Source organism: Patella vulgata, chromosome 8 (assembly GCF_932274485.2).
Source record: "Patella vulgata chromosome 8, xgPatVulg1.2, whole genome shotgun sequence".
Lineage (NCBI taxonomy): Eukaryota > Metazoa > Mollusca > Gastropoda > Patellidae > Patella > Patella vulgata.
The window spans coordinates 39,501,095-39,645,273 of NC_065886.2; the positions used below are offsets into that span (position 1 = coordinate 39,501,095).

Below are 144,179 nucleotides of genomic sequence, written 5' to 3' on the forward strand. Positions count from 1 at the left end.
CGAATATTCACTGCAGATCAGTGTGGTCTAATGGGGGTTGCGCTGAGAAAGTCAATATTTTTATTGTGTTTTTTTCCTCTCTAATCTAGCCACCTGGCGGGAAGGACGAGAGGGGATAACTTTCACGGTAAAACAAGAGTTATCTCTTATTCCCTCCCCCAACCACTAATTGTGACTAAATTAGGCTACTGTATGACATCAAGATTCGATGCAATACCAGTCGATCATTTGACACATTTGTCCATACCAATAGTATTATTTTTTTACATGTCAACATTTAAATTTAAGTTAACATCTGTTATGGACAAATCTCCTTTATAAAATAATATTACATAACACTTACTACGCCATCTGAGGAACACACTCAACACAGCCTATAAGTTCAGAAATTCTTAAAAATCATAGGATTCATAGGTCTACAAATCTATAGATGCCTGGAGAAAACTCTCGAAAGAGTTATAGTTACACAGATGTTGAGAGAATATCTCGCTTTATCATGAAGATCAGAGTTCTAACACCCAGAAAATAAAGACTGATAATGATAAAGCTCTTGATCATAAAAAAGCGCGTTATGTGGTATATATGCCTACAAACTCTATAGAAATGGTTCCATTTTCTTCCGTCTTGCTCCAGCCACAGCAGTGGATCGTTCTAATGACTTCCTCTGAACAAGACGTTGTAATCATTTGATGACAAAAAAGTTACTAGGGGTTATTTTAGTTCTAAGAAAGGTGTTCTGTTTAAAATAGAAATTCGTTACCTACATGTGGTGTGACGAAAACCAGGCCAGTGAAGTAGCTTGCATTATTCTACTACTTTCTTAGACTAACTCACCGACAGTTATGTCAGTATCCATTTCTGGAAAGCGGTTCTTATCGACCAGGAATCTCGTGCACAGATTAGTACCCATACGAAACACTTACCCAAAAATGGTAATTGTCCCGCCTTAATAGCTGACGCGTTTACTTTCTATATAAGCAAGAGCGAGTTTTATTTCACTTCAGACATCATAGAGCGGCCCGAGAAGGGAACATCATAGCCCCCTCGGCTTAGAGGTATGATGAAGACATCATGATGAGATAGCAGAGAAGACATCATAGAGCAGTCCGAGAGGGGAACATTATACACACAGCCGCCTTGGCCGAGAGGGGGGGAAATAGATATCATTCAGACATCATTTAGACACCACTTGGATTAGACCGTCCCGTTAAGTCGTAGGAGAGGCATAATATGATGTTGTGGGGTCTCCGTCAGTAAACTTGTCCTACGAAATGTTGGGGTCGAGAGGTAGAGAGAATGATGTTAATAGTAATCTATGCTTGTAATTGATGTATCCAACTCGACATAAAAATGTAGAAACGAATTGTGGTATTGTAGTTTTCTGTATTTAACCTTTGTAGTTTGCTGTATTCGATATATAAACATAGTAACAACATAAACGGTGTTTCAGACTTAATTGGCCATTGGAAATAGTTATCACAACGTGAAGTCAAAGAAAGTCCTAGATGATAGTGTCACCCTAGTATCACGGGTCGTTTACTGGAAGTTCCTGATAAAAGTCACATCTGTCCTACCGTAGCGTCACACCATAACTCCCTTCTTGCTATAATAGTTCAAAAATAGATAATGCAAAATGAATATATTGAAAATTTCATTCAAAGTACTTTATTCTGTGCCAAGTTATCACTGTTTGTAGTTTTGACAAGATATCGTGTATTGATTGTGTATTATCGTAACCACGATACTGGCATAATCGAGGCTTAGTCTCGCTTCTTCATTTTTAAATTAAATCATTAAATGACCGAACCGTTCTAAAGCCCAAAGAAAGACCTGCAATAGGCAAATTTAGCTCTTGAATAATTTGTCTTTAATTTAAAATTTAACTGTTCCCAAACTGTACTGCATATAGCTTTTAAAGCATAAAAAACCGGAGCTTATTGAAATGATTTAATAAAAATCCAATGGCTTCGCCTTATTTCTGTCGTTTTTTAAAAAAAACTCCGCCAAATCAGAATTAGAACACGCACGTGATTATAACATCCCCTCAAAAATGTAGAAAAACTGTTCGGTGACTCAGTGTTCCACTCTTCACTATTTCTAACATAATTACTATTTCCATGCAAACTGTGATGATATGTGTTGAGATTACCATGCACAACGAATAAAATCTTATTAAAGGGCCATTATGTAAGATTAGATAAAGAGCTGGCAATTCTCGCTATAATAGTTAAAAAAAAATAATGAAAAGGGAATATATTGAAAATTCAGTCAAATTACTCTGAGCCGAGCACTCGTCCTTAGAAGAACAGTATAGCCTTCATTGTCATTGCTACCGTTGTTACGATAAATAAGTCTCGGTTATCCACTTTTACGGTAAAACGTATTTAAACCTATTGGAAACCGACGAGACTATACGATGGTATCGAGAGTTGATTATGGTCTTGGTAAGTTAATGTCTTATTAATAATTTATATAATATTTAAGGGGGGGGGGGGAATCATCAAATTTTTCGGGCACTGGCTAAATGGCGATGCAAAATAAAATTTTTGTGGATATACAAGGAAAAATGTGAAAATTCAGAATTTCACAAAATCACGCAATTCTGGGCGTCTATTTCTCAGTTCCAGAAAATTCGCTCTAGGCGTTAGCTCCTTTTTTATCGAGATTTTACTGGTTATTTTGTGGTAGGGTCACCGGGCATTGCCGCCGTATTTATTTGGCTAAAATGATAAACCCCACACGGAAATTCGGCTCGTACGCCCATGCCGCTCTTTAGAGGTTAAATTAATGGATCGCTTTGAAATTTATATTGATTGTTTATAAATGCACGATTCAACGGAAGTTGGCTGCTTCAAGATGCCGTAAGTTTGTGAAGTTACATGTATCTTCATCATTAGGACATGCATTATTAATTGTATGGCAATTAACGGATATCAGATAATTATTTTCAGTGTTAGAAAGTGCTGACGAAGACGATATTACTGAGGATTGTTGGCTTTAGTTTCACCTGACAAACTTAATTTCATTACTAATGCATGTAACATCTTGAAAATAAGTTAATTGTATACTAATAGAGAGAGAGAGAGAGATGGGGTTTAACGTCCACTCGACACAAACTAGGTCATTTCGGGACTAACACATGGTTTAATTTTATTTCAATAATTCGCTTGCGCGTAGGGGTCTTTAGCACTGGGAGGAAACCGGAGGACCCGGAGAAAACCCACGAGGTTGGACAGGCGACCCTACTCCTTGTCACGTACAACCGGGGATTCGAAACCACGCCAGTCGACTCAATGACAGACTGTATGATACAGCGCGCGCACGCTAACCATTCAGCCACCCCCCCCCCCCCCCCCGTATACTAATAGAACGTATTAAACATATGCACCCCACTCTAGTAAAACAACTTTGGTTTATCTGCAAATATTGTCAATAAATTAAATCAAGTGTTGTTCTTATCAAAATTGAAACGGACATTCATAATTAAGTTGTTTTATTCCTGGGCAACTCAACAGGTTAGTACTTTGATTGGCTGTTGTGACGTCAACGATGTCAAATCTAAAATGCCGGAGAGTCAGGCTATTATCGCTTCGATTTAAAAAAAAAAAGACATGATTGTTACTGATAATTGTTGTTTTGATGAAAACTGTTGTCAGTTCTGCTTACTGAGGCCCGATGTGATCCCCGTCGGGTATGCCAGATGGAACTAAATACCACCATCTCTTATCCAGGCCCGTAACTAGGGGGGCGCAGTCCCCCCCCCCCCCCCTGTGAAAAGATTTTCGACCATAAAAAAAATTGATATACATTGTCCGTCTATTTTACAGCACCCATGAAAACACTTCTCGCTCCCCTGGTTGCTCTGAGCTAGTTACGGCCCTGTTCTTATCTCGAAACACGGAGGGTTGAGACATGAGGTTTCTTATCTAATAAAGTGCCTACTTGGGGTTAAGGGCCCTTAATAAAAAACCTCGGATATGATTGGCAGGGGAGAGTCACGTGTTATGACACAGTAGTGTTTTAGTTTTAACATAGAACTAGATTCTAGTTCTATGGTTTTAATGACGGCATATGACCTCCAAAATATTGAAGTTGTAGACAAAAACAGTTCCGGACTGGGCCCACCTGTCCACCTGTCCGTGACAGGTGGGCCTAAGCTCATTAAAAAAAAGTGGGCCTAAGCCTATAAAGAAAAAATAGAGAAAGAAAAAAGAAAAAAAAAGAAAAGAGAAAGGAAGGAGAACAATTATCCGTTATCATCACAGAAGTAAACAAATATCATCATAAGCTTGTGAGGTTCATGAGCTTATGATGATATTCGTTTACTTCTGTGAGTTCGAAGATTCTGGCTATATTCTGTGACGTGCGTCAACAGAACTGTCAATTACGTGTACTGTATGTATATTATAATTTGCATTATTTTCATCACGGAGAATAAAAGGTTTTTGTTTTTGACACTGAAGAGAATTCTCAAATTCATCTAAAGATAATGCTCTTAGGTCATTCTGTTATCTAATTGTATCGGGAAATAAAAAAATGCCTTCTTCTGCTCTGGTCTGAAACGCTTGGACAATGAGTTTGCGATTGTCAATTTTCAAAATATTCATGGGGGGAGGACCCCCCCCCCCCAACCCTTGTCGGATGCTCGCACGCCTTCGTCGCGCTCGAGACGCGTCTTCGCCGCGTACTTGTGTGGGCCTTGGTCAATGACCAGACAGGTGGACCTTCGGCCCACCAGTCCGCACTGGACAAAAAGGTATGCATTCTGTGTGACTTTTAACATTTTGGGGTCACTTTTTCTTAATTTGTACATGGGAGTCATCGAGTGTAGTTGTGTACCTATAAAAGATGTAGAAATCAAATATCGATAATAACACCAGTATTTAATGCTTCATTTTGTGCAAGCCCTGTTTATCTAACGTCGACATACCGTCAGCAACTTTCAAACTTGCGCGAGTTGTGGAAGTGGGGCAATTAGCCCACTGCTGCTCGGGGCATAGTGCCCATACCTGGGCGGCATACCACACACCCCAGGGCTGATTACCCCAAAATGATACAAACAATTTTTATAAGTCCACATTGAAATGTGGTCGTATATTGCCGTCGCCCCCGTCCGTCTGTTAAAGTTAAAATCGGATTGACTTTAAATTTATACAGTGTTTAAGATCACGAGACGCAGAATCCTATTGATTTTCAACGATTTCCGATAATTCTGACCCTTGATCACTTTGAAAATTCTTGTGGAAGCTTTAGAGGCTAAAGTTAATATCCGATTGATCTTAAATTTATACACATTGTTTAAGGTCATGGGGCCCACTACCCGATAGACTTTAAATCTTTACACGGTCTTTGCAGTCATGAAATGAAATGGGGTTTAACGTCCTACTGTTCTGCTCCGACTGGGCTAATGAAGACGAGCATACGCGATACAGTGTGCTATGAGGGACATTTTGCCCGGACAGCGGCACTATGGCCTATTCTTATATCAAATTGCAAACTGCCAAGGGATCTTTTACGTGCACGCCAACGTATACACGTCTCATCCGAATGACTTTACAGCTGTCCTTGTCAGGACCTCCGTCCTGCACCACTGACACGGGGAAACCATACGTCGGAAAATCCCGATGAACTTTCTCGGCCAATGCAGGGATCGAACACGCGACCTCCAGCCAGCGTTTTACCCACTTAGCCAAATTTTCAACAATTTCCGATAATTAATGCCAGAGTTATGGCCCTTGTTCACTTTGAAAAATATTGTAGACGCCCAAGGCTAAAGTTAATATAAATTTATACACCGTGTTTAAGGTCATGAGACAAAATATTGTGCTGTAAATGTTTTCACGTGTTCTTAAATTTGATCGCTACAGAAAAGTCCTTCCTTCACAAATTGAAGATGTTCTTAAGAATCACGTTATAGATATAGAAAAACGGTTGTATGGATTGACAGTAAAAGATCTTCAAAAACTCAAAAACTCGCCTATGGTTTAGCTAAAAGGACGAATTGTGACCACCCATTCAACAAAGCAACCAAGTTGGCTGGAAAAGATTGGTTGCAAGGATTTCTGTCACGTAACAATGTCACCTTAAGAGTGCCACGGGGAACCGGCATTTCCAGAGCTGTTGTTTTCAACAAACCAAAGGTAAAACAGTTTTCTGACATCTATAAAGAGGTTATTCAAAATAAAGATTGTAGCCTACAGCTTCTAGGGTCTTGAATAATGGATGAAACGGGATTGATAACAGTTTAAAATCCATATAAGATTATAGCACGGAAGGGTATCCGCCAAGTCGGTAAAATAACTAGTGGTGAACGCGGAGCCCTGGTAACGGTTATCTGTGCCATGAGTGCAGTTGGTGTATACCTACCACCCATGTTTATTTTCCCGCCAAAGAGAATGGTATATTCTTTGATGATGGATGCCCCTTCACGATAGGACATGCTTGTCCACGTGGGTGGACTGATAATGATCTATTCATCGAATGGTTAAAACATTTTCAGAAGTTCACTAAATGTACGTGAAAGGAGAACCAAAGTCTTATAATTCACGATGGTCACCAGACGACAGTAGCTGCGATTGAATACTGAGAGACAACGGAATAGAATTAATAACATTACCACCTCACTCTACCCATAACATGCAGCCTTTAGACAGGTCATATTTTAAATCATTTTTCATATACCTTTGCTGCCGATGAATGGATGTTGGAAAACCCCGGGATACTTCTGAGTGTTCACGAAGAAGCTAGACTAACGACGAAGACGTACCTTTCTATAATCTGCTATACTCCAGACAAAGCTGTAAATGTATTTAGAGCTTGTGGGTTATGGCCGGCGAATTCAAACATTTTCGATGCATATGATTTTGCATCGTCACTCGTTACGGATGAAGACCAGTCTACAGCCTAGTTGTAGTTTTTATAAACTTGTGAATGCGCATTCTTAAGCCTCAAAAGTATAAATCACAAATGTTGAATGACTTGGGCTGAATGAGCGGAGGGGGAGGGGGGGTGACACCTTCCACAATCTAATCTTTTATAAATGTCCCCAACCCCCACACCCAGCCCACCCCCAACAACATTATTTTGGTCAATTGCTTTTGTTAAACTGAAATAAAAGAGCGTTGGGAGATAAGTCTATACTATTCCTATTACATTAATATTCCATTAAGTTATTTAATTATTATCTGCTGGACACAACATATTACTTGGCAATTACTTGGCAGACATGGGTTATTATCCAGCTGGCGCACAATGGTTAATATCTGTCGCACATAGCTTTTATTCCTCGCGCAATTTATTACACGTTGCGCGCTAATTATTATCTAGTGGGCACTAGTTTTTTGTTACCCGATGCGCACCATGAATATAACTAGCCCGCCAAATAATAAATAACGCACTCCATATATTTTTCTGTGTGCCTTAAAATTGTCGGGCCCCGTTTTTAGGCCCTAGGGCTGTAAATTGTATTTAGCTCCGGCCTAAAACAAAACTCCTGTATCTCCCTTTTATTATGAAGTAAAGATTTTATGAAAATCTATTCTCCGAATGAGTGGAGGAGCCGGTCAGAAAAATACAGGCATTGGTGTTGATAATAATTACGTAAAAACGTTTATAATACCATAACAAACTACTAGGACTATAATAACGCGTACCAGTACTAGAATAGAGTCTGGAAAAACGAGTATCACTCAACAAACAGACAACACGTGTTTGTTTTTAAGCGTGACAAAATCAAGTCGGGTATTGAAGACATCTATGCAAGATCTGGTTATCTTATTTATCACATGACACATGTAAGTATACAATTTAACCACGTGTCTATCAACAAGACAATGGCAGTCAGTTATATTATCTACATAAAACGGGTCACTGTAATAGAACAGTAATTTACACCGCGGAAGGTCGATTGAATAGACTCGGTTGACTAGCTCTAGGTGGAAACAGGGAATTTATAGTTATACTGTGCTATAGTCGGTTGATAGATAATGAAATATTAATTGGACATTTATTAGTATTACTGTAAGGTTCGGTTACGTGCAATCCTGTTCATTCGGATTCGTTTCAATGTTTTCATCTTATAAATCACCAAAAATTCGAGATCTCACTAAAAATTCAAGTTTTATTATCTTTCGGCATCTTTCAACAATAAGCATAACATCTTGCAAACAATAAACATAACGTCTTTCTACAATAAGCATAACATCTTTCAACATCTTAACGAATGAATCAGTAAATGAGTAAGTGAGTGAGTGAGATTCGCTGCAAAATATAACAATTAAAAACAATTAAGTATTATAAATTACAAGGATTTTCATATATTATTAATAGTAGTTATCTCCCTTGAAAACAATGTTTTGTCTTGCATTCCACAGCAAGAGGGACCTGCCGGGGTCAGAAGTTAAATAACTGAGATTAGATAGCCGAGATTAAATAGCTGAACTTTCCAACAACTTGTTATTTTACAGTTTTTCTACAAAACATTACCTTAATTCTAAAAAAGAATGGTCTACATAATAAACAGTCAAAAACTCACATTTAATTGGTGACTTTTCTGAACTTAAAACATATTCATATTCATCTTTTTCAACAATTTTCAACAAAGGCTTTCAACAGTGCTGGTGCCTTGATTTCCACAAAAAATTCAACATGGCTATGTTGCTAAGCAACCTGACAGAGCTTCGGTTCTAGCCCACCAACACATTAATTACCACTTTGTTACATTGCTCAAAATAAAAAAGTGGTCATCATGCATAATGGAGACAACATTCCGCCCCCCATGAAGGGTCTCTCTTAAGACAGCTTCATCACCTAATACAATATATCAAATTAAATCTTTCTAACAAATCTTTCAAACTAATTATTTCAAACACATATCAAAGTAATGTTTCGAACAAATCTTTCTAACCATGTATTTTTAAAAACACATCTTATAAAATAATCTTTTGAACAAATCTTCAAACACATCTTATAAAGTAATCTTTTAAACAAATCTTTCAAACCTTCAACATTCTAATTCAACAATTTTTTTTTTTTTTTACAAATCAGAGTTATGGGCTTCTAAAAAACACAGCCTGGTTATCGGTCTCTTAAATATGCCATTTTTTGTTTTAACTTCTGCTGACCTGACAAGTCCATCAGGTCCTTTAAAAACATTTTCTATACGTCCTAGGAGCCATTTACTCCGTGGCAAATTTTCACTGACTAAAAGTACCAGGTCTCCTTTGTACAAATTCTCTTTAACTTGATGGCATTTTTGTCTGTTTTGTAACGAAGGTATGTACTCCTTCAGCCATCGCTTCCAATAATGCTCCGAAAGTAATTGTGCCTGTCTCCATCGCTTTTTATGAAATCGATCTGACTGACTTACTATTCCTGGAGGAATATTTAAAGAAGGTCTTATGTTTAGAAAATGATTTGGGGTTAGGGGTTTACAGTCATAAGGCGTCATTGGGTTCTTTGTTAAAGGTCGATTGTTTGCGATGTATTCCGCTTCAGTGAATACAGTCTGTAAAATTTCATCTGTTACTGGTTCCTTTAAGACAGTTTTTAAACTCCTTTTTACCACTTTTACCAAGCTCTCCCATACTCCTGACGTATGAGGAGCTAAAGGCGTATGGAAAATCCATTTTACACCGCGTTTAAGTCTCTTTCAATCTGTTCATTTTTCAAATTTCTACATAAATCACGCAATTCCTTATCGGCACCAACAAAATTAGATCCATTGTCGGTCCTTAGTTCCTTTACATGTCCTCTTCGATTCAAAAATCTAATTAAAGTCAGGATGAAATCGTCCGTTTCAAGCGAACGAGCTACTTCTAAATGCACTGCCCGTGAGTTCATACACGTGAACAATACACCCCAACGTTTCTCCATTACTCGTCCTCGTCCACGTTTTACTAGGATCGGTCCGAATAAGTCTGCTCCGGTATACGTAAAACAGGGTTCAAAGGGCGTTAATCTCGAACTAGGTAATTCACACATTTGTTGTCTCAGTGTAGGAGATAAATGTTTCTTACAAACTATACACGAGCCGACAGTCTCTGATACAGCTGCCCTACCTCCCACAATCCAAAATTCTTCACGAATAATTGATAGCGTTTCTTCGCGGGGACAATGTCCATTGGTTTCATGTATATGTCGAATAATCATTTTTGTCAAATGATTTTTTCTTGGAATAATCATTGGATGCATAGCACTTAGAGAAATGGGCGCTTTTGAAATGCGTCCACCAACACAAATTACATTATCTCTTAACACAGGTTTTAGACTAATAATAGAACTAGAAGACTTAACAGAAGTATTACGTTTTAACGCTTTCATATCTTCGCCAAAACATTCATTTTGAACCAAGCCTATAATTTTTCGTTTGGCTAATTCTATTTCTTTTAAAGACAAAGTTTTATTCATTTTTGATCGTTCAACATTCGTCAATCCAATCCAATCGACAAATTTAATCAGCCAAGCAAAGGCACGCAAACATTTTGTCCAATTTGAATATTTCTGAATTACATACATGTATAATAATGATGATTCAGAATCGATGTTTGTAAAATTCACTTCCTTTTTAATTTCTAACTTGTCTAAAGGAATGTCCTGAAGTTGGGAATGTGTCCATTCACTTTCCGGTTTTCTTAAGAATTCCAGTCCAGATAACCATCTGTTATGAATATTTAACTGTTCTGGATTCATTCCTCTACTGACATCATCAGCGGGGTTTTCAGTACCCGGACAATATTTCCATTGATCAGTTATAGTTGATTCGTGTATTTCAGTTACTCTGTTAGCTACAAAAGGTTTAAATCTTCGGTTGGTATTATTTATGTAATTTAGAACGATCATAGAATCCGTCCAAAATGTTATGGATTCAAATTTTAATTCAAGTTCATTCACAATAAATGTGTTCATTCTGGTAGCAAGTACTGCTGCCTGTAGTTCAAAGCGTGGTATACTAACAACTTTTAATGGTGCATTACGTGATTTTCCAATGATAAATCTACATTCTATTTCGCCATTGTCATATTGGATACGTAAAAAGGACACCGATCCATATGCAAATTCTGAACTATCTGAAAAATGATGTAACTGTATAGTACAATTAGAATGTTCAATATTACTAAAATAGCACCTTTGAATTTTTACATGTTCTATTTTGTATAAATTGTTCTTCCACTTTAACCATCTGTCCAGTAATTGTCCTTCTAAAGGTTTGTCCCACTTCCACTGTTTCCTCCACAGTTCCTGCATTATCAATTTTGCCGGTAGCAGTACTGGCGCAATTATACTCAGTGGGTCAAAAACGCTACAAATCGTAGATAGAACCCCACGCATCGTATTAGGTTTTTGTAGATCAACAACGTCGAACCCCAGAGTGTCGTTTTCTACATTCCATTGAATTCCCAAAGCTTTTGTTTTCGATAATTCCTCAAAGTCTAAATCAATGGTTTTTTCTGCTAGTTTTTCTGCAGGAAATGTTGACAATACTTCTTTGCTATTACTGTTGAACTTTATTAGGTTAAAACCACCCTTTTCACATAAATCACTTAAATTGTGTCCTAATTCTATCGCTATGCCTACAGTTGGCACCGATGTCAACAAGTCGTCAACATAAAAATCTTTACCCACAGTTTTTATAGTCAGTTCATTATAAAGTTTTTTGTTGTCTGAAGCTGTTTTTCTTAGTGCTGACGTTGCAATACAGGGCGAGTCAGTAGCCCCAAAAATGTGTCTGCAAAATGCATATTCTGAGGGCTTTAAGTTTATGTCATCAGAGTCCCACCAAAGGAATCTCAGGGAGTCTTGATCTTGTTCGCGAACCTTGATCTGATGAAACATTCCCTGTATATCAGCCGATAGAGCGATATTTTCTTGCCTAAATCTAAGAATAACGCCCACAAGATTATTTGTTCTATCTGGTCCTGGAAGTAAATTCTTGTTTAAAGAAGTTCCCTGATATTGTGCAGCAGCGTCGAACACAATACGCAATTTCCCTGGTTTCTTAGGATTCACAACACCAAAATGAGGTAGATACCAAGTTTTGTCTGACGTGGACAAAACTTCAGATTCACTTAATTTTCTTGCATGTTCTTTGAAAATACTATCATTCATATTATCAAAGTATGTTTTTCTGTAATCAGAATCGCGTTCGAATCTTCGTTTTAAAGATGCTAGTCTATGTTCAGCTTGTGGTTTATTGTTTGGCAGTTTTCCATTGTCATTTTTCCACAATAAACCAGTTTCATAGTGTCCATCAGACAATACTGTAGTTTTTTCCATAATCTCTATGGCACGTTTATCTTCTATAGATAGGGATTTATCAGAGACATTTGATCTATTAATTCCTGAGTCTTCAATTTTCCAGAACTTCTTAACCATGTCATTTAAATCATAGTCATGATTGTAGTCAATATAATTCACATTAACTTCTTTGTTCATTACAGGTTCACCGAGCGTTCCAGTAATGACCCAGCCTAATGGTCCTAGAATCCCATGCAAGGGTTTGTCGGAATTTGGAGATTTGCGAAATTCATATATGTTGTGTACCTCATCAACATCCTTTCCGATTAAAATTGATATTTCTTTTATGTCCACATCTGGTAATTTAATATCAGCCAAGTGTTCATAGTCTTGTAAATTTATGTCGTGCGGGAGGTATTTTTCACATATATTGAAACTATCCGAAATAATAGCTTCCACACCATACAGTTTCGAATCATTAGAAACAGATTGAATGCCAAAGTTAACAATTTCGTATTCTTGGGTCTCGCTACCAATGATGGTATTTATCGACACTAATTCTTTTCTACCCTTTAGTTTCATATGTCGAGCCATATCTCGCCCAATAATAGACCCTCGACTAGCATTGTCTATTAACCCGTATGTTGTTATTATATTCCCATCGGGAGAGACAAGCGCTACAGCTGGTACGTGCAATAATACAGCTTTTTTTAATGGATGTACGAATGTGGCATAATTTGACTTGGTTTCAGGTTTCTGTTTTTCAAATGTTTGATTATATTGTTCTCGCACTCCCCTGTCATTATGAAGCAAAGGATGATGTTTTCTTTCTGTTGTACAAGTGCAATAGTTTTGAAATGTACAAGCAGTTCTAAAATGTCCTGCCAAAAGACACGCATGACACAACCTTACTTTTTTCACAAAGTCCCATCTATTTTGTATGTCCAAGTCCTGAAATTTTCCACATTGTGGTACTAAATGATTATTACCACAACAATATGGACATTTGAGTTTTGTTTTCGAGCTATCATTTTGTGTTCTATTTGGAACATATGCGGATTTGTCTCTTTGAGTACTACTACTAGTGTTTGTCAAAAAAGTAGAAGTTTGTTTCTCTCTGTTTGGTTTATAACTATAACCAGTATATTGTTTTTGTCTTTCAGGTTTTCTCTCCACGGTACTTTGTAACGAAACTGCAGAAAATAAAGGATCATTTTTAATTTTGGCCTGTTTCTTCACAAATTCACAAAGATTTCTTAATTTCGGAGTCGCATTGTTCATTCGCAGATTATAGGAATTATCACCCCACTTATTGATTAGGTAAGAAGGTAATCTGGCGATTATTAATTTCATATTTAACATGGTACTTGCCTCTTGTTCATATTCACCAGTTAATCTATTTGTTGCTGATTCGAGTGTTTCAGCGAAATTTTATAGTCCAGTATAATCTGTGTTGGCTAATTTGGGGCCGTTTATTATATTCTTCAAGCATGCCGCAGCTACCTTAGCAGGGTGTCCATATCTCTCATAAAGAACAGAAATTACTTTGTCATACGGACAACCAGAAACACGTTTCAACACTTCGACTACTTCACCTTCTATAAACTTATTTAGGAATTCTACCTTTTGACTTTCGGCAAGCAGACCATCTTCAAGGTGAGTCCTAACACGTTCCCGGAAGATGGGGTAATCTGCTGGATCGCCACAGAATTTAACAGGTCTCATTGCGTGTAACAAGGTTAATTTCATCATGACAGCTTGCGAATTGTTTTCTACGTTTCGCTCTATCTAAGTTCTTTTGTATTCACATCAACAAAAGGATTTGAACTGATTTTAAAATTCACAAAGGGACTGGGAGTGAATTCATTGTTTATAAAAGGGTTCGTATTCATTCTAATTTTACTCCTTGCTGGGTCGCCATGTGTAATGGGATTGGGAGTAAAGTCATTATTTGTAAATGGGTTTGTGTTCATTTTACTGGTTTCTAGTTCTGGGGTAAAGTCAGAATTCACCCATTCTTCTGTCTTTCTGATTTGGTCTATGGGATTTGGACTAGCAGGCAAGCGTTCATCTCTTGAACTTATATCACTTTTTGAACACACGTCTAGTTCTTGCAAACAATAAACATAACGTCTTTCTACAATAAGCATAACATCTTTCAACATCTTAACGAATGAATCAGTAAATGAGTAAGTGAGTGAGTGAGTGAGATTCGCTGCAAAATATAACAATTAAAAACAATTAAGTATTATAAATTACAAGGATTTTCATATATTATTAATAGTAGTTATCTCCCTTGAAAACAATGTTTTGTCTTGCATTCCACAGCAAGAGGGACCTGCAGGGGTCAGAGGTTAAATAACTGAGATTAGATAGCCGAGATTAAATAGCTGAACTTTCCAACAACTTGTTATTTTACAGTTTTTCTACAAAACATTACCTTAATTCTAAAAAAGAATGGTCTACATAATAAACAGTCAAAAACTCACATTTAATTGGTGACTTTTCTGAACTTAAAACATATTCATATTCATCTTTTTCAACAATTTTCAACAAAGGCTTTCAACAGTGCTGGTGCCTTGATTTCCACAAAAAAATTCAACATGGCTATGTTACTAAGCAACCTGACAGAGCTTCGGTTCTAGCCCACCAACACATTAATTACCACTTTGTTACATTGCTCAAAATAAAAAAGTGGTCATCATGCATAATGGAGACAACAATTACCATGGCATTTATTATAATATTGTCGTCATGGAGAACAAAAACAACAATAGGTTTTTTTTGTTTGGTTTTTTTTTTGTTTCTTTGTTTGTTTTTTTTTTGTTTCTTTGTTTTTTTTTTGTGAGCAATATTGAGAATAATTACAAATTTCATAGGGTTACCGAAATTGAAATAAGAAAAGTAGCCTAATTATTTTAGTTTTACTTAAATTTTATTTCACCACATCAAATGAAATGAAATGCATTTTAAAGTCCTGCTGTTCTGCTCCAACTTGGCTAATGAAGATATGGGCATATATGCCATGCAGTGTGCTATGAAGGAAATTTTCCTGGACAGCAGCACTACAGCCTCTATATTGAATTCCAACTGCCAAGTGATCTTTTATGTGCACATCAATGTGTACACAGGACATTGGTTTTTCATCCCATCCGAATGACTAGACTCTCGATCTGACCATATGAAATGAAATGAGGGCCTAGCAAGTGACAACATATAGTTGGAATTCAATGTAAGAGTAGGCCGTTGTGTTGCTTACTGGGAAAAATTTCCCTCATAGCACACTATATGTCGTATGCCCATTAATTTGCATTAGCCCAGTCTGAGCAGAAAAGTAGGACGTTAAACCCTGTTTCATTTCTAAATTATGATAGTTTGTTATCAACATGAATGAAAGGGGAAGAATATGCATCATCAGTCGGTGGACCTTGGTTTTTCTTCCCATCTGAATGACTTTTGTCAGCCCGTTAGCTCTATAGTCACCACTCCTGAAAGCCGGGTTTGAAAAATCCAAGGTTCTAAGTTTCAGAATATATGACAAATTAGATTTAATCTACTGTACTAGTAGCTGTGACTTAAATCACTGATTTGGCGTCCGAAATGGTGTATGGGGTAGGACATGGCCTAGGGGCATGGGAACTCAAAGATTTTGTTTTCCAGATTCGCTTTGGAAAGAAATAGCATTAAAGGCTCGGGAGTGTACAGTGCAGTGGATGCTTACGGCTAGCCCCCCGGATCCATTCACTTGATCTGATATAGGCCTACACTAGTGCTGGCAAGATATAACGTTGTATTGATGTATCACAATTCTCTTTCACACAATTTGTGCATCAAAGCGCGAGACTCTGAATCGATGTATCACAATTTTTTTGTTTTTTTTGTTGCTTCAATAAGTAACCTGTTATATAATTAATTATCCATGTCACACACTATATATATAGGTAGACAAACACTATTCAATTGTTCTGGTCCTTATTTTAATCCACATCAATATCATGAAATATAATAGTTTTATTTCTTTGACCTCAACAGGATTTAAAATATCAATTATTTATGAATCCTGTTGTTTTCTTGGTATATATTGACCTGATTATGAATCCCGATACAAATCATATCTTAGTCCCTATGTATCGTAACGTGACTGCAGTGACAATACCCAGCACTAATATGCACATTTGTTGTTTGTCATGTCTGTATATTATGTCTTGTCTGTATATCTGTCTTGTGTAAATGTTTGTGGGTGGTGCAGTCCTCCTGCACTTACTACTACTAGCCAAATATTCCAACAAATTTAAGTATCGGCCACGGTTGATCAGTGAATATGGTACTGGCTCACTAACCCCTAGGTCCCGGCGGTTCAATCCTTGTGTTAGACAAGAAATAAAGTACCTCCTGATTTTCCAGCAGAGTTTCACCCCTCGTCATTGGTGCAGAACATAGGGCCTGACAAGGAGAGAGAGAATTGGGTTTAACGTCTACTTGACGCAAACTAGGTAATTTCGGGACTAACGTATATGGTTCAAATTTATTTCATTAATTCGCTTGTTCATAGGGGTCTTTAGCATCAGGAGGAAACCTACGAGGTACCTTGTCACATACAAGTGGGGAGTCGAAACCACACCACTTGACAGACCTTATGATGCAACGCGTACACGTTAACCATTCGGCCACCCAACCCCTCGCCTAACAAGGAACAGAATCTAGTCATTCAAATGGATCCGAAAAGCCAAGATCCTATGTACATGTTGTAAAAGACCCCTTGGCAGTTGGAATGTGACAAGAGTAGATGTGGAAGTTGCTGTCATGGAAAAATTGTCCCCTTAGCACACTGTCCATCTTTGTTAGGGTATAGTACAATAAGTTATTCATTGACAATAACTGTATCTAAATATAATAGGCCTATTAAATGAATATTGGGTTGGGTACAGTACAACAAGTTATTCATTGACAATAACTGTATCTAAATATAGTAGGCCTATTAAATGAATATTTAGAATAATTTAGACATTATGTTATGTTATATCTGCAAATTTCACCAATTGTCATTGGTGATGACAGGTGTGGGTAGGGGAATAATAAACATCCTGTCATCTGACAGTCATCAGATCCTGTTTATCAAATCAGCCAGACAGACAGCTGTAATTCTCATCTCTTTCAAGGACAAGGTATTTTGACTTTTATTTCAAGAAATATAAAAAAAAAATATAATAAGTAAGAAAGTCAATATAAAACTATATATATATATCTACTGTACAACTTCCTTATTTATGAATTAATTAGGTCTTATTAATTAGATTTTGTGACCTAAACCTAAAGTAGTATAACTCTGAACCTGAAAGTGGTAGTACAGCACCACCAGGCCGATGTTACTCATATACACCAAATTTCAACCTGGAGCAGCCCTAGTGTACCCGCGCCCACCCGGAATAGATAGACAAACAATCGACAGTCACAAATATTTATTTTGTTCAAGACTAGAAGATAATGGAGTTAGACCTGTTTAATTCAGGTCAAAATAAAGTACATGTAATGAATGAATTCGGTTGATCGTTAATCTGACATGTTTTATTGATTAGTTATAGTTTAAAACTAGGACTGGATAATAATTTCAATAAATCAATATGTAAATTTTATTGACAATCTTTTTTTTTTTACCATTTAAATACCAAAATAATCCAATATATGGTTTGATGGTACTGATCTTTGTCTATGGTACAGTTGCTGATCTTGGTCTATGATATACATAGGGATTGTTTCCATATCTATAAGTAGAGTTGGGCGATAATGAAACTATAGCGGTTGCCACGCAGGATACGCCAACATTTTGCAAGAGATGGATAGAGAACATGCTAAAAACAAACGCGATTTTTTGTACAATCAGGGGCAAGTTATGGCCTGAAATGTGCAAATATCAAAAGGGACTGAGATCTTTGGGATCTTTCATCAAAATCGGATAAATATTGTGACCTAGAGGGTCCACATCCATCGTATTACACACTTATACACAATTTGCATACAAAGAGCAGCCATTTTGACGGGCAATTTCATTTCGATTTTCTCGAAATTCCAATTCAACCTTCATTATGGTGGGATGGTGATGTATTTAAACGGTTTTTATATGCCCACATTGAAATGTGGTCGTATATTGTCGTCGCCCCGTCCGTCCGTCGGTCCGGTGTCCACAATTGCTTGTGGACGCTCTAGAGGCTAAAGTTAATATCCGATTGACTTTAAATTTATATACAGTGTTTAAGGCCATGAGACGAAGAAGCCTATTGATTTTCAGCGATTTCCGATAATTACTGTCAGAGTTATGGCCCTTGATCAATTCAAAAAATCTTGTGGATGCTCTAGAGGCCAAAGTTAATATCCGATTGACTTTAAATTTATACACAGTGTTTAAGGTCATGAGACGAAGAAGCCTATTGATTTTCTGCGATTTCCGATAATTACTGCCAGAGTTATGGCCCTTGATCACTTCAAAAAATCTTGTGGACGCTCTAGAGGCCAAAGTTAATATCCGATTGACTTTAAATTTATACACAGTGTTTAAGGTCATGAGACGAAGAATCCTATTGATTTTCGGCGATTTCCGATAATTACTGCCAGAGTTATGGCCCTTGATCACTTCAAAAAATCTTGTAGACGCTCTAGAGGCCAAAGTTAATATCCGATTGACTTTAAATTTATACACAGTGTTTAAGGTCATGAGACGAAAAAGCCTATTGATTTTCAGCGATTTCTGATAATTACTGCCAAATATGGCCCTTGATCACTTTGAAAAATCTTGTGGACGCTCTAGAGGCCAAAGTTAATATCCGATTGACTTCAGATTGATACACAGAGTTTAAGATCTTGAGACGAACAAGTATATTGATTTTCAATGAATTTTTATGACTTGGAACAGCTAAATCCATGATACAGTATTAAAAGTTTTGTATACAAAACGTTAGCATGGGGCAGAACTTTATAAAAACCAAACAAATTCTAATGGTTTTCTGAGTTGTTGCTCTTAATCAGATTTTAGTGTATTATAAATGTTTCATAACCAAAAAAAGTAAAAATATGCAACAACTCTTGTTGACTGCCCGGACGATTTAGCTGCTGTGGGCGTATGTTTCGTTGCCTGGCAACCTATCTTTAAAATTGGAATCTGCGAGAGAGAGAGAGAGAGAGAGAAATGGGGTTTAACATCCACTCGACACAAACTAGGTCATTTCGGGACTAACACATGATCTAATTTTATTTACATAATTCGCTTGCGCGTAGGGGTCTTTAGCAGTGGTAGGAAACCGGAGGACCCGGAGAAAAACCCACGAGGTTGGACAGGCGACCCTACTCCTTGCCACGTACAACCGGGGATTCGAAACCACGCCAGTCGACTCAATGACAGACTTTATGATACAGCGTGCGCACGCTAACCATTCAGCCATCCAACCCCCCTGAATCTGCAAGCTAAAAATTAGATTTTTCGAACAATCAGGAGCAATAAACCAGGAAGTTAAGTTCGGGTATCCGCGATTATCAAAAGGAACCAAGATCTAAGTGTGTAATGGTGATATATTCACACGTTTTTTTTTAAATCGGATAAAAAGGGTGACCTCTACAGGGACCACAAGTTAAAAACGTGATTTTTATACGCCCACATGTTCATGTGGACGTATATTGTCAGACAAAATGGCCGCCGTTTGTACGCGAATAGTGTAAAAATATGGTATAGTCAAGGTTGTGGACCCTGTAGGGGTCATAATTTTAATCCTATTTTGATGAAACTTGAAATGCATGTTTATAATCCAAAGATTTTGGTTCCTTCCAATATTTGCACATATCTGATTCTAACTTGCTGAATAATGACCCCTGATTATACGAAAAATCGCCTTTTTTAGCTCCTGATAATTTATACATGTGTCTTAAGAAGTTGAATTTTGAATACTTGTGTCGAAAATTGTCGGCTTGATGTCAGATTATTGTTGCTAACATGGGTAGATGCGATGATGGAGATTTACCCTGACCAGCGAGTACTTAATAATGCTATTTTTACTGATGAATTTAATTCTATCAATAGAATGTCATAGGAGATGATATTGCATTATTATGTATTATCGTCAATATTGGGACACGATAATTATCGTATCACAATAATATTTTGGTTATCACGATATACCAGTTAAATGATTAAATGTAGATCAGGTTTCAATCCTTTTCAAGACCTTAATAGGCAAATTTAGCTTTTAGATAATGAATCTTTAATTTAGAAATTCTAGTAGTTTAAAGTAGCTAAGTCTCTAACTCAATATCATCCAAAGTATTTGTCAATTCAAATCAACATTGATGATGTGATCTTACCAGGAAAAGGTAGGCTTCTGATATCCAATATTTAAGACAAAACAAACATTTTACCATTGATACACGAATCGTGTTCCATAGTGCGTTTCAGCGTCATTTGAAACAAGTGACCAGAAAGAACGAAGCTAGACATATTCCACATCTCATGTCAAATGGTCACGCCATATCTTATCTGGAGAGCATGCGCAATAGACTGGAATAACTAGACGCTAGAAATTGCTGTCCGGTTGAGACTCGTGGATCAAAGCAATGTTTTGTGAACAGTATGTTGACACATTAGTGATTAATTCATCACAATTCCAAGACATTACGAGAAGGTTTAGAGTCTGTACACAGTCTACACATCAGTATCTGGTGTGTCTACCACGAGTGTCAATAACAGCAGCACAGCTTCTGTACAAGGAGTTGACCAGACGATTGATGAACACCATTGGCACCTGGAACCACACTATCAGAAAAGCCTGGCACAATCCATCGGCTGTGTTTGGTCTTGGTACAATGTTATTAAGTCTCCTCTGAATTTCATCCCAAAGATGTTCAATCGGGTTTAAGTCCAGACTAAGGGCTGGTTAGTGCATAACGTTGACACAGTTCTGCTGTAGAAAGTCCCGAGTAACTCTGGCAGTGTGGGCGCGGGCGTTGTCATGCTAGGAAATGTTTCAATGACGTGCGAAATGTGGTATGACGTGGGGTTTGAAAGCTTGATCAATCTAGCGCACTGCTGTGATGCCGCCTCCTTCCCCTGGACCAAGATCTTGGAACACCACAGGACCTGCTCACTAGTTCAAGCCGACTCCACCCCAAACCAGTATGCTTGGACCTTGCCATGAGTCTCATTCCATGACACATTGGTCAGAATAATGTGTCGCTGGTCATGTCAACCCCATATTCTGGTCGTGCCATCTGCAGTTGATACGCAAAACCGACTCTCATCTCCCTTGCCTGTGTCGCAGTTCTGGTGTTGTTCGGCAAACTGTAGACGTTCACGTCGATGGCGAGTCCAGAGGATCGGTCCATGGTAAGGTCTAAGACAATGGAAGTTCTCTCTGGTGAGACCTCGGTGCACTGTATCGGTACTGATGGGTCTCCCGTTTGTTCCCACTGTCTGACGTGCTGTCTCAGATGCCTGTGTGAAGGGATTCTGCACGTGCTGTCGCACAACATGACGGTCTGGTCGCCTTAAGGTAACTCTTGGTCTACCAGTTCGGTAGCGATCATCCGTGGTGTTGGTGGCCCGAAAGGGTTGCTGAAGCCTGTAGATGGTCGGAGAATTGACCTGGAAGTGATCGGCAACGGCTTGGGCAGTGTGGCCAGCGTCGAGTCTTCCAAGCGCCTGGTTCCTCTGAGCTGTCGGGAGTCTTGGCTTGCTGATGACGTTGTAGTGTGACTGATTCAACCAGGTATGGGGGTGCATTTTATAGGGCATGGAGAACACATTACCATCTCAGAAGTCGGGTTGCGTTTTTGAGAACATTTCCTGGGTTCAATTCTGTGTTTGGGAAGGAGCCTTAATTGCTCAGGTTAAGTTGGTGATGTGGACACAAATATACAATAAAAACATTTGGCAAGTTTTATGCAATACATCTATTCAGAGTAACCTATACCAACCTGACATTTATTTTGCTGCTTAGTATCTTATAGCAAGAACTGTCAGCTCACTATCTAATCTTACCTAATTCCCCTTTAAAGAAGGCAGTATGAAATTAAAAAAAATTGTCAGAAAATATATTATAAACTTATTGGATTGATGTTATCTTGCGCAGATCGAGGTTAAGGGTGGGATAATGAAATGAGCTGCATCTGCCTGGCCTACAGTTCTTGTTTTCTTTGCAGAGCAAATATCATAAACCATTCAAGACATTATACCTTTATGACACTTTGTACACACATTAAACTATCATAGAAGTCACACCTTTTTCTTTCTTGAATTTATTATCTGTGGGTCAGAAAGGCTATCGGTTTATACTGGAATATTCTACCCTAAATGAAATATTAAAAAATATATTATGGAGGATATTTATTGTATGGCGTATTAGAGTTCGACTTTGATGAAGATGTGCATAATCAAAGGTGTATAGATTACTGTGATATTTGATATAGGTTTAACAGTAATTATATTTAGCAAATCTCCACTGATTTGTAATAAAAGCCAGATATAATAATTGATAGTGTGATTGAATTGATTCATTTACACTTGCTCAAGGCATCATATAGAGACACTTATCTGTGGTAAGCTATAAAATCAATTATGATTTCCTTAATTTGATTTCATTTTATTGGGAGGAGGGAGCCATGGTGGCTAAGCGGGTAGGGCACTGGCTCACTAGCCTGCCTGGAGGTAGCAGGTTCTATCCCAGTGTTGACTGAGAAAGTTAGTCAGATTTTCCGGCGTGGTTTTCCCTTGTCAGTTGTGCAGGACAGAGTTCCTGGCAAGGACAACTGTCTAGTTTGATTGGGACAAAAATCCAAGGTCCTGTGTACACATTGGTGTGCACGTAACAGATCCTTGGCAGTTTGAATTCGTTATAAGATTAGGTCATAGCACAGTTTTATAGTGTATGCCCATATTCATTCGCCCAGTCGGAGCAGAACAGTAGGACGTTGATAACGCCATTTCATTTCATTTTTTGAGAGGGGGAGACATGGTGGCTAAGTGAGTAAGTCACTGGCTCGCTAGTCTTGAGGTAGTGCATTCGATTCCGGTGTTGACTGAGAAATTCATCAAGATATTCCGGCATGGTTTCCCCTTGTCAGTGATGCAGGACAGAGGGCCTCACAAGGACAGCTGTGTCGTTCGGATGGGATGAAAATCCGAGCAGCCATTTTGACGGGCAATTTCATTTCGATTTTCTCGAAATTCCAATTCAACCTTCATTATGGTGGGATGGTGATGTATTTAAACGGTTTTTATACGCCCACATTGAAATGTGGTCGTATATTGTCGTCGCCCCCGTGTGGACGCTCTAGAGGCTAAAGTTAATATCCGATTGATTTTAAATTTATATACAGTGTTTAAGGCCATGAGACGAAGGAGCCTATTGATTTTCAGCGATTTCCGATAATTACTGCCAGAGTTATGGCCCTTGATCAATTCAAAAAATCTTGTGGACGCTTTAGAGGCCAAAGTTAATATCCGATCGATTTTCAGCGATTTCCGATAATTACTGCCAGAGTTATGGCCCTTGATCATTTTGAAAAATCTTGTGGACGCTCTAGAGTCTAAAGTTAATATCCGATTGACTTTAAATTTTATACACAGTGTTTAAGGTCATGAGACGAAGAAGTCTATTCATTTTTCAGTGATTTTTGATAATTACTGCCAGAGTTATGGCCCTTGATCACTTCAAAAAACTTTGTGGATGCCCTAAAGGCTAAAGTTAATATCTGATTGACTTTAAATTTATACACAGTGTTTGAGGTCACAAGACGAATAATCCTATTGATTTTCAAAGATTTCTGATAATTACTGCCAAAGTTCACGTCGATGGCGAGCCCAGAGGATCGGTCCATGGTAAGGTCTGAGACAATGGAAGTTCTCTCTGGTGAGACCTCGGTGCACTGTATCGGTACTGATGGGTCTCCCGTTTGTTCCCACTGTCTGACGTGCTGTCTCAGATGCCTGTGTGAAGGGATTCTGCACGTGCTGTCGCACAACATGGCGGTCTGGTCGCCTTAAGGTAACTCTTGGTCTACCAGTTCGGTAGCGATCATCCGTGGTGTTGGTGGCCCGAAAGGGTTGCTGAAGCCTGTAGATGGTCGGAGAATTGACCTGGAAGTGATCGGCAACGGCTTGGGCAGTGTGGCCAGCGTCGAGTCTTCCAAGCGCCTGGTTCCTCTGAGCTGTCGGGAGTCTTGGCTTGCTGATGACGTTGTAGTGTGACTGATTCAACCAGGTATGGGGGTGCATTTTATAGGGCATGGAGAACACATTACCATCTCAGAAGTCAGGTTGCGTTTTTGAGAACATTTCCTGGGTTCAATTCTGTGTTTGGGAAGGAGTCATATTGCTCAGGTTAAGTTGGTGATGTGGACACAAATATACAATAAAAACATTTGGCAAGTTTTATGCAATACATCTATTCAGAGTAACCTATACCAACCTGACATTTATTTTGCTGCTTAGTATCTTATAGCAAGAACTGTCAGCTCACTATCTAATCTTACCTAATGCCCCTTTAAAGAAGGCAGTATGAAATTAAAAAAAATTGTCAGAAAATATATTATAAACTTATTGGATTGATGTTATCTTGCGCAGATCGAGGTTAAGGGTGGGATAATGAAATGAGCTGCATCTGCCTGGCCTACAGTTCTTGCTTTCTTTGCAGAGCAAATATCATAAACCATTCAAGACATTATACCTTTATGACACTTTGTACACACATTAAACTCTTTGGCAGTTGGAATTTGATATAAGAGTAGGTCATAGCTCCGCTGTATGATGTATGCCCGTCTTCATTAACCCTGTCGAAGCAGAACAGTAGGACGTAATAGCAGCATTTCATTTCATTTTTTGGGAGGAGGAGCCATGATGACTCAGTAAGACATTGGCTTGCTAACCCATAGGTTCCGTGTTCAATCCATGTGATGGCAGAGAAAGTTCATCTGGATTTTCCGGCATGGATCCACCTATACAGTTGTGCAGGGTATAGGGCATCGCAGGGACAACGTATAGTCATTCAAATGGGAAGACAACCGAGGTCCGCTGTACACATTGGCATACACGTAAAAGAACCCTTGGCAGTTGTACACCATAGCGCCAGGCAAATGTCTCTCATTGACTAATTATGCGTTGACGTGTGTGTCTCAATTAACTGAAGACATTTTGAACTCTATTTCCTTAGATATTTGGAATTTACTGGATGAATATCATTACCAGAAGACTAAATTCATCTGTGGAATCCACAGGTCGATCCTGGTGTTGACTGAGAAAATTCCTTGAATTGTACAGCCAGGTTTTCTTTTGTCAGCAGTTCAGTACAATTAAGGGGCCTGGCAAGATAAAAAGTGTCTAGTCATAAGGATGGGACTTAAAATATGTCCAGTTGTTAGGATGAGACTTAAAAATGAGATCCATATATGAGTGCTCGTTGGTGTACACTGAAATGAACCCTTGATAATTTGAATTCTATGAAGAGTATGTCGAAATGACGCAGTCTGAGAAAAATTTCCTCATAGCACACTGTATGGTGTATGTCCATCTTCATTAGTCTAATTGGTGTAGAACAGTAGGATGTTATAACCCCATTTCATTTCATACAATATATCTGTGTTATTTGCAATCGTTGATGCTATGATTATGTTTTTGTTTCAGATTAGTGTGATACTAATTGAATTAAAAGTAGAAGATGTGGAGATTTGTTGAAGGAATATTGGTATTGTGTTTTATATCTGGTGTGTTTTGTGTTGAGAGAAATACATATGATGAGCTAATCAATACATGTTTAGATGGAAAACATCATAAATCCAAACCTGGACCAGAATCAAGCCTATTCAGCTTTGTTAGTATATTTATAGAAATGTCATACATATATAAATGAAGTATGTAATAGATTCTTTAAGAAATGGTTCACTGATTCTAAAAAATTTATTATATTTATTAGAGGGTGGATAGAGAGACCCAAGGGCGTTACTCGCAATGGCACTGGATCCAAACATAAACAGCTTATTAAGGCAAGCATTGCTACATTAGACAGCAATTATTGTTGATTAATTTCATTTGTCTATCATCAAGCCTGTGTGCGGACTATCATCGGTTAATGACAAAAGCCATAAAACATTTTGATTTGCTGTTCCCCTTCTGTCTTGGTTATAATTGGGTAAGAGTGGTGAAATCCAGAATATAGATTCATTGTATCAATACCTGGACTAGGTGCGATGATAAGAATTTTTCGCTTAGGCAAGTAGTAATAGGTAATTTGATTGGTCGAGACTTTGGGCATAACAACTCTGCTTTTAATTGAGGTAGAATCAACGCCGGATTAACCATGGGGCCCAGGCCCCAGGGCCCCCCACATTAGAGGGCCCCCACAAAAATCTCAGTTGCGCGCCTCGAGCATGGTCGGACCGAGGACTCCAACGGCCGGTGACCTAGTGACGGGTCCCCAGGGACTTCCAAGGGCCCTCCATCGGAAGTCCCTGGGGCCCCTCAATCCATGGTGTGTCGCAAACGACATCCGAAAATTCGGTGTAATCCGGTGATGCCGCCTCATATTTTCGACGTTCGTCAAAAATCGAGTCCGGCTTGGTCGTAACGTTACGGCCTCCATTCATCAAATCATAGTGGGGGATATAATACGATTCCGAATCAAGTGACCCCGTTATTTATCACTGAGCGACTTCAAAATTAGGTTTGATGTAGCTCTGCTCACTTACAGTGGCGGATTTAACGGGCTCAATGGGCTCCAGCCCCCTCCTCTAGAAATGCCATCATTTCATAGCACTCGCATGGATTGGTCCACTGAAATAACGCCAGAATGCGCTAATTTTGTGGCAGAATTTTATTTTTTTCTGGGGAAGGTACTTCTAAATGGCTCCGACACAAGTGCCTGAAATGCCAGGAAATCACGTTTCCGGCCTCCAATTTCTGAATTGCGGGGCTTCGCGCCTTCAGCGCTCATGGTTAATAAGGCAGTGGGTAGAATGTTTTAACTTGGTGTTCAATGATTAACTTTTTCCGCTATAGCTAACCAAAGCTAAGCATTTTCATTGGTTGATGCTTTTGGACAAGATAACTTTTATTCTAAGTTATGGAGAGTGATGAAACTTGGTGTCTCTAGAGTTTCACCAACGGTACCAGGTAATTAAAACCTTGACCGAGTTTGATTCGAGAACATTTTCTGCTTAGATAATCAGTTTGATTCCTCGATACTTTTCAAAAAGATACATGTGCAATTAATTAGTATCTGTCATCCATTTATTGTGGAATTGTTGTGGGTGACATCAGCCTCACTGTTGATTTGTTTATTTATATTTTAGTGTGCACCTTGGAAAGACAGATCATGTTGTACAAATGAGACGTCAGAAGCTCTTCATAAAGCAGATGCCTGGTTAAACTTTGATTGGAACCACTGTCAGACACTGTCACCAAAATGTCGAGAACATTTTATGCAAGATTTGTGTTTTTATGAATGTTCACCAAATGTCGGGCCTTGGCTTGTTCCGGTAAGAAATTAATACCAAAACAGATTTATTTTTGAAAAACCAGACCGTTTTATATTTTGCCATGCAGTTGCTATGAGAGAAATTTTGTCCAGCTACAATCTCTGTATCCTACTGTTAGGGGATCTTTAAGGTACTTCAAGACACTGGGCTAATGAAGATCAGCATATATATGCAATGAATTGTTCTATGAGGGAAATTTTGCATGAACAGCGGCACTACAGCCAAGTCTTATTTTCCATTTTCAACCCTCCGTCCTGTCCAAAAAACTAGACACTTTTCCCTTATATTCCATCTCTGTCTTGCATCAACTACAAGAGGAAAATGGAATGAAATGGAGTTTAACGTCCAATTGTTCTGCACCAAGTGGGCTAATGATGAAGGTCATACTTCATGCCCTGTACTGTGAGGGATATTTTGCCTATTCATGTATTATTTCAATTTCCAGCTGTCAGACGATCTTTAAACGACTATCAAACTCAGATTTTTGTCCTGTCCAAACAATTATATGCTTTTCTCTTTGCCATATATAAGATATAGTTAAAACACATTGAAATCACAGATTATTTTACATGACCTAATGATTGTATGTAAGATATATTTAAAATGCATTGAAATCATAGATAATTTTATATGGCCTAATGATTATAAGCGGTTGACCTGGCATAGCACAGGTCCGTTCGTTTGTGGAGTTTTACGTCAGCTTCCACCTAGGGTGATATCGCAGACAAGATAGCACAGGTATAGCCATAAACCAGAGATAGCTCAACACCGGAAGCGGTAGTCCATCACCACCAGGCCTATGTTACTCCCCAGTCTGAGATACTCCTACACACCACCAAATTTCAGCCTCGGGACAAACCTAGTGTAGGCGCCAAACTCTGAACAGACAGATAGACAGACAGACAGACAATCGACAGTCACAATAGATATTAAAAACGTAATGAAGTACCATAGATACTTTAAATATAGCCTAATGATCAATAATTTTATTGTAAACAGGTTAAAATGAAGATAAGAAATGAAAAGTTTATGCATGCACCGTTATGTGAAAGGGATTGTACTAATTGGTGGAATGATTGTAAAGATGAAATGACATGTTTACAAAACTGGGGTAAAGATTTTAATTGGACTACAGGTGAGTTGTCTCCCTTTTTATCATCTGATTTTGTTTTGTTTTGAATTTAACAACAGTTATTAAAGCCTTCTGATTTTGAATCCTTTACAAACTACAATATTGCAAAAGTTGAATCGTTAAAAGTAATATCAGTCTTGAAGCAAAATCATTTGATTGATTTTGACTACCTTGCAAACTGCAATATTGGGAAAGTTGAATTTCTAATCAGAATATCAGTCTTGAAGCTGTTGATAATCATTTGACAGATTTTGACTAATTAGCAAACTACAAATGTTGTGAAAGTTAAATCGCTAATAATAATATCAGTCTCGAAGCTGTTAATAATCATTTGACAGATTTTGACTACATTGCAAACTGCATTATTGTGAAAGTTCATTATATGGAAGGAATATAAGTACAAAAATGGTTCAATTCCATTCAGAATAAACAAACCAAGGTTGGTTTAAAAATTTTGATGGACCTCTCTTTAATACAATTGAATCCACATACGCAGATTATCTATCATTGATATTGTATTTTGTGTAAATAAAATGAAAAATCAAGATCTTGCAGCTTTGAGTGAATTTGTCACCAGAAAATTTACTGCTAATGATTAATCCTTGATTTATGGCAAAGAAGCAGAACATCGGTGACAAAACTGTGTGAAAAAAAGAAATGTTTGGAACTGTCAAGGGTTGTTTTACGTGCATGTTTGTCGTCCCATCCAAGCAATTGACAGGCCTTGATCTGTCCTGCACCACTGACACAAGGGGAAACCATGCTGAATCGTCCCAGGTATTTTCTCAACCATCACCAAAATCAAACCAGGAACCTCCTGGCCTTGAGTTACAAAGCATTCTTAGACTTAAGTTAAGAATTTACTCAAAATTGGTCGCCTAATTCAACAAAAATATAGCCCTTTATAAAACTTTTCTTGTTTTAATGTATCAAATATATCAATAAGAAACTATGTGAAGAGTTTTGTGTTTCTGGATCAAAGATATTTCACATGTAAACAGTGATTGAAAGTTGAGTAAATTCTTATTAAGTCTAAGAATGCTTTGTGAACTCGGTTCCTGGTTAGTGAACCAGCACCACCATTTCAACAGAATTACCCTGCTTTGCAATTTAAACTTTATAATACTACGTTGTTTTATATAAAACTATTGAAACCAGATCTGTAATTGATATTAAAAAAATAGAATGTCTACATAATTCCTTTTCTTTCCAGGAAAAAATACCTGCCCTGTCGGCAGTCCATGCAAGAAATTTTCCGAAATTTACTCCAATTCCTCAAACTTTTGTGAAACTGTTTGGAACTTTTCTTGGAAAGTTGTTCCGGAGACAGAGCAATGCATGCATATGTGGTTCACAGCGAGTGATGGGAATCCAAATGACGAAGTTGCCCAGGCTAAAGCTAAAGAACTATTAAGTTTAAATCATGCAAATAATGTTTTCTCAAAATATGTCCATTTTTATTATGTGTTTTTAGTTTTGTTTTGCTTTTTTGTTATCTGAAAGAATTGAATTTTTAGGACCAGATGTTTGTTATAAGATGATCAACAAGACAAGAATTAAGACAGCTGCCACTGACTGTCAAGCACAAATACAGGCTTTGTCAGGCACAAAACCGTTTGTGCCCGCCATTTTGTCCAGCACTTATTTGTCTTTGTTAAAAATGTCATGTACCAGGCCCCGAGTTCACAAAGCATTCTCTGACTTAAGTTTAGAATTTAGTCAAAACTGTGAAAAGTTTTGTGTTTATGGATCAAAGATATTTCACATCAACAATGATTGAAAGTTGAGTAAATTCTTAACTCTAAATCTGCGAATGCTTTGTGAATGCTTTCCAGGCCTGATGATTAAGAGAATTGATTTTTATACGCCACCATTTTCACGTGGATGTACATGTATATTGTTGTTGTGTCCGTTCACAACTTTAATCTGATTTTGACGAAATATAGGTTTATCTCCAAAAGGTCTTGGTTTTGACGAAATATAGGTTTATCTCTAAAAGGTCTTGGTTCCTTTCGATATACATGTAGTGTTGTATCGGACTGTAACTTCATCGATGTTCACCCATTTATTAACAAAAAAACCTTAAATTTTTATGTGACAAACTCTTAGCATTCCATTAAACAACTAGAAACATATCTGTTTAATGTTTTCCCAAATCTGTGTTTTAGCAAACATTAAAAGTCTCTGATCCATTGTGAAACTTTAATCTCTCCAATATCACTCCAAAATTGGTTCTGTTCCACTCTGTAATTGCAAAAATATGATAAAATAAAAATTTGACAAAATTTGGTCCAAACTAGCCAGCACCAGCCATTTTCTTGTAGAACTCTGTTGATGGCCTTCTTTTTATCCAATTTGGTGATGATTATCTACCATGGATTTTGTTTTTCCAATTAAATGTCAAAGATGCATTAATTAAGAGCTAATGTATGTATGTTTAAGCCATGACAACTTAGATATTGTTCGAGAAAAGCAAATGAGTATCAGGGACTTGCTTGTATAATTTCACTGATGGATGGACTAGTTAATGTGTATACAAATTGAAATTATTATATAGATTTTCTTAACTTTATTTTGTTTTTGGTCGAAATGTAAACCTATTAGTAGATGTAGGCAATATGAATGCATATTAGTTAAATTTTCAATGCAATACATAAATGTATGAATTTATCAGCATCATACTTTGAACAACAGCAGTCAGCAAGTTGTTGCAAGGTCCAAGTATACTATTTTTTAATATTGTTGTTTCTAGTTATTTCCCTTTGTGATGTAGTGGAATTCACACAATAAAAAATATAATAATATTTAATGTGTATATAATGCAACATGACAATATACAATAACATAAAAAGCTGAATATAATATTTCTCTTCTGTATTTTGTGAATAACAAAGCTTTTAATTAAATATATTATGTAGGGCTTGATGTATATAATGAAATACTATTGTATATTTTAATGATTAGATAACTAATACGGCACTGAAAACACACAAAAACATATATTAATAACATGAATTGGGGCTTAAAGCTATAGTTGCATTTTGTAAAGTCATATGTATAAAATAGGTTAAAATAAATGAAATATATACACAGTCCTACCTATGTATAATCCCATTATAGTCCTATAATTCCCTAGTGTCAGTTGAAAAATTGGCAAATATAATTATGTTTTGACTTTCTTATAAAATATGCAACTATTGCTTTAACATCCCACTTTTTTGCACCAACTGAGCTCATCAAGAGGGGCATGTTGCTGAGGGAAATGTTGCCCTTTATGTCTTCCAATTCCAGTTGTCAAGGTTTCTCAGGTTTTCATCCCATCCGAATGACTAGATATGCTGTTCCTTGCCAGACTCTCCATCTTGCACCACCACTGATAAGGGGAAATCATGCTGAAATATTATGGGTAACTTTCTCAACCAACAAAGCGATGGAACCCAAGACCTGCTAGTTGGTGAACCTGACCCTTATAAACTGGGCCACGATATCTACTGTTTTTATTCAGATTATGGGTAGCCACAGCGGCTAAGTGGGTAAGATGCTGGCTAGCTGGCTGAGAAAGTTCATAATGAGTTCCCGGCATGGTTTCCCCTTGTCAGTGGTGAAGGACGGAGGGCCCTGAGAAGGACAGCTGTCTATTAGTTCAGATGGCACGAAAAACCAAGGTCCTGTGTACACATTGGCATGCACGTAAAAGATCTCTTGACAGTTGGAATTCGATATATAAGAGTAGGCCGTAGCACTGCTCTCCAGGAAAATTTCTCTCATAACACAGTCTGGCGTATGCCGGTCTTCCTTAGCCCAGTCAGAGCAGAACATTATAACTGTTTTTATTCCCATTATGTGATTAGTTATGTATGATTGGATATAATGAAAACACAATTACAGAAAACACAAAACTGCACCAAGAGGTATTATATTAGCATATATATGTAGTATTAACATATGCATCCAGTGATATTCCATGGAGAGGGGTTCTATAGGCTTCTGCCTGTTTAGAAAAAAAATATTCCACCATTTACCTATACAAGTAGATGTTGTGTTTGTTAAATTGTGCCTTAGTCAAATCTCAGTGCAAACAGAATTAATGTTTCTATAATAATATATTTTAGAAAACTGTCCAATAACATATAATGTTAAATAATTATTAATTCATGCCCTGTGTGAAACATCTAGTCTATCATAAATACATACAGTAATAATTATGGCTTGAAATTTGTATGTTATTATTTATGATGTAGAAATCTATTGTTGATAACTCCAGCAAAACACACTGTCTATTAAACCGTGCCTTGTGTGAAACATCTAGTCTATCATAAATACATACAGTAATAATTATGAGTTGAAATTTGTATGTTATTATTTATGATGTTGAAATCTATTGTTGATAACTCCAACAAATCACACTATTTCGACTTAACAGGTAAAGACCGAATTATTGGAGGAGCAAAAAATTATGAGGATTAATTTAAAATCCAGTTCCATCGATCCCTCTATGTATTCAAAATTAATTACCAAAGTAACGTTTGACACAAATTTTGAACAAAGATTTAATTTTGTTTTGACGTCAACAAATTGCTTTAAGCCTTCAACTTAATAAAAACTCATGCAATTACTCAAGCCTCAATTCACAACAAAATATATCAGGATAGTAAGAACGATAAATAATTTTGTAATTCGTCAACCGGATCTCAGCTATGTTTTTGGTTTTTTTTAATAAGGTAGCCTTTGGGGTTTGAATTTATATTAAATTTTATATTGTTCAAAATTTTTCGATATATTTTCAAGGGTTGTAAAAAATCATATATTTTTATTGTATTTTATAAATGGTACCTGTATAAAACTATGATTATTGTCACGCTTCTATATATGTACAAAATGTTTTGTTACTGTTTCGATTATGTGTTGTTTATGTTTTGAATGTATTTTTAATATCACGCAAAAGCAATGCTTTAAATCTAACAATATGTAATTGTTATGTAATTTTAAATCTATATAATATTATGGACATGATGATTATGATTTATACAAAACAATTTTAAACCAATTTGACACAAGGTTTGGACAAAGATGTTCGATATTATTAGGTATATAGATTGTACAATATTTTAGCTGTATATAAAAACTGATTACAATGTATTTGATATTATTACATGAAATTTACTCTAAATTTGATTTATAAAATGATATTCTTATACAGATATTTAATGTTGCTGCGTATTGATCGCTATTACATAGAAATTTAAAATGATCGCCATCACATAGAAATTTAAAATGATCTGTTTGCTTTGTTTTTCTTTCCCTTTTGTTTCATGCAATAATTTTAAAACACGTGTAACAAGATGCAGCAGTCGTCGATTGTAATCACCGTGTAACACGATACTCACTGTGTTCACTACAAAACTCTGTGTAACACGATACACGGCATGTCCACTGTAAAACACGATGTAATGCGATACACGGTATGTCCACTGTAAAACATCGTGTAACAAGATGCACAGTATGTCGACTGCAAAACTAGTTTATTTTTTAAAGGTTCGGCTTTGATTCATGATTAAATATTTAGAAGAATCCTGACCACTGAGTATATATTCTTAACCAAAACATTGAGTCGTTTTGTAATGAAATAAACGCCAATTGATGTTATTTTCCCGCGTCGAACAGGTCCGTCATTCTGACCCAGACTTGCTTCGAGGGCATATGTCATTAACCATTCAAGATATCTTTATGAAACTTTGTATACACTAAACACATCATCCTTTATACATAGTAGTTTTGCAAATACTTAAGTTGAGTCATTTTTATATTTGACTTTAAGGATCACATATAATAACTTGACAATTTCTAAATTTCTACTATCTTATGTCTACGCATGTCCATTTCCCGTTGTCCGATTCTATCAAATACGATAATTATGGGCGGATATTAAAATGGGTCATGCCCTTGCGCCTCTCACGACATCTTTATGAAATTTATAGAACACCTATGGCTTTTGCTAATTCGAATTTCTCCGATTTAAAGAGGTTTGTTCTTCCATGGAAACAAATTTGACTTCGTTGTGGCAAACAAGGGGGGGGGGGGGTATTGATGACGACCCGAGTCGTCGTGTACGAATAATACTTCGATTAGAATCGTTTGTGTTTGACGTCTATATTATTGTTACGGAACCTACCATGGAAACAAAATTGACTTCGTTGTGGTAAACAGTGTGCGAGATGTTGATGTTACCCGAGTCGTCTTGTTGGATTTTTACTTCCGATTAAAATCGTGTTTGCTTGACGTTTATATAACTGTTACGGAACAGACAAGTCAGCGCACCTGTAAACGTCACTGATTAAAAGTAGGCTAATTTAGATGAAGGTTACATTAGTTATTCATTTATTCTAAGCATCCTTTATTTATTCTGTACACTTCAGGAAGACACCAACTATTTAAAAATGCACTTCAGCTTGTCATTGTCATCCAGCCCCACCCACAAAATTAGCCAATAACAATCCTACTATAAGATCTAGGTTTGGTTTTTTGGGGTTAAAATAACAGGATATTGTAGACCGAGGACGTGCTGTAGAATATGCAGGGATTTGTAGAAGGAACGTAAATGTATTATGAGAGAATGATAAATGGATCAAAGTAACATATTATGGTGGAGAGCCTAAGGTTATTACAACACTAACTAGACCATTTTGGGACTAACATTGTTGTGTTTTAATAATTCGCTTGAGCATACAAGGGTTTTAGAAGTCAACGGAGACTTGAGTGCCTGGAGAAAGCCTAGTTCCTGTCCAGTGACAGTTCCTGTCCATCCCCATATAGCTGCAATATATGAAAATACCGCTCTTCCCCACCTCTGTTCTAAGGCTATTACGGACTAATTTTCACCGCGATTTCTTTATTCGCCAAGGGAATCATTTCTTGTCACAGCTGATACAAATTTATAATAACTCAACACTATTTTCAAGTAGAATTCTGCGATTAAAAACATACACAAATTATGTTTGAGCTGAACAGCCATTACGAGACTCGAACATGCGCAAGCCGCATGTTTATTTAATCGCTAAATTTGTGTCAAATATAGTGAGAAATCATTCCTTTTGCCGAAAAATAAAGAGTAGTTGGAAACGCCACTATCCCGGCAAAATGTTCTCGTTGCACACGGCATGGGGTATACTGTCTTCATTATCCCATTTGCCACAGAAAAAGGGGATGTTAAACCCCATTTCATACTTCGTGGCAGACTTGGCATCATATTAGAATTACAACAATGGAATTCCCCAATGAAAATTTCTATTGTTGCGTTCCACAATGATTTGCACAACTTTTACTGCATGGGTGGTCCATTTTGACAAGTTCATCAAATAACGACAGGTATGTGTTTGTACTTCCAATGTGTCGACTATCTGGTGTCATTTCTTTTGGAACTTCATGGTGGTTATCATTTTGGTATCGGCTATTTCCAGACTGGTTGCGTAAGGGATCAGGCTGTTTGGAGAGATCAGAACAGGTGCTGGAGGGATCAAGCTGGTTGGATAGATCAGTCAGGTCCGTGGGATAAGGCTGGATGGGGAGGAGATCAGATTGGTAGGGAGAAGATCAGGCTGGTTGGGGAGATCAGGCAGGATGGGGAAGAGATCAAAATGGTTGGGGAAGAGATCAGATCGGTTGGGAAGGAGATCAGGCTGGATGAGGAGCTAACTTCCTTAAGAAGAAATCATCTATCGGGAATGCTGGGTTTTAGTGTTACGTTGGGGTTTGTAACTCTGCGTGTGAGCAAAGTAAATTTTCCCATTAGCCCCCACCCCCGCCGGTAATCTTGTATATTCTTGTATTCAAGATCAGATTAATATAGCGTTCATCAATATTACCTAATCAAGCGCTCATCACGTCTATGGGTTTAATTTGAGTTTCATTTCCGCATTATTGACATTTTTATGGAAATTACACCGAAAAACAGTCAGTTGGTCGAACGTGACTTGAAACTTTAACATTTACATTAAAATATAATTAGTTGGCTAGGCTAATGTATCGTAAATTGTCTCTGTAGCCAAAATGGTGTCTCTCTGAATCTTTAAAAAAAAAAAATAATACAGGTAATATCTCCCATAACTCCACCACAGCGCAAATCATGTTAGTTGATGGGGGGTTTTTTTTGTTCTTTTTTTCACAATTTTCCTTAGCAACGCCTTGTAATCAATAACAACTTATGGGATGATTTTAGCCAGATCTCGATGAAAACACCTGCGTCCTCGGTCAGATCTAAATATTAAGTCCACCAAGGTCACGGCCACGAGATGTTGACGAAATCTGGAGGTGGCCTTAATATTTAGATCTAGCCCTGTGTTCTCGTCTCCACCCTGCTAGGCCTTACCTGACCAAATAGTAAATAAAATATCACCGTAAAAAAATGACTAATGTAAAGTGTCCAGAAGGTATGAAACCTCAATTCTCAAACATTCGAATCGGAATAAAAAGAGGGTGGGTTTGGATGGCCCAATGGTTAGCGCCTGTGTGCTGTCTCATAAGGTCTGTCATTGGGTCACCTGGCGTGGTTTCGATTCCTCGGTTGTACGTGACAAGGAGTATGGTCGCCTGTCCAACTTCGTGGATTTTCTCCGGGTCCGCCAGTTTCTTCCCACTTAAAGCCCATTTCTCTCTCGCCCGCTCTCTGAATCAAAAGATGCCACATCTAGACATTGTAAATGGGTTGGGGATTTTTTTTTTTTTTTTTTTTACGAAAATATGAACCATATTCCAAAAATAATTTATTTTTGATTCTGCTTTAATGTCTTAATTCTATAAAAAAAAATTTAAAAAAAAAACATCTCACGACAGTATAATAGCTAACTATCATTTAGTTTTTAGTTTTGGGGCGTTAGTTACGTACATATAATATACTGTCAGATCAAATTGACTATCGTGATATTGCTAAGATTTTGAAGGCGAGGAGTCAATGTTGTATAATCGTTGTATAACACCCACGTTACCCTACCCGCAGATACAACCCTCTTATCAAATTGATTAACGTGATATTGTTAGGATTTAAATCCACATACCACCCCACGCCTTTATTTTAAACCCACGTAGACTGCCACGCCTTTATTTTCACAACTTACAAAAACCTTGTAGGTAAAACACTTCAATATTACTCGCGCGTGCCAATTTAGCAGGCAACCTCAACCTGGAGACTTATCAGTGGCGGACCTATATTTATGAAGTCCCCGAGAGTCGAACTGTTATATGGGGTCTATTAGCAAACTTAATGAGGTTGTTAGATGGCAAATCACAACGCAATCCTTTCAAATATTTATCCACGACTTCCTTATTATATACAGTACCAGTCCTGTCACTACAGTGGATCTAAAATATTTACCGATGGACCCAAAGTCGCTTTTGGGACACCCCTCCCCACCACACCTGGATAAGTTTCATAGAAGATCTGCCCCTCTCTAGCATTGTTACGTAAATAAACTTTAGCTCTTAGACATATCAATCCGTGTATATGTGAAATGTTTTAATGGTATTTACATGGTATCAACATACTTCATGAGTCTTTACCAGTACAAACATATCTACCAGTGTAGACAAACTTATTTACACAATAAAGAGACGTGTCGCTTGTACTTTGGAAAATGAAAATGAAAAAAATAGAAAAATAAAATGGGGTTTAACGCCCTATTGAATTGCTCTAATAAAGACGGGCATACGTCATACAGTGTGCTATGATGGAAATTTTGCCCGGACAGCGGCTATTCTTATATAGAATTCCAACTGCCAAGGGTTCTTTTACGTGCACGTCAATGTGTACACGCGACCTTGGGTTTTCGTCCCACCCGAACGACTATTCGTTGTCCCTTGCTGGCTCTCTATCCTGCACCACTGGCAAGGGGGAACTACGCCGGAAAATCCAGATGAACTTTCTCACCCAACACCGGGATCGAACCCGGGACCTCTTGGTAAGCGAGCCAATGTATCACTCACCGAGGCACCGCGGCTCCCACTTTTACTTTTGGGAGCTGAACATTTTCAGATAATTTAAAAATCCTCAATGTAAAGGAATGGAACGGAGTTTTGAGTCTCGTCAACCAAAACCTTTGGTCATTGTGAGACACAGTGGACGCTTACGTCTAGCGACAGGATCCATTCACTTGGTCTGATATACGCGATTGTGCGTTTGTTGTTTGAGGTGCCTGTGTATATTGTGTCATGTCCGTCGGTTTGTTTTGTGTAATTGTTTTTTTGTGGTGAGGTTCCTCGGCACTTAAGATTAAGTTTTTTTTTCTCATTTCAATGGCTGAAAGTGTGTGCAATGCTAGGGGGAGAAATTTACGTCCAACGGCGTTTTCGCCTACTCTTCGGGTACTTTTACGTGCACGCCAATTTGTAGACTGGGGAACTTCGGTTTTTGGTTTAATCTTGTCAGCCCCACAGGCGCCACCCAAAAATACCAAAAGCCAGAATCCTGACGCAATTTCACTTTAAAATGTTCCACATGTGTGTGTGAGTGTGTTTCGTGTGTAGGAGACTTAATTTGGTCACGTGGGAACATCGATGGGCAATAAGGACTGTCGCCCCTTCTATAGAATACCTGTATCCATACCTTATTATTAACCCCATTGTAACTCGTGTACATAGTCATAGAGACGGTCTTTCTACTTCGCATTCCTCGATCTATACCAATATGCATATGAATGGTGGACTTGATAAACGAGACTGATGTAGTAACGGGTTAAAGGGTCTAGTTTCTTCAGTCGACAAGACGCAAGGTTTGTTAAGTCAGTGTACAGTATTTTTTCTTAATTTGACGTGATTACGTAAATGAATAAGACGGAACATTATGAATTGTGATACTTGGATAATTGTTTATCTATATGACAACAGGTAAGTCAAAAACTTGTTAATTTTTAGTAATTAAAAACCTGTTAGAGACAGGTGAGGATTTTTCTTATTTATAAAGAAAAATACGTTTATACCGATGACAGTGCGTGTGGAAGTTGTCCCGGCCCGATTTTCCGTCCCTTTTTTTTTATTTTATTTTTTATTTTTTTTTATTTTATTAAAATTTATTCAACATAAACAGTTGAAGATATCTTAATCTTATGAAACTTTGTATATACATACATCAACCTATTATATTATAGTTGTTATGATTTTTTGCTAATTATAACTTTCCCACATTTAATCATGTCTCTATTCTTATGGAACCAAATTTGACTTAGTTTTTGTTACAACAGAGCGTGAGAAGTCGATGACCCAGTCTTATAGTTATCATGCACAAGCGGTTTTTTTTTTTGTTTTGTTTTTTAAAAAAAAAAAAAATCTTTATTAATTTCGTGTGTGTTTATAGGAATAATATTGGTGAATAAAGACTTACGGTTATATGCTGATTTTTGGGGTTTTAGTTTTCAGTGTAGCAGAATCTGAAAGCCGACTTACCATAGAACAAAAAGGAATATTTTGACTTTGTATAAATACTTTTCAGTACCTGTCGTGTGAATTTCTATATTACTTCTGTTTTATTGTCAATAACGTTCCGTGTTTCTACCAGTCATATCATCCATTTTAAGGTTCTTCAAAAAAGTTTGTATGACAAATCAGAAGTAAAATACATAGGTACATAAACTTCTGGTTTATTTGGATTACGATTTATTCGAATAATGTAGTACAGGTATTAGCATATGAGGTATGTTCGTTTGGGTTATTTTTATCCAGGACATTCGTTTTTTGGGGGTAGACAAACCTCAAAAATTCATTTTAGGGTTGTAGACAAATTTAGATGAACAGTTACATAAATAATAGAAATTTTGTAATTCTTATCCATTGAACTGTTGTGTTTATTTTACAGAAATATTCCCCTGTACTGTAGTATAAATATCGCTGTACACAATGTGCCCTCAAGGCAGATCTCCCAAAACATTTATCACAGTTGATCAATTTAAAGTTTTGAAGTTAGTTTTCTATGATAACATCTGATTCAAGTAGTGTTTAGTGAATAATTAACATTATTTCTCACGAAGGTGTAGGTGTAGTCGGGCGGTAAGGAGTAGGAAAGGGTCGGTGTAGTTGGGCGGTAAGGTGCACGAATGGGTCGGTGTAGTCGAGCGGTAAGGAGTAAGAAAGAGTCGGTGTAGTCGGGTGGTAAGGCGGCGCTGGTCTTTTGACTAGATTGTGCAGGTTCGATTCCAGGCGTGGGCCGAGAAGAAATACGGGATTTTCCATCCCGAATCGTACTTGTCTGGATGGTAGCCTAGTCGATCGTGGACGTAAAAGAACCCTTGAAAGCTGGATTTCGATGAAAAATAGACGGAAGCCGCTGTCCGGGCAAAATTCGCCTACCTAGCATTGCGTACGTGACCATAGAAAATATAACCATTATGTTATCCAAATGACAAAATAATTGTGTTGATGAGACGTTAAAATCATTTCCTTTCCTTTTATTTCTATCAATATTTGAAACTGAAAAAACTCTTACCCTATCCAGAAGTTGTTCAATATATATGTATCGCTAGGGATAATCCAGTTGAGCTTGTATTTGTCGTTAGTCGCTGTCTATTTTCTATAAATATCGAAGCCTAAGTCAATTCTTGGATTATGTATAATTATCACCTGCCAATTTCTTTATTGGCCTAATGGACATTTAAGTCTGGCAATGTTCTCACAACCGTTAACCATCAGATCAACATACAAGAAGCGCCCCGTGGGTGTTTTTCAGGGAATCCAGTATGTTTCTGGTAAGACTGAGTCTCTACTTTCCATATACGTATATACCAAATATGGTATACTTATTGGAAATAACTTCCCTATAAATACTTTCGTGGGAATGTGTCTTTACGGTAAATATCTGGAATAGCAAATAATCATAACACTTATAGTAAATTATGTGCATAAATAATTATGACCGTATTGAAGATGACCAGGTAGATTGTGTTTTATAATGATGGATGGTTATTTGATCTACGTTTATCAAGAGAACGTTTCAAAAAGCGGTAAATAATACCTTTACTAAACAGTTATTATGATAACCCAGTTTCTCATATACCGATAAATCTTTTTACCTTTTTATGAAGGGACTAAGTACTTGGATGTGTCCATAGGCACGTTTAATAACAACCATCGAGACTTTTAGGATCTCATTGATCCAGCACGAAAACAGGTTCATCAATGCCACAAGGGTGTTTACTGTTAGGCAACCTGCTTCTCAGTTACGGATGTCAATGCAATTTGAATCCGAAAGAGTCTATTTAAGCCACATTGATAAATATTTGAATTGTATGATCTTTCAGTAACGGAAATAAAGCACAATCAACCATAACCCGGAGTCAGTGGTATGCACGGAGGGTTGAGAGGGGATCAATGTAGATGCCCATAACTCCTGTTAGGGGTTATTGTGCATCGTCTAAATGCCCTGTATAACCCCTCCCCTTTTTTGAATTGTTTGTTTGTTGTGTTGAGTATAATGTCTTGTCCGTGTATTTGTTTCTATGTAACTTATGTGTGGTGCAGTCCGTCTGCCTAGAAAATAGACGGAAGCCCGTTGTTGTTGTTTATTAACAATTTATAACAATATATACAAAATGCATAATACTAATTTATATAATTATTTACATATGAAGGAGTAATGTATAAGTTTGAGCGATTCTTTAAATCTGCGAGTCATTTTCTCTGTGTTAGATTTATAGTCCGTCTCTATCCTATACATGGTGTAACACTTTATTGTTATTTGCATAACAGGGTGTCGCGACGTCACATTGCTAACTGGTAGTAATGCATAGTGTAATACTACTTGGACTTTGAACGGCACGCGGGCATTTTTTTATATTTTTTTTTTAATTATTCGATTGAAAAGAAAGGGGTGTCCATGTAGGGACAATGATGTTTAAGTCCAAGTTCCCGAGCCCCGCTACCCCTACTGAGACCCCGTAAGGGCGGCCTCCTCGTTCCGTCGAGTAAAAATAAGTGAAATATTTGTAAAAAAAAAAAATGTATGTGCTTGCAGTGTTTAACAAAAAACCCACTCCACCCGTCACTATTATGTGTGTGCAGTTTTGTAAATCCATTCAAATAAATAAAGCATTGTTTTACAACATCAAAGAAACTCAAGCATATAACCGCACATTTCAATGCACTACTCAGTATGTGGGCTGCATATAATAGTATTACTTGTATTTCACTTTCCATTTCAGCAGGTTTCTTTATTAATGCCTTTACTTTTAACCATATACACAAATGTTATAGTAAAAATGTGTGGTCGCCGAATATAGCCTAAAGGGGATGTAATGAAGTTAAAGATTAAAGACAAAATTATTTATGATGATTACTGTTTTATTCATCCTATATGTTTAAATGTTGCGCGTCTGAAGATATGTATATAACTCTTGAAACAATTTCTGATACCATTTCGCCTCACAAATCTGTTCTTTAGAATGCAATTACTGTTTATTACTGCGTAACATCACTTGATAAAGGCTTAATATTCCGTCCCTCTGTAATAAACAGTATTTGTATTCCATAGAATTGTGTTCAGTGTATTTTCAGTTTTGAAAACCAGAACGAAACCAATGCCCCAGATGGTTATGAATATAGTGACGTGTGTCGTGTACAAGCATGATAGACTTGCTCTTTCTAAAACACTATTCTTTTGGCAATTGTTTTATATACAGCTAATAAGTTTTTGAAATACTGTTGTATTGATATGTTATTTATGCTGGATTGATTCCCAGGTATAAAAAACATTGTATTATACATTACTTTATTGAGACTAGTTTGCGTTATTTAAACAACTCGATATGTAGCTAAGGCGGCCCGTGGCCAGTGTCCCGAGGTCACCTTCTACCCAAATAGTTTTGATTTCTGACTTAAAAGTTTGTATCCTAGCCATGTATTTAGTTATAAGTAAATGCATTGGGGATTTAACGTCTTATCGAATAGGGAAATTGTACGTAAGGTGTTTAACGTCCATGTTGGCGGATGTCCTCTACGAGACAAGATAATTTTCATTTTTCTAAATAATCCGATATCACTTCTCGTGTATTTATTGTGCTTTTGTATAATACATTTATAACGTAGCTGGGGATCGATATCAAAACAAAAAAATAACTGCGCCTTTAGATTCAAGTACAGTTACTGGGTCATCGCGATTCAATCTTGTATTTTAATCTTATTTTTCTGAATAGATGACTTTTATCGTAATATGATTAATTTTATATATCGCCCTTTATGACTCTTTCAGCTTGATGTCACACATTCAATATTCACTGAAAGAACTTGTATTGTTAAAAATGTTCAGTGAGAAACTCTCTATTTCGCGTGGGCTGTATATATATTTATAATATGTTTCTTCTATCAGCGATTGCAAATCCTGATATTTTTATGTAGTTACCACGCGCATTTCTGTTTAAAAGGTGTTTCGCAATACTTCAAGATAAAATATTATAGATTGTTTATTGATCAGCGTCCCAATTCATCAAATCAAATGAACTTGCGTTTAGCGTCCTCCTTTTCTGCTCAGACCGGGCTAATGAAGACGGGCATATCTAAAGAAATTGTGTCCGGACAGCGGTGCTACGGTCTACTCTTATTTCGAATTCCAACTGCCAAGGGTTCTTATACGCGCACGACAATGTGCATTCGGTATCTCTGATTTTCGTCCCATCCGTACAACCATGCCCTTTCCATGCCATATCTCCTGCACCTCTGTCTCGGGGGAACCACTTCGGCAAATCCCGTAGAATTTTCTCGGCCAACACCGGGAACGAACTCGAGACCTTCTGGTTAGCGCGCCAACTTCTTACTCTCTGGGCCACCGCGGCTCTCAAATTCATCAAAACTTAAACTAATTTTTATATTAAGAATACTAATCAAAAGCGCCCAAAGTTTTATAAAAAAAGTGACGGACAAGGAAAGATGGGTTATAGATAAAATATTGACAAAATTATGGATAATTGAAATATTGACAAAAAGAAAAATCACGTAACTCTTATAAAAAAGATTATTTCAAATGTAAATAAAATATGTGGGTTGTAAGAGCCCGTGCATCTTTTTATACCAATGAACATGGTACAATCATAAATAAGGACCAAACACGTTATTAACTTACCGACACGAAGCAATAGAAGATAGATCTATCAGAATAAAAATCGCTACGAGATGTTTGCAGCCATCTTTTATTTTGTCAATTCTGTGTACTGGGGTCATATTTTCAATTATCCATAATTATGTCAGGCTTTTTTTTATGATAATGATGTGTAGAACAACCATGCATATGTCTATAACGTTGTTCCTTGTCCCAATCATTTGGCAAGACTTTGAGAGCTATTGACAAAATACCTTTTGCTGGAGTTCTACTATACCTATAGCCTGATGTTAATTTTCAAATACCATTAAATTTTACGATTATTTTGTTTTTGTTTGGTCGATATATAAACGTGAGGCAAGGGTGGCGGGGGTGGCACATTGTACATCATAATGATCTAATACAAACATAAATAACTAGTTTAACTCCAACCGTTTGGCGAGATCAAAACAGGATATAAAATGTCTCATTAAGATTTTTTTTCATAATTTGAACTTTTAAAGTTATATTTATTACCAGAGAAAAATGCTGTTTAATCACCAAAGGCAAGTGTTCAGTTTTGCCATATAAATAGACAATTTTTTCCTTATTTTTTTTCTCTCCTCTTCCTGCATTTTTTGGTAGACTTTTTGGTCTAGAATTTGAGAAAAGGGATCAAATTTGCAATTTCATAGCAGTTTTTGGGTAATACTGATGATATTAGAGCGGAGGGATAGAGGGTGTAAAGTGTCTTTCTGCAGAGCAATCATTGTGTCGGAAGTGAACTTTTCACTCCAGTCAACTTCAAATCCCCGTAGCAAAAAATCTAAACGGTCAACCCTCTACAAAATTATGATGAGGAGATTGCCAGATGTGATCCCTATTGTGCCTATAAAGATTGGAACCAACGAAATGTTATGCAAAAAACTACAGCCTGAGATGTTACAGCCATTTAACATTGAAGTCAATGGGCAAATAATTGCTAGTCTGAGACCATATTAGTAAGGACATAGTATTGACATATAGACAAGGACATATTAACTCATTTGTCTCCATGGATAGCTGTATGTTTAATTAAGAAGTATTAGAAACTCTCCGCCTGTGTGGACTTTTTAATTAATGACATCTGATGAAATGAAATGAAATGGGGTTTAACGTACCACTGTTCTGCTTCGAATTGGACTAATGAAGACGGGCATACGCCATGCAGTGTACTATGAGGGAAATTTTGCCCGGACAGCGGCACTACGGCCTACTCTTATATCGAATTCTAACTGTCAAGGGATCTTTTAAGTGCACACCAAATTGCACACGGGACCTCGGTTTTTCGTCCCATCCGAATGACTAGACAGCTGTCCTTGTCAGGCCCTCCGTCCTGCATCACTGACAAGGGGGAACCACGCCGGAAAATCTGGATGAACTTTCTCGGCCAATGCAGGGATCGAAGACATCTGATGATGATATTTAATCCCGTTTTGTTGTTTTAGTAATTATAATGCGATATGGGTATAAGACCCTTAAATCATAATATATGGTAGTTCAAAACAGAGGTTTGGTTTCTGGATTCATTTATAGATGTTGCGCACCCGAAGTCATACACATCATGTTTGGCACATAGAACATAAAGCGTACTTTGTTGTACATGTATCTTAAATTTGCGTATACCAACTCCTGTACTTAATTTGATATAAAGAAAACATAAAATGATATCTGATTAAAGATATCAGAATTCAAACTACATTTTAAACTAAAAAGTTTATGTGTCCTCTTAACACACATTGGTGAAGAGGTTTTCACAAGCCACTTCATTATCCAAATGTAAACATGCATTATGTAGACTGCGCAATGTACCTATGTCCCTATCTAAGAAAATGTATTTAAAGGATCGTTTTAATTATGCTTACACCACAGTTGACATATTTTTATAACAGGGGCGGATCCAGGAAGTTTTGCAGGAGGGGGTTTGCCCGGTTCCTGAGAAAATGTATCCCCCCACCCCCCTCGGTTTGAAATTTTTTGAGAAATACATGGTCTCTATCGTCATTTTGGCGTATATACATACACATTGATCTTTTTAAACAGAGAAATCCAACATCCTGTATGACGTCAATTTTTATTATGAATTAATACGATGACATTGTGATTCAATTTTATTGATGCAAAGCATTAATTGTGATATCACATATGTCTATATCATTATCTCGCGCTTTGAGTGCACATCCCATCCCATCATCTGACGATAAAGGATAAAGCACAATAATGACACTTTTCTCATAAAAAAGGTTGGTTTACAAAAAAATTATGTAGCTGAGCAGGGGGGGGGGGGGGGGCTGGACCCCCCCCCCCCCCGGATCCGCACCTGTAGAAGTACATGTAATATGTGTCGTTGTAAAGGGACATCAGGACAAAATGAAAGTTAAATATAGACTAATGAAAGGTATTGAAACTTACTTAGATATGAAAATAACAAAATGTAGTCAAAAAGTCCACGAAATAAGATAATTACCGAGAATTGTGCAATCAAATGGTAATCATGCAACCGTATTCATAGTAAACAATTTTTTAAAACTAAAATAATATAGATAGGGATCAGCCCACCAAAATGTGAAACAAATACAATGTATTCTTTTTTTTATACTTTAATAAGCTAGAGTTGTAAGAAGAATGTTCTCAGTCAACTCCATAACACGTTATCTTTAACTATGAAATTGTGTGAACTGTTATCAGCCCACCTACACAAACATAAAATACATGTATTTGACATACTTCTAAACTGTGTGAATTTGAATAAATCATTTCTGCTTTACAATTATGTCGAACCAGGTTGCGAACGTTATGACATAAACCAATCGGACCAATGAAATCGGGCATCGCCCTATGTGTGCTATAACTGTCCGGATAAGGGGGTTTCAGCTTACACTTCGTCGAATTCCAACGAGTTTTCGTTGTTCCATCCGAACGTCTTGGTGCTATTCCTTGCCAGGCACCACGGCATGCACCACGGACAAGGTGGAAGCGCGTTTTAAGATCCCCAGGAACTCTATCCGCCAATTAGATCGACCCAGGGACCCCCTGGTTAGTGAGCCAGTGCCATATCCAATGGCCAACCATGTGTCATGTAGGAGAATTAACATATTTTAAAAGATAAAATAACAAACTCTAAAATAAGCGGTGTTTAATATTATGTCTGATCTGACCTCAAAACAGACCTGGGCATAATGTTTTAAAGTGTTAACGAGTCAACAACTTAATGTCACCAAAGAATCTATTTTTACATTTTCTAAATAAATGTAAATTGTGTGACATCCGTATGTTTACTTGTCATATGACGAAATCTAAGACAGTAACATCTTCATTATTGTCTGCGTTATAACCACCGTGGAAGCAGACGTTAGGCATGAACCAGTAATTCATCTTCATCGGACGTAAGTGTTGTTTTATGTCTTAAACACTCCTTTTGTAATACCTAAATATGCCTATTGTGGGTATTTCAAATGTTATATAAATTATTATTTACACATTTATTCACATGACAAGACATTAATCAACTCTCTAGATCATCGGATGATCGTGACATTGAATGGATTAGACCATCCATCCCATAATCGATTTACGTTAAATTGGACGTCACTCAGATTGAATTAATTTTAATGAAAATTTCAATATATTCATTCTTTATTTGAACCGATGTATTTAAAAGTATCACAACAAAAACGACCAGTTCTTTATCAAAATCTTACATGGTGTATCTTTAAAGGGACGGTAATAAACGCTATTCAGTTCCGTTATTCTTTTCACATTGTTCAAATGGCGACTTATTCACTCCAACACAAACATCTAAAACATATTGAGTGATTTACATCAAAGCCCGAGGACACTGCCTGCAAGTCTATCTTTAAATCGGTACGTTATTGGAGTAAACTCAGTGAACCTTTAAATAGGTAAACTATGTATTGAACAGTCATTAGTCTTCTTCTCGTACCAAGCATGAATAAGTTTAACTGGTTTAAGACACGTTTTAAAGGGACACAACTAAACGGGCGTCGTCCAGAATGATTTCGTTAAAGGACAGTCACGGTAGTTGCATTTTTTGAACAGTTTATAAATGATCTCGGTTTAAAATATTCTATTCATGTGCAACCTGAAAACAAAAGTAAATGTCACGATCCTAATATGAGTAGACCTAACCAACTTGTCCCGAACTGTATTTTGGTCGACATCTTTTATTATTGTAACTCTACACCATGAGTTTGAATGTACTCGATACTACGCATGGTATTCAACTACGTGCTGGGAAACTCCACAAAAACTATCACGAAAACATTTTTTTGAAATAGTTAAAAGTCCCGATGCGTAATTTTATAGCGCTATAGAATCACTTGCAAACTACAATTTTGTAAAAAATGAATTTCAGTCAAAAATGGTTTAGTTCAGTTCTGTATGTTCAAAGATAATGTGGAATTGCTCTCTATGCATAAGCTCGCCGCCATTTTGTTGTCTATGATATTTTATTGATGGTCCTTTTTTTTTAAAACCGAATGAATCAAATTGATATTTTAGTGAAAAATACCAATGGCGTATCGAGACTTTATTTCGAAATGCTTATAACATGCTTGATAATGCATGTAGTATTCAAATACCTGCTGTGAGATGTAAGCTTTTGATGGTCATCAAATCATAAAAATAATTATATTACAAATAGATTTACCCCTAGTGGTGCAAAATATATCGAAATATATAATATAAAGTTATAAGACCTGAGCCCCTTTTCAGACTTCCCACAGTAACATGGTCATCTGAGTAGATGGATTACATTATTAAAAAGAAACATAAGTTATTCTCAGTGAGATCTTTTGATCGTCACAACAGGGGGAGGGATAAGAAATAGCGCCCCCTACTAACCATATATTAATGTGACTTATTAATGCATTATATTATTTTGTTAAAGCATAAGAGCTCGGTGGTAGTAAATTAACAACTCACTCGAATGGGTATTCTTTTGGTCGGAGCTTTTGTTATTTTTTAATCATTCTGGAATTCAATCGCGAAATTAAGAATTGGTGTAGTTTGTGTCATTTTACAAGAACGAAACATAATCCTTTAAAACAGAAAAACCAGGACTATCACGCCCTTGATTGTTTCATTTGGAGTTTAAATTTTCTTTTTTTAATCCAAATGTCGAAAACAGTAACTCTAACATCTTATTTTTTCATATGACTATTTGAAATGAAATGGGGTTTAATGGCCTACTTTTCTGCACCAACAGAGAAAATGAAGACAGACATAATATACTCTACGGTCTACTGTCATTTCGAAGTCCAACTGCCAAGGGTTCACTTACGTACACGGGGCCTCTGTTTTTGCCCCATCAGAACAACTAGGGGAAACCAAACTGGAATATTCCGGAGAACTTTCTATGTTAACTATGGAATCGCACACTGGGTCTGGTTAGCAAGCCAGCGACTTTTTCCCACTGAGCCACCGTGGCTTCCATGCGGCATAACATCATTGTATACCATTCGTTTGGAAATGAAAATGAAATGAAATGGGGTTTAACGTCCTACTGTTCTGTACATTTTTCTGGTCAAACTATTTGGGGTTATTTGATGGCAAAATAAACATATCGTGTCACAGTTAGGAAAAAAAACCTCACATGTCCAATTTAACAACCTGTCATCCATAGCTTACAGATCTAACCCCATGCTGCCTTAAATTTGTATGAATAGAGTAAATTCTAATTTCATGGTGCCCAGATTTCTATGGGTTAAGTACTAGTACCCTAGATTTCTATGAATTGAGTAAAAAATTTCCCCTTGTAATATAATTCTAAGGGGTGGGCCGTTTATGTTTCGCAATCCGTTAGAAATCATAGAGATTAATATAATTGGTATAATATGATATGACGTGTCACCATCATCGACATCCTGAGAATAATAGCCCAGTACCAGGCTAATATACACTACGCAGTATACCATAAAACATCCAGGTCCCCGACCCGAGACACTGGTCCTCTTTATTCACTAAATAAACATCAAATCATCTATCGTAATTATCGCTCCCTTTATATACATACTATACAATATCTAAATATAGGTCATCGTTTTATCACACCCGTATCATGGCTTCATCATTTAGTAAAGTAACCTCTGGAGCTATACACTAATGACAATATAAATAACTAGCCTGCGACAAAAATGACAAAGGAAGAAGATGTGACCTGTTTTAAAGTAACATTTTTACACCCAAAAATATTTTTTGTTACCGTATTTTATATACAAAATTGTAAATATATCAACATGTTCATAATGGCATAATCAATGTAATAGACATTAAAATTGTAATAAACCACGAGAAATGAAATGAAATGAAATGGGGTTAAACGTCCTACTGTTCTGCTCCGAACTGGGCTAATGAAGACGGGCATACGCCATAAAATGTGCTATGAGGGAAATTTTGCCCGGACAGCAATCTTATTCGAATTCCATCTGTCAAGGGATCTTTTACGCACGCCAATGTGTACACGGGACCTCGGTTTTTGTCCCATCCGAACGACTAGACAACTGTCCTTTCCAGGCCCTCCGTCCTGCAACACAGACAAGGGGGAACCACGCCGGAAAATCTGGATGAACTTTCTCGGGCAATACATGGATCGAACACCCGACCTCCAGGCTAGCGAGCCAACGTCTTACCCACTTAGCCACCGTGATCCACATAAACCACGAGAACATGAAATAAATAGACGTGTTATCAGATGTACTAGAAAGGGAAACATGTTCTTCATCTTTCAAAATATTTAGGGAACCAAAAATCGATGGCCTAGTGAGAAGGTGCTGGCTCACTAACCAATAGTTCAAGGGTTCGATCCCGGTGTTGACCTAGAACGTTCCTGGGGGATTTTCATCGTGGCTGACAGTTGTAGTGCAGGCGGTTAGCCTGGCATGGAACAATGTCTGATTGTTGGCTTGCAGTTAACGAACCCTTGATGAAGAGTATTCGGGACAAAGGTAAATCACGAAACACTCTAGGAGTTTCAAAGATTACCGTGAAACCACGTCAGTTGACTGAGGGTGGTTAAACGTCCTACGTTTTTGCACCCACTTAGTTAATGGAGACGGCCATGCACCATGCAAGTGTGCTATGATGGACATTCTGCCCGGACAGCGCCGCTACGGCCTACTCTTATTTCAAATTCAAATTCTTTTATGTATACGCCAATGTGTATACACGCGACCTCGGTTTTCCGTACCACCCGAACACCTATAGGTTGTCCCTTGTCAAGCCCTCCGTCCTGTACCATTGACAAGAGGAGACCACTTCGGGAAATCTCGATGATCACCAGGATCGAACACGGGACATCCAGGTTAGCGAGTTAACGTTTTACTCACTGAACCGCTTCGGCTCCCCATGAAGTTAGAGATATATAAGCTTTGTGGAATATTGTACAGAATCTTAAACGGCCTTGTGTAATATTTATCTATTTCATTTCTTTTGATGAAATCCGACACACATATCTTAACCCAGTTTAAGTGAAGTAGGCCTAAATTAAAAAACAAAAAACCCTATTCAAATCATTTCAGTATTGACTGGCTTCTATTTTTTTATTAAAAGAAAACAAACTTTTTAAAAAAAAATGTATCAGAGTTTTTTTTACAAATTTTCTTAGATGTTATTTAAATTGTCCAGCATTGTAATTATTCAGAGCATAAAAAAAGGTTTAAAATGAGTCTGTTCATGTAGAGTAAAAAAGGGTGATTTTGTAGGTTATCCTACGATTCGGGTCAAATTACATTTCTACGTGTGCGGTGTATCGAATGGGCGGCAACTGGTGGGCACAAAGCTAAGGTAAGGTTGACAGTAATTGTAGTCTGCGGTAACACCCTATGTTAACCACCAGTATATGCTTATTCAATGAAGAAACCGATATGCCACTTGTTGGTTGGGAGAGAAATATGGTTTAACGTCCACTCGACACAAACTAGGTAATTTCAGGACGTTAAACCATATTGAAATTAAATTGAACCATATGTTAAAACATATGGTTCAATTTAATTTCAATAACTCGCTTGCGCGTAGGGGTCTTTAAGCCGAAATTACCTAGTTTGTGTCGAATGGACGTTAAACCATATTAAACCATTAATTTCAATAACTCGCTTGCGCGTAGGGGTCTTTAACTATGGGAGGAAACTGGAGGACCTGGAGAAAATCCATGTGCATGCGGGGGAATCGAAACCACGCCAATTGACTCAATCAGACTCGATGATGTAACTCACACGCCTAACACGCGTAAACGTTGTCACCTGGAGATGGATGTAACGGTTACAGGGATGGACTACGAAGATATTTAGACTCGGAGGTCCTAACGAAGTTAATGTTCTCAAATAGCTTGAGGGACCTTTTTGGTTTGGTGGCCCCTTTTATCTTGAATTTGGATCGTTTTTGATGAATTGGTAAAATTGCCAAAATATGCTAAATTTTGTATACGTCTGAATCACCAGGATAATTTATGCGGGCTCGGGGAAAAAGAACATCCGGGAAAGACAGGATCACTTTGCCTAACAGGATAAAGTTCTGTACGGTTAAAATTCCATACTAATTGTAATAGACCTGTAACGTAAACATGTCAACGACTCTCAAGATTATAATAACTGAGCCATGCGACCTTCAGTTCTGTAATTATTCAGCCCATTGACTGCCGTGAGAATATATGTGTGACTGTAATTGACTATCTGTAAATGGATATTTTCTCAAATCAAGCCTAACATTTTATTGGACAACACATTCGACTTTAACGTATTTATAGATTAGTTGAACATATTTAACCTTGTAACGCATCATTGGCTCACTGGTCATTGAAACAAATAAATGTCAGTCAATATAATCGATATTAAGTGATGCGTGAATTAAATAGTATTATGTCCGTGATATGATCTTTATCTTTTAAGGAGTGGAGGTCTGAGACGGAGCGTGTGGGCAAAGAACGGTGTCTTATCGTGTCTCCCCCCCCCACCCCCATAGCACACTGCCTGGCGTATGCCCGTCATCATTAGGCGGGTTGATGCAACAAATTAGGACGTTAAACCCCATTTCATTTTAAATGTCAGTAGATTGGTGATACAGTGGGTTATCAACAAACAGTTACTGTTGGTTCGAAGTACTAATTAGAACAGGTCCTGGATTCAATCCAGGTATTGGCCGAGGACGTTCGCAAAGCCTGTTTTCCCCCTTTGTCAGTTATACAAGTCATGTTTCATTCCAATTCTTATAACACCTGATGTCACCTCCCAGTTATAATTTCCTTTGTACCCTTTTCGAGCATTTTCAACGAAGCGACACAAGATGGCTACCTTATACGCTTTTGGCATCGAATTTGAGTTTCTAATTTATTGTACAACCTATTGAGTTTTTTTTTTACCCCGTGGTGCTATGCTCTTCCCTCTTCTGTTCTTATGGACAGATTATGTGTGAACGCCACCAGCCGTTCATGACCGCAACTTGCCGAAGCTCGCTGGAAACCATGAGGTTGTTCGAGACGGAGTCGAACTTGTTATTGATTTTTTATTATTTAGTGAAGAACAACCAGATTGGTCATTTGTATAAGTGATGTATGGCTGGGTATCGGGTTCAAAATGCGATCTGAAGTAAAAGGTAGGATATCAAAAGTAAAAGTAGGTAGTCGAAAGTAGAAAATCAAAAGACGGAAAGTAAAAGGGAAAATTCTTATCTTAAGGATATTTTAATCTTCAATAATATCACGCTTTAACTTTAAATTGCCAGAATTCTATATTTATGGACAGAATGTCAACTTTTGAATCATACTAAACTTAAGCTGTCTACAGTTAGCTCCGTCTGAGAACAGACACTAAGCTAGCTGACCGACATTTTAAATCCTAAATCGACGATTTTAGTCGAAAACACTAAGTATACTTCGAGAATTTTGTTAATTATTTTTTCTGCTTCCATTTAATAAAAATGAAAAAGTTTTTTAGTCTCTGTGTGTATAACAAATGTGAAATGGAGTAGAACCGCATTACAAAACAGTTTACTAATTTTTGGTTATGGTGTCCATTTAGGGCAGAGATATATCCTCGAAGCATAAAGTACATGTAGATGGATCTCTGTATGCAGAATGCTTTTGAATTACGACTTTCAACTTTTGAATTTAAATTTCAACTTTCGACTTTCTACTCCTGATTTTCTAATGCAGATTTTCTTCAAAATTCAAAAGTCAAAATTTTGTCCCATGAACGTAGTATTTTTACCATTTACAGTTGAAAAGTTTGATGTTTTTGTAGACTAAATTCATATGGTTATAGGTTTCCACCACAAAAATCCCTTTTATATAAGAATTTCTATTTTCTACTTTTTACTTTCGATTTTCTACTTTCTACCCTAGATTGAATTTTAAACCCAATACCCCGCCATAATAACTGCCTTTGTATAAAGTACAACTTTATTTCGATTGTCCTGATAAAATCAAAATATACGCACCTTATAAAATACAATTGTCTTATTTTATTACCCTTTTGCAATTACATTTTTGTTTTATTCTCTTTGAAGGAGATGGATCGATTCATTCACGCCAATTGAATTCCATTAGTTCTGTCAATGAAGGTTAAGAATCATGTTCTTTGTTATTCTTCCGTCTAAATAATTCTATGAATTTTATTGACGGCTTCTCTGTTCCGACTCACTTAACGCGTTCGATACATGGGCCATTATTTTCGGGGCGTTATAGAGTTCCGTTTTAGATCGGATTTAAAGAAGACAGATCGATTCAACGAATAAGATCTATGCCCTTTTCTCTTTTTTTTTTCAAGATAATTTGAGATATGAAATTCTTTGTTAACAATTTAGATGTTATAAAGATCAATTTTATGCAGCAAATTGATAAAATCGGGTTATGTAACTTGTCCTCAAACAAACATTGATATTTCTTTTAAAAAAAGTACCAAAAAGCTTCTCTGGACAAGGATAAAGGTTTCTAAGATAATGGTGAACGAGTAAGCATATCCTGCCACTTTCATGACGAAAAGGACGTATAAACTGTATCCACGGTTTCTTCACCACGTACATATCTATTCAAACCTTAAAACAGTCTTTCAAAATATTGCTTTTTAGAAATTTAACCTTTAAAATATATTGACTTGGCATCGCTTTAAATCGATACATACACAGTTTTATTTACTTTAAGTTGAATTTGAAAATATCTAAGCATGTATTGTATTTATAGTGTAGAATTCTAGACGAAAAGAAAACACATCTAGCTGTGACTCTCACTCAAAATCAATGTACCATAAAGATAATTGTTTCAAACATTAAAATTTAATTAAAGAGACATGAATATTTCGCAGATCATTCACCACATAAAACTTGTCTCTTGTAGATGGTGAATGGTGAATGTTTTGGTTGATTAACCAGCATTATGATCATTATCCGTGAGAAAAGTTGTTGACATTTACTAATGGAGAATCTTGAACTTAAAGAGGTGTTGTCACTTATAAGTGATCTTCGAATGTCGGTGTAAAAATGATTCACTACCTGTCTCTAGTATTGTAGATCGCGAATGCTTTGGTTGATTAAGCACCATCATGGTGTATCCGTGAGAGAAGTTTTTGATATTTGCTAATGAAGATTCTTTAACTTAAAGGGACTCTGTCACTTATACGCGATCGTCGAATGTCGGTAAAAAAGATTCACGACTTTGTGTGGGTGATCTTCGAATGTCGGTGAAAAAAGTGATTCACGGCCTGTCTCTAGTATTGTAGATCTTGAATGCTTTGGTTGATTAAGCACCATTATGGTGTATCCGTGAGAAGAGTTGTTAATATTTGCTAATGGAGATTCTTTAACTTAAAGGGGTCCTGTCACTTAAAAGCGATCGTCGAATGTCGGTAAAAAAAAGATTCGTGATTTTGTGTAATTTTTACTATACATTTAAAGCGCCAACAAGCCAGAATAATGGTTATATTAATGCAAAGTTTTAAAAACACTATTAAAAAATCAAAAGTACTTTTAAAAATTTTATAAGTTTTGGCTAGGAAGTTATTCAAATCAATAAATCTTTAATGTTCCCTTTTATCTCTCTTGGATAAATAAAGTAATAATAATTGGGCCATCTTTTTCTTATAAGTCAGACAATTCTTTTTTAACATTCGTTTCATATATTTCGTGTTTGTGTTAATTAAGAATTCTGAACTTGCAAATAAAGTCTCATTTGTAAACAACACCCTACTTCGGTTACAAGTTATTTTTTTTTATATACAAACTTTGAAATCATGTTATTCTTGCGTTTGTGTTTAACTCAATTGACCGGACCTCTGATTCAGCCTATCAAAAAAGGTTTAGCTTTGGGCTAGAACCATTTTTAAGAGAACAGAGAACTATTAAAGAAGCTGTTGGATCTCCGTGCAATATAGACCAACTAAAAAAGTACTACCCAAAGTTTAAATCCTTTAATTTTAATTAAACAAAAGAATCGACCGGTGTGCGTGTATACACCTCTTTAACCAGGTATCTGGAATGTTCTTATATATAATATATAAAGACAATAAAATTACTTAGCCTTTAGGAATCAATATCTAAATATACCTCATTATGTTTACTTCTATATTTAGTTTATTATGATAGTTACCACCATACATTGTTTACGAAAACATTCACTTAAAACTTTGATTGTCTGAAATAGTTTTATTATTAAGTGATTAAACGTATTCGAATTTGTGATATAAGATTAAATTCTTACACTACGTGTAGGTCTAAGCAAATCAACATGTTTTAACTGGATGCAGTTTAATTTTCAATGGATGCGGTGTTTTCATGTAGGTTTCTTTTCTGATTTTCTAGTTTTACGCACATCAACAATAAGATTGACTCTTTCGATGTACAGTATATTTTTAAACCGGACGTAATTGTCAATGTGTGAGGTGTTTTCATGAGGTTTTTTTTCTGATTGTCTGAAATAGTTCAGTCAGAATTGGATTAAATATATTCGGATTTGTGAGATTTAAGATCAATTTTTTAAACTATACGTAGTTCTAAACCTATCAACAATAACTCTTTCGATGTACATTTTTAAACCAAACGTAATTTTCATGGGTTTTTTTCTGATTTTCTGAAATAGTTCAATCGGAATTAGGTTAATAGTATTCGGAATTATTACATATAGTTCTAACCATACCAACAATTGGCTCTCATGATGTATATTATTAAACCGGGCGTAATTTTCACTGGATTCTGTGTTTTCGTGTAATTATTTTCTGGAAGTGTTGGAAAATTGGATTAGATTGTCGTTCTTCAGATTTCAATGTTTAAAACTGGATTATTCGCCCCTGATCGATAAACTCTATTATATTGTCATGGATTATTTAACCGGAAGTGTTTAGATTAATACATATTCATGAGTGTTTTTTAATTTCCGACTGAATTCAACATTTATGAGTAATTGTTTTTTTAAATGAATGGATTTTGTTACACTCTGTTTATATGACAGTTTGGTAAGTAAGAGGTACAGTTGGTTTACTGTTACTTATTGTATGGCCAGGTGTTTGTATCATTGTATCGTTTGTTCGGTCTGTACTTTGTTTTACAGTTAGCCTAAATTGTCTCTAATACACAACACAATCTCCAAAACTTCCACCGTTATGAAATCCTAAATTTACATTCATTAAAAAGTGGGGATACACTTCTTTCTTTCAAGCTTGGGACATCATAGTGTTAGTTGGGTTAAGACAAGAAAAACAACATCAATATGCATTGCACGTAAATTAAACATTTAAAAAATAAATAATCTCATTTATATAACACTACACATTGGATTGTCACAGATGGTCATGGCGAATCAAGAATGACATCAAAAGCACACACTATGTGTTAAGCTTATTTCAGCTTGGGGCACGATAATGCAAGCAAGTTTCACACAAGCTTAGGGCATCATAACGTTAGCAATTTGTCGTTTCAATGGCAAATTATTTATGTCCAACGGCGTTTCCGTCTATCCTTCTTTCATTTTCATCTGTTAAGGGTTTATACGGGTGGACCGAGGTTTTTCGTATCCGAACAACTATGAACACGTTCCTTGTCAGCTAGATAACCCCCGAACATTCTTCTCGGCCCATACCTGGATTCGAATATGGGACATTGTAGCAGAGAGCTCAGTTCTATCTGAGCATTCATCTACCACGGCCCCCTTTGTAAAAGGAGGTTTGGATGGCCGAGTAGGGTCGCCTGTCCAACCGAGTGGGCTTTCTCCAGGTTCTTCGGTTCCTCCCACAGTTAAATATCCCTACGCACAAGCGAATTTTTGAACGATATGTTAGTCCCGAAATGACCCAATTTCTCTTTCCAACCTGTGTACGCGAGCTGAATGAAAATAACCTAATTGTTTATATACAATAGTATACAGCAAAATTTGTTGGCTATGTTGTAGATCTTAAAAAATCTGATTTTAGCTATTTTATGGTTGACTGTATAGTTGAAATGTGATTTATAGAGGTGAGATAGATAGGTTATAGATAAAACGTTTAATTAAAGTAAAGAATGTTTATTACACACGTGAATTACAGCAGGGAATAGACAGGTCGTATTTTATTATACCATACATTATCAAATATAACATTTATAGGTAATAACTTGAATACATTACAAACTGAAATGAAAATGGGGTTAACGTTCTACTGTTCTGATCCGTCTGGGCTAATGAAGAATTTTCCTCATAGCATAAGGTCATATTGTATGCTATGAGGGAAATTATGCCCAGACAGCTGCGCTACGTCCTACTCTTATATCGAATCACAACTGCCGAGGAATATTTTACGTGTACACCAATTCACGGGATCTCGGATTTTCGTCCAATCCGGACGACTGCATGTTGTCCCTCTGTCCTGCACCACTGGCGACGGGGAACCGCGCTTGAAAATCACGATGAAGTCTTTAGGTCAACAGTGGGATCGAACACGGTACCTCCAGGTTAGAGAGCCGATGTCCTTCTCACCGAGCCTACATTGATGAATGTATCAGCTCAAACCAGGCTATATTGTGTCAAACATTCGGTGGGTTAAAACAAATTCACACGAGGCAAGCTTCTCTTCATATTTGAGAAATCTGTCCGACAGTCATCCAATCGCCTTTGCATTGACCCATTGAAGTCATATTTTTGATACAGTTAAAGATACATTATGTAAGATTTAGATACAGAAATAAAGATGAAATGAAATGGGGTTTAACGCCCTACTGTTCTACTCCGAACTGGGCTAATAAAGACGGGCATACGCAATACAGTGTGCTATGAGGGAAATTTTGCACTCTGGCTTATATCGAATGCCAACTGTCAAGGGATCTTTCACGTGCACGCCAATGTGTACACGGGACCTTTGTTTTTTGTCCCATCCTAACAACTAGACAGCTGTCCTTGTCAGGTCCTCCGTCCCGCATCACTGACAAGGGAGAACCACACATTCAGATAAAGAGTTCAAATTAGATAATGAATGATTAGATTGAAAATACCATTTAAATTGCTTTATTCTGGGCGAAGTTATGACTACTTGAAGATGTAGATCGTTTATTGACGCAACAACGGTACTTAAAGTAGCTAAATCGCTAATATTTAGGGGCTAGAATTTGACACAAATGAGTCGCAACGCATATAATAATGTAATATAAATGTATATAAACTGATTTACATTCAATCGTTTCCGTTTTTACTCTAATTTTAAATCAGTTATGTTCGGCGAAATACGCCAGAAGTCTCAGTCGAATGGCAATCTCTAGCGTCTGGTTATTCCAGTCTACACCGGTAGTGTTTATTGCGCATGCTCTCCAGATAAGAATATGGCGTCAGCGTTTGACATGACTTGTGGAATATGTGTAGCCTCGTTCTTCGAGTCCCTTGTTACAAATGGCGCTGAAACGTATTATGGTACACGATTCGTGTACCAATGGCAAGAGGTTTATTTTGTCTTAAATATTGGATATCAGAAGTACATTTTTTCCCGGTAAGATCGCAGCATCAATGTTGATTTAAATTGACCAATAATCCGTATTTTCAATGCCGAAGACTTTGGATGATATTTAGTTAGAGACTTAGCTACAACCAAGACTAAGTCTCGATAATCCATTTTATCGTTAATTTTTTTAAATATCACGGGTTTTTCGAATCCATTTAAACCATGAGAGTTGATTTTATACTTGTGTCTAAATAATAACTTATTTAAGAATTGAAGCCAGAAGAAAAAATCCTGCAATGGGCAGAATTAGCTTTAACATAGTTTCCCGCCAAATTTCAAGGACGACACCACATTATCTAGTACATGTATCCTTACAGAAGGAACGTACTGTTATACTCAGTATATGTATAGAAACAGGTAATATTAAACTAGGTCATCAAACAATGACTTAGCTATTGTAATGATCATGTTATATAGTATAGTACGTATTTTAAAGGGACAGTATCTCTGTTTGCTGCGTCGCTCAATGATATAGGGGGCTAACTTCGGGTTTCGATCTGTTCTGGGAAACAATTCAAGCATTTTGTATTTGCGCACGTAATGTTTAAGAAGGAATGACCTTCCTTCCTTCGAAAACACCAGATGCCTGTTGAATATTTCGAATATCTTTTTACTACAACGTGAGTTAGGAAATTAGACTTTTCAGTGTGGTTTGCTGTGCAGGGCGGAGGAACAGCGTCTAATCGTTCGGATGGGACGAAAAGCATAGGCCCCGTGTATACCTTGGCAGTCGAAGAATAGGCGGGTAAATAGTCCCTGTTGGCAGAAGAGTGGAAGGTTAGACCTTTCACTTCATTTTCTTAAACGATCTAGTTCATCTTGCTTTATGCCAAAATAATTGTTTAAGCGGCATTTATTAACTTACTAAACATGGTCCAGTTATTTGGAATATAAGTCGCGTGAGTGTTTATTGTTTTCGTGACGTTAAGACGAGGATTCTCTAGTCATTATCCCAAACAAATACCACTTTAAGAATATTTCGATTCGCCTCATCGCATCACAAAAAATGCTTACACCGGTCAATAGAATGCGTAGGTCTTGTCGTTTCACCGCATATCATGTGATTGTATATCAGCGACAAAAGAAACACTTAAAAGGTACTATACTTTTCCCATAAGTAATATTAATGGTGAGAGATTCTGGTATCTAGTAGAAACGAATACCATTGAGGATACTGAATGTGCCACAATTGAATCTTGACTCATCAAGAGGATGCCGGGTTATAAAAATATTTCCTGGCGACTTAAAAATGCATGATGTAAGAGCTAAATCCGCTTGTTGCAGGTCTTTATTTTGGTTTCAAATCTTATATAATTTATTATTTAGACATTTATTCACATGACAAGCCTATAATCGGATGGCCGAAAATCAAATGGCATACAACACCTGCAGCGTCACCAGCGGCTGTAAATTCTGGAAATTGTTTTCAAACTGTATATAACATCAAACTGAACAAATGTTGTGTTTAGCCGATAACAAAAAAAGAATAACAATAGACGATTATCAAAATCAGTTCGGATGTTGAAATTCTTGTAAACAAAATTTAGTAGAGACTATATCAAATATCGTAGTTAGATTGCTGCTCCCAACAATTATTAATGAATTTTCATGACACTACACTAACTCAGGCCTCTTTATCTCTTTGTAGAACTGTATTGGTAATCTCGAGGCGTTTATTTTGTCGTTCGGAGCCATTCGTCTTACTATCCATGCGTTCTGCCATGGATACGGGGAGCCACGGTGGCTAAGTGGGTAAGACACTGGCTCGCGTGTTCGATCCCTGCATTGGCGAGGAACTTCAACTGGATTTTCTGACGTGGTTTCCCCTTGTCAGTGGTGCAGAACGGAGGACCTGACAAGGACAGCTGTCTAGTCGTTCGGATGGTATTAAAAACCGAGGTGTCGAGGTGCCGTGTATACATTGGCATGCACGTTAGATTTCGATAAGAGTAAGCCATTGTGACGCTGCCCGTGCAAAATTTCCCTGATAACACACTGTATGGAGTATGCCCGTCTTCATTAGCCGAGTCGGAGTAGAACAGTAGGACGTTAAACCCCATTTCATTTCATTTCATTTTCCATGGATACACAAAATATTTATAAGGAAACAATTTATTGTCATCGTTTGTAAATGAGAGATATATGTTATAATAATTCACTCTAGAGATTATTGACAGTGATTGTGAATAAAGGGATTGCGTCAAGGGGATTGTGATATTTATAAATTAGGTAAGAAATAAGCTCAAAGGCATGGAAATTTGATACTTTAAAAGGACGAAATATTTTTTGACTTTGGTCAAATAAGGTGTTGAAATGGTTTCATTTGATTATTTTGAAAACAAATGGACTTTCGACACGAAATCGACACTGCATTTTTTCAGTACCAGTAATGAAATAGGGTTTATCCATTAATGAGGGATGGGTGATGAAGGAAATTGTGGACTTGTCGTGCCATCCGAACGACTGGTCACACTATCCTTGTCATGTGGCCATCCCCGCATTCGCCACCCCTCACACGTGTAGGCCTGGTTAGTTGATCATCAAACTCTATTAGCGATAGAAATATTTATATAATCTATTTGAACTTATTGTTAATTCGGTTGGCATAAGATATAGATTTACGGATTCTTGCCTAGTAACACCTATGAAATATGGAATGTTGTTATTAACTCTTGAAGATAAGGTAATAAGAAAGTATATTGTCGATTTACTGATTTGTTGTATATAGGTGGTCATTATTTTCTAATTAGTGGAATTTGTAAAATAAAAGTCTATCGTGTTCAGAATAGCTGATAGCACTTGGCGATTTATTTGGGAAAAGGAGCGTTTCTTGTAGTATGTTCATACCATGTTCAATTTGACTCTTTTAAGGTAGTTTCTGCCAAGGTTTGGTGGCACGTGTGTGAAATGTGTAGCACCATGGGTCTTTTGTCAGACGTGGAAAGTGGGCTGAGCAAATCCGGTCGCCACATCATACGCATGACCCATGCACTCCATTCTTACTATATACATATCTTAGTAGCCTTGTGGCCGTCTAGTATTTTCAATTTTATCTTTGGCTTCCTTTTCACGTTGTGTATTTTCTTCTTCTTATCTAAGTAGTTAAGACGTTTATCTTCTTTTTAGTTAAGACGTTCGTCTTACCAGGAATACAATGCAACAGTTCAATTCTACATTTTCATGTCAAGCTGGATATGTCAACCCAATTATATCTGAATCTTAAATGGCTGGTTTGGGCTTTATAACAGATTTGGTTACGTCATGACTTAAGATTCTGCAAATAATGAATTTGATTGGATGGTTACAGTGTATGATGCAATTAGTAAATTTCCAATCACGTGTTAAACATGATATTCTGATTCCCACGTAACCAGCTATGTTTTGTTTTTATAACTCTTTTTATGTTTAAATCCGTCACTTATTATTTGAGTGCATTAGATATGTTTAGTGTGTATGTGAACCCAATAATTAGTTATAGATACAATATTGTCGCAAAGATCATAGTACTACAAAGTATGCCTCACAGCTGCTCGCATGGACTTGGTCCCAGACATTTATGTTTTTAATTGTTTTCAGTTAAAGTAGAATGGACAAATGTTCATTGCTCGGAACCTATGAAGGCAACACAAACCTTCGTGAAACTTCGACTACCATCCAGATTGTTTATTTACTTGCTTTAAATAAATAAATAAATACATTGTACACTTGATACGTGGTCGTACTTTCATTGACACTTTGTTTGTTTTCATACATCGATGGAAAATAGATCAAAATAATATTATATTAATTAGTAATCTGGTCTATCGATTGTCATTATGAACAATTGATGAATAAGTTGACATTAAAATTAATGAGCCATAGGCATCAAGGTTCGATTGGTTAAACCTGCCGAAAGGTATCATGTAAAAGATGTGAACTAGGAAATGTAAAACTATCAGTTTAGAATAATATTTTAGAGGCATTTTGTAACTGGATAGAGCAATACGTTGTGAGAATACTCTTCCAAACGGCGCCCAAATAAATAAGTATGTGTTTTTGTGTATCAGTTAGAAGAGACGGTCCGTATTGTAAATATAAACTTTATTTAAACTATCATCTTTGTAAATATAAACTTTATTTAAACCAGTCGAGCATTATATATATATATATAATATAGCCATTGAACTCGTATGATTCCAGAAACATGCTGACCACGCTAATCAATGATTTACAGTGATTAAAAATATAAAGTTTACATTGGCCAACAGTCAGATGTGATAGTTATTATGTCTTTATTAAACAATCTCAGCTACATCACAGTCATGCGGACACATTCAGTCCAGATCAAATGGTGAATAAATCTAAGATTACCAGATTAATCTGTTTTAATATAGTATAATAATCTGTGTTTTGTAATTCATACATTTCCACTGTGTCACAGACATTGAGATTAACCATTGGATACAAAAGTTTAAACTTTTGAATGCACCCGTATAGCAGGACTGCGTCTAAGATTTCCTTTTTTATTTGCTTTTCCAATCGCCCCCCTCCCCCTGCCCGCAATTCGATGGACTTGGCCACTCAATCACCGCCTTCACGTTTTTTCGGAAATACTTGCCTGTTATAACACTCTAATTGGAAGCGGGCAGAGGCATCGGTGCATCAGCTAATGATGTGATTACTCTGGTCAGGTTTTTAATCCTTGAGAAATTTCTTAATTTAAAACCATTTGTTGGTGGTATATTTATAATGATTGAACACGATCTAATTAAGACTTCTTCTACATTGCTTTGAGATTTTAAATACTAGAAAAGTGGATTGTTTCTTTGACCAGGCCCAAAACCATTAATAACATTCCATTTAATTTAAGAAAATATCTAAGGTTTTCAGGTTTCAATTAATTTTCATTACTAGGTTGTAGTTTATGCGCGTTATGTTTTCCATTCATTTTTTTAAAACTATTTATTACTAGCAGGATACACGGCTTCGCTCGGGAGTCATAACTCCGAAACCGGAAGTGGTAGACTAACGCCACCTGGCCTATGTTACTCCCCGGTCCGAGCTACCCCTATACCCCAAATTTCAGACTCGGGGCAGACCTAGTGTAGCCGCCAACACCAAACAGACCGGCTTCGCTCGGGGGTCATAACTCCGAAACCGGAAATGGTAGACTAACGCCACCTGGCCTATGTTACTCCCCGGTCCGAGCTACCCCTATATCCCAAATTTCAGACTCGGGGCAGACCTAGTGTAGCCGCCAACCCCGAACAGACAGACAGACAGACAGAAAGACAGACAGACAAACGACAGTCACAAATATATATATAGATATTTTAAATAATGTTATTACTCTGAAATTGTGAAGAGATAAATGTTTGATAGTGATGATGATGATGATGATGATGATAGTAGTCGAATATGTCGTAAAATGGAAATGTTTGTAAAATATTATAGCAGTTGAATATGTAAAGTACTAATTCTAGATTTTTTTTTATCCTTTCAGGTGAAAAAACACCAGCTTAGAAACACGGACCAATAACGAAGCAAAATGGCTACAGTGACTTTCACTTCACTTCTGCTGATTTGTGTCTTGGTAACATACACGTCGGGTGCTAGTTCGGATATTGGTTTTAATGGAAAGAACAAACTTTTAGACGCCCTTTTAAGGACTATTCAGAAAACGTGCAAAATTTATCCCGCGAAAAAAGATATTTACGAAAATCTGAAACAGATGGAAGCCGATAGGGGCACCATGATGTACGAGTTTCATTTCTCCATGTTTAATTACACAGATGACCCTTTGACCATAATGTACGACCAGTTGGCTTATAAACCAGGGAAATGGTTCAGAACCAAAACTCAACATGGCCGAACTCTACTTATGTTGTCATTTCATTACGATATCCTTTCTATGTCAATATTAAAAATTGGAGTCGAAAAGATTCCCATTGTTATCAAAGATGAACCATTCGGGTGCTTTAACAACTTGACGTCTGCGAAACGCATGGAACTGATATATGAAATGTTACTGGATAATTTCCAAGTCGGTAAAGCGACTAAAACCGGAACTGATCGGAGTGATTACGTGTGTCATTTAGTCATCAGAAATAATACCGGATATGCGGAGTTTGTGAATGCGTGTTGTTCAAAAGAAGAAGGTGTCATCACATGTTCAGATCAGCTGGACGACAAATGGATTACACTCTTATATTTATCCATAACTTTGGTCAAATTTCTTATGTTTTTATTCTTTCCGCTGTTTATGCCAACAAATATGTACAGTGCGGTTTACGTGGCGTCGGAATACGTCGTAAAGTTGAAGAAAGCTTTAAAAATGACGTTACTGATAACGGAAAAGACGGATTGTCACGTTAAATTCAAGAAACGATTAACTTTAGAGGATGTGTCAAACTTTTGGAGATTTCGTGAAAAATTGGACGAACTACCAACAGATGAGATAATTCCAATTAAAATGGAGGAAATCAGAATAACGGTGAAAGGGAAACGGATCATTCCCGAAAATGAACCTCCAACTGGCCTACTCCGAACTGCTTACGACAATTTAGTGCGATGTAAAATAAAGGGCCTGGAACCTTTCAATGAATGTTGTGATCTGAGTGTGTTTGCTTCTCTTGAAAACAGTTTTAAACATAAACTTACGTGGCACTCTTGCATGCAGATGTTTGTTAAGTGTATGATGCTATTTATGGTGCCTATACCATTTTATGTTCGTTTGTTTATATACTACAAGTTTGAGCATGACGAAATGGTGCAAAGACGACTTGCCATAAAGGAGGTTCATTTACAAGAACAATTCAATTATTACAGAACTAATCTCATGCAGTATTTTACGCCCACACACGGACTCTTTATCGCCGCGTACTGTTTCTACTTTCTATCGGGGTTGGTAATTGGCTTCTCTGATCAGCAAGTGAGAGACAAGCTAAAATCAATCGCCAGATCCGCTCTACAAGACATGTCAAACGTGTCTCAAGTCGGGGTTATCCAGGTTGTGCTACGTATTGGATTATGGCCGTTTAGAAAGTGTGGATTGTTAGCAATTTTGCTGATACCTCTGTATATCGGCATAACAGCACCGTTCACTATTATAACGTTCGCTTTATACTGCATCCCCATCGTTTATATTTCATACCGGATTGTGTTCCAATCCTGGAAACAGATTGGTGAGAATACGCCTCTTCAAGAAGAGAAAAAACTACGTTTTGAGAAACTGAAAAAGATACATCGTCGCTTATCGCGAATGGACATGGCGGTGCATAATATTACGGAACCGACGGAAGAAGAAACTTGTTGTCCGTCTACAGGGGGATTTAGTATGTGTTATACAATTCGAACTGTGTTTTTACAATTTGTCACCGGTGCATTCTGTTTGTGTGTTCTCTATGCCTTGGCCCTGATATTCGCTGAGTCCATAGGTCTGTTGGTGGAGGTACTGGCCTTTACCATGATGGGAATTATCGTGAATGCGAGTAGCACTTTAAAATACGTTACCATGGTTTTGCTCGTGTTTGTATACATGCACGACTGTTACAATAACGTGTACGAGAATTATCTACAGTTTAATAAAACCATTATCGAAGACATGATAGACAGAGTGGATGATTTACGAAAGATCGCTAGTCTCCCGTCCAGCATGCAGGAGAATGCCGGGTTCCAGGTTAAGACCATGGCTGAAGATCCACCTGTTAAAACTAAACTCAACTTTACTAAAGGTGAGGTTCGGTGGACGATCGGACAGCTTCTCTTATTCTTGGATTCCCACGACACTCCGAGAATCCCGTTGCGCCTGTTTAAGAAACTATGCGAGGTCCGAGTGCACGGAGCTCCAGGGCCGGTTTATCTGAATCTCCTGCGAGCCACCGGCAAATTCCTCATCATCGTCGTCTTTCTCTTGTTTGTGATGATTGTTGTCATGGCATTTGGAAATGTTCATAAAATCTCATCCACAAATCAAACTTTGGCCACATTAGCCGGTGGTTTCGTCCCCATGCTGCTGAAGAATGTGCTGTCGTCGAAGTCCGTGAAGCTCAGTCTTAAGACAATCAGTTTTAAAGGTCAAATTGACGAAATCATCACAGATTATAAACAACACTGGCCAGTGACTGATATCATTTTTGAGAAGGATGAGCCAGAAGAAGAGGGAGAAGCCGGGGAAAATGGCGACGACAAAGATAAAGATAATGATAATGATAAAGATAAGGACAAGGGTAAGGATAAGGATAAGGATATTGGCGGGGAAAAAGAAACAAAGGGAGATAAGAAAGAAGACAAATCCGCTGAGGAAAAGGAAAAAGACTCGAAAGAGGTTGAAAAGAAGCCGAATGGAAAAATCAGATTCTCAGACGAAATAGAATCCGACTCAAAATCAGATATAAAACAACCAGGGGCCGGTAGGACACCATTTGATCCGGAAAATGAAGTTGTTGACCTTTTTATAGATCTGAGTGTGGCTGATGCTATTGGGGGATGGTCGATGTTTGGCTCAACGGAAAGTTTGCCATCAGATACAATGATGCCTTCATATTTCCACCAGAGCGACCCGATGCCGCCGCCGCCATCTTATAATTCTATCGAATCACCGGCTTGAGCTGAAAACTGTGGTCACTGATCGTCGGTATAATTACCAGCTGAGATCGGTTATCTCCCCTACTGAAAAAAAAAGGGTATTTGGCGAATGTGTGTTCAAATACAACCGTCAGATATCACGGTTGGTTTAGACACTGTTATAGAACGAGCTAGCTATCGGTGGTGTAGGTGGTTGGTTTATCAGAATTCGATAATGCTGATTTTTGTTCAACCCTAAGAGGAGGATTTTTTTGTTTATAAATGTGCATGTGATACGAATGTATTACATATTTTGGGCATTACTTTGTAAACCGCAGTGTTGAAAGAACACAACGTAAAATAGTTTTGGTGTACATTTTCTTCTCTGTATTGCAAACTGGTTAGTCTTAAATGAAGGATATCCTACATTATTTTCGCCGAAACGTCGCACTTAGTAATAAACAATAATTGTATTCCATAGAATTATGCCCTGTATTTCTCATTGTCTTAGTTGCTTGTTCTGTTTGTTTATTTGGATTATTGCGTGCCATAAATTCTATACATTAAATGAGTAAATAGCATCCAATGGCATTGAAAGTTCATTATAGACTTGTCATTTGAATAAATGTCTAAATAATTATTTATATATCTCTTACATAAAACATTTTGAAAGAACCACGAAGTGACGGGATATCGGTCCTTCACCCTTCTGGGTCTTATACTAAATATGGGGTCTCCATATCAACTCTCTTTCACCACTGACACGGTGAAATCGGACTGGAAAATCCTAGGAAGTTTCTCGACCGAAACCGGGATCGAGTCCTTGGATCACCTGGTAAGTCATCCAGTGTCTTATTTAACAATCCACTGTGATCCCTTGAACTTAACAACCCACTGTCGTCCCTTGAACTTAACAACCCACTGTGATCCCTTGAACTTAACAACCCACTGTGATCCCTTGAACTTAACAACTCACTGTGATCCCTTGAACTAAACAACCCACTGTGGTCACTTGAACTAAACAATACAGATCGTACCCAGTACTGTAGCTAACACACTGCTCACGTCCCTTTAATTGAACATTTTTACCTTGCAGTTGTTTTTTTTTATACTAATTTTTTTTTTACTGAATACTTGTATTGTTAAATTGACTACGGCATCAAATACATGATTTAACTAAAAGAAATATATGTATCATTTTTACCTTGTAAATGTATTTTTTTTTTAATGCTGAGTTCTTTTTTAATGAATACATGAATTGTTAAATTGACTAAGATATTTAAAAATACATGTTCCAAATGAAAGAAATGTAATATAGATAATTTAGGGGTTTTTTTTAACATGCCATGCATATAGATATATAACATCTTTTACATTGTTGTTCGTTCTACATTCCGATTTTCTTTCTACTGGATACTATATGTTAAACTGAGAAATGAAATGAAATGAAATGGGGTTTAACGTCCTACTGTTCTGCTCCTAACCTGGGCTAATGAAGATGGTGTTAAACTGAGGAAAACGTCAAATACATGTTTTGATTGAAAGAAATGTAATTTTTTTTTCTTCAGATTTGAATAATTTTGCTTATTAGAAATGGGCATGTAAATGAGAACGGAGAATATTCCATGTACATATACATGCGTTCTTTTTTTATGCGTGTCTTAAGTTTTAGCTTTTAATGGAAAGTGACTGAAAAAAACTGAGAATTACCCTCAAAATGTGGGACTTTCTGGTACTCGCATTTTGATCAACTTTTAGGATATCATGCAGTACAAAGTATAACCAAATCTACCATAAACTATCATAAAAAGCTTTCTTGCAATTCTTAGGGGTTGACTTCCTATTTTTCATAAATTGACTCAACTATTATAATTGTGTTTACATTAAAGCCACTGGTCGTGATTTGCATTTGTCGGACGTAATCTTATTTTTCTCGATTTATTCCTCGATAAAACATATTTAGCACTTCCGTTTTCATTTTCCCAGTCGATGCAGAAAGGTGGGGCGTTAAATCGCATTTCATTTTATTTATTTAGCATTTAACTGGTTTAACTGGGAACACAAAACTAAAATATCAAGAGTAGGTAATCTTTCAGCTTGAATCCAGTCGGGTTTAAAGAGACCCATCAAAAGATTTTACCCCAAATAGGTTGACCTTGTGTGTTTATATTGTCCGAGGGGGTGGGGGGGTGGATGGCCGAATGGTTAGCACGTGCGCGCTGTATCATAAGGCCTGTCATTGAGTCAACTGGCGTGGTTTCGAATCCCCGGTTGTACGTGACAAGGATTAGGGACGCCTGTCCAGCCTCGTGGGTTTTCTTCGGGTCCTCCGGTTTCCTCCCACTGCTAAAGACCCCTACGCGCAAGTGAATTATTGAAATAAATTAAAAACCATATGCTAGTCCCAAAATGACCTAGTTTGTGTCGAGTGGACGTTAAACCCCATTTCTCCCCCTCTCTCTCTCTCTCTCTCTCTCTCTCTCTCTCCCTCTCTCTTTATATTGTCCGAATGTTGGGACATTTTAAATTCATCATATCTTGATAGATAGTTAACAGATTTGAATCGTTGGGGCGGGGTGGTGGGGGGGTGGTATTCGTGAAACGGATTTATAATATTGTAGTTTACAAATGGCGATCAGTTTCTTTTTACTGAGTAATGTTAAATTGGCGGGAACAATTGTCCTCAATGACATAGAATAAGTTATTGTGGAATGTGCTTTTGTGTCCAATGTATGTTAATTTTTTTGTTATTTTGTGAAAACAGATAACGTCAAGCTGTGAAGAAGATCGTCTATTTGTTTGTATATAATTATAAAAGACATCGTGTATTGTAATTGTTGACATTTTTTCTAATAAAAACAGGTGTTCAATTGTTATTTTGGTGACAAGTAGATGAAATTAGTTATTATATACGTGCTTTATTATTGCTTATTAATAAGACTGGCGATCAAGATTGAATAGTAGTATTTGACAAGATCTTTGTGATTAGCCTGACGTCCAGTCTATAGAAATACTAGTAATTCATGTTTTGTCCATGGAGTGGGTCGATGGTCCACATGTGTTGTGGGCATCAGTCTCAATGTTGGCTTGTTTATCTTATTACAAGCACTATAATGTTTATGTACCGGTAACCAGATCAATGTTTGGGAAATGCTCCATTTTTGAGGGTTCATGGATTGTCTCCCATGTTATGGTTTTGTTTCGGATTTTGTTTCAATAATTCGCTAGTGCGTAGAGGGTCTTGAGCAGTTGGACGAAACCGGGGTACCTGGAGAAAACCCACGAGGTAGGACAGGCTACCCTACTCTTTGTCACTTACAACCGGGGAATCGAAACTACGCCAGTTCACTCTGAATGACAGACCTTATGATATAGCCCGCGTAGGGGTCTTTAGCAATGGGAGGAAACCGGGGGCCGGAGAAAACCCACGAGGTTGAACAGACGACCCTACTCCTTGTCACGTACAACCGGTAATATACTTTTTTTCAATAAAGATCAGGGACTGTTGGAGGTTCCTAAGGAGGGTGGGTAGATCAAATTAATTAGGGTACCGAGTAACCTTTAATACTGCTCATTCATTAAATATGATTATATAAGATTTAGACAAAGAGCTGGTTGTTCTTGCTATAATGGTTCCAAAATAGATAATTCAAAGTTAATATATTGAAAATTACTTTATTCTGAGCGATGTTATCACTGTTTGAAGTTATCAGATGTGGCATAGGTTGTTTTTAAGGAAGTTTTGGTTCTGTGGCACATGCTAGAATTGATTTCATGTATATCTGAGTCATGACATACTATACTGACTGGCACTTGGTTGAGGGATTAAGTCCTGGAGATCTGAACATGAAATCGTTGGCAACAATCTGTATCCAGTGAGTACTAGTTAAACAGTTTAAAATCATCTCACTGCTTTGTAGATTGCAATCTGTATTCGATGAGTACTAGTATAAGAACTAGTAGTTATTATATAGCTTCTTTATTAATGCTTATTAATTTTCTTGTTGATTAATTAAGAGATCTTCGCGAGTTGACGGATGTCCAGTCTATAGAAATACTAATAATTCACGATGAATATGATCGTGTTTTGCCAATAGACTGGGCCAAGGTGTCATGTATTTATTATTCCCCGAAGAAACATGGAACGCTGTAGATGCCACTTTCCACTATGAATATGATCGCGTTTTGTCTTTGGACTGGGCAGAGGGCCCATTTATGAATTATTCCCCAAAGAAAAATGGAAAGCTGTAAATGGCATTTCCGAAAATCTCGGGTTACAGAAACCTCTAAATTGAGCTTAAGCAATATGCCAATATCATATTCTGTGACCACTGATTAACATAGATTTTCTCATTCACTTCATCTTACGTCTCTTATCTTTGTCGGCACTTACTAACACCCAATTGTCGTTGGGTTAAAAGGCTCACTAACAAAGATGCTGCAGCATGTGGCGACGTCTTGATCAGAAGTGGGGGGTAGCGCACACGGATGCGTGTAACCATCCACTATAACAACTATAACGTATTATATTATGTATTATAACAACTGTATGAAAGCATATTATAACTTCTATTATAAATTATAGTAACTATTATAGCCTATTATAACTTCTATTATAGTAACAATTATAAAATATTATAACTTCTATATAGTAACAAAATAACATATTATAATTTATATAGTCACAATTATTACATATTATAAATATCAGCATAGTAACAATTATGACTTCCAGCACAGTAATAATTATAACATATTATAAGTTCCAGCATTTTAACAATTATAACATATTACAATTCTGCCAAAGTAACAATTATAACATATTATGTGTTTATATCTGTTATAACTACTATACATTTAGCAGTAAAAGTATCATCCTTGGTAAGACCGTACATATATAAATGATTATAATCAAAGATTTTCTCCCAGGTTAGTTCACCAAATGGTGGTTTAAATGTCTGTGTAAAAGTCTGTGTATAAAGGGGATCTGATTTATTGATCAACTCCATGGTAACTTTAACTGTACAGGGACCAGTAACCCTGTCTCCAAAATAAACAACCATACCAAGATCTAGATAATTACGGGTTGTATTTCCATCTTTATGGGTTGCATTTCTTGCTCTGATATACCATGACCAATCTTGTATTTTAAAGACACGACTGTAAAACCATTCGCCCTGCCTGGTTTCCAGTACTCTTGGACTAAAACTATATTCCAATGGTCCACGTAAAATCTGAAGAGTGCCTAGCATTTGTTGTGATGTACTGGTAATTACCTGTCCTTGGTCGAATTCACTTCTCACGTCACATGGCATGGTCAAATCGTGTGATTGACAGACATCTTGTTGTTTTCGTGTATCGCGTAAAGCATCTAATACGTCATGCATTGAATCGGCATTCAGAATATTAGTTATATTCTCCGTGACCTTCTCGATCTGAACTATAAGTTTATTTGTATCATCAGCGATCTTCTTCATCTTCAGTTCTGCTTCTTTGCACGTGCTGTTTACTTCCAATTTTAATTGTTCACCTCTTTTAGTGACGTCATCACAGATGGTTTTAACTTGCTGATCAATTTTAGCACAGGTCGTCCGAACAGATTCATTCATATTGTTAATCTTCTTGTTTACCTCATCAGAATAATTTTGAAATTCTGCTTTCTTTTCATCCAATTGTTGCTTTAGTTTGTGTAATTCCTCTGTAGCCTTGGTCTCATAATCACATATTTTTGGTGTATTATGGTCTTGGTGAGATGACATCATACAAATTTTACAGATGATCTGACAACAGTCTTGGCAATAAAATTCCAACTTCTCAGTTTCATGGTGGCTACAAAAGATCTTTCGTCCCTTTTGTATATTTGCAGTTTCATTTATTCCAAAAACGTAGTGATCCGAAAAAAACGAATCGTGTGCAATTTTACAAGATGAACATAAACATTTATCACAATTGACACACTGAAACTCAGCTACGGACGTAGATCTACAAACGTCACAAGGTTTAGAAGCCACTGCCTCCACTTTACCAGTTGACGAAAGATTTTTAATTCCGCCATCCAGAATGGTGACATCTTCACGACACAGAGGACATGGAAACCGGTTATCTTTACCAACTTTACTAACATAATCCTCCAAACATTTTACACAAAATTCATGTCCACATTCAATAATTTTAGATTCTGTGAAGCCATTTAAACAGATACTACAGTTGTTATTATCCGTCTTTTCCGCCATGTTGGTTTTCAATCAAGACCAATTTCTGTGAAGACAAAAAAGACAACAATTGAAGAATTTTTAAAATTTAATTATCTAACATTATATATTTAACAGTGTTTGAATTGTTTGAATTGATTAGAATCAAATGAGCCGATATTTCCTGAATTTAGGCGGCCGACCTGTCCTGAAAATATACCGACCGACCGGATCTGACATTAGGGGCTTCAGACTGAGGGTAGGCAGACCAAATATAGGGTCATACACTGACACATGGTTGAGGTAGCCACTATTATGATTAAGTCCCGAAGATCTGAACATGAACATAGTTAGCAACAATCAAGAACTAAACGATCTACTAGTAGGGTCTGGTATTTCTTACAAAGGATACCGGGGGATAGCACGTAGAATAAACTGATATAACACCAAGAACAAGATGATCAAGATTTACACACCGGCTCTGACCCCGGTGTAAAACGTTTACTTTAAGCCTGGCCAAGGAAGTCAATGTTTTCATTTTCCTACATTCATTAGCGAAATAAAAAAACCCAATGATTCTGAATGCTATGTGAATACTAATACGACTGCGAAATCGAATCTGGAAGCTTTCAGTGGAAATTAATTGGATCTTGGTTCCCGAAGTGAAATGAAAATTCGCGCAAAATATTTCTCTAAAATTTGCGTCTCACTCCGACACGTTTTGATCAAGGGCAAGTTGTTCTAATGATAAACAAGTACAGTTACTACTCAACTGATTTCAGGGGCGGATTGGCCCTTGTATAGTAGTTCGGTTGGTGCAAAAATCCGAGGTCCCGTGTACAAATTCGTGTGCACGTAAAAGAATCCTTGGAAGTTAGAATTGGCTGTAGGTGTTGCCGCTAACTGGGCAAATTTTCCCTCATAGCGCACTGTATGGCGTATGCCCTTCTTCCTTAGCACAATCGGAGGCGATCAGTTAAACCATAGAAATATATATATATATTTCTATGGTAAAACCCTATTTCATAGGTAAATTTTGCCTGAAGAAGCTTAATAAAGCGGAAAGTACTCAAAAAAAACCTAGTTTTCTTTCCTAAAACATCTTCATTTCTAATATCTAACACCTGAGAGTAGCTGTAACTATTTACTTACTTTAAAATATTCAATCCGTCCTATACAACGTAATGTTTCTCAAAAAATACAAACGAGTACAGTCCAATTTTAATATTCACTGTCATTTATCTTACATACGATTGATATGTTGTTTTATGTCATTGACAACAAAGCTATTTCCTAACATGATACAAATCGTTTCTAGGATGGTAAGCCATGCTACGGAAGCCAAATGCGGCCATTTCATAATCTCGAATTCCCTCCACGAGAAGTCGGGCATGCGGGGAAACAAGACGTGAATGCGAGGATCTCGCCTTTGAAAATCCTCGCGTTCTCGCACTCTAACCCTCGACTTCTCAACTTCTCGATTTCTCGCCCGCGACGACTTGCTTTTTCGCCTCGGAAGTTCAATTCGTACGCATGTGCATTGACTACCACCAACAGCACAATTTACCCAAACCACACAAAGCTATCCAAGAGAGAGGCAGAGAGAGAGACAGAGACAGAGACAGACAGACAGATAGAGAGAGCGAATGGGGTATAACATTCACTCAACACATACTAGGCCATACTAACATATTGTTCAATTTTACTTCAATAATTCGCTTGCCCGTTGGGAGGGATCTTTAGAAGTGGGGGAAAACCGAAGGGCCTTGAGAAAACCCACGAGGTTGGACAGGCCACCCTACCCTTGTCACGTACAAGCGTGGAATCGAAACCACGCCACTTGACTCAATGACAGACCTTATTATCCAACTCGAAGGCGTTAACTATTCGGCCACCCAACCCCCTTTTACTGAATAACTATGTTAAATTGAGGATAACGTCAACTACTTGTTTTGATTGAAAGAAATATGATTATTATTGTTTTAGATTTCAATAATGTCGCTTACTAAAAACATGCATATAAATCCCTTTAAGGGAAAATTACTGAAAAAACTGAGAATTACCCTCAAAATTTGGGACTTTCCAGTACTCCCATTTTGGTCAAATTGTAGGATGTCATTCAGTACAACCAATTCTATCATAAAACATCAAAAATCCTTTTTTGCAACATTTAGGGGTTATTTTGGTGACAAGTAGATGAAATTAGTTATTATTATATACGTGCTTTATTATTGCTTATTAATTTTCTCGTGTATTTAAGAGAGCTATAGAAATACTAGTAATTTTACAATGAGTAGGATCGTGTTTTGTCCATGGACTGGGCCGAGGGTCCATATATGAATTACTTCCCGAAGAAAAATGGAACTCTGTAGATGGCATTTCCGACTATCTCGGGTCCAGTAACCTCTATATTGAGTCTAAGCAAGAACGGGAGAGGGACAGACCCTCTGGATGCGCGCCTGTGGTGAATTTTCCACATCTAACCAATATCATATTATTTTATATCCACTGATTACCATAGATTTCTCATTCACTTCATGTTACGCCTCTTATCTTTAGCCGGCTCTAATTTACCCCTAATTGTCGTTTGGTTAAAAGCTCTCTAAAACAAACGTAGCAGCATGTGATAGTGTCCTGCTCAAAAGTGGGCGTAGCATTATTAAGTAAACATGTAACCATTCACTGTACCTTTCAAGGTAAAAACCACCCGTCCCAAAACCAAGACTCTTCTAAAACCTAAAAGAAATTGTAAATTAAAATCATTTTCTTTGATTCTTAAAAGTGGGCAAACGGGTTGGGAGGGGTTGTATAAATAATAAAATAAACTACATTTTATGGTAAATTTTTAATGGTCTGCTTCCACGTCACCACCGAGATCGTAAAAGCAGTTGTAATATTTCAAAACAATTTCACGAATGAAATTCATCTAAAAATATAATAGCCTAAATCCGAGTGGAAAAATGTCCGGTGGGTGGGGTTTGGGAAAGCTGAATCAAGCTAGTTTCGTTTTCTCACTTATTCTACAAAAATCCACAAGGTCGTTGTTTTGGGTTCACGGCTGCAGTTTTACATGTTTAAATAACTGATCTAGATATAAGTAAGAAGTTACGTGTCTTGAAATAAACGTGTCATCACATCAGTCCCATATGAAAAGGGCCGGAATCTAGCCCCCTCCTGCAGTGCCGGAGTGGGTCCACCTGTCCACCTGTCCGTGACAGGTGGGCCTAAGCTCATTAAAAAAAGTGGGCCTAAGCCTATAAAGAAAAAGGAAAAATGAAAAAGAGAAAGAAAAAAGAAAAAAAGAAAAGCGAAAGAAAGGAGAGGGGGAGGAGGATAGTGTTCTTAGCTCTAAGGTCATTCTGTTATCTAATTGTATCAGGAAATCAAAAATTTGAATTCTTCTGCTTTGGCCTGAAAGTGAAATGTTTGGAAAATGGGTTTGCGGTTGTCAATTTTCAAAATTTCCCTCGGGGGAGACCCCCCCCCCCCCCGACCCCTATCGCGTCTTTCGACGCGCTCGTGACTCGCCTTTGGCGCGTACTTGTGTGGGCCTTGGTCAATAACCTGACAGGTGGGCCTTCGGCCCACCAGTCCGGCACTGCCCTCCTGTGTCTGTACGCCCATCACATAGCACTGCTTCTAATTGAGGTAAACTGTTCAAACTTGGTGTAAGTATTCATTATGTAAATTGATGATCACCATCTGCTTAGGTTATGGGAGATAAGTAATTGGGTTGATTGGTCGATGCTTGGTCGAGAAAACTTTGGTTGAAATTAATGAACACTGATTTCTGCTCAGGTTAAACATAGTAATAAGCAATTGATCGAGATTTTGGAATACAATAATGGTGCTTCTAATTGATAGATTGATGTTCGATTATGATCATTATTGGAGTTTGGTGAAACCAGAAGTGGTATAACTCCTTAACCAGAACTGATAGCGCAGCGCAGGCAAGAATATGTAACTCTTCGGCTCGAGATGTACTTCAACCCAAAATTACAGCCCAAATATATGGGGTGGCCCTAGTATAGTCGTCAACAAACAATACAGGGGATATATCTCAGTTGGTAGTGCGTTGGACTCTCGTAGGCTAAGCGGATTGTTATGATAGGTCAGGGGTGCGAATCCCACAAAAAATATCAGAATGAAAACGTAAAAGTGGTTGATTTTTTTTATGTATTTATCTGCCGTAAACATTGTATGTTATGTACCTTAATATATGTAATTTCTGGCGAGCTCCTCCGATGGGCGACAAAAATGTACTTTAAAATGTTATTAAACCTGTTTTGAAATCGGTTTGTAAAACAATGTAGTGCAATTTATGTGTGTGAGAGAGGGGGCGGGGGGAGGCGGGAGAGATAGATACTTGTTCACCGAGAGAGAGAGAGAGAGAGAGAGGGGGGGAGGGGGCGTAACGTCCACTCGACACAAACTAGGTCATTTTGGGACTAACACATGGTTCAATTTTATTTCAACAATTCGCTTGCGCGTAGGGTTATTTCACAGTGGGAGGAAACCGGAGGAACCGGAGTAAACCCATGGAGGTTCGAAGGCGACCCCACTCCTTGCCTTGTACAACTGGGAAATCGAAACCACGCCAGTTGATTCAATGTCAGACCTTACGATACAGCGCGCACGTGCTAACCATTCGGCCATCCAACCCAACTGTACACAAAGCAGTATCTGATGTAAGTACAGTACAATTAAATCTATAAATATATTCAAAGTATTATAATTTCTATTGTAGAAACAATTTCAATATCTTTACTGTATACTTAAATTTATATTATTACTTCCTTTATAATAACGATTAGTAACAATTACAACATTTCTATTATATAACAATGGCCTTTTAATAACTTATATCATAGTAATAATTATAGCATATGATAACTTCAATTATAGTAGCAACTATAACATATTATAACATCTAGCAAGTATCAATTATCCCATATTAAAACATTAAAATGTTTCTATATCTGTTGTAAGTACTGTACATTTAACAGTAAAACTATCATCTCTCATAAAGGCGAAGACAGATAAATTACTATAAGGGGTGATTTTAGTCCAGTTTAGTTGACCAAATGGTAGTTTAAATGTTTGTGTAAAAGTCTGTTTCTTTGAATTTGATTTATTGGTCAACTCCATTGTAACTTTAACTGTACAGGATCCAGTAACCCTGTCTCCAAAATAAACAACCGTACCAAGATCTAGATAATTACCATCTTTATAGGATGTATTTCTTGCTCTGATATACCATGACCAATCTTGTATTTTAAAGACAGGACTGTAAAACCATTCGTCCTTCGTGGTACTCAGTATTCCATAATTAAAACTATGTTTTAATGTCGGTCCACGTAAAATTTGAAGGGTGCCTAGCATTTCTTGTAATCTACTGGTAATTATCTGCCCTTGGCTGAATTCACTTTTCACGTCATATGTCATGGTCAAATCATGTGACTGATAATCGTCTCGCTGTTTTCGTGTATCTGGTAAAGCATCTAATACGTCATGCATTGGATCGTCTTTCAGGATATTAGTTATATACTCCGTGACCTTCTCTATCTGGACGATAAATTTATATGTATCATCAACGATCTTCTTCATCTTCAGTTCTTCTTCTTTACATGTGCTTTGTACTTCCTCTTTTAATTGTTCACCACTTTTCGTGACGTCATCACAGATGCTTTTAACTTGCTGATCAATTGCAGCACAGGATGTACGAACAGATTCATTCATATTGTTAATCTTCTTGCATACCTCATCAGAATAATTTTGAAATTCAGCTTTCTTTTCATCCAATTGTTGCCTTAGTTTCTGTAATTCCTCTATAGCCTCGCTCCTATAATCGCATATTTCCGGTGTATTATGGTCTTGGTGAGATGACAGCATACAAATTTTACAGATGATCTGACAACAGTCTTGACAATAAAATTCCAATTTCTCAGTTTTATGGCGGCTGCAAAAGGTTTTTCGTCCTTTTTGTATTTTTACAGTTTCATTTATCCCCAAAACGTGGTGATCCGAAAGAAACAAATCATGTGAAATCTTACAAGATGAGCAGAAACATTTATCACAATTGACACACTGAAACTCGGCTACAGGCGAAGATATACAAACGTCACAAGGTTTAGAAGCCACTGCCTCTGCTTTACCAGTTGACGAAAGATTTTTAATTCCGCCATCTGGAATGGTGACATCTTTACGACACAGAGGACATGGGAACCGGTTATCTTTGCCAACTTTACTAACATAATCTTCCAAACATTTCACACAAAATTCATGTCCACATTCGATAGTTTTAGGTTCTGTATAGTCGTTTAAACAGATACTGCAGTTAATATTAACTGTCTGTTCCGCCATGTTGGATTTCGACCAAGACCAGTTTCTGTAAAGACAACAAAGACAATAACTGAATAGGTTTTTGACATTTATATATCTAAAATATATTTAACATGTGTTTAAATTTATTAGAATCATAAGAGCTGATTTGTCCTGAATTGAAGCGGTCGACCTGCCCTAAAAATATACCGACCGACCGGCTCTGAGATTAAACGGCATAATGAATACGTTAAGAGAGAGATAGAGAGAGAAATGAGGTTTAACGTCCACTCAACACAAACTATGTCATTTTGGGTCTAACATAAGGTTTCATTTTATTTCAGTAATTCGATTGCACGTAGGGATCTTTAGCAGTGGGAGGAAACCGGAGGACCTTGAGAAAACCCACGCAATTGGACAGGCGACCCTACTCATTGTCACGTACAGCCGGGGAATCGAAACTACGCCAGTTGACTCAATGACAGACCCCAAGTACAGCGCGCACATGCTAACCATTCAGCCCCACCCCCACCCGAATACGTTAAGAGTTGGAGTGAGACAAGTGGCACGAAGGCTGCTGTCTTATCATTTACGTTACTCATTGTACATAGTAATAATATAGCAAGCGCGTTATCCAGATTGGGGTGGGGGCATGTAGGGCGGGGCCATGCTGGGGTACCTACGAGTAAAGAAAAACAACAACAAAAATGGCTGGTATTCCATACATAGGGTACATGTCAAGTGTCATTCAATTCTGGGGCCCTTGCTGCTGCCCGGTCAGCACCCAGCTAAATCTAGGCCTCGTCGAAATAGATTGAATGTTGAATATTAGCCCACGTCGTTTTCACCAGATATTTGTGCCAAACTCTGACACGTTTTGGTGGGGCAAGTTGTTCTAATGATAGACAAGTACGGTTACTACTCATCTGTTTTTCAGGGACGAACCGGGCATATATATTTTTCAAAATAACTAAAATCCATCTTCGTATCCACTTAAAAGTATAACGGCCTCAATCCGAGGAGAAATATGATCTTTGAGTGTGAGTCAGCAAGCAAGTATGATTGATTGATCAATGGTGTATGTACGTACACTGACTGTAAATAATATTTGTGTATTTTTACCATAAATTGACTGGCAGAAAGTTGACAGTAAATTGACTGTATTTTAACACTGCCTTGTAAATTTACAGTGAGTGTAAAATAACTTGTAAATAGAAAGGGAGGTAAATTTACGTTCACTGTAAATTTACACTGGGGTTGTAAATTTACCTCAAAGTTATCTTACATTCACTGTAAATTTACACTGTGGTTGTAAATTTACCTCAAAGTTATCTTTACACTCACTGTAAATTTACGTGGTGTTTGTAAATCTAAATCTATCATTTAGAGGTACATTTAAAATACAGTGATTTTACTGGCAACTTCCTACCAGTCATTATACGGTAAAAATACAATTTAAAGTGTATATTTAATTGAAATATACTCGGCTAAGTAGTCCTAGGTTAGATCCTGGCGAACACATAAAGTTTTGCTGACCTTTCAACCGAGCATGCAAAACATCATTCGATAATGGAAAGAAATTAAATAAAATGGGGTTTAGCGCCCTACAGTTCTGCTTCTTACAATGGAAAGAGTAGGAGGCATGACACGAAGCAAAATGTCCCACACAACCCTATCTATGGCATATCATTGTCTCCATACGCCAGTTAGGTGCATTCAGATTTTGAATAACCTATTTCTCTAAAATAGACTAATCTGACTGATATAACAGTAAATATTTTGCACGAAATTCAATATGTGGTCGAAGGGAATAACCGATTTGAACACTATTTGACAGTAATTTACAATTTGTTGTAAAAGTACTATTTCAAATGACATTTCTGTTAATATACAGCTCACACAATGTAAACTGACATATGGTTGTATTTTTACGTTACGTTTGATGTAATCTTGCATGTGGCCAAAGAGGGAATAACCAATGTGGCTACTCTTTGAAAGTTAATTTACAATTTGCTGTAAAATAATAATTCAAATGGCAATTCTGTTAATATACAGCTCACATAATGTAAACTGACATATGGTTGTATTTCTACATGTAATCTTACATAATCTTTGTATTCATATGCATTTACACGTTTTAAATGTAAATTAACAAACTATGTGATATTACAAATCGGACACTGTATTTAAGTATACTTATAACTGTAAATATACATATTATTTTAACAGTTTAATAGGGATCTTTTACGTGCACACTAACGTGTACACGGGAACTCGGTATTGCGTACCATCCGAACGACTAAACAGCTATCCCTGTCCGGCCCTCTATCCTGCATCACTGGCAAGGAAAGCACGACGGAAAACATGCAGTGATATTTTTACAGTGTTATGTTAAAGAAATTACATACATGTATTTTTCATTGTAATTTTATATTTATTTTTGAGGGTGTACATTGGGTGCGGTTGGGTTTTAGTATCGCTAGATCTGTTTGGAACAAGGGAAGGGCAATAGGAAATTAGGGCACGTTGTTTTCATTAGGGCAATGGGAATAGGACGACATTGACCAGGTCATTTCTACGAGTATTTTAAGTAACTCTTTCGAAATTCGAGGGCACTTTTTCAGAAACGGGGGCACTTAACAAAAGAGGGGTAACTTTTTGGTAAGAGAGGCACATGGCCAAACACGCCCCTATTCCATGGTTGGAAATGTCATCAGATTCGATGGTTTGTTTTGTTTTTGCTTAATGAGAGCAGGATAGGCGGTTGCCTACCTACCCACACAGTACGCCTCTGGTTGTAGAGCATATTTTTTTTCAACTGACTCAACTCTAATCCTATAACTGTATGCACCTAAAAAAGCAGAAATATTACTTCAGGGCTTCTGATTTTATAACATTTTCGGGTAATCCCCAAGACCTCACGCCAAAACTCCAGCCCGGACTTATTTCTCTAAATCATTGATACTATCAGACTATAAGATAGACAGATGTTATACTTTAAGTTCATTGTATTTACGTTATTTATATGTGTTTTAAAACAACTACTAAAAAATGGGCGGAATATTACAGTGGTTACATTCTCTATTTATCTATACACGTATTTAGGTCATACATAATAACTTATTATACACATTACACAAACATGTTGCGTATAAGGTAGGATCATAGATATATAGAAAACCAGGATGGCTTACTATGACCGTAGTGAGCTAACCTGAATATTCGGTTTGTCGAGAAAGTTCATCGGATTTTCCGACATGGTTATCCCTTGTCGGTAATGCAAGACAGAGGGCGTGGCGCAGAACAGTAGGACGTTATAACTCCATTTCATTTCATTGATATATATATATATATAACTATTTACTTACCTGTAAACATGTAACTCGCTCTATACGTAAAGTAATGTCTCTCACAAAATACGCTCCGCTCGCATACAGTGTAACTTTTATATGCACTGTCACTTATCCGTCTCTTAGATATGATGTCAGTGGCAACCAAGCGTAGCTATTTCCTAGAAAATAACAATTAGCCGCGTGAATCGAATCGTTTGAGGGAACACTATTTCTCATTATAAACCTCGTACTTCAGAGTACGACCAACAAATAACATAACACAATAATGGCATTGTGGCGACACTATCAACCAGCTGTATTTACAATAATCAAATACAAACTATGTTAAAACAAACATGCTCAATATACAAACAAATCTTTATTATATTATTTTGAACAATTTACATTAATTTCCCTAAAAATTCAGTGTTGACGTGTCAACTAGTGTCGCCTGAAGTGACTCACGCAGCTAGTCCGGCAGAACTATGGCTGAACCTGGAAATTGTATACAAAGTTTTTTTATGATCGATTTTAGTAGCCTAGGGTGTCCTCTTTCAGAATCTGCCGGTTGAACCTCGGTCCCCCTTGGGCGTTTTGAGAAATTCAAGGTGGCGTCCAAGACGGTCGTCACATCAAATAATCCCCTATAGCTCCCATAGTACTCACCCAAATTAAAAACTTGACACTCGGGATTTTTGGGACTAGATTTTTAATATTTGGTTTAAGGCAACTATTTTAGTGTTATGTTGTGCACAGACGACCTTGACATCAACAGAAAGCAAGAATACGTCTCGCCGAAAGTCCTTGACATTGATAACGTTCGTGATGTCACAGTACCCCCCAAAATGAAATTCACAGACTTGGAGAACAATCGGAATGAAGTGTTTAGTAACGGTTGTGGCCTCCTCTAGCGTCTCGTACTGCCACACAACGTCTTCTCATGGATCTCAGAACATTAGTAAACACTACCCGAGGAAGACGTCGCCACTGCTCAGCAAGAGCATGTTGAAGGTCCTGCAACGTCAGTGGTGGATTCACTTGCTGACGAACACGTCGACCCAGTTCGTCCCAGATGTGTTCAATAGGATTAAGGTCGGGGCTAAGCGACGGCCAATCCAGGACTTGGACACCGGCATTTTTTAAAAAATTCTGGGTAGCAATTGCTGTATGGGGTCGAGCATTGTCTTGTTGAAACGTTAGTCCAGGCCCATGTCTCTGCATAAACGGAAGAAGAACAGGTTGCAAAATCTGATCCCTGTACTGGACAGCATTTAAGTTCCCTTGGACAACAACAAGAGGAGAACGTCCATGTGCACAAAAAGAACCCCAAACCATGACGCTGCCGCCACCAAATCGGTCAATTTCTCCGACGCATACTTGAGCATAACGTTCAGCTCGTCTGCGGTACACTCGGGCCCTGCCATCGGCAAATCTCAAAGTGAATCGAGATTCGTCACTAAAGACAACCGAATTCCAGACTGACCAGCATAGAGCCTACCTATAGCACGTAGACGTTCTACATTTGAAAGGCGCGGCATTTTCTAACAAAGATGAAAATAACAATTTTAATTTGTTTTTCCAGTTCAAGTTACGTGCGCGTGTTCAGTTTAAGCAAACTTGCATCGATTGACCTCACGAGTTTGTGTTTGCACGTGTTTTTCAGGTTTTTCATCTTTATATGCTCAAAAGTCGCGAGACTTTACAATTTTATGAAATTAAAGGCTTCTTACTACTTACTATCGTTAGAAACACTTTAAAATTTATTTGACTTACTAGAATAAAAATTTGTTGAAATTCATCAGTGTCAAGTTTTTAATTTGACTGAGTATATTTATTCTAGGATGATAATTTTGGTGTCTAACCGTATGTTTCTGGGGTCAAGGAATACACTGAAATCATTTATTATGGTTCGGGGTGATTAGATGATAGTACAATCAAACATGCCAGACAATATGGCCCTTTAACTCGTTAGCGGCCGTTCGGGGCGATTATTTCAACGAACCAAACTATCTCTAGAGACAAACTATATATTTCTGGACATAGGAGCGTATTAGTGATAGGATAACACCACATACATTCCTATCAGGGGCTCTAGGGCCACATGGGTCGGTCCTGAAAAGGGAGATAAAGCTGTTTCTACCCGCAAAACAGGAACATAACCTCCAAAAAACTAGGCAATATCCAGTTTAATCCTTTAGGCGTGTTTCTGGCTGCAACCTGTGACAGCACAAGCGCAAAATATTGTATATTATAAGCCATCCCTAGTGCAGCTACAAGCACACGTACAACATGAGCTGTCACTCTTGCATCTGCATCTGATGAGCCACATGGCAGACTCCGGAGCAAGTTTACCGGTTGTAATGTTTTCAATGTGTCCTTCTCCCAGCAATACAGTTCCTGATCAAGTTTCGGCGGATTCCGATTTTCCAGTGAACGCCACTCAATAGCTTTGCGATGACATATTTTTTCGTTCGATACAAACACATCATTCGTTGGAGCTAGACTACATGGTATAGGTGGGGATGATATCGATACATGTCCAGATTGGATGCCTATACCACTATTGTGTTTCAGTCATCGATTTGCAACAGCTCGGTCCATAACAAGCTTACAGTGGAATCGCCAATCGAGGAAAGAACAACCGTTGACATTGGTCAAACTACGGTGAAACACATGTCAATTATCATTGAAATCCTGCCAGCTCATTCTCTTACTGGATGTGACACGGGTACATGCGGTTACGTCGTGGGGAAAGGAACAGCTTTGTAAGTGGTTAGAGCTTGATTATATTCTCTCTCACTCGTCGGAGTAATAGACACTCTAATAAAATCATTGCTTACACAGTTACACAGGCCACTGTATATATGTCACTTGTTATGGACAGAGTTCTAGAAATCTATGTCTGAAACACGTTGGAAGGTGTGGACATCTTAAACTTGAAATGTTTCGGTATGTAATCTTGCTCAACGAATGATACATTTGCACAGAACGTAAAAAGAGCTCATCACAAAGCTATTGAGTGACGTTCACTGGAAGATCGGAATCCACCGGAACTTGATCTAGAACAAGTTGCAGGTTGCAGCCAGAAACACGACTAAGGACTAAGGATTAAACTGGATATTACCAAGTTTTGTGGAGGTAATGTTCCTGTTTCGCGTGTAGAATTTGTTTTTTTAAATGTTAAACAAACAGCTTGTGTCTCCCTTTTCTGGACCGATCCATGTGACACCAGAGTCCCTGATAGGGATTTGTGTGGCTATCACTCATACGCTCCTATGTCCAGAAATATATAGTTTGTCTCTAAATATTGTTTAGTTCGTTGAAATCATCGCCCCCAACGGCCGCTAACGAGTTAAAGGGCCATATTGTCTGGCATGTTTGATTTTACTATCATCTAATCACCCCGAACCATAATAAATGATTTCAGTGTATTCCTTGACCCCACCTAAATTATCATCCTAGAATAAATACTATGTGAGCTATAGGGGATTATTTCATGTGGCGGCCGTCTTGGACGCCATCTTGAATTTTTCAAAACGCTCAAGGGTGACCGAGGTTCACCCTGCAGATTCTGAAAGAGGACACCCTCGGCTACTAAAATCGATCATAAAAAAAACTTTGTATACAATTTCCAGGTTCACTCGAAATATTGGGTTTGGCGACCGGACTAAGCTCAATGCACCTGCATACACAACTATAGAAATACTCTTGCAACAATATGAAAATAATTTCCCTCTAATTCATTCCTACGTCAAACGAGGGAAATAATATATAAGGCAAGTATTGTATGTATGTTACGGAAGCCTCATGCGGCCATTTCATAATCTCGAATTCTCTCCCCAAGAAGTCTCCGCGAAAAGTCTCCGCGAGAGGACTAGGGAGTGAGAGTGCGAGAACGCGAGTAAACAAGGTGTGAATGCAAGGATCTCGCTCCAGAGAACACGAAATTACTTTAACTCTACTTCTGGCTTTCTCGCCTTTGAAAATCCTCGCGTTATTGCACTCTTGGCTTCTCGCTTTCTCGCCTAGGAAGTACGCATGTGCACTACCTGCAACTAATTTACCCAAATCCAACAAGTCTACTCAAATCCACAATAATCTACAAATATTCCAACTAGAGTCGTATTCATTATCATCGAATGTCGTTATATTTATTTGAATATTCCGGTGACAATATGTTATTTTTTTATTAGAAAGAATAGTTTTTATAGACAAAAACTATCTTATTGTGGGCAGACCACGGTTATTTAAACTACGGCATAGTTTATCAAATGTGCTATGGGGCGATTTTGCCTAGGCAGTGGCGAAAAAGCGAGAATTCGAGGTAAAATAATATCGTGTTCTCGGGGCGAGATACTCACATTCTCGCCCTTTCATCGCGGAGTAAGCCGTTGGCTCGCTTACCTGGAGGTTCCGTGTTCGATCCCTGCGTTGGCCGAGAAAGTTCATCAGGATTTTCCGGCGTGGTTTCCCCCTTGTTAGTGGTGCAAGATGGAGGTGCTGGCAAGGGACAACGCATAGTCGTTTCGATAGGGCGAAAAACTGAGGTCCCGTGTATACATTGGCGTGCACGTAAAAGAACCATTGGTAGTTGAAATTCGATATAAGAATGGGTTAAACTCCATTTCATTTCATTTCATGTTTCGTCACTGTCTCGTAATCTCGCCCCTTCGCCCCCGGCTTCTCGCTCTCTTGAATTCTCGCCCTCGATTTCTAACATTGTCGTCATAATCGTCCATTGTATGTAATATACGTATGTTACAATGTTACTTTAGACGAAGTTGGACAATTCGGGGCTGCACAATAATTTAATGCGCATGTGATTATTTATATTCTACGGTGGCTGATTTAGGATATCCAAAAGAAAAGTAATAATATCGAGATACCAAGTCGAGCGCTCGAGATACTAAGTCGAGTGCTCGAGATAATTAAATCGAGCGCTAGAGATAATTAAGTTGCGCGCTCGAGATATTACAATCATGTTTCTATCTGTAATAATTTTATAAGGTGAAAACTCCATATTAAAGGAGGTATGAGACTCGAAAGGTACATTTGGCGGCCATTTTAAATTTATGTAAATTAGGCCCTCTCCCCGCCCCGAAAATCAAAGAACTTTGGATATGTTGTAGAGGATGATTCCACGAACACAACGGTGCCAATAAACCGCTTGTTGCAATTCTAGGTCAACTCTTATTTTTACTGGACTACAAGGCTAGCGAGTCAACGGCTTATTCACATTCACTAAGCCACCACGCCACGTATTAGACCCATGTATTTATATTTTATCTTGTCGTTAGTCGTGACCAAAGCTATATATTATTGTTGCTGGGTGGATGTCTCTTCATATTGATATATTTTATATCAACTATAAATCAAATGAAATCAACTGAAAGGAAATAACTGTCTGCAACATAAATCAAACGTTATCAGATCTACAGTATAAAAAAATATTATAAACCATTGCTTAAAATTTACAAATTAGTTGCACATGATTTAGAGTATGCGTACCTTTTACTGATGGGTTCTATGAAAATCTGTTGTCAGTCTCTTCCGAGAGTTCAGCAGGAGAATGTACGACGTTTCGGTTTCGACCATGGCATGGCATCTGTAGTACAAACTTATGTGGCCGAAACGTGGACGGTGGACTACTTCTTATTATTCATTTAAAATGAATACCAGAATCGTTTCATCGGATTTAAGAAAAGATTGATAGGCAGATTCTTGCAACTAATTCTCTCCACTAAATTTTGTGTCTTCGTCAACGAAAATGTTTTATTATGCATTTCATGTCGGGCTTTCGTAATTAAGTATTTTGAAAAAAGAGGAATAAATGATTGGGTGTACTGAGATCCACGGAGTAGCGATATTTCCAGTCTTGATAGCTTCGTCTTAGATTCTCGCAGACCTGAGTAGCCAATGAAAAAGTGGTTTTAGTCCGATATACCAAGCTTTTGCGAGTTAATTCCCTTCGCGACGTCTTTGGCGTTAAAAGACATGTTTTGTTAAAGAATGTAGGTAAACATTAGTTTTCGTCTTTCGAATAATAATTTTGTAAAAATAAAGATATCTGCATTTCTACATAGAACTGAAAACATAGATAGCAAATCAGAATATCTAAATATAATAAATACTAGAAATATGAAAATATATCCCCGAATGGTGCTAATAAAGACAATGAAAACTCGAATATCAAACTATAAATAGCTAGCTAATTTCTTCAAATTGCCCGGATGTAAACAAATGGCAATAGATAAATAATGGCTTAATTTATTAATTAATGTAAAAAGTTTGTAAAGTTCTTGCCGATTATGGCATTTTTTCCACAAATTGGTCCATTTTATGAACCAGACAAAGAACAAGAAATCTACACAGATTCAGAAGGGCGATTAAAATCGAGACACTTTCGAAATTCTCAAAACAGACAAGTCCATCGGAATGTTCACAACCAAACGTCAAGTTCGGCTCCGAATGCAAGACGTTCAGCATGCCCAACCTATCAACCAGATTGTTCTAAAAATTTCAGAGATTTTTCTAATGATAGCAGTGTACATGGTTTAGCAAGTCGGTATGTATATTTGTATGGTAACAACTTTAAAATGCTCTTCAGACATTTGTTGTTTATTATAGGCCTATTATTAGGCCTAAAAGAATAAGAATATCACTGTCTAGTAGTGTCTATGTATTGTTAAAAATCAATGAAAATAATTTTCATAATTTTTTATGAAAATAATGTTAATTCATGCAAGAGACGTAATTATTTAAGTGAAGACTGAAATTTCAAGACATCAAAGTGAATTATCAATCATCAAGTAGGGCTTATTATATATATATATACTTTAAATATCAACAGTCTACAGTTTGTACATGTAGCTGAACATAAAACGTATTATTTTTAATCAGTATCTGACTTAACAGTTTGTGAAAAATGCTGTATACTGATTAGTCCCAAAGGGATTCATGCAACTCTCTAAATTTCCACTACGAAAATAAACTTATCAAATCAAAATATTTTCAGACAAGCAGAATTTGAGAGGCCCAAAGAAGCAGATGGAGGTTTGGCTGATGAGAGATTTCAACCCATTAAAAATCCAACCAATTGTCATCCGAGCTCAGAAAACACTGTTTACCATAGTAATGATATTGATACAAATGCCAGTTGCCTCCCTTATGGTATGAAACCTGAAGTATTTTCACCAGAACATGAAGACTTTTTACAAGAACTTGACAATCCTTTAAGTGCTCACTATGAGAACAGCCGTTCTCTTTTCCCAGACGACAGTTTTTATGAAAAAAATAACAATGTTTTTAATTCAAAATTTCGAGGCAGCGATCATTCAAGTTGTTCATATGGTTCAGAATACAGTCAAAGCGTTCAATCCAGTGAGAAAAAGTCTGAAAGAAATAAACAGATATATTTGATGCCACAAATCTCAGATTCTCGAAAATATGACTCTTCAGGTGCAGCATTGTGTGAACAATTATTCGGTATAATTTTATGTCAGTATAACCATAAACCAAACCTAGACTCTATAACTGTTCGGAGAAGTCCAGCATTACGTGAACGAAAGGTCATAGTTCAAGATGTGGTTCCTGGTTCACCGGCTGAATATTGTCGCAAGATTCACAGAGGTATGGTAACAAAATACTATCTTTACAGGGTCATAGACACAGTGAAATTGGTGGTCTTAAGTCAATTTACATGGCAAGAAATCCGAATTTCTAATAGTAAGTGCAGGGGGACTGAACCACACAAAATTTACACAAAAACAAATACACGGACAGGACATCATACTCAAGAAAACACAAACATACCGACAATTCAAAAAAAGTGAATGGATCCGGGGGCTAGCTGTAAGCGGCCACTGCGCTGTACAGTCCCGGGTCTGTAGTGACACAGACTTCACTCAGAATTTAACCTTTTACATGTACTTGTATGTTCTTTTGTGTAAAACAGATAGAAATATTTTAAAACAATTTCGGATAATACTAAACTTGTCATATTCTATAATACATGTAAGTAAATAAATAAGTCAAAAATGGATTGACTGGTAAAATTTTGAAGTGAATTCCCTGTACTGTACCAATTTAGTCAATTCATTTTTGTAACCCTTATTGTCTATTATTTTTACAACCTTTCCTGTCAATGTGCTTTGTAAACTGTTTGAAAAAGTAATGTTTTGCCGTAATTAGATTGTTGTTTATTTTATTACAGGTGATATGTTAATATCAGTAAATGATATACAGGTATCTTGGATGAATCTTGGTACAGTCTTCAGAGCTTTAAGTCATCATATGGTAGGTACATTAACATGGCAGCTGCCTATTCGTGAAAACTTCAAGCTAAAATTTTTAAAAATACTAATGGTTCCTTGGCTGAACACTAAATTCATTGAACAAATTTCAGCTCTTGGCCAATAAAAACGCATATTTCTTAAATTATTTTTTTGAATATGTTTCTGGCATATAGATCTGTTCAAAATCGACATTTGACTTATACATGTGGAATACAGTGTAAATAAACAGTATGTTGTTGTTTTGATTGCTTGTTATATCCAAGGTATTCGACTTGGTATGTTTAGTTACCGATAAGGATGACCAGTCACATTTTTGTTAAACAGGTGAACTGGTTAAAAAATGATAACCAATATTCATTTTCATTTCTGCCCTTCCAGTACTTTAGTAACATCGACATTCTATAAACAAACAAACATTGATACATTTTCTTTTTATTTTTTAAACATTTTCTTTTTCTTTTTTAAACATTTTCTCTTGTTTTATATTGTGTTTGAGTTTTTTTTATCATGCACTATTTTAAACATTTTCTCTTGTTTTATATTGTGTTTGAGTTTTTTTTATCATGCACTATTTTGTATTTTTGATTGTGTTATGTATTTTTTATTTTGTTCTATTTTTTATTTTGTTCTATTTTTTATTTTGTTCTATTTTTTATTTTGTTCTATTTTTTAAAATTGTGTTCTATATTTTTAATTGTGTTCTATTTTTCAGGAAGCTAAATTAACTGTGAGATCACCAGTTATAATTGGTACACCACCACACCCCAGTAAATCTGGTAATAATTTATACAAACGTTTAACTAATACCTCGTTACAACAAGGGGAGAAAACTCTACATGACTATATCTATGGTGTACTGTATCTTACACTGGAAGATGTTTCTAGTGAACAAAACAATGAACAGGTGAGACTGGCATGTAAACTAGGTTTTATTTTAATTGGTCATCATTGACTAGTTTGATTTGTAACTATTTAATTTCTTTTTAATTTTTTTTTCATAAACTGTCCAATGAAATGAAATGTGGTTAATGTCTTGACATTTCTGTATCGGCTAATAGAGACAGGCCTACTCCATGTAATTTGCAGACAGGAAGGTTAAGTCATACTGAGATTGATCATTCCAATTTCTTACTGTAGTGGACTCTTTAACATTTTGTATCACTGACTAGTGGGAAGCCAGGATTGGAAACCCAAGAAACGATTCGAACAACATCAGGATTAAACCCTGATTAATATAACCCATGGAACGATTCGAACAACATCAGGATTGAACCCTGATTAATATACTATTCAAAAAAAGTAGGGGATATTTGATTTTGGGGGCATAATACTAAAATATGCAAATGACTACGAAAAAAGTCACTATAGAACCTAACAGAAGAAACATTTCCAGTTACATGTGACGCCCAAACGCACCAATAGCTACCGCATGGAATGCAGGTGATGCTTGGGATCATCATGGGGGTCCAACCCAAGATTTGCACGACTCTGACTTTGAATGTTACAGTCATTGTGGCATTGAATTCCAGGGTGGAAACATCAGTTTAATTGTTTTAGTGACCAGAAAACAAATTTTGATATGCGTCGGCTTACCCAAAATGAAAGGTTACGTGCCCTTGGCATGCTACAGATCGGCACAACACAGGCGGTTGTGGCGCGGACGATGAATGTTTATCAGTCTGTCATAAGCAGGCTATGGTCCAGATACCGTGATACACAATCTGTACAGAACAGACCACGCTCAGGTCGACCAAGGGCGACAACTCAAGCCCAGGATCGATTTATCCGTACCTTGGCCTTGAGAAATCGTGTCATCACAGCAAATCAGATCAGCGCTCGTCTTCAAACAGACACTGGTGTGAGAGTGAGTGGCCAGACGATTCGGAATCGACTGCATAGGCGTCACCTAAACGCCTGACGTCCTCGCGTGATCCCTTGTTTGAGAGATCATCACATTCAGGCAAGACGTCGTTGGTGTAGGGATCGTCAACACTGGGATAATCGACGCTGGAGCAATGTGATGTTTTCAGATGAGTCAAGGTTCACTGTTGATTTTTTGGACAGACGTAGGAGGGTGTGGCGTCGTCGAAACGAGCGCTTCCAAGACGTTAACGTCATCAGACATGATCGATTTGGGGGTGGTTCTGTTATGGTGTGGGGAGGCATCACTGTTGCTGGAAGAACGGCTTTACATGTTGTTGCAGGGCGTGTTACAGGCCAGTACTACCGGGACAACATCTTGGCAGTCCATGTTGTGCCGTTCGCACGACGTCATGGCCGCCGTTTCATCTTCCAGGATGACAACGCAAGATGTCACAGGGCCAGGATCGTTACAGGTTACCTCCAACAACAGAACATCACCACATTACCTTGGCCAGCACTGAGTCCCGACCTCTCCCCCATCGAGCATGTCTGGGACATGCTTGGACAGAGGTTACGTCAACGTCAACAACGTCCTGTCAATGTCCAAGAACTTGCTGCTGCGTTGCAACAGGAATGGGACAATCTGGACCAAAATGACCTTAGACGTCTCATTAGGAGTATGCCACGTCGGATCAATGCTTGTTTGGCAAACAGAGGAGGATTTACCCGTTACTGACTTGGTTGTGATGCTGTGGTAACTTTGCTGTTTGACCCCGGGTATCATTTTACCCTTATAATGGTCAGTCTGTGCCTTACTTAGTCTAACGATCATTTGGAATAAATCGATGAATGTGAACTTCATTTCATTTTGTCATTTGTTTCTTCGTCAGTTTCATTAGGTGACTTTAATAACACTTAAAAATCAAATATCCCCTACTTTTTTTGAATAGTATATAACCAGAAACCTTTGAATCAGAAGCTGTTAAATGTTAAATGCAATTACCATTGATGTTGTTTACCCATATTTTGGCCAGCACTTCTTCTCAAAATAGCTGATGTTGAACTCAACCGAGAAAGCTACAGCAATTACCTTTTAAGACTTTTTGTCGGATTTGTCTTAAAGGATCAATCCACTAGTGTAACAGAGCCTTTAGTTATTGATCCAAGCTAATTGGAGTAACATACTATAGGATTATTCAGATTAGCCTGAACAGGATTAGAGAGTTGAATCACCTTTTAATGTATTCATTCCTTATTTTTTGTAATATGTGTTTTTTCAGGGTGGGGGGTCTAACATGCTCTTTAGATCATAAGGTCTGTCATTGAGTCAGGTGGCTTGGTTTCGATCCCAAGCATGTACATGACAAGGAGTATTGTTGTCTCATTGACCTCCAATTTCCTCCCACTTTTAAAGACCCTTATGCTCAAGTAAATTATTGAAATTAAATTGTTCCATTTGTTAATCCTGAAATTACACAGTTTGTGTTGAATGCATGTTAAACCCCATTTCTCTTTCTATTTCAGGGTGATATTATATATCAGTATCCTAGTAACTCAAACTGTATTCAAAATGTCCGTGGTTTATTTATTACATTAGCGTATTCTTTGGTTGATGTTACTGGCTACCATGCTAAAAGGTAGGTAACTCTATTAAAAATTACCATGAGAAACAGTGATGATTGCTAACTTCTGAAGCAAGGCCCAAACTGCCTGAAACTTTGAGCCAAATCAATCATATATATACATCATGTGTTAGCATATTCTTTGCTTGATTTTAATGTCTACATGTACCATTCTAAAGGGTAGGTACATGTAACTGGAATGTTTAGGCCTACTTATCACCTATATATATGTCACACATTGATGGACCAGGAACTTGGTCCCAAGCTCTACTTATCTTGTTGTTCTTGTGGGAGACACTCTTTCGAAATTGTTCTTATTTTAGAGGAAGAGCAAAAATCTTGTTTATCTTTCTGTTCACATTTTTACTTTTAAATCTTGGGACTGAGTTTATCATCGATTTTTTAAAAATCTTTTCCTGCATGATTTGTTGATAATAATTTTAGAGCTTTACTGCTGGTGGGAGTAGATTTGAATAAAGTGTTGAGGATATCTTTCACATTTTAGGCCATACAAAATAAATATTCTGGTTCTCAGACAATCATTACCAAAAATCTGATGTGGGAACGATTTTTTCATTTATGTGTTTTATTTTGTCAAAAGATCAGTACTAGGCTAAATGACTTCTCTTAACATCGCATTTCAGGGTCTGGACACTATATTTATCTCAGCATATTGTTTATAGAAATGTATGATTAATCCAGTATTTTTTTTATAGAGCTACTTCCTATAACCAGGGAAAGTTTTACATGCAGTAGTTAATGAGATTGTTTTTTGGGTTTTTTAAAATGAAAACGAATCATTTGCATCCCTTTTTAAGTGAGGCAGAATTATCTGAAAACCACAATATTTTTTTATATGGCCTTACCGGTAATAACATGTATTACTGTTTTTCAGCTCTACACTGTTAATGAATAATGAGTTAGTCCATGTTAGTTATATTGTTGTAAATAGAGATGTATTAGTGCTATTGTTACCAGCTAAAAGGTACGTATCTCATTTATCAAGGGTTAGGGTTTTACAGAGACAAACAAAGATTAAAGGAAGAATTAAGAATTTATTTAAAGCAAGGATAATCCAATGCCACAATACACTTTTGTATTTCATTCTTCTATGGTTAGGGTTTGGATTACCTATATATAGAGACCGATAATATTATATAGGTGCTACAATAGTTGAGAAGTTATAGATTTATCTAAAACACCAAGGATTATTTAGCAAGGGCCACCCAGTATATATTTGTATCATAAAACATTAATTTAGTTAACCCCTTAACTGCGTAGGACGTTATATAACGTCCTGGACAACTGCCACTCACCGTGTGTAGGACGTAATATAACGCCCTGGAGGTATTTTCCCCAACCTATTCTTCGAACACGATCTCAGCATTGTGTAGGACGTTTTATTACGCCTGGTCGAGGAATCTAATTGAAGGAAGACAACTCTATTTACTGTTAGTTTTATTTTGGCTTAAGACCACTCAAATTTGTATTCAGGAAAAAATAGGCCCAAATATGACGTTTTTCGTCAAATTAATTACGCAATAGGGGGTAGTTAACGTCAAATTAATTACACAGTTAAGGGGTTAGAATAATAACTTTGATACTTTTATTAATAAATCTCATTCTCCATTGACAAGTGCCAGAATTTTGAACATGACTGGCACATTTATTTTCAGTCGTGTCCGTCGGTCCGTCCGTCCATCCGGCCGGCCGGCCGGCGTCCACAATTGCTTGTGGACTCTCTATAGGCTAAAGTTTATATCCGATTGACTTTAAATTTATACACAGTGTTTAAGGTCATGAGACGAAGAAGCCTATTGATTTTCAGCGATTTTCAATAATTACTGCCAGAGTTATGGCCCTTGAGCACTTCAAAAAATCTTGTGGACGCTCTAGAGGTCAAAGTTAATATCCAATTGACTTTAAATTTATACACAGTGTTTAAGGTCATGAGACGAAGAAGCCTTTTGATTTTCAGCGATTTCCGATAATTACTGCCAGAGTTATGGCCCTTGATCACTTTGAAAAATCTTGTGGACGCTCTAGAGGCTAAAGTTAATATACGATTGACTTCAGATTGATACACAGAGATTAAGGTCTTGAGACGAACAAGTATATTGATTATCAATGAATCTTTATGACTTCAACAGCTAAATCCATGATATTAAAAGTTTTGTATACTAAGTGTTAGCATGGGGCAGAACTTTATAAAAACCAAACAAATTCTAATGGTTTTCTGATATTTACTTAATGATTTGTTACTCTTAATCAGATTTTAATGTATTATAAATGTTTCATTACCGAAAAAAGTAAAAATATGCAACAACTCTGGTTGACTGTCCGGACGATATAGCTGTTGTGGGCGTATGTTTCATTGCCTGGCAACCTATCTTATTATAATATTAAAGTCTATAACAAATATGATGATACATGATACTAACAATATTATATTATTACTGTTTTTATTGTATTTACCTGGCACTATTTCAGAGTATCATTACACAGTTTAAATACAATATTTGTTATTCTTTCAGAGTATCGTTACATAGTTTAAATACAATGTTTGTTATGATTTCAGAGTATCATTACATAGTTTAAATATGATTAAAGATGAAATAAGTCAACTGTTAAAATTTATGTTTGGGGATGTTAAAAGGTAATGAAAGGATCCAAAAATTTCAATTTAATTAGTAAACGTTCTTTTCAATGACTATCTATGCAAGGAGTTGAAACAACATGTCTAAACTAAAGCCTATACTCATAGCTCTACGGTCTTCCTTGCTCACACATAACCCTTCACAAAAATTTATAAATTGAATAAAGATTTACTCCATTCCTTCAAAACCAGTGTTGGAAGTCAAAACAAGAGTTGGCAGTAGTGCCACTGTCAGGGCAAAATATTTCTCAAAGCACACTGCATGGTGTACGTCAGTCTTCATTACATTGAATAAGACATTACAGCCCATTTCCCTTCTTGAAAAGCAGCTCATACAACCAATTAATCTCCTACCGAAAAAAACAAATCAAATTTATTGGGTTTTTTGGGGTTTTTTCCAGTGCTTTTCAAAAATCTAATTCTCATCAATTAGATCAGCTATTTGCCTTGACCTTCAGACGATTATTGACCCCTGACCTATCACAGAGTTCAGGGGTAATGAGTTCAAGGTTTTTTGACAGTGAAAGAGAAATAAGAATGTTGAAGTTGTCAGATGAAAACAAGGTGAGGTGAAATTATCTATTTTAAGAGAAAAAAAAACATGTTTCAGGTTGACCTAAAAGAACCTTTTGTTTTTTTTAAGGGGTGGCTGACAGTGAAACATTGTCTAGTCATTCAGATGGTACAAAAAACTGTGATCCAACTGTGCACATAAAAGAGAGTTGGAATATCGAAGAGTAGGCTGAAACATGTCTGTCAATTATAGAAATAAATATTATCATATGATAGTATCAAAATGAGTAATGTAAATTTTTGATGAGATGATATTAAAGTTAACTTAAGTCAAGAATATTGATTCTGTTCAGCTATTGTAACAAATGCCAAGGATGCTCAATTTTTAGATTTTCGTTTTTTACATAATGGAAAATAGATATAAAATATAAAAAAAAACTAATAATTTATGATGTAAATAAAATGGGGTTTAACATCAGACTATTCTTCATCTGCCTACTTTCCATCAAAGTCTTAATATGTACACAGGATCATGCCATGTTGTCTGTCCTGTACTGCTGACAACAGGAAAGCAAGCTGGAAAATACTGAGGAAGTTCTCGACCAATACCAGATCGAACGACCTCCCAATCAGTGATCCAGCATGTCACTCACAATATTGAGGTTGATAATCTTTCAGAGGCATTTAGTAACTAGATAGATCAATACACAAAAACACATACTTATGGAAAAACAGCTAAGTTGAGAGAATACTCTTTAAAACGTCGCCCAAATAAATAACTAGCTGTATGTGTTTTTGTGTATTAATTGGGTTTTAACCTCCTCTAACTGCAGACACAATGAATCCATTTTTTTGTAAGTGTCTTTATTTTGACATCATCATATTTTCTTATCTGGTTATTTTGCTAAGTAATGTTAATATTTTTTTTTCAGCTCTTGTGTGATGAAATTTTAAGTGAGTTTGAGGCAATGGACTTTGATGAATTTTTAGTAAGTGTTTTTATACACAACCTATTGTTGATATAAATTTCTGATACAAACTAAGGTTGCTGATTTACAGATTTTGGATGATGTCTAATCTTTCATCACTAATCCACCCTGAATTATACTGAAATTAATTATTTAACATTTGGTTAAGAAAACAAAAACCGTAATGGCAGTAGTAGATAATCTTTCGGGTGGGATTCAGTCAGATTAAAAAGAGACCCATCAAAAGATTTTACGCAACATTACATGTGGCACTGGCTTGTTTGTAGTATTATGCAGAGAATGCATTTAGCCATTCAACTTTTACAATATTGTAGTTTGCAAGGGATTCAAAATCCCTCAAATGGCCTTCAGAGTTCAGGGTATTTAAATTGTAAATCTGCCATTTTTCTTTTCTTTGCACAAAATAATGCTCAACTAGCATGTACTGTAAATGCAAACAGATAGCCAGTTACCCTATACATAATGGCTGCTATTATCTCCAGACTATAGTTGTTGTAGAGAAGCTTAAGTTCACATGCCTAGCGACCTTTAATTGTTGTAGTTCTGATTTCTGATATTTATTGATCTTTTTTTTAGTCAGATGATCAGATGGATTCAAGAAGATCTTACATAACTCTTGGGTCTCTACTATTTTATAAGGTAAGTGATATATACACAACTCTTGGGTCTCTACTATTTTATAAGGTAAGTGATATATACACAACTCTTGGGTCTCTACTATTTTATAAGGTAAGTGATATATACACAACTCTTGGGTCTCTACTATTTTATAAGGTAAGTGATACAGTTATACACAACTCTACTTGGGTCTCTACTATTTTATAAGGTAAGTGATATATACACAACTCTTGGGTCTCTACTATTTTATAAGGTAAGTGATATATACACAACTCTTGGGTCTCTACTATTTTATAAGGTAAGTGATACAGTTATACACAACTCTACTTGGGTCTCTACTATTTTATAAGGTAAGTGATATATACACAACTCTTGGTTCTCTACTATTTTATAAGGTAAGTGATATATACACAACTCTTGGGTCTCTACTATTTTATAAGGTAAGTGATACAGTTATACACAACTCTACTTGGATCTCTACTATTTCATAAGGTAAGAAAACAATCAGTTTCAAACATAGATTACATCAAAAATCATTATATTATTGTGCAAATAATATTAATGCTGATTTGGTATATAATATAAATGCTGATTTGGTATATAATATAGATTTGGTGTATAATATTAATGCTGATTTGGTGTATAATATTAATGCTGATTTGGTGTATAATATTAATATTGATTTGGTGTATGATATTAATGCTGATTTGGTATATGATATTAATGCTGATTTAGTAAATAATATTAATGCTGATTGCCTGGTGACTTCTTTCAATACTCTGGTTTGACTCCCTGGCTTTAGGTTGCATAAAATTTTTGTTTTACTGTATAGTATGAGGTAGCTTATGAAATTCCTCCAGTTGTTTTATTTCTTATTTTTCAGAACTGGTTGTTGTCGAGTCATTTGTCTTGGTCTGACCAATCTGACATTAACCTGTACTTAAAGCATCATGCTTTATATCATATAATGGCAAGTAAGAGTCTGGATAATCTAGTGATATGGCTGGAAGTTTTTCCTACAGCTAGATGTGACTCACCATTAATTCCCCTGCCTGGATATGTTGAACCTAGAGGACGCTGGTTTCTGCTGATAGTTGGTTTGGTAAGTGGATGACGTATTATAATAAATCCACGTTTTGCACCTTGAAGGACACTAAATCAGCTGCATTGTTAAAAAAAAAAAATATACAGTTAAATGTCCACAATTGTTGCAAATTTGAGTTGGATATATGTGGGTCAAGGAAATGGATTTAAAATTGATTTCATAATTTTCGGCTACACCATCATTTTCTATGGTTCCAATCTTAACATAGGCCAAGAAAAACTTCAGGATTTTTCAAGACTGTCCTTCACTTGTCTGGGTGGGTGCCTACGAGGCTCACATGGAAAGTTTGTCAAGTCATTCGGAATGGACGAAAGAATTAGGCCCATCTGTGTACCCTTTGGGATACAAATAGAGAACTGTTGACTATTTGAATTCAAAGGAAAATAAGCGGAAATGCCGCTTTCCAGACAAAATCTTGTACCAGGCATTGCACATCGAACAATAGAAGATAGAAATGGCCATATGTTTGTCGCAAAATTACCGAAGTATAATGCCGACCAAACATTCCAACACCATTTCCAATCGCAGGAATATTTTTATTTTCAGAACAACTATTTAATGTGTAGTATATTAGAGACAGGAGGTATATCACAACAAGCTGTTGGCAATCCATCTGTTGATATTTTTTTCGTTGATCAAATCAAATCAACTTTAGAACAGTTGGATGAAGATGATGTTTCTATGGCAATATGTTGTGAGGAAAGGTAAGAAAACATATTAAGGACCTTGTATGACGTCATTTTAATTTTCTGAGAATATCAAACTTTACACGAATTATAATTAATCCACGCTAAAATTGTACTCAAATTAAGAAAACAATAAAAATATCAACAGTCATTAATCTCCTGGGTAGGGAGAGAAATGTGGTTTAACGTCCACTCAACACAAACTAGGTCATTTCAGGACTAATATATGGTTAAATTTTATTTCAATAATTCGCTTGTCCGTAGGGGTCTTTAGCAGTGTGAGGTAACCGGAGGACCCTGAGAAAACCACAAGGTTGGACAGGCGATCCGTACAACTGGGGAATCGAAACCACACATACTGACTCAATGACAGACCTTAGGATACAACGCTCACACGCTAACCATTCAGTGGGATTAGAAAGAGGTCCATCAAAATAGTCTGCGAATCGTATAGGTGGCGCCAGTGTCTGACTATATCCTATATATTGTCTGCAGTGGTTGTCAAGTGTCAAAAACATTTTTTTGTAAATTCTGAACGGTGGTATTTCATTTCAGCAGCTATTGGTTAATAAACAGATGTTTTCTCTTTTTAACTTCTAGTTTAAAACCGAAACATCTATGTGGTTAATTAATTTTAGTCTCCAGCTAGTCTATATCACTGTAGGACCGTCTAGACTAGCAGGCAAATACAAATGAAACAAGAACCCTTGTCTAAAAATCTATATTTGCATTTGTGTCTTTAATAACACTGCCCTGTTATTCTCATTATATTTCAGTTCATTTTATCTGTGGGGGGGGATGGGCGGAGCTGGTGGCCAAATGGGTTAATGCGTGCGTATTGGATCATAAAGTCTGTCCTTGAATCAAGGGCGTGGTTTTGATTCCCCCAGAAGTAGAGTGACAAGAAGTAGAGTCACCTGTCCATCCTCTCAGGTTTCCTCCACAACTAAAGACCCCTATGCACAAGCAAGTTATTGAAATAAAATTTAACTGTCTGTTAGTCCCGAAATGACCTAGTCTGTGTCGCGCGCTCTCATTTCATCTAATCCTGTTATCTCTGGTATTTTTCAGTATATGTTCGGAAGAGAAGAATATCTCTCTAGCTAATGTTGATAAATTTCTTCCAAAGATAAAAACCAAAGATGATAACATCAGTCCCCAAAAAATACCACAATCACCAAAAACTCGTAAGTTTCACATTTTGTTTCTTTTGTGATGGTAAAAGTTACTTGTCATAATACTTCTCTGGGGGTTCTTAAGTCATCTTGAAACGAACCATCCAAATTATACTTTTATAAACAAGATAAATGAACAAACCAGCCAAATTGTTTTTTATACACTCACATTTTCATGTGGACGTATATTTTATAAAGAAAATAAACTAACCAAAATATATATTTATAAAAAAAGAAATAAATAAACCCAACAAAATATATATTTAAGAATTGAAAGGGCTGCTGAAATTTATTAAAGAGAATGTGGGTTCCAGTCCATAAAAACATCTGATGTAAATATGGTGTTAATTTTGGTATTATATTATATTTTAGCTGTAAGTCCAATGAAATCCGATCCAGGAAGATATAAATACAGTCCTCACAGTGATCGTCATTCTAGTAAGTTGATATTGTCAGTCAATCAGTAGAATGTGTCTTATTCCAAATTTGAGAGGTCTTGCAATTGACATCAATCAAAATGATTCTTAACATTTTACAAATGAAGATAGGCATACACCATACAGTGTGTTATGAGAGAAATGTTGCCCAATACACCAGCACTATGGCCTACTCAAACTGTCAGCTAACTTTTTAAAGTAATGTGCTGCCAACTGGGCTCACAGACCCTCAGTTTATTGTCCCATCTGAATAACTAGACAGTTATTCTTGTCTCCGTCTTGGACCAATTGAAAGGAGAACATATGTTGGAATATCCAGAAGAACTTTCTCAGCCAGCACCTGTATCTTGGTTGGTTAGGGAGTCATCACAATAATCCCTCAACCACGTAGGCTCCTGCCTTGCCATTGACATTCTGCGATAATTTAACTCATCGTTATAACAAAAAGATGGGCTTAACCAAATCTTTTGGGATTTCTTTTTACAATTATAGATGCAAGTGATGATATAGACAGTAGTCATGGTAACATTAAACGACAAGGGAGCAAACTCTCATATGGTTCTAATGATTCAACAGGAAGTAGTAATAGTGCTGGACAACAGAAAATTCAGGTAGGTACCATATTAGATTATTTAAAATTACGTAACATTAATTTGGGACCAGTTGCCAATCTTTTTGATTCAGTCACAAACTGTTTGACAGCGGTAATGTAAATGCCTTCTTTAACCACTGTACAAGATGCCAGACCTTTGTGAGGTGCTCATAAGACATGTGTTGTTTACATCGGGCATAGTAATACAAACAGTTGGTTAGCATGCGCGCGCTGTATCATACGGTCTGTCATTGAGTCAACTGGCGGGGTTTCGATTCCCCGGTTGTACGTGACAAGGAGTTGGATCACCTGTCCAATCTCGTGGGTTTTCTCCGGGTCCTATGGTTTCCTCCCACTGCTAAAGACCCCTACGCGCGAGCAACGTTAAACCCCATTTCTCTCTCTCTCTCTCACAAACTGGTCTTGGCAGAATCGGTGTCTTTTACTCATTTTTACTCATATACCCATTCACACTAAACAGAGAATATTTTTCCTCTAGTTATGCTTCAAACACCTTTCAAACACCTTTATTTTTGTTCTTAAAGATACATTATGGGAGATAAGATAACGAGATGGCAGTTCTCGCTATAATACTTAAAAACTAGATAGTGTAAAGGTAATTTGCTGAAAATTTCAGTCAAATTGATCCACTATGAGCCGAGAAAAAAGCGTGTGAAATTTTTGCATAGTCTCGGTCATCATTACTAAAATCATTAATATAAACAGCATAGTCTTGATTATCCACTTTTATTGATTTAATTATCAATAGCCGTTAGCGGCATATAGGAATCTAATCCAGCCAACATCGAAGGCTAGCCTTGACATCGAGAGTTTATTATGGTCTGGATAAGTTAATTAATGTCTAAATGATAATTTAGATAACATTTCAGGCCTAAAGAAAGACTTGTAATAAGCAGATTTTGCTCTTGCATAATGCATGTTTAATAATTTTTTAAAAAATGTTTTAGAATTTCATTAGCAGAAGTAAAACTGTTAATATTGAGAGCTGCTAATTAAATGTCATCTCTGTCAGTGATCAGTTAAATTGAGCCACTGTATCAAATCTGACTTATATAATAAATTGATGGCTTTGAATAATTCTGCATGAATCAAAATATCGAAAGTCTAAATATTTAAAGATGTGGTGTCTTTATCCACAAAATTAAATAAACAGTTTTCCCCAAATAAATAAGTCCCAGAGGCCTGTTAGAGGTCAGGTATAACAGAGAGAGAGAGAGAGAAATGGGGTTTAACGTCCACTCGACACAAACTAGGTCATTTCGGGACTAACATATGGTTTAATTTTATTTCAATAATTCGCTTGCGCATAGGGGTCTTTAGCAGTGGGAGGAAACCGGAGGACCCAGAGAAAACCCACAAGGTTGGACAGGCGACCCTACTCCTTGTCACGTACAACCGGGGATTCGAAAACTTGCCAGTCGACTCAATGACAGACTTTATGATTCAGTGCACGCCATTCAGCCATCCACCCCCCAGGTATAACAGATTTTACTTAAAGATACATTATGTAAGATTTAGATAAAGAGCTAGCCATTCTTGCTATAATAGTTTGAAAATAGTTAATGTAAAATGAATAATTTGAAAATTTCATTCAAATTACTCTATTGCAAGCGAAGATATTAGCCTTTGAAGGTTTGACAAGACGTGTGCAATAATTTCAACCACCATACTGGTTGTTCGAAGCGTAAGTCCCGCTCCTCCATTTTTAGCTTAAATCCAAATATGGCTGAACTGTTCTTATCTATTTAATATCGGAGAAATCCGATGCCATTGGATAAGTTAATTAATGTCTAATTAATAATATAGAAAACATTTCAAGCCTAAAAGACCTGCAATAGACAGATTTACCTCTTGCATAATGTTTGTTTAAATATAGGGGGGGTTGGATGGCTTAATGGTTAGCATGTGCTCGCTGTGTCATAAAGTCTGTCATTGAGTCAACTGGCGTGGTTTCGATTCCCCTGTTGTATGTGACAAGGAGTGGGTCGCCTGTCCAACCTCGTGGGTTTTCTCCGGGTCCTCCAGTTTCCTCCCACTGCTAAAGACCCATACGCGCAAGCGAGTTATTGAAATAAAATTAAACCATATGTTAATCCCGAAATGACCTAGTTTGTGTCGAGTGGACATTAAACACTCTCTCTCTCTCTCTCTCTCCCTCCCTCCCACTGCTAAAGACCCCTACGCACAAATGCGAATTATGGAAATAAAATTAGTCCCAAAATGACCTAGTTTGTGTCGAGTTACGTTAAACCACATTTATCTCTCTCTCTCTCTTTGTTTTCTAACACGTGCGCTTTAGATCATAAGATCTGACATAGAGCCAAGAGGCCTGGTTTCGGTCCCACACTTGTACCTGACAAGGAATAGAGTTACCTGTCTGACATCATGTTACATCTCTCTCTCTCTTGTCCTCATGCGCAGACCCATCTTGTTTTTCTTCCTGTTTTTGGAGACCTATTATTTTCCAAAAAAAAAGTCTGAGTATGCCTGTTACTTTGACAATTGCGATATGACGTCAAAATTCAAAGATGGTGTGATGACGTCTTGTTCGGTTCATGGTCCAATATACGCTTGTGCTCGTTTTAAAAATACTCATTTGGTAAAGAGGGTCAATTAAACCCAGCCCCCAACAGTAGCAGATTTATATGCTACAACTTCATGATCAATATTAAACGATTTTCACAAAGCCCACAATCTCACCCACCTAACCATACACCTTAAAAATCTAGATCTGCATGATTGCATTTATTTCTCTTTCTTCCTTGCTGTTCTTACTGTGGAGGTCAAAGGTCAGGATTGATCAACATCAGTCTGTTTCTTCTGTCTGCAGCCGTGGAAGGTCAGTGAGGTAGACATTGGCTCGCTAACCCAGCATTTTTCCCCCTTGTCAGTGGTGCAGGACAGGGGGCCTGACAAGGGACAACATATAGTCATTCCGATGGACAAAAAAAACAGGTCCAATGTACAGATTGGCATGCATGTAAAAGAACCCTTAGCAGTTGGAATTCGATATAAGAGTAGGCCAAAGCACTGCTGTTCGTACAAAATTTCCCTCACAGCATACTGTATGAGTTTTTATGAAAACCGTAAATTAAAAACTGTTTTGCTTGTGTTACATTAGGGATTATTTCTAAATACTTGTGGAAAATGACTTGTCTTCCCCTTTAATCCCATGGGTCTGATCATACCTAGCACTAGATCAAGATTTACATTTAGTGAAATATAAAGATGTTGTCATATATTAATTTATTAAGTTGTTATATTACATGTATAACTTAATAATAATAACTTTATTTTAATAAAGCAATCTACACATAAGTACACTGGCATATTAATAATTAAACAAGGATAATACATAAAATTATAAAAAACAAGGTAATATGTAGCACAAAATTAATGAATAAAACAACAGGATTATAAAGGATATACAAGTTCATTTGAATGTTTTAAATTAAAATATTTCACTTCGCTAAATACATAGATTTCCATATAAATGAACATTAAGCTGGTAACTCCTTCAGTATGAATATCACTTCCACCAGTACTTGCATTCTGACGTATATATAACATCTTCAACATTTTTATGGAAAATATATCATCCATAAGAATTGATCGAGTACTATACCTGGGTTTGTTTTGGCATTATTGGTCCATCCTAAGTTAGAGTAGGAATCAGAATATTAAAATTACAATATTAAATTCATTTTCAAGAATGGTCAGATTAATTTATTAAATGGTCAACATCTTAAATTTATTTTCATTATGTCATAACCTACTGATCAATTGGTGATAGGCCACATGGTAAAGTTATCCATGTCTCTTCATATGGTGGTTTATTTTAATAGTTGTCTCAAATGTAAATTTATTCACCTCGTCCACAAAAGGGTTGTCTTTATTCAGTAATAAGAAATCAGGTTCTATTAGCTTATACCAGTAACAAATTATTCCTGTACTTTTAAATTTAACATTATCATCTCTTTCATTTACAATGTAGTTTTCTGTTTTCACAAGAGGCTTGTTCTGATCTGTTCTGTTTATCAGTTTTATTGTACTGGTTACTATGTCAAAGTTTTTATTGACATCTTTTGGGTTCTTCAGATATAAAACAATATCCAGCCTGTCTTCAATGTATAGGACTTTTATATACCACGTCAATCCGAATATTTCAGCATCATTACTATAGTAAGAGTTTCCTACTTGTATTAAACTTGCGTCAAATGTGGATGTAAAAGTTCCTGTGATAATCGCATGTAAATCCCCCAGCTGTTGTTTTAAAGACTGGACGTCAATATCTACCATGGGGAAATCTGGATACCTTATCTCCTGATAATCTGGACTTCTAGATGTGTGGTCATCTGCCAATGTTTGGACTTGAGGTAAAATATCTAGAACCGGAATGGTAGCCTCCCTCTTTAAAACATCATCGGAACATTGTACACTTGTCTGGAGCTGATACTCTAATTTGTTGACATCTTCCTGTAATTTCCTGAGCTTTTCACATTCTTCATCTCGCATTTTAATAGCATCATCTTTCACATCCTCGGCATGTTTTCTGGCTGCATCACAGATCTTCTCCACTTGTTTATCAACATCATCACAGACTCTAGCAGCTGAATTGTTGATGTTGGTTATTTGCTGGGTTAGAGTATGATTAAATACCCGTATCTCTTCAATCTTCAGTTCTAATTTCTGTTTCAATGTCTTCAGTTTCTCTTTCATTTCTAAACCGACTTCATCTAGGTCAGCTTTCTTATGAGTTTCATGATCAATCACATTACATTTGTAACAAATTGGTGTTGAACAGTCACGGCAATAAAAATTTAACAACACTCTCTTATGTTTTGGACATGTCTGTTGACCATCGATGTCTTCGATGTAGAAATTCGTCGTAAATCCACTAGCTCCACCCTTGGGAACTTCCGTTTCGTTTCTACAAATTGGACAATTGAACTTTTTGAGATGAGTGTGTGCCTTGATATGATCGTTGAGGCAGTGTTGACAAAAAGTGTGAAAACATGGAAGTATCTTGGGTTGTGTAAAATCCTCCAAACAAATTGAACAGGAGTGTTTATGATTAGATGCCATCACATCAGGAACACAGTGATACATGTATTCATACCTGTATAATGGATAAACTATCAATCAATTGTGTTGTGTTAAATCATTCTATTATATAAATTGAACATAAATAAGTGTTTAGGATTTGACGCCATCTTGGCTGTGACTCAAGAAACATTACATTACCCTTTATAATCCATGACCTATAAAATACATCAAGAAAATATATTTAAGCCGAAGATCCAGGGTTAAAGTAAAGATGTGCCATTTGCATGTTTTGTTTAATCCACGTTAATATGTACTCAAATTGATTATTTAACATTTAATTAAGAAAACAAGATCAAAACACTAACGATAGATTCCATCAGATTTAAAACATGTCTACCAATAAATAATCGCGGACAGGAAAATGACGACAAGCTTATTACATAGCGAAGCAGCATAGATCGGTTAAATTTCAAATCCATATATTTTTGTAAATACTGATTCTAATTGAACCATTTTCCTGTAGTGCTAAAATGGCGTATAAGGAATTTAAGGTGAAAGATGTTACATGCTCATGAAACAGTTGTGTGTCAAGTCATAAAAAACATACCAGGGTCTTGCAATGTTTGCTCAAATTTATTTAATCTTGGGGAGTCCTCGAAACTACCTGTTCACAATTAATTTCACATAAGATAAATTTCAGTAAAAAACAATCTTCTGAGTAAGTGGTTTCTTGTCGGGTTTCGATTAATATGAGGTCATTTGCTGAGTGTGTCTATTGAGTAAAAGTTATTCAAGTAGTACGTTTTATCCACAGTTCCCCTTGTTATTGTTGAAGGCCTGACAAGCACAACTATCTAGTCTTTTGGATGAGATGAAAAAACAAGTACACATTGGCAGTAAGCACACTGCATGGTGTATATCCATCTTCATTAGCCAATTCCACTAGTCGGTGCAGAAGTAGGACATTAAACCCCATTTCATTTTATCCACAGTCCCAATGAACCGCTATTAGTACTTATGAGAGACTGAAATGTACAACAGATTCTGGGACTAAACTGCAGAAAAAGAAGTTGGCAGGTGGCAATTCCAGAATTTTGATATTTATGGTAAATCGACAGCGATTAACAACTTCGTCTTTCATATACAATCAATTCTCCTTCAACTTCGCACCCCTTGCTAGCCACCCTGACTGCCGAGTCATGTGACATAAACAAAACTTCTTTTTATAGATTTTTTATAGCTTGGTGTATTTTCTCACAAATACAATGTTTTGAGAGGGATTTGAGGCAAACTTTTGATAGATTAATTAGTTTGAATATGTTTTTAGTCCAAATATATCATCAAATCACCCAGTTTGTACATGGGAAGGTATCTTTAATATCTAGTTTATTATGTGCAGTATATCTCTTTTATATAACTGATGTCGTACAAGGACGATTATACTGTTTCTCGTTTCTAATGTGGATTATATTGGGTAATTGGGGTTAAACGTTCATGATATTACACACAATTATTGTACTTGTATAATACCTTATAAGCTTGTAAATATAAAGTCCTTAAAGATGCATTATGTAAGATTTATATAAAGAGCTGACAGTTCTCACTATAATAGTTAAAAATAGATAATGGATAGGGAATATATTGAAAATTTCAGTCAAATTACTTTATCCTGAGTGGAGTTATGGCCCTTTGAAGAACAGTGTAGTCTAAATTGTCATTGCTATGATAATAAACAAAGTCTCGATGGTCCATTTTTTAATGTCTAATTAATGATTTTTATTCGCCCACATTGAAATGTGGTAGTATATTATTGTCGCCCCCGTCCGTCCGCCTGTCTGTCCGTCGGTCCGGCGTCCACAAGCAATAGAGGCTAAAGTTAATATCCGATTGACTTTAAATTTATAGACAGTGTTTGAGGTCATGAGACAAAGAATCATATTGATTTTCAACGATTTCGGATAATTACTGCCAAAGTTATTGCCCTTGATCAATTTGAAAAATCTTGTGACTCTATAGAGGCTAAAGTTATCAACCGATTGACTTCAGATTGATACACAAAGTTTAAGGTCTTGAGATGAACCAGTATATTGATTTTCAATGAATTTTGATAAATTGAACAGCTAAATCCATGATATTAAATGTTTCGTATACTAAACGTTAGCATGGTGCAGAACTTTATAAAAACCAAACAAATTCTAATGGTTTTCTGATAATTACTTAATGAGTTGTTACTCTTAATCCAATTTTAATGTATTATAAATGTTTCATTACAGAAAAAAGTAAAAATATGTGACAGCTCTTGTTTACTGCCCGTAACGATTTAGCTGCTGTGGACATATGTTTCGTTGCCTGGCAACCTATCTTTACTTTTACTTTTGTTTTACATTTTAAATTACTTTTAAAAATGATTTTAGTTTTCCTTTGTGATTTGATTTTAATTTACATTTTGGTTTTACTTTTACTTTTATTTTTATTTTTGCTTTTGATTTAATTTTGATTTAACTTTTGCTTTTGGTTGAACTTTAGTTTATAATTTAATTTTAATTTTGACTTTGTTTTTCATTTTCATTTCATTTTATTTAGGTTTTTAAAGAAATTTTGTTAAATCCTGAATGATAACTATAGGCCACCATACATGTCGCTATCAAAAAATAATCTAATTACTAAAAATAAACTACTTTCAATTTATTTTATATAGTGCTAGATCAGATTAACCAATATATATAATAGAAACATATATAACACGCTCATGATTTGACTAAATCATGGTCATCAAACAATTCGTCTGATTTGTAACGCAAATGTCTATTTTATAACACAAATGTCTATTTTGTAACACAAATGTCTATTTTGTAACACAAATGTCTATTTTGTAACACAAATGTCTGATTTGTAACACAAATATTGATTTTAAGATACAAATTTTAGTGTACAAATGCCGAAATACCACAACAAATAAAGAAATAAGAATTGAGGACTATGAATTAAGAATTAAGAAAACTGAATAAAGAGCTGTTTGGCCTTCCATAGTACAGTGGTTTTGAGCAGTTTGGGGCAGTCCAAGTGCTTAAGAGATGTAGGCCTACTTACTATTGGTAAGATTTGATCAAGTTGCCATCTTATGTAAGCATCAGAGCAATACAGACAGTCGGCATCAACAATGAACAACTAATAAAAAATATGCAACAAAACCAATCAAATTTGATGGCTCTTACACTCCACTCATTTGACTGCCTGGCCCCATGTGATGTACACTCGACTTTTGTGTTCTCGAGTTGTGAGTCCTGCTCAAACTTGTCATCTCCAAATGAATTCATATCCTGTAGTTTCATAGCAGATGTCTTTCTCCTCATCAACTGATCTTCAGGAATTATTTTTGGAGATGGGGTACGGGTAAAAAGAGACCAGGCCACTGCCTGTGCTTTCTTTTTGTCATGAAGCCAAAGACTGATGGTTGTTGCCAAGGCAATAAGAGAACTTTTACAGATCAGACAAACTAGGTAAATGCTAAAATAACTGAGCGTGTCCGAATTGGATGGCAACGTTTGGTTTATGTAGGTCATGTAAATGGCGTAAGACAACAACAGTGATATAGATACGCCAGTTCTTTCTCCCCCGCCTGCTGGTAAAATAAATACGAAACTATTCAACAGTGAAAGGCAGATAACAGGAAATAGACTGTTTACTACGTGTGTTAGAGCACGCCTTTTCATAGTAAACGTTATTATAGCAATTGAAAAATACGTTCCCAGAGCTTCTGTCTCCACCCTCATTGCACAACGAACACTCAAATCAACTAGATCCCATTCGGAACTGTTTTGAAAAATGGCCAAATCTATACCAGCATTTGAATCTGTCCTCAGAATAATTTTGGAGGCATTTCCACCATCAGGAATTAAGTATATCTTACATATCTGGGTATCAAATGGAAATTTCAAAACTTGAACGGAACATGTAGTAACATATGTATTTTGAACAGTTAGTATGACATGGTGATAATATGGTCTATTGTGAACAAAAGCTTTGCTTTGTGCTGTATCTAATTGGTTTTCAGTATTAGCAGAATTGCTGATCATTATATCTGGTGTCCATATGTAATTTGCTGGTAAAATCAAAGAGGTTATCGTGGAATTCACAGTCTCCCATGTCAACAAGTTATCTTGCCATAGCATAGTAAAAGCAATAGCAGTCTTTAAAAGTTGTTTTCGTTCATCCAGTTCTGCTATTAACAAAGGGGATATATGTATAGTTACATATATGTCTGCTCCATTTTGACTTGGTCTTACCAGAGGATCGTACCCAGCGAGAAGACTTTTAATAAACAGTGACTCGTTAAAAGAATATATAGGAATGATGAGTAACATAGATATAATAATGGTGGTACAAAGAACAGTTGATGTTGTTCTTTGAAAGATAGCCATAACCTCATTTATCTTACTTTCAGATCTCAGTTATATTCCTTGGATAATGTCAGTTATATCCTGTGGATTCTTGGATAATCTCAGTTCTATTCCATGGATGGATAATGTCATTTATATTCTGTGGATAATGTCATTTATATCCAATGGGGAATTTCAGTTATATTCCATGGATAATGTCAGTTAATTCCCATGGATAAACTCAGTTATATTCCATGGATAATGTCAGTTATATCCCATGGATAATCTCAGTTATATCCCATGGATAATCTCAGTTATATCCTATGGATAATCTCAGTTATATCCCATGAATAATCTCAGTTATATCCCATGTATAATCTCAGTTATATTCCATGAATAATCTCAATTATATCCAGTGGACATTTTGATCACTGGTTAAACCTAAAATAACAAAATATAGGTCAGCATGTAAAACGTGAAAACAATATATGTTACTCAACTGTTCAATCGAATATATAATGTTCTAGGTGCCAGAAAATGTTCACAGTTTGTATTCTTAATGATAGCAGTTAATTAAGTTTTCACTAGATTTCACAACTGACACAAAATCACATTGATATACACTGGAATAGTTTTCCACACAGTTTTCAAATTATGAGTAGGTAGATCCATTCAATAAAAAATTTCTGTGATACAATATTTTGAAGATAACTTGCAGCAGATCTGTTAATACTTTGTCAAACACAAAAACAATGTAATTTGTTTTAAAACTGAATTAGTTTAAACAGCACAAATTCGAATTCTTGCAGCTTGGAAACTCATTAATACATTATTGAAAAATAGTCAATTCAGGAGATCGTACAAACAATCTACCTGAGGTTGCAGCAGCATAACTAAATTACAGCTCCATGGCACCATTAAAGTAAAAAAAACTACCTGTAATACTATTCCATGGTGTAATAACTACATTATGATGAATATTAATAGAAACCTAATTTGATATCCTGAGCAAACAGAACATATGAAATGTACTTTGTTATAACAATAACATCTATCTGGACACAATAAAGCATTTATATGGATGCAATTAAATTATTGCTGATGGCTTTCCATTTATCTCTAAACTACAGACTGTGTATTTACATTTATAATATCATAATTATATTGATCAAAAACCCCATTAGCTAAAAGCTTAGTGAGTTTATATTGCAGTGATGATTATATTTACAATTTGATTTATATATCACCTCAGTTTATCATCTAAAAAGTAAAGATAAGTGTATAGACACTATGTTGCACAGTATGATGATCAATCTCTTTCACAAAAAAAGAGAGCGAGAGACTGGACACAAACTACCAGTAGGTCATTTTGGGACTAACATATGGTTTAATTTTATTTCAGTAATTCGCTTGCGCAGGGGTCTTTAGCAGTGGGATAAAACCGAAGGACCTGGAGAAAACCCACAAGGTTGGACAGGCAACCCTACTCCTTGTCAAGAACAATCGGGGATTCAAAACCGTGCTAGTTGACTCAATGACAGGCCTTATGATACAGCACGCACATGTTAACCATTTAACATAGAAATATAGGTTTATCTCCAAAAGATCTCGGTTGCTTTCGATATTGGCATGTATCGGATCGAAACTTCATGGATAATGGCCCCTGTTTGTACGAAAAATCGCGTTTTTAGCTTATGGACCCTATAGAGGTCATAATTTTTATCCGATTTGAAAAACCGTATTATTATATCACCGTTACACCCTAAGGACGGCTGAGTTCGAATTTCATGAAAATCGGCCCAAAAGTGACAGACAAAATGGCCGCCCTTCGTTCTCAAATAGCATAAAAATATATCAAGGTTGTCGACCCTATAGAGGTCACAATTTTTACCGATTTTGTTGAAACTTGAAATACAAGTTTATAACCCAAAGATCTCGGTTCATTTCGATATTCCTGAATGTTCTGAATTATAGCCCCTGATTGTACGAAAAATTGCGTTTTTAGCTTGTGGACCCAATAGAGGTCATAATTTTTATCTGATTTAAAAAAATGTTTTAGTATATCACCGTTACACCCTAAGGAAGGCTGAGATAAAATTTCGTGAAAATCAACCCAAAACTGACATACAAAATGGCCGCCCCTCGTTCTCAAATAGCGTAAAAATATGGTATATCAAGGTTGTGGACCCTATAGAGGTCACAATTTTTATCCGATTTTGTTGTGAAACTTGAAATGTAAGTTTATAATTCAAAGATCTAGGTTCCTTTAGATATTCGCGCATATCGGACTGTAACTTTCTGAATTATGGCCCCTGATTGTACGAAAAATCGTGTTTTTAGCTTGTCGACCCTATAGAGGTCATAATTTTTATTCGATTTAAAAAAACTTTTGAATATATCACCGTTACACCCTAAAGATAGTTGAGTTTGAATTTCGTAAATATCAGACCAAAACTGACAGACAAAATGGCCGCCCCTCGTACTCAAATAGTGTGAAAATATGGTACATCAATAAATGTTGTTGACCCTCTTGAGGTCACAATTTTCTTTTGATTTTTATGAAACTTGAAATGTAAGTTAATAACCCAAAGATCTTGGTTCCTTTCAATATTCGGCATATCGGATAGTAACTTCCTGAATAATTATGGGCTTGATTGTACGAAAAATTGTGTTTTTAGCTTGTGGTCCTTGTAGAGGTTACAATTTTTATCTGATTTAAAAAAAAATGTGTGAATATATCACCATTACACACTAAGATCATGGATCCTTTTGATAATCGCGGATACCCGAACTTAACTTCCTGGATTATGGCCCCTGATGGTTCGAAAAATGGCATTTTTAGCTTGCAGATTCTCTAGAGGTCACAATTTTTTTCCGATTTTAAAAAAACGTTTAAATATTTCACCATTCCACCATAATGAAGATTGAATTCGAATTTCGGGAAAATTGAAATGAAACTGCCCCAACAAAATGGCCGCTCTTTGTACTCAAATTGTGTAAAAGTATGCAATACGAAGGTTGTCGACCCTCGAGAGGTCACAATTTTTGTCCGATTCTGATAAAACTTAAATCATATCTTTATATCTCAAAGATCTCAGTCCCTTTTGATATTTGCGCATTTCAGACAATAACTTTCTGGATTATTGCGCCTGATTGTACAAAAAATCCTGTTTGTTTTTAGCTTGTTCTCTATCCATCTATTGCAAAATGTGGGCGTATCCTGCCTGGCAGCCACTGGTTATAACATTTGAGGAACAAACAAAATATCTGCATTTGGAAATGAAATGAAATGGGGTTGAATGTCCTACTGTTCTGCTCCTACTTGGCTAATGAAGACAGCCACACGCCATACAGTGTGCTATGAGGGGAAATTTTTCCCAGGCGGCGGCACTCAATCTGATTTAAACACAGACTCTATTTCGTTTCGTTTTTATAGTTCAAAATTTCGTTTTACTTGTCTTTACTACACTAGTCTCTGGATGAGTTGTTATCATTGACGTGTTCTGAATAGTGTGAGGTATAAGCCAATGAAACGGTCTGTTACCAAGAGATTTAGGTGTGTTTTGCACGGAACTGTTGGTAATTTACTAGTAACATCATAGGGTCAAAAGCCGCTCGTATCGCAACAACCGGTCAGATCTTCATGTAGTGTAGGCCATCGAAAGTTTAAAAAAACGAAACAAAATATAGATCTGTATTTTAATCAGATTGGGCGACACTATGATCTACTCCCATATCGAACACCAACTGCCAAGGATCTGCATTAGGCATTTTTAACTCTTACATAATGCATCTTTAATGAATGGTAAATATTTACCCTCCATCAATCACAGAACGGCTTTGTGGGGTTTTTTTCCTACAAGTTTATCATTACCAGAATAATCTCAGGCTTGAGTGTTCTTCTACACTGTCAAGAATGACTATATACCTCTATACAATATTAAGATTTTATCTAATACCAAGTCATCTTAGATAAAGATGATAACGTGGCTATATTAACCTTATCTGCAAATTTTTGGATAAATCTAAAACATATTGCAGTAAATTACAGTAGTTAATTCTGTATGGAAGGCTTGTAAAACTCTCCCAGCCAGGGCCAGATTAACCTTCTTGTGAACACTAGGCCAATCTCATCAGTGGGTCCCCAAATTTATCCCTTCAGTTGAAGACCACTATTGCCCTATACTTATTGTATATAGCTCTCAACTTATCATACACCAGGCTCTATTAGTATTGTCCAGGGGTTTCATATAATGAAATACCAGGTATACACTTGACACCAGGTTATATGCTGGCACACTTTGCAATAAATTAGTTTCAGTGGGCCCCAGAAACCCATGGGCCCAAGACCAATGGTCTACTATTTCTATTAGTAAATCCAACCCTGCATCCAGTCAACTGTGATCTAAAGTACACCTGTATTGATAGGCTATTCCCCCACGGATAGAACTCCTCAAGCCAGTATCTGAAACTAGGTTTAACTGCCTTTGACTCGACAACTATGATCTAAGACAACTCTACGACCCCATCCCACCCGGTATGCCCTGTAGATCACTAGGTCTGTTTCATGGGTACTATATTCCACACTCAGGTACTATTGAATGGATTTCCTCCAGCTGGAATAATGCTAGTATCCAGTAGAGGTTAGACATCTCTCTCTCAATATATTGTTTGTATTTTGTTTTAGAGTAAAGTTGGACGTTTAAGTTCTGTTGTTGATATATCTGGTATAGGAAGAAGTTTATCAGTATTACATCTAGATACACCTGTAGATAATGATCATACTACTGATTGTAACAAGTAAGTATATTGTATTAAGCCCATTATTATATGGGTGTATTTTTAACTTTATTATCCTCTTGAGTATTGAGAAATGTAACAGCTTTTTTATTCTTTGTTATCTCACATGTGAGAACAGACATACGTAATAATAATATGTACATTTATACCGTTTATATAATAAATGAGTTTTTAATTTAATTTTTCTAAGCTGAGCGCATGATCATTTAATGTTTAGGGGTTATGTTCTTTTTGTTGGTTTCAGAGTAGCAAGTAGTAATGGTGATGTATTGGTATGGTGTTGTTTTTGTTTGTTACAGAGTACAAGAGGAAGATGTAATGTATTGTTATAATGTTGTTTTTGTTTGTTTCAGAGTAACAAATGGAAGATATAATTAGGGTTTCACACTGGGTAGCTTGTGTGAAACATTATTGTTTTTGTTAAGATTATTCTTCTTCTTATTATTATTATTCTAATTCCATTTTGATTAGATCTCAGAAACTGCTTGTCGCATCGTTACGATTTCTTCTGTTTTAGTGGGAAAGTGGGTGTGACTTAGAGGATAAAGCTATTTTGAACGTTCTGCGACAATGCGAAATGTCCGAAATCACCGAAGCTATCGTTTTTAGAAATATTGCAGTAATTTTAACAATAATCATTTAATTTTAACTTTCGATACATTTTGGCATAGCCGGAGACAGGGCACATAGCTACGCTACTTTTGATTTTTGATTTTCGGCAAATCTTCGCAGATATAAGGCGCCAAATTTAGAAAATTTAAATTTTTACAAAAAACTTTTTTATTTATGAATATTTTTTAGTCGTGTTTTACACAGAATTAAAGAGCCATCTGACTTGAGCAAAAATGTGGAAATTTTTTTGTCTCAGTGATATTCCTTGGCCACCATTGGATAATTCAGTTTTTCAGTCCTCCATTAATTATTTATTGTTCGATTTGTATAAACCAAAGTTCATATGCTCTGTTGTCTCAATTGTCATTTTTTTTTGTTACTGGTAGGGTTATCTGTCGGCACCGGAAGTGGCGTAATTTTACCAAAAACTACAATTTTGACAGTTAGGTACCATTTTTCGAAAGCAAATATAATTTTTTTTAAAAACTGATATAACTAAAAGAGTGTGCCCTTTAAAGCCGCAAAAAAGTGTGAGCTCAGTTTTTTTAATTTCGATTTCATTTTCGAGCAGATTCCATTAAGAGGTGAAAAAAGGTTAAAATTGACCTATTTACAACCCATTCAGGCTTTTCAGATTTTAAAGTATGTCTACGTAACTTGTATAAACTTGTAGCTATAATCCATACGAAGGAAATGTATGTTAAAATTATTTTGTAATATATAAGCAGTTGCCTAGAAATGGGCAATTTTGTATAAGTCACTATTTTCATTATTTTGCCTGTAAAATAGTCAATTATTATTGGATTTTCATAAAAGTGACATCATTTCATTCAAAAAGCAAGTATGCGTCATATCAAATTGATTACAATTTAAAATTGACACCGGAAGTGATGCCATTTCGTCAAAAACTGCATTTTTAACTTTTAAAATCAATATTTTTTCCAACTAAGAATTATTTAATATGAATTAATAATTTTAACTTTTGGTTCAAATTCACATATTAATAAAATTCATACGGTCATGTAGATGTCATAAAATTGTTTCTAACTTGTTTGGTTGCCAAGAAATAGACGGTTTTCTACAAGTCACTTTTGAAGGTTTTTGGTCCATAAAAGTGTCAATTATTATTCGATTTTCATAAAATTTTCATCATGTGATGCCTAATGTCAAAATTGACACTGGAAGTAATGCCATTTCGTCAAAAACTGCATTTTTAACTTTTAAAATCAATATTTTTTCCAACTAAGAATTATTTAATATGAATTAATAATTTTAACTTTTGGTTCAAATTCACATATTAGTAAAATTCATACGGTCATGTAGATGTCATAAAATTGTTTCTAACTTGTTTGGTTGCCAAGAAATAGACGGTTTTCTACAAGTCACTTTTGAAGGTTTTTGGTCCATAAAAGTGTCAATTATTATTCGATTTTCATAAAATTTTCATCATGTGATGCCTAATGTCAAAGACGACGTTATAAAACTATTTTAACATTTTTAGTATCAACGGAAGTAATGTCATTTTGGCAAAAACTGTATTTTTAGCCTTCAAAACAGATATTTTATTCAAATGTGTCTGATTTGTAACGTTTTTAAAATTATGATATTTGATTCCAATCAACAAATAGAATGAACCCATATGATCATACAGATACCACAAAATGGTGTCTAACTTGTACGGTTACAGAGAAATAGACGATTTTCCACAAGTCACTTTTCAAGGTTTTTGGTCTATAAAATTGGCAATTATTATTCGATTTAAATACAATTTTCACCATGTGATGCCTTATGCAATTTCTGATTTCATAAAACTAATTGAACATTTTCATTATCACCGGAAGTACTGTACACTTACATGTAACAAATGTATAAAATGAATTGATATTGCTGGATTTGGTTGATTCTGCGTCCATTTTATTTGATATGTGCAATGCTTATGTGGAAACATGTTTAATGGTTTCATTGGTACCGGAAGTGACATATGTTTAAGGGTAACATGGCATCGGTGAAACCCGTCATTACTATGTGGAAATCTGTTTATCGGTTCCATTGGTACTGGAGGTGATATGAGTTCAAGGGTAACGTGGCACCGAAAGTCACATAAGTTCAAGGGTAACGTGGCACCAGTAAACCCGTCATTACTGCTTCACAGTTCTAGTTGTTGTATTGTTAGATGTTGGGTTTTTATTTTTGTTATGTTTTTTTGTTTTTTTTCTTACAGAATACAAGAGGTAGATGCATTGTTATAATGTTGTTTTTGTTTGTTTCAGAGTAACAAATGGAAGATGTAATTGATGTATTGTTATGATGGGTTTTTTTGTTATGTTTTTTTTGTTTTTTCATTACAGAATACATGAGGTAGATGTATTATTATAATGTTGTTTTGGTTTGTTTAGAGTAACAAGTGGTAAATGTAATGTATCTTTTTCATGTAATGTATTGTTTTCATGTAATGCATTGTTTTTATATTGTTTTTGTTTGTTACAGAGTAACAAGAGGAAGATGTAATGTATTGTTTAACTATATACAGATAGATAGTACCAGTGGTGTTATTATTACACCTACAGACACACAGCTTACAATGTATCAAAGTGCAATATCAACTCAACTTATAAACTCTATTTATCATTGTTGCTCAAATCTACGTAAATCATTTCATTATACTCGTCAAACTGAGGTAAGAACAGTTATATATTGCTTTCCCTGTGAACTTTTAGATATTTCATTTGGTCTAAGAAAAAAATCTCCTGAGAATGGTTACAAGGTTTTATTAATTTGAAATAAGACTGAAGGCATTGGAGACTGAATTTTCCGCACTGTGTGTTTGAATTTTTGAAATATATCAAATGTTAGTTCTGAAATGACCTGGTTAGTTTGGAATGTATGTTAAATTCCATCTCTCCAGCCTGAATGTCCTCCATAGCCTGCCATCATTACCCCAGTCGCTGCAGAAAAGTAGGATGTTAAACCCTATTTTATTTCATTGTTAGAACTTCTAATGTACTTCCGTAGACCATTATATCATGATAAATATATGAATGTTTTCTCTTCTCTATTCAAACATTTTAAGAAAGTAAATGTAACTATTTATATATACTTTTTGAATCAAGGTTTTGTCACACCCAGAATTAATTACATGTAGTAGTAATTCTACCTCAGCTCTCAATTTTCAAATTAATTTATATTCTTTATAGAAACCTCGTGAAAGAAAGAAAAGTTTATATGAATCTAGTGATAAGATAACAGATGTAGAGGAACAAGGTGTATTATTTAATTTGACACCCAATCATCCGACTTCATCATCATCTGCTAAAAAATCACAACCATCATCTTTATCTTATTGGGTTATAGGGTAAGTCAGTTAAACTTATTTGGTTAGTCAATTCAAGGGTAAGTCAAATCAACTTATTGTGTTATAGTTTAAGGCACATCAGCTTATTGTGTTATACTATAGGGTAAGTCAAATCAACTTATTGTGTTGGAGAGTAAGTCAGATCAAGTTATTGTGTAGTAATCCAAATTCACGTATTGTTCTATAGGGTAAGTCATTAAGTCAAATCAACTGATGGAGCTATAGAGTAAGTCAAATCAACTTATTGTGTTGGAGGTTAAGTCAAATGAACTTGGGTAAAAGGATAAGTCAATTCTGTGGAAATTAATCTTTTTTTGATTTTGGCATTTTAGTCTTGGATAACAAATCTATGAACTGTGAACATAAATGATATTATTTGTATTTCAGGAGAAGATTTCGTGAAGAGGATAAAGAAATATATGTTTGTTTTCACGAATCAGTTCCACAATCTACTGTAGAAATGGCATTCACTCTAGGCTTTGGTTCTTGACAACACTATCAAGGGAGATGACTCCCAATTAAAACTTTTTAAGGGAGACAATTCTTTTTCTAATAGTACCTTTCAAAGGGAGAAATCTTAGGAAGAATATGAACTGTTTTGGAGAGATATCTTTAAATAATGTAGAATTAAGTATTTTAGAATGGGATTTTTAGTAATGTTCTTAATCAGCTGATTTGGTTCGAACCAGTCGAAGAGATTTGATAATAAAGTGTTGAAAAATAAAAACAAAAATAACCATATGTTAGTCTCAATATGACCGAAGTATTCTGTTGACGAGATGTTTAACTTCAATCCTTTAATTTCCCTTTAAACTATCATATATTCTGTGAATGGCATCTTGATATTATATAAAATTGAGCAGGACTCAAGCTTTAATCACATATTTATTGTATGTATCATGTTGATTACTTGTCTAATATTTTACTAAAGATCCCCTAACAGTTGAAAAGCAAAAAGAAGAGTAGGTCACGATGATGCTGTTAGGGGACAATTGACCTCCTAGCACACTACATGCCTTATGTCTGTCTCCATTAGCCCGATTGTTTCCATTAGCCCGATTGGTACACCAATGGTAGGATGTTAAACCCCGTTTCATTTCCGTTTGTTTCGTTACACATTATAATTATTACCCACCAAATACTCTTGATCAGTTTCTCAACCTAAATGTACATTCAATGTATCTCAAAGGAATATTTTGGGGGTTTTGTTTAAAATAACAATATTTTAGTTAAAAATAAATTATTAATTGACAGTTGGAGAAATAAAGCTGGTAAACGTCATTTTGAATCTATGAATGGAATGTCGGTCCAAAAATTATTCCATCCCAGAATTTATAAAGGTAGAATGAATTTGATATTTTGCCATATTCGTCGTCTTATCCTATGGCAGTCTTCATTAGCCCAGTCAGAGCAGAACAGTAGGACGTTAAACACCATTTCATGTGTTATCCTCTGCAGACAAGTTAGCTGGACATCTTTTTAATCTAATTAAATTTAATCCTAGAGATTATCTACAGTTGATGTTTTGATTTTTTCTTAATTAAATGTTAATAATCGATTTAAGTACATTTTATAATGGATAGAATTGGGAAAAAAATATGTAAATTACCGTCAGCGGCTTTTAAAGATCTCTGTGATATAGGTGAAAATAAGTTTTGTATTTGTAGATTTTTTAAGGGTATTTATGAAGTCTGCTCTGTATAATATATATTATATTAGTTTTTTTATCTTTAAAGGTGCATTAGGTAAGATTTAGATAACAGGCTGACAGTTCTGGCTATAATAGACAATATAATGAAAAGAGAATATCTTGAAAATTTCAGTCATATTTCATTCTTGGCAAAGTCATCATTTTTTGAAGAACAGTGAAGTCTCAGTTGTCAACGCTACCATTACGACAATAAACAAAGTCTCAATTATCCATTTTTAAATTAAATCATTAACTGCCAAATCGTATTTGAATCTGTTGGAAATCAAAACCATCCTAAATTCTAGAGAGTTGATTTTGGGCTTGTCATGTAAATAAATTTTTAATTAATAATTTATACATTTGAGGCCAAACTAAAGAGGACATTAGATAGGTAAGATTAGATAAAGAGCTGACAGTTCTCGCTATAATAGATAGTTACAAAATATATGATGAAAATTTCAGTCAAATTGCTTCACTTTAAAGAAGCTAAATCGCTAATATTTTGGACCTAGAAATTGGCACAAATGGGTTGCAACACATATAATAATGTAATATGAATTTATATAAACTGTTTTACATTCAATCGTGTCCGTTTTACTGTGAATTGTCATCAGTTATGTTCGGCAAAATACGTCAGAAGTCTCAACCGCAAGTCAGTTTCTAGCGTCTGGTTATTCTAGTCAACACCGATATTATTTATTGCGCCTGCTCTCCAAATAAGAACATGATATTACCGTTTGACATGACTTGTGGCATATGTCTAGCCTCATTCTTTGAGCACCTTGTTACAAATGGCGCTGAAACGCATTATGGTACACAATTCGTGTACCAATGGTAAAATGTTTATTTTGTCTTAAATATTGGATATCAGAAGCTCATCTTTTCCAGGTAAGATCACAATACCAATGCTGATTTAAATTGCAAAAAAAATCGTGTTTTCAATGTTGAAGATTTTGGATAATATTGAGTTACAGACTAATCTACTTTAAACCGAGATATTAGCGATTCAAGTTTAGGCTCGCATAGATCGTCATTACTACTTTGGTACCATAATTAACAAAGTCTCGATTATCCATTTTTACGTCCATTGTGGAGAGTTGATTATGGTGTTGATAAATAATGTCTAATTAGTAATATATATAACATTTAAGGCCTAAAGTAAGACTGCAATAGGCATATTTAGCTCTTGCATAATGCATGTTTAAGTTAGAACCAATGGACTTGAATAATTTTTGAACCGATGGACTTAAATCAATAGACTTTTTTTTAAGGAATATTTATAATTGCAATTTTTTTAAAACCTATAGAATCTGTTCTGGCTTGTATATTTAACTAGTCCTATTACATACCTCATCAAGTGTTTTAACATGATAAATATATTATTTTAATTTTCAAGATTTATTTCTAACAAAAGGGTCCTTAGTCGATATTTCCGTCCGATATTGGCTAGTTTTTATCAACGTTTTGTCAAATTAAACCTTTTATAACCTTATATAGTAGGCGATTGGGATGAGTAAATCAAGAATTTGTTTTATATTATATTTGTATTGTATTGTATCCGTGAATTAATTACATTTTATCTATAAACTATATATATATATATATATATATATATATATTGTTATTTAAATTGTTATGTAAATATTATTCTGAAATAAATTCAGCCAAGCAAATGAAAATGTTTGTTAATACTTCATTTGATGACCTTGTTTCATATTCATTTGGTGGTCAAGTTTCAGTTCTCATTCTTCATCCGGTTTCAATTCTCATTTGGTGATCGGATTTGAAATCTTATTTCAATTCTCATTTGGCGATCTGGTTTAATTCTGATCTGGGAATTGGGTTTCAATTCTCGTTTAATGATCGGTTTTGAAACCATTTTTTTAACATCCAAACGACTAGAATTATCCGTTCAGGCACTCCATCCCGCCACCATCAAGGGAAAACTGCTGACTCGGAAATCCCACCGCCAATGAACTTTTCCTGCTCCATGGTAAAGGAGCCAGCTCCGGACTCGTCAAGCCAGTCTGGCTCCCGAATTTAAATAAAATACTTGTGTCCGGGGGTGCCCTACATCCCCTTTTTGTGCCTGTTCGTTCCACCATGCTCTCTAATGATTACCCCGTTTCTGCGGAGAGCATTAAACCTTCAGACTGATGGTGGTGCCAGAGAACTACCAACCACCCCTACACAACCATACCCAAATCCCACGGACTTTGAATATTAATGCACGTTGTCTACTTTTCACTCGGAGCTAATTAACCATTAGAAATGCTTCCACTACTGATGTCTTCCGTCTTGCTCCAGCCACAGTAGTGGATCGTTCTAAGGACTTCCTTTGAGCAAGTTTTGTCATGATTTGATGACAAAAAAAGTTACTGGCCTATAACTCCCTTAATTTCCAATTAAACCGATCCCAAACTACTGCACTAGAGCTTAATATAAAACCCAACTGCTACGCGAAATAAAATTTTCTTTGTCACCCGAATTTTAAGAATGAATCAATCATTAACTATAATGAATTTTCCACAAAGCTGTGATGGTGTTTATTTTTAATTAATTACACAACAATATAAATTTACAATATCATGCTAAAGATGCATTATGTAAGATTTAGATAAAGAGCTGGCCATTCTTGCTATAATAGCTCAAATATAGATAATGTAAAATGAAAATATTGAAAATTTCATTCAAATTACTTCATTCTGAGCCAAGTTATCACTGTTAGTAGTTTTGACGGGATGTGTGCATTATAACAGGCACTGGTATATTCGAGACTTAGCTTCGCTTTCCCATTTTTAAATTAAATTTTTAAATGGCGAACCGTTCGAATCTAGTTAAAATCTCGGGTAGCCGATGGTGATACCATCGAGAGTTGATTATGATCTTGGTTTGTTAATGAATGTCTAATTAATAAGTCATATAACTAAAGAAAGACCTGCAATAGGCAGATTTAGCTCTCGCATAATGTATATTTAAGCAAACAAGCGGTTGGCATGCAGGATAAGCCCACACTTTGCAATAGCTGGACAGAAAACAAGCTACGTTAATCAAAATCGGATAAAAATTGTGACCTCTAGAGGATCCACAACCTTGGTATTACATACTTTTATTACACTATTTGCGTACAAGAAGCGGTCATTTTGTCGGGCAGTTTCGGTCTGATTTTCACGAGATTCGAACTCAACCATCATTAGGTTGTAACACTGATATATTTAACCGGGTTTTTTTTTAAATCAGATAAAAATTGTGATCTCTTGATGGTCTACAAGCTAAAAACTGGATTTTTTGTACAATAGAGAAAGGAGCCGAGATCTTTGGGATATAAACATACATTTTAGGTTTCATCAAAATCGGACAAAAATTGTGACCTCTAGCGGGTCCACAGCCTTGGTATTACATACTTTTACATTATTTGCGTTCAAGAAGCGGCCATTTTGTCGGTCAGTTTCGGTCCGATTTTTACTAAATTTGAACTCAATCATCATCAGTGTGTAATGGTAACATATTTAAATGATTTTTAAAGTCGGATAAATATTGTGATCTATAGAGGGTCTGCAAGCTAAAGTCGCTATTTTTTCGTACAATCGGGGATTATAATCCAGGAACTTACTGTCCGATATGCGTGAATATTGAAATGAACCGAAAACTTTGGGACATAAACATAAGTCTTAAGTTTCATCAAAATCGGATCAAAATTGTGACCCCTAGAGGGTCCACAACCTTGATATTACATACTTTAACACTATTTGCGTACACAGAGCGGCCATTTAGTCCGACCGTTTCGGTCCGATTTTCACGAAATTCGAACTCAATCATCATTATGGTGTAACGGTGGTATATTAGAATGTTGTTTTTGTTTAAAAAATCAGATCAAAATAGTGACCTCTTGGGGGACCATAATCCAGGAAGTTGCGGCCAATATGCGCGAATATCGAAAGGAATCGAGATCTTTGGGTAAAAACATACAGTTCAAGTTTCATCTAAATCCATTAAGGCTGGGGTTTATGAATATTGTGCATAGGTTCGCACGACCGTACTCTCGTATCATGCGTCTTCTCGGCATGATACTTTTGGGTAGTGTGACACCCTATTGCACTGCTGAACTGTTTCCCACAACCATACCAACTTTCGCGCTTCTTGAAGTGGTTCGAAATCCAGGATTTAGGACCATGACTATTGATTCTGACTCGGAGACTGAATATCAAGTAATTTCGACTTAACTTAAGCGACAGTGGCACTGTGGTCTCTGAATTACATTTTGCATGCATTATGCCCCTTCATGGATCTGTATAACGATTTTCCAGCCGAACATGCATATAGGACGTCACAGAGTTTTAACGCGTTAATCTCATTTATACGTTAACCAGTTAATAAGTTACCTGTCCACTGCCCTGCCATACCTTAAATCGCGTATTTCGCCTGGTGATGTTTGAAAATTCTCTGTAGAGGCCCTATACCTACCACCCACTACCCCCTACTGCAAATTCATGAAACCGCCAATGCAGCATAACAAATACGTAATTCAAAATATATCCGTGCTTCGATATTTTGACACATCCATACGCTATACCCTTGCCCTTTTCTCATAGCCCCCTTCCCCCCCCCCCCCACACACACACACCCAGGGGCGGATCAAGGAATTTTTGCAGGAGGGGGTTAATTGCCAGGTTCCTGAGAAAATGTACCCCGCCCCCTCGGCTTGAAATTTTTTGAGAAATACATTGTCCCTATTGTCATTTTGGCGTATATCCTACACATTGAGCTTTTTAAACAGAGAATTCCAACCTCTTGTTTGACGCCAATTTTTATTATGAATTAATACGACGACATTGTGATTCAATTTTATTGATGCAAAGCATTGTGATATCATCTATGTCTATATCATTATCTCGCGCTTTGAGTGCCCATCCTGTCGTACATCTGACGATAAAGGATAAAGCACAATTATGACACTTTTCTCATAAGAGAAAGGTGGTTTTAAAAAAAAAAAAATTATGCAGCTGAGCAGGGGGGGGGGGGGTCGGACCCCCCCAAACCCCTCTCTGGATCCGCCCCTGGTGACCCCCCCCCCCTCTCTCTCGCTCTTTCTCTCCGCATGACACAGAATCCAAGATTCGCCTTTCGCTGACAGTTTCAGTCACGCTCGGGTAGCTTTGAATGATTGACAATAAAATGCCCTGAGCGAAGACATGCGAAAACGAAAGTGAAAGTAGAATTTCTAAGAAATTAATACGACAATATACTGTGCACCCAATCTTTAATAACTGTTGACGTTAAACACCATACCATATTATGCAGCTGAGCAGGGGGGGGGGGGTCGGACCCCCCAAACCCCTCTCTGGATCCGCCCCTGGTGACCCCCCCCCCTCTCTCTCGCTCTTTCTCTCCGCATGACACAGAATCCAAGATTCGCCTTTCGCTGACAGTTTCAGTCACGCTCGGGTAGCTTTGAATGATTGACAATAAAATGCCCTGAGCGAAGACATGCGAAAACGAAAGTGAAAGTAGAATTTCTAAGAAATTAATACGACAACATACTGTGCCCCCAATCTTTAATAACTGTTGACGTTAAACACCATACCATATTAGACGTATTCTTAACGTTGACTTGCAACATTGTTGTATTTTGGTAAATAAGGAAAGGCAAAGTTTTATTTCCGCAATATTGTGTTAAAACTCAATATCTGCATAGCAAGGCCAAGGCGTGTCTTACAGGTAAGATGATTAATTGATTTTAAATTGACATATATGGGCAGATAATGCAACGGGGTCAATCTGCCCCCCCCCCCATTGTTCTCATGGTAGGGGATTATCAAATACAAAAGGATGAAAACTATTGTCCGCTGCACAGAAATTTGGTTTGGTTTAAGCTAAAACAGAAGTGAAACTCCACAAAAGGAAACGTTATAAATAGTTTACTACATTTACCATACATCTAAATGGAATAGACAAAAAATATTAAAAACCAATCTTACAAAAAATGTGGAATAGCGTCGGCAAATTCAAACAACAGCAGCAGGGCTCACGACAGAGCCATATGGGCCCTGGGACAAGCAACTGAGCTAGGGCGTGTGTGGGGGGGGGGGGCAAAGACATCAAACATGACGGAGTTGCAAAGTACAATGCGCATAAGACTAGTACGCATCAAGTGGCTGACTATTTGGACTCAGACTAGCAATTATTTGCCCATTGACTTCAATGTTAAATGACTGTAACATCACAGGCTGTAGCTTTTTGCTCAACATTCCGTTGGTTCCAATCTTTATAGGCACAATGGGGACAACATTTGGCAATCTCCTCATCATAATTTTGTAGGGGGTTGACCGTTTAGATTTTTTGCTACCACGGATTTGAAGTTGACAGGGGTGAAAATCTCACTTCCGACACAATGATTGCTCTGCAGAAAGACACTTTACACCCCCTATCCCTCCGCTGTAATATCATCAGTATTACCCAAAACTGCTATGAAATTGCAAATTTGATCCCTTTTCTCCAATTCTAGACCAAAAAGTCAACCCAAAAATGCAGGAAGAGGGGAGAAAAAAATTAAGGGAAAAATTGTCTATTTATAACTCGCACTACATTCGTCCAATATGGGGAAATAATTACTAGTCTTAGTCCTATATACCTCACATGTTTCTGCAGTTTAAACAAATCTGTTGTTATCTAATAAACAAACATATATGCAATTCCCTGGCCAAAGAATATGAAAATCTATGCATTTTCAGATGAGCTGTGCGGCATTCTGCAAACACTATAATACATCAGAAAACTGCAGAATTTCAGACAGAAATTTAAAAGCACATGAATTTTGAATTAAACAGAACATTTTTATTTTTGAACATAAATGCATTCTGTAAAAAGATGAGATAAATTCAATATAAATCAAACACGAAAATACTTTAAAACAGTAATCATGATGCAATATTAGACTTTTTAACACTTTCATCGAAAACCACACAGTTTTTCTCTGTTAACGTAGTTTCAAGTGCCAAATTGTGGTCAAATCTAAAATGTTGAAACATGCAGTGCCTATCAATTTTAAAATATCTCCTATATAGCTGTATTTCCATAGGATAAGTAAGTTGAAATAATCTGATTATGTAACACTACAACAGCTTTTTCATCCCTACCCCCAGTTTGGAATCTGATAATTTAAAAGCACACGAATTTTGAATTCCACAGAACATTTTTATTTTTGAACATAAATGCATTCTTCAAAAAGATGAGATGAATTCAATATAAATCAAACACGAAAATACTTTAAAACAGTAATCATGATGCAATATTAGACTTTTAACACTTTCATCGAAAACCACACAGTTTTTCTCTGTTAACATAGTTTCAAGTGCCAAATTGTGGTCAAATCTAAAATGTTGAAACATGCAGTGCCTATGAATTTCAAAATATCTCCTATATAGCTGTATTTCCACAGGATAAGTAAGTTGAAATAATCTGATTATGTAACACTACAACAGTTTTTTCATCCCCACCCCCCGGTATGGAATCTGATACATTGCTGACCAATCATAGGTCGCCCCGTTCACTCGGGCCTGTCAAATGATTTACAATGGCGATGGTGCCTACAACTTTCCTGACCAAGAGATATGCACAACCGTCGATCAACACACAAGCCATTAATGTTATCTTCCAATATGAGAGGCCATGATAAACACACAAGCGTCCTTTTCAAGCTCGGAAATTAAGTCATCACCAAAAAGCAAAGTTTACAGAGGTCCTCGGGGCTGGAACCCAAACTGATTACGATTTGCCCTCCACTTCCACCACAGGTGTCATAGAGATCAGGGATGAAATTGATATGCATCATCGTTCTCCTAAAGCCAGTCCAGGAAGAGATCAGGTTTTGAGATGTAGACCTGAAATGTTAAATTTGGATGACAATGAGAATTCTGGGGCGAATACTATCCAGGGAAATGGTCATTGACATCCAGAAAATGGTCAAAATGTGGAATTCTGTCATTCAGTTAAATGTCAAGGGGAGAAGACAGGCCTGTGCAGTACCAAATTTCCAGCCCATTACTATTAGTGAGCAGAAGTGGGGATGAGGTTGGATGTACTTCTTAAAGTGTATGAAATGCACATTTATCTCACCTGTTTTGCTTCTTTTTTTTTTAATACTTGTGTTGAGGTCAATCATTCCACTCTATGAAACATTGCCCTGGCACCTGAAATGATAGGAGGCTGGGGATAAATATGCAATAAAAAACAGTGAGAAAATAAGAAAAAAATATTGTTTCAACTGGAAATAGAAATAAACCTCTTTATTTCTCGCGAACAGCCCGTCACTGGCCCTCCAAAAAGAAACCAGTTAACAATCAGTAAAAAAGTAAACCTTGAGTGTCACATAAGTCTAAGCCAATCTCAAAGGTAGATGCCATGTTTTGAGGTTCAGTCTAAATATTAAGGCCAACTGCATGTTTGGTCAAAAGTCACACAGGTGTGAATTTTGGAGTGTACATGTTAACATTTCATTGTATGATGTCAAAAACATGTTAGGTCTAAATGTTAAGGCCAACTGCAGACTTGGTTCAAGGTCACAACATGTAAATAGGGTTAGGGCACATGATTTTTTGACACAATTGTGGGTTTGGGCTAGGGTCAGAACTAGGTCTTGGCTTAGGCCTAGGCTACATGCTTTTTGACAAGATTGTGGGTTAGGGTTAGGGTAAGGACTGGGTCTTGGGTTAGGGTTAGGGTCAGTCTTGTTTACATCTCGTGACTTTAGACCAAATCTGGAGTTGAGTTGGCCTTAATATTTAGACCTAACCATGTTTTGATATCATTGTGAACAAAATGTTACACATTTACAACCCAAAATTCACACTCAACCAACGGATACCCCCAATCATGGCTATTTTGATACCAAATAGTCAAAAAACTTACTGCTGGGCAATAAAAAAGCAGTATTCTTACCATTTCCATTCAAAACTTCAGGAAATAAGCCGTTGAAAAAATATCAACATCCCGAGTCGGCCATGCTTCTTTATATCATCAGGACTCAGACTAGCAATTATTTGCCCATTGACTTCAATGGTAAATGTACAATGATTAATTTTAAAATGGTTCATTCAACAATGTTTAAAAGTTTTTACTGCCTACCAGCAATCATATATACTTGCCTATGCTTACTAAAGTGAATAATGAGAAAAGGTCTGATTTAATAATTAATTTCATTTATTTATTTACGCAAGTGCCCCCCCCCCCTCTCTCTCTCTCTCTCTCTCTCTCTCCGGAGTGACAGAATCCAAATACAGAAAAGTCACCTTTTTTTTCTACAATCAAGTAACAGTGTAGCCTATTTTGTTCATTAACTTATACCAACTTATATTAACTTATGTTTTAAAACATTGCTCAGCACTCCTCCGGGCACGTCTTTGTGGTAGGCCTAATGCGTTCTAGTTTTTCGAAGCGACATTTCTAATGATACACAAAACACCGTATCATCACATTTCAAAATTCTCGTACCGACATGGCACGCAGTCACGACGGGTTTACGCACACTTCACGCCAGTTTACGACTAGTTTGCGCACTGGCACGACTCGAGTCGTGCCAATGCGTGCCACGAAATCGTGCAAGCGTCAGCCTTGCTTAAGGATTTCACATGGAGCTAGAAACGAATCAACAAAAGATATAAAGAAGATAGTCCTAGCCACTAGACAAACGATCTAGCCAGAAGAAACCAGTGATTTTAGACCGTTTTTACAACGGGCGGTCTAGAGGGTTTTGAAAGACACCCATATCTAGTCCCTCGCAAGAGAGGCATGAGACTCTCAACCTTCAATCGAGGAAAGTAACCGACAAGGTTACACCGGCAACAATCAGTCGATCAACTGCGCTATAACTGACTTCCTGTCCCACGGCAGCTGAGGACCAACAAGCAAGGAGGATTGGTCGATTTGGAACAAAGCAAGGGCAGCAGGAAAAAAGAACAAACTTTATCAACCATTTCAGGTTTCTGTTGGTTTTGCATTTATTAGGACAGGATTGCCTACCCGAACACGCCTTTGCCAGTTACCCCTATTTCGTAAAGATGGTTTGAACAACAATTTGAAAAATAAATGGCAGCGTGTCTCTGATGTTCAGAATGATAATCATAAAGCTTTTGAAAGTATGACGTCACGTCACTCATAATGCGTTACTATGACAAACTAGGGAATAACTATGCCATTGTTATTGATTATATGACATTTGTCAAATAAACCTCATAACAATTAAACGAACAACAATAACATTAACAGAGCGCAGTTTTTATAGGAAACAATCACTTGATTTTATTCTAAAAGCACAACGTTTCGATAAGTATACTCTTATCGTTATTAAGCACCACGACATTTAGGAAACTTGACATTGAACATTGCAACTCGATTATCATAGCAAGACATTTTAGTTGGAAAGTACGCGACTTGGTATTCGCGATGATATTTTCTATCGACGAATCTGAGAGGTCCCCAGCTGGGCCAAGAACCAATCGAAATCAGTGCAGAAAAATGTAAGGTATTACGCGAAGGCCTTGATAAGATATGCGGAGTTACAGCGAAATCGATCCTTCTTCTGAAGATGATGGACCGACAGAAAACTCACGAGGTTGGCCTTTGTTAGGACGGTTGCCATTATAATACACGTTGCAGTATCTGAATACAGATTAACATGCGTCGAGTTTGTTTTATTCGTCCACGCACTTCAAGACTACACCAATGTTGTCCAATATTGTCCCCATTATCAGATCTATGCGCCAACAGTTTAAAAGTATATATTAGTAGATAAGTTTTATATCCCTACATTTTCATGCGGACGTATATTGTCGTCGTCCATGTACTTGCGGACGTCCGTCCGTCTGTCGGTTCACATTTTGTTTTGTAAAACCGTAATTTCATGGATTATGGTCCTTGATTGTTTGCAAATCGCCGTCTTTATCTTGTGGGCACCTTCTAGAGGTCACAATTTGATTTTTAAAAAAAAATAAAAAAATTCATATATATATCACCAATATACGTGGTTTCTTCTTGCCAGTGTTGTTATTACAAGTAGGGTTATAATAGTGTGTTGTAAACGGGAAACTAGACAAGTGCACCGTGACCCCTTATCAATGATCTACTTAGATTATGATTATATTTTTGATTTAAAGTTCTAAATTCAAGACAATCTTATTGTATTCAAATGTTATCTTCTTTTTCATTTCTCCAGGTGGACATTCCATTATATATCATCCCTAGACACACTTTTAGAACATTTCGTGGAAATTTCTGTATCGTGGCGTTTGCTCGGTAGGTTAATCTGGAATCACCCCACTGGAAGGAAATGAAATGAAATGAAATGGGTTTAACGTCCTACTGTTCTGCTCCTAACCTGGGCTAATGAAGACGGGAATACGCCATACAGTGTGCTATGAGGGAAATTTTGCCCGGGCAGCGGCGCTACGGCCTACTCTTATATCGAATTCCAACTGCCAAGGGATCTTTTACGTGCACGCCAATGTGTACACGGGACCTCGGTTTTTCGTCCCATCCGAACGACTAGACAGCTGTCCTTGTCAGGCCCTCCATCCTGCATCACTGACAAGGGGAAACCACGCCGGAAAATCTGAATGAACTTTCTCGGCCAATGCAGGAATCGAACACCTGACCTCCAGGCTAGCGAGCCAGCGTCTTACCCACTTAGCCACGTGATCCCCCCACTGGAAGGAAATGTGGGTATGATTGTAATGTCATTTTGGCAGCAATCCCTTGTGTCATTGTTACCCCTGAAATCATTAACCGTGAAAATGCTGCTTGGCGGCGTAAACAAAACACATGTAATAGTGTATTGTAAGTAATAGGCTAGACAAGTGCACGGTGACACCTTATCAATGACCTATTTAGAGTGTGATTTATGTTTTTAACAATTGTATTATTAATAGATATAGCAATATGACTAGTATAGCTGATTTAATACAAACATATATTTCTTTTTAGGATATTTCAACCAACATGTCATCGGACCAGACTCCTCCTTTTGATGTTTCGAAAGCTTCTGCTACATCCAGCTCAGTATCAGCACCGCCAGTCACTAACGCCCCGGATTCTACAACAGTAGCATCTTCTACATCAACTACACCATCGCAGGATACACCTACCACATCTAATTCGGCAAATACAGACACTGCAAACACAAATCAGATACCGACACAGTCCACTACAACTGCTGAGAATTCCACTATGGACCCAAAACCGCCAGTCACTAACGCCCCGGATTCTACAACAGTAGCATCTTCTACATCAACTACACTATCGCAGGATACACCTACCACATCTAATTCGGCAAATACAGACACTGCAAACAAAAATCAGATACCGACACAGTCCACTACAACTGCTGAGAATTCCACTATGGACCCAAAACCGCCAGTCACTAACGCCCCGGATTCTACAACAGTAGCATCTTCTACATCAACTACACCATCGCAGGATACACCTACCACATCTAATTCGGCAAATACAGACACTGCAAACACAAATCAGATACCGACACAGTCCACTACAACTGCTGAGAATTCCACTATGGACCCAAAACGAAAGGTGCCCAAAAGACTGCCAACAAACGAAAATCATAGACCCTTGACCACCAGTAGTGACCAGAACTCGAGAGTGGATGGACGGACATCTGGGACTGCCAATAACGGTCAGTAAACTTTTTCTACAGGTGTCATAATTTGAACATATACCTGTTTGGTAAATCTAGATTTTTTTTCCCCGTAATTCTAGCACTCGCGTTCTCTTCGTCTTCTCGTCTGGTGGACAGTTCGTTTGTCACCGGAATCAACCGTTCATGCCCGGAGCCATCCGTTCACGACGGCAACTTGACATATTCGAAGTTGTTTTAACCAACCATCTCCAACTTGTTCACTATGAGGAAAAAATAAACGAGGTTATCACTCACTATCTGTCATATTATTAAAGTCTTGTTAACACCTGGAATGGGTTATATTTTTTAAACAGACAGAGAGTTAACTAGCCGATCTCTCCAACCGAAACTCCAAGATGAAAGTAACCAACAAAGTCTACAGGTAAAACGAATATTTTACTGATTGATACTACATCTAGCCCTAACTGATTGCATTCACTAAATCTAGCTATATATAGCCTTAACTGATCCCATTCACACATTTAGCCCTAACTGGTAACATTCACTATATTTAGCACTTAACTGGCCCCATTCACAACACCTAGTTTAACTAATTCCATTCACTGCATCTAGCCCTAACTAATTCCATTCACATAATTTGAGAATAAAATCAGCCATATTTCGAGAGCATGCGCTTAAAAGTACTAAGTCTGAAAAGGAAAAGTCGATTGGGTTGAAACAAACTTTTGCCACCAACAAGTACAAACACTGAATGAAGCATAGCCAAAAGAACTACAACTATAGTTTTATTATTGTCTTCGTACCAGACTATCTTGTGAACTTACCCATGAAATCACCAGAAATGGACAAAACTGGCTATAGGGTTGTCATCAGGTACCCGCAACTGACAGGACTAACCCCAACACAGATACGAGTCGACATGGTCTCCCCTTTAGGGGATGATACCCCTTTCTTTTTCATAGTAAAGAGGTGAGCTGTTGTGGAATGTATGCATAGCCGAAAGAGCCTTGAGGATGACCCCCGTCGTGGAAGGCCATCAACAGCATCTATTCAAGAAAACATTACTGGTATGCATGATATTGTGATGGTTGATCGACATATTGCCAGTATTGTTGGCATCTCTCATCGAGGGTTAAGCAAATTTCTAGATTGCTTAGAAAGACAATTCCACTGCAAGATCCTCGAAGCTAAACAAGCTTGGAAGACTTATAACACTAGGAACACAAATCCCGAGTGTTCCAAGCAAATTGTTTGCAATAACTCGATTTGACGCCTGATGAAAATCGTCACAATTGTCATGTAAATGCTATATCGTGAAGTTAGCATAAAATTAAATATTGGCGAAAACACCCAATAGGAATTGGTAAGATTTTGATTTAAACAAAAATACCCAAAACATAAATGCTGAAGTTGAACAAGGAATTTTTGGAAAATCATTAACGGGTAACAAAAAAAGTTTTATCCCCCTTTATGTCAAATGTTTGCAATTGATAACAGTATTTCACGTGCGTGGTGACTACTGACGCACCAGGCCATGTATAAGCACGCAAGTCCAACATTTATACCGTTATTGGAGTCCCAGGGGCCTGCGATGTTTGGTGGGCGGGTATTTACCCACAAATTATGAATTGGGTGGCTAGAATCTGATGAGCCAGGCGATATGTTTGACATTGGTTGAGCAATATGGTTATGAAGTAATGGCGACCGGAATTTGTCAGTAGTGTTGTAAATCGCATTGAAACCACGTGATCTTTTCCACTAGAATATAAGCCTACAACCCACATACCCTTTCAATTTCAGTATTTTTACTACATATACATGTAGCTGTAAACTTCTAGTTCAGATATGATTTAAGGCCAAATTACAAACATATCAATAATTGTGTAATTTGCTTACAAATATAGATATACATGTAAGACAAAAACTAATTGTTTATTGAAGTAAAACAATTATTGAAAATCAAAATTACGTAGTAACTCTTCAAAGCTAGTTATCATCATCATCGCTATAATTACTATATGTATATAAATATTAAATTCGACCTCTTTAACAGCCGTTCATTTTCTCATTGACTACACTTACACAGACATGTACAAAACAGGTCCGGTGCGGTTTCCTCTTGTCAGTGGTACAGACCGGGGGTTGGGGCTGGAAAGAACAGTGCCCAGTCGTTCGGATGGAACGAAACAAATAGTTTAAACAACATTTGATTCAACAAACTGAATCGGATTGAACAACAAAGTAGGGGCTATAAGTTCTCTCAAAACAGTATTTCTACTAGTATATCTGTAAAACTTTAGTTCATTTAAAATTTGAGGCTAAATTCATGACAAATATTTGAATTGAAAGAAAGTGTATCCGGAGCTTTATCACTCGGGAATTTGTAGGTTTTAAAGGGGATACAAACGAGAAGCACTGGTTTAAACAGTTTATTAAAACCAAAAAAAGCACAAAGAAAACACTGAAAATATAAATACATATAATTACAAACATGCCAGACAGAACATAATCAAAATATAAAAAAATATACAAAAGAAACATAAAATACGAACTAAATACATTTAAAAACATTTAGAAAGAAGAGGAGAACAAGAAAACTAAACATACCCTGGGAAAGGTGTCTTAATTATATCAACCAGTACGGGAGAGCTATATTATACAAGCTAAAATAAAACAAACACCACAATAAATAAATACCACTGGGAAAAGGGCGAAAATGGCGAGAAAACTAGATAGTTTACCAGGTAAACTCATTAAAAGAACTGTGAACACAATTACAACACAACACACTGGACACCACATCTTGGCTAGATTCCAAAACACCAAACAGATACAAACACATACACCATACATAAACTTTATTTACTTACATATATATAACAAAACATTTACAAATTCCACCCTACTACAAAAGCATCTATAACTATGTCATTTCTCGCTAAAATAGATAATATGACAAATTCTAAATAATACTGTAAGTGAGTGGCGATTGTAATAAAGAGAAAATAAATCAAATGTTCAGTATCAAACAGGATAATGAAAACGTACATACGCATGCATTATGCTAGAGGGGATATTTGGCCCAAACACAGACGTTACAACGGTCTACTATTTATTTTGAATTCGTGCGGTCGAGAGTTCTTTTACGTGCACGCCAACGTGTACACGGGACCCTGGTTTTATATCCCATCCGAACATCTAGAGGCTACCCATGCAACATCGTTGGCAAACGTGTGTACACCTCGAAGATGTTGAAAAATAAATGAAACCATCGACTTTTACAGGTATTTCACAGATAGGCTTAGAACTTCGTATATTGACACAAAGCATATTTTTGTCAAACAACTGGACTGCAGGCAACTAACGCTACCTCATAGCCCGAGGACGTAAGGGTTAGGTCCCACTGGACATGTTTGGCCTCGGCGAATAACTGCCACGTTGCAAGCCATTTCTAATGGGACTACTCAGGTTTTTGGGTAAAAATATCGGGAACATCGAGAGCCATCGGGAAAAAATTTGTTTATTTTCACATCGCCGATGATTTTCACCCAGTGGGACATAGGCTTTAGCTTCAGGTTCAGACTATCGTCATATTTAGCTATAGACGGCGTCTTGCAGACGACAAGATGGACCCACGTTTTAAACCACTGTTCAAAGCTCGCATTGGTCTTTGTGACCCTTACAACATTATTTATTATTTATCAATTCCAGATAATAATTCATGTATTTTGAGAACGCACATAATCAAAACGCGTGTTGCATTTTCAACAAATAAACTACAAAATAATTCATTGTTATAGGAAGATGGGGAACCTACAGTGCAAGAGCTACAGGATTTTGCCGGTGAGAAGAATTACGTTTTTGGTGACTCAGAAACAGGTAATTCCAATTGTGTCCACTCACTTTTAAAATTCCACTGGACTGTTTTCCTATATTTTTTATCGTCTTCTCCGTCCGTACACTCACCCGTTCGCACTTATATGTGTACTGATCACTGACTAATCAAAGTTAAGCCCATCGCCTATTTTTCATTAAAGCAAATCGTAAAATAGTTTGTATTGAAGTAACATACCGTTCGATTTCGTTCATTTCGCAAAAGTAGTTACAGAGTTATTGCTTCTAATTTCTGTAATTGTATAAACGTTATCTGTATTCGGTATTCAGAGTTCAGATCTTAACTGGAATGGTTAGAAATGGAGTAAAGATCTTGTAGTTACCGAGCCAGCATCTTAATCACTGTACCACCGCAGCTCCCTTGATTAAACACAGTTTATAGCCAAAATAATGTCGTCGTATATTAAGTCAGATTTTGTAAGAATCGGTGTGATATATTACCCCTCCAGATTTGTCCGAAACTTTTATTGAACTTAGATGCACAATGAACACGATGATGTGTTTTATTGCATGTCAAGATACATCTATTTAAATCCGTGGCCATTTGATATCCCTTTGAAGAATAAATGACCTGTATTTTCTTTTATAAACAGGATCTGTCCCATTTCAAAACACTGAAAGGAATACTAGTATGTCTGGAATGACTTTAGGGCTTGATAAATCAAACAACGCATCTGGTGGCCAGGGTGGTGTTGGTGCTGAAACGATGCACATTCCTGATGGTCAGAGTGCTGGTGACAATAAGACAACACCTGGTCGCCAGGAACGTGAAGATGACAAAAAAGAATCAACCGAAGCCCAAGATGGCGGCGATGGTGACAAACACAACACACCTCATGGTCAGGGTGGTAGGGATGGTGATGCTAGCCAGACAACAACTAATGATCTGGATGATGTCGATGCCAACAAAAACCCAACTGATGCCCAGGATGACGATGATGCTCGGAGCAAGAAAGCATCTGATAGTCAGGGTGGTGGTGGTTACAACGGAAATACATCTCATAGTCAGGATAGCGGTGAGCAATCGTTTTCTTTTATTTAACTCGGTCGCTTTACTGACACCAATTAAATATTTATATATTCGATATTGACACGCGACCGTCCACTTCTCATAAGGCCTGGTAGACGTACCACACGCCTCTTTAATTATGGGTAATTCGCCATACGAACTTCGATTAACCAGAATTTATTAATACTTATAATATGGGTTACAGTCTCCTTCTACGTACTGTGATTTTGAAGAAAAGTCTTTCTGAGGAAACTGACCAGTTCGAGAAAAATCGTTAAACGATGGCCAGCACCAGCGCATATCTGGGACGGTCCGAAAAAGCCAAATAGAATGAAAACCAAAGTTCCGCTTTCCTATCAGTTTGATGTGTTTGGTTTAAGAGAACAAAGTCAACCAAAGCTCTATTAATGATATTTAGCTAAACATTACGGATTTATAATATGAAATTGAATAAAAGGTAACTATAGAACACACACAACTACCAGTTGCCTACTATATTTATAGAAAATGTTCTCACAGAAATCCCTCAATTTTATTTCTTCCACAAAATCATTTATATTACGGCTGTTTCACTGGACCTGTTGAGTCCCTAAATCCGATATAAGCTAAGCGATTGGACCACTTTCGAAAGGGCTGGCACTTAACTGAAAATAGTCATTCCGTATCATTACCAAATTTTTAATAAATACGTTCTAATCTTTGGGTTCATATACCTTTATTTGTGATTGAGTGGATTAATTAACAGGGCTTCTTGGGTTTTATATGTGGGTCGAAAGCCGGGAATGGGGGAGGTGTCTATCCAAAATACATCCGCAACCACCCTTTGGTGTGCCGAATTGGTAGTTTGAAGTCAAGGGCCCCAAAATCTTAAAG

The 144,179-nt window shown here is 36.7% G+C and overlaps 8 protein-coding genes across 13 annotated transcripts in view; 4 read left to right on the plus strand and 4 right to left on the minus strand.

Moving 5' to 3' along the window:
* The first annotated feature begins 7,682 nt into the window (after nucleotides 1–7,682).
* Nucleotides 7,683–34,152, plus strand: LOC126831173 (folate receptor gamma). Of its 3 annotated transcripts, XR_008789021.1 has the most exons (6): nucleotides 17,257–17,399; nucleotides 25,892–26,078; nucleotides 27,556–27,741; nucleotides 28,741–28,876; nucleotides 30,087–30,834; nucleotides 30,873–34,152. XR_008789021.1 is itself a non-coding variant. In XM_050561874.2 (5 exons), exons 2-5 carry the CDS (start codon nucleotides 25,926–25,928, stop codon nucleotides 30,371–30,373), a joined length of 762 nt encoding a protein of 253 aa, XP_050417831.1. In that variant the 5' UTR covers nucleotides 7,683–7,793; nucleotides 25,892–25,925; the 3' UTR covers nucleotides 30,374–34,152. The 3 variants fall into 3 exon arrangements, 2 of the variants coding, with proteins under 2 accessions (XP_050417831.1, XP_050417830.1); XM_050561874.2 differs by lacking the exon at nucleotides 17,257–17,399 and adding an exon at nucleotides 7,683–7,793 and having other exon boundaries at nucleotides 30,087–34,152; XM_050561873.2 differs by having other exon boundaries at nucleotides 30,087–34,152.
* Nucleotides 34,153–39,428: 5,276 nt separating this feature from the next.
* Nucleotides 39,429–72,332, plus strand: LOC126831167 (uncharacterized). The gene is made up of 2 exons (XM_050561857.2): nucleotides 39,429–39,748; nucleotides 66,402–72,332. The coding sequence occupies exon 2, from the start codon at nucleotides 66,447–66,449 to the stop codon at nucleotides 69,504–69,506; it is 3,060 nt and encodes a 1,019-aa protein (XP_050417814.1). The 5' UTR covers nucleotides 39,429–39,748; nucleotides 66,402–66,446; the 3' UTR covers nucleotides 69,507–72,332.
* Nucleotides 72,333–73,968: 1,636 nt separating this feature from the next.
* Nucleotides 73,969–75,696, minus strand: LOC126830432 (E3 ubiquitin-protein ligase TRIM33). The gene is made up of 2 exons (XM_050560820.1): nucleotides 74,659–75,696; nucleotides 73,969–73,977 (listed from the first exon to the last, which is right to left on the minus strand). The coding sequence occupies exons 1-2, from the start codon at nucleotides 75,694–75,696 to the stop codon at nucleotides 73,969–73,971; spliced, it is 1,047 nt and encodes a 348-aa protein (XP_050416777.1).
* A 4,115-nt stretch (nucleotides 75,697–79,811) lies between these two features.
* On the minus strand, nucleotides 79,812–85,526 carry LOC126831168 (E3 ubiquitin-protein ligase TRIM33). Of its 2 annotated transcripts, none has more exons than XM_050561860.2 (2): nucleotides 85,352–85,526; nucleotides 79,812–82,042 (listed from the first exon to the last, which is right to left on the minus strand). In XM_050561860.2, exon 2 carries the CDS (start codon nucleotides 82,015–82,017, stop codon nucleotides 80,617–80,619), a length of 1,401 nt encoding a protein of 466 aa, XP_050417817.1. In that variant the 5' UTR covers nucleotides 82,018–82,042; nucleotides 85,352–85,526; the 3' UTR covers nucleotides 79,812–80,616. The 2 variants fall into 2 exon arrangements, with proteins under 2 accessions (XP_050417817.1, XP_050417816.1); XM_050561859.2 differs by having other exon boundaries at nucleotides 85,344–85,524.
* Nucleotides 85,527–99,853: 14,327 nt separating this feature from the next.
* On the plus strand, nucleotides 99,854–127,352 carry LOC126831170 (protein inturned). 2 transcript variants are annotated; one of them, XM_056102985.1, is made up of 12 exons: nucleotides 99,854–100,306; nucleotides 101,188–101,244; nucleotides 101,821–101,883; nucleotides 102,746–102,964; nucleotides 103,514–103,671; nucleotides 104,725–104,840; nucleotides 105,201–105,266; nucleotides 105,758–105,876; nucleotides 119,991–120,103; nucleotides 123,203–123,392; nucleotides 123,910–124,067; nucleotides 124,455–127,352. In XM_056102985.1, the coding sequence occupies exons 1-12, from the start codon at nucleotides 100,241–100,243 to the stop codon at nucleotides 124,555–124,557; spliced, it is 1,428 nt and encodes a 475-aa protein (XP_055958960.1). In that variant the 5' UTR covers nucleotides 99,854–100,240; the 3' UTR covers nucleotides 124,558–127,352. The 2 variants fall into 2 exon arrangements, with proteins under 2 accessions (XP_055958960.1, XP_050417819.1); XM_050561862.2 differs by lacking the exons at nucleotides 99,854–100,306; nucleotides 101,188–101,244; nucleotides 101,821–101,883 and adding an exon at nucleotides 102,282–102,302.
* On the minus strand, nucleotides 109,209–110,738 carry LOC126831172 (uncharacterized). Its single transcript, XM_050561871.2, has one exon. The coding sequence runs from the start codon at nucleotides 110,595–110,597 to the stop codon at nucleotides 109,686–109,688; it is 912 nt and encodes a 303-aa protein (XP_050417828.1). The 5' UTR covers nucleotides 110,598–110,738; the 3' UTR covers nucleotides 109,209–109,685.
* Nucleotides 113,870–115,527, minus strand: LOC126831169 (neuronal acetylcholine receptor subunit non-alpha-2-like). Its single transcript, XM_050561861.2, has one exon. It carries the CDS (start codon nucleotides 115,343–115,345, stop codon nucleotides 114,044–114,046), a length of 1,302 nt encoding a protein of 433 aa, XP_050417818.1. The 5' UTR covers nucleotides 115,346–115,527; the 3' UTR covers nucleotides 113,870–114,043.
* A 3,973-nt stretch (nucleotides 127,353–131,325) lies between the features above and the next one.
* LOC126831155 (serine/threonine-protein kinase fray2) overlaps nucleotides 131,326–144,179 on the plus strand; it is an 18,336-nt gene continuing 5,482 nt past the window's right edge. The window contains exons 1-5 of one of the 2 annotated variants that reach the window (XM_050561834.2): nucleotides 131,326–131,475; nucleotides 137,734–138,439; nucleotides 138,757–138,824; nucleotides 142,204–142,282; nucleotides 142,891–143,313. In XM_050561834.2, the coding sequence (XP_050417791.1) occupies nucleotides 137,749–138,439; nucleotides 138,757–138,824; nucleotides 142,204–142,282; nucleotides 142,891–143,313 (1,261 nt within the window). In that variant the 5' untranslated portion in view covers nucleotides 131,326–131,475; nucleotides 137,734–137,748. Of the gene's footprint in view, nucleotides 131,476–136,973; nucleotides 137,047–137,733; nucleotides 138,440–138,756; nucleotides 138,825–142,203; nucleotides 142,283–142,890; nucleotides 143,314–144,179 lie in introns of those variants that run through there. The other variant, XM_056102645.1, reaches the window with a different exon arrangement.

What these genes read in the sequence shown, in the direction of transcription:
- LOC126831173 (XM_050561874.2), top strand. Translation starts at nt 25,926, where the DNA reads ATGTGGAGATTTGTTGAAGGAATATTGGTATTGTGTTTTATATCTGGT. An exon ending in AATCAAGCCTATTCAGCTTT is followed by an intron (nt 26,079 to 27,555) that starts GTTAGTATATTT and finishes TTTATATTTTAG; the next exon opens with TGTGCACCTTGGAAAGACAG. An exon ending in AGATTTTAATTGGACTACAG is followed by an intron (nt 28,877 to 30,086) that starts GTGAGTTGTCTC and finishes TTTTCTTTCCAG; the next exon opens with GAAAAAATACCTGCCCTGTC.
- LOC126831167 (XM_050561857.2), top strand. Translation starts at nt 66,447, where the DNA reads ATGGCTACAGTGACTTTCACTTCACTTCTGCTGATTTGTGTCTTGGTA.
- LOC126830432 (XM_050560820.1), bottom strand. Translation starts at nt 75,696, where the DNA reads ATGGCGGAAAAGACGGATAATAACAACTGTAGTATCTGTTTAAATGGC.
- LOC126831168 (XM_050561860.2), bottom strand. Translation starts at nt 82,017, where the DNA reads ATGGCGGAACAGACAGTTAATATTAACTGCAGTATCTGTTTAAACGAC.
- LOC126831170 (XM_056102985.1), top strand. Translation starts at nt 100,241, where the DNA reads ATGAGTTCAAGGTTTTTTGACAGTGAAAGAGAAATAAGAATGTTGAAG. An exon ending in AGTTGTCAGATGAAAACAAG is followed by an intron (nt 100,307 to 101,187) that starts GTGAGGTGAAAT and finishes TTTTTTTTTCAG; the next exon opens with CTCTTGTGTGATGAAATTTT. An exon ending in GCAATATGTTGTGAGGAAAG is followed by an intron (nt 103,672 to 104,724) that starts GTAAGAAAACAT and finishes GGTATTTTTCAG; the next exon opens with TATATGTTCGGAAGAGAAGA.
- LOC126831172 (XM_050561871.2), bottom strand. Translation starts at nt 110,597, where the DNA reads ATGAAAGAGAAACTGAAGACATTGAAACAGAAATTAGAACTGAAGATT.
- LOC126831169 (XM_050561861.2), bottom strand. Translation starts at nt 115,345, where the DNA reads ATGGCTATCTTTCAAAGAACAACATCAACTGTTCTTTGTACCACCATT.